Source organism: Convolutriloba macropyga, chromosome 4 (assembly GCF_964194025.1).
Source record: "Convolutriloba macropyga chromosome 4, txConMacr16.3, whole genome shotgun sequence".
In the NCBI taxonomy this organism is placed as follows: Eukaryota; Metazoa; Xenacoelomorpha; order Acoela; family Convolutidae; genus Convolutriloba; species Convolutriloba macropyga.
This window is the reverse complement of record NC_134471.1, coordinates 20,481,379-20,616,378: the sequence shown is the minus strand read 5'-3', so window position 1 is coordinate 20,616,378 and position 135,000 is coordinate 20,481,379. Positions and strand designations below refer to the sequence as shown.

The following is a 135,000-nucleotide window of genomic DNA, read 5'->3' as shown; positions in this document are numbered from 1 at the left end:
GCGTTTGCTTCGGATATATTAAATATATTATGTAGTTGAAATTGTCTAGTACGATGGAAACATATTAACCTTGAGCTACTTTTATTTTGTTGCAATAATAAGTAGATTATGTAATCATCTCAAATTATGCATAGATGGAATAGAGTTTATTGCACAATTTGCAATAGAGTTCTTCCAGTATTAACTTTGAATAATTGACTCTGACCTGTACACATCCTCAAAGACGTGACTGCGCTATCTGTCGAGTTTCCTCCTCCGCAATTTGTCGACGTTCCGATAACGGATACAATTTCTACAGTGTATAGCTTCCCTGCTTCTAAATTCGCCACAGTCACATTACCATCGGCGGATTGTGACTGAATCCGTGCAAATTGAAAATCTCTCGTTCCATTTTCCAATATTCCAATCACCGCATAGTCATCCGAGGAATTTATTTTGCTTCCAATTAGGGTAATTGAAGATCGAGTCACAGTGGCGGCAGTGAGATGATCTTGTGGACTGATGTACGGAGAATCGGGTACTGAAAAGTTCAAACTGAGTCAGCATCATTGGGGGAAAAATGTGGAAAAAGAGTCATCTTATGTCTCGTTAATTTTTTTAATGCCTTGCCACAATCATTTTATGGCTTGTCTACAAAGGTTTCCACAAAGTTTATCAGCATTTTAGTGTTTTAAAAAAGCTAATACCATTAAACCGTTAAAGGTGCATTGATCACCCTAAAAGGTGCACCATAAAAGGAGTTCTCACTGTTTTTCACGATATATATATATATATATATATATATATATATATATATATATATATATAAATGTATATAGAGGCATTAACGTGCATAACGCCGTTTTAACGAGTATATAAACTCGCTCGATTTCTTTTCGTTTCACCTGTACGAAAAATAGAGTTGCGAGTTTCGAAGTAATATACATACATATTTACAGTAGTGGATAAAACAAGGAAACCAACCACCAGTAAAATTTGACCCTTTCTCCTAACGCTAATCGCGCATGTCGAATAGGGCCAAATTTTACTGCTTGTTGGTTTCCTTGTTTTATCCACTGCTACATATTCACTCTAAGTCTAACATTAAATTATGACATGGCTTAAATCTAGAAAAAAAAATAAGCTCGTTTGCATATTCGGCGATACATATTCACTCAAAATCTATCATTTCCTGTCTCACTTAGTATCGAGTAAATTATGCTTGTAACAACCAGTAGCTTATAACAACCAGTAGCTTGTAACAACCAGCAGCATGGTAACAACCAGTAGCTCGTAACAACCAGTACCTTGTAACAACCAGTAGCACGGTAACAATCAGTAGCTTGTAACAACCAGTAGCTCGTAACAAAAATAAAGCATTGAAACAACCAGTAGCTTGTAACTCCCGTAACTGATCTTCATTCTGATTGGCTGGTCAGTAACGCGTAACAGGTTACTTCATGAAGAATGTTCTAGAATAATTCTCCATGAGTGGACTTTTTTTCTCCACTGCACTTTTTGGCTATTCACCATGGCTTTCGCTTGGCTACACAAAAGATAGCTCTTTTGAACAATAACATTTATTAAACAAGCAAAATTAAGGCATACGAACTAAATAGCAAAACTTGGACATAAAACATATGGATTTTTAGCATTAATTCAAGAACTAAGAAAGGTATCAAAATCAAACTCTGTGAATGGATAACTATTTGTTGGGTGCACACTCTGTATGAAAATGAGGTCTGTACGCCAAGGAGGTAGAGTGGGGCTACTTTTTTTAAAATTCTATGACCATTATTAATACGAGGGGGAATTTTTCAAATGTAAATAGCTCCAAAACTGTTGGTTCAGAATTAAGCAAACTTGGCAGTGACTACCACAGGCTTATATTATAAGACATGCAAGAAGAAGGAACTAAATCGGACGGATACTTTCCGAGATAATGAGATTTACATTTCAGTTTGCAACAAAATTTAGTAATGAATGTTATCTTCTCTTCCAAATAAATCTTCACATATAAGTTCTACGACTCCGGTGTTATGGTCATTGACGTAAATGCCGGAATGGTAAACTCGAATATCCCCCTTTGAATATTCACCAGATTCGGGGAGAAAAACTAAAGCTATTTTAAGCATTTCTCACAAATTTCTTCCTGTTAATTTTTTGTGCATAATTTGCAACACATTTGAGTTATAGTCTAACTAATTCACATTTGAGTTAAAGTCTGACTTGATGTATTATTAGTGGTTGCTAAATGTGAAAGAAAGCTTTTTTTACATATTTTTTTCATTTTAAAAAATTATTTTTTTTCCAAAAAAACAAACAATTTATAAATTTTCAAAATAAGAGTGAAATCCCTCTTTTAAGAGCGAATCACTCTTTAAGAGCGAAATGGCCCCTGTCGGAGTGATGCCCCAGTACAAAATCACTATTTATCGCGTTAAAAGAGTGAAATCACTCTTTTTAAATTAATTTTTTAAAATTATCTAAATTTTTTAATAAATTTTTATTTTGTTTTTATTTTTCTATATTTTATATTTTAAATTCTCTATACTCTTCAATAAATTTATATTCTCTTTTACTTTTTCCATATTTATTACATTATTAATAAGAAATGATACAAAATTATATTATTTACACGAACAACTTTCCCCAGTTTGGGTAATAACAGATCTGGGAACCAGTTCCACTGATCTGAGAACCAGCTTCGCTGATCTCTCAGTTAAATTTCTACTAAATCCTCTAGTTAATTCTACATCTGGATGTTGTTTCTTTACATGAGCCCTAATCCCATCATATCTCACAACAGAAGGACAATATAGACAATTAACTTTAGCTCAAGTACAATTTCTACATGTATACTTACTCTCATCAAATTCAGTTAGTGATTTTACAGAATTACATTTATCACAACTTCTAGTTAAAATTTTATTTTTACTAGGATTAACACTAACAATAACATTCGGATTTGGATTTGGATTTTGATTTTCATTATTAGCAAAACTACTTCGTAGATCATTAATATTATCATTAACATTAACATTATCTTTAATCTTATCATTAGCATTAACATTATCATTAACATGAACATTAACCTCATCATTAATATTAACATTAACATTATCATTAACATTAAAAGATCAATTAGTTTTCATCGGTGAATTTGCAAAACAACTTCGTTGAGCAAGTTCATTGATACAAATACCACTTAATGTTTTATCACCATATGCACAATTTTTAAATTTATCTCCATGATATATTGAATAATGAAAAGCTAAATTAAAAGGAAGTCCACATTTATGACTACACTCTAAACATTTTATAACTATTTATAATTTGCCAATTTTCAATTACAACCAACATATGTAGCTAAGATCTCAATTACATCTTTAGTATTATCTTTAGACGCGAGACACTCTGTCAAATATTTCTTCCCCGTCGTATTGAGTGTATTAATTTTATATATTCTATCTAAAATCACTTCAAGGTCTAATTCCTTTTTATCTCTAACCAAAATTTATAATTTCTTCTCTAAATTTTAATTATTTCCATATAGTCTGTTTAAATACCTTCGTCCCTCCTTTTTTTTTAAATTCCAGTCTCTTTACTTATATATTCTCCTTGTAGCTGCTTTTCTTCCCCATATCCAAAGTTAACCAATGTACTTGCTCTTTTCAATATATTACTTGCACTCATTGCCACATGTCCAGCAGTTTTTACTGTTGTATCAGGACTCATATAATTATATATCATAAAACGTGTACCTATAATTCCTAAAATAGTTGATGCTAACCTAAAACCATCAGTTTTAACCATTTCTTGTGTTAAAACATCATTCTGTTTTTTAATACCTTTTAAAGAAAGAAGTTTGTTAAAATAGAAGTGATAATTATCTTGATTAATTCATGAGTGGTTTCATATATGCTATAAGTTTATTTTTGTCATCACTTTCTAATTTATCTTTTAAATTAAGAGCTTTTAAATCAAGGAAACCAACTCTCGAGTCATATATCATAGTTCTATTCTTATCAATAATTATAAAAGTATTCTCTTTCCTATTATATTTAATTATACCATAACGAAGTTCATCTGACATTCCATCTGTACAATTATAAAAGTTACTAATTAACTCACTAATTTTTTTATTGAAGTTATGTTCACATTTATATATTCCATTAAAATTTTTAAATAGATCAGCTCCATTATAAGTTGTTGAATAAATAGTATCACAACTCATTCTTGCTGTATTGATTATTTGGGCTGGTTTATGACACATTGCAACCATTTGAATATTATAACGTCTTCCTTCTGTGAAATAATAAGCTTTATCTTTATTTAACTTATCACCCAAATCATCAAGCACTGTTACACTATCTTTGAATTTAGACTTATTTTTTGATGTGATCATATTTATATCGCATGTATTAAATCCAATATAAAACTCACCAGTCTCAGGATCTATCCAATAACTATCATCTTTACATACAATGATTATATTTTTTAGCTTGATCGGTGAAACTGCTTCGCAGATCTTGGTTTTGGCTTTGGTTTTGGTCTTGGTTCAGATCTTGGTCCAAGTATAACTTCAAGTATTGTCTAATGAAATATGTTTTGCCTTTACCGGTTCCACCATAAACAATAGTATTTAATGGCGACTTTTCATATTCAAATCTAACTAGACTCCTATTCATAAATCCACCAAAGCTTTCTTCTAGTTTTGTATTTTTACATGGCATTGAATAAAATATTATATAACAAAATCCAATTAAAAAAATAAAAATTATAACTGCGCTACCTGTCTCCATTTTAATACCTATTAAAAATGCTTTTCCTAACTTTTGAGGAATTCAATAATAAATTTAATATTGATAATAATGCTATGAGTGATATCAGAATAAAAAAAATAGGAAAAGATATAAGTCTAACACCAATTGAAATAGTAATGAGTGATCAAAGTCCTAAAACAATCTGTGAACCTAACTCCAACATTACTGTAAATTTTTATCCAACTGATGGTACACATTGGGTTTTAGTTATAAGAAGAGAAGTTGGTCCTGTGTATTACTTTGATAAATTTGGTGTTGAGACCCCTCCATTATTTTTAGGAGAATATATTGACCTAAGCTCTAATGAGAGAAAACAACAATATGATGAATATTATTTTGAGGCTTATTGTTTACATATGATCTATCTTATTGATAGAGGATTTAGAATTAACAATGCTTTGAATATTCTAGTTAATCAATGTGAATATCCAGGAATTTAGAATGAGTGTTTTTGTTTAGGTTGTAGTAAAGATCTACGAAGTAGCTTTGCTAAAAATGATAATGTTTATGATAATGTTATTGATAATTATAATGTTAATGATAATGTTAAGGATAATGATAATGATAATGATAAAGATAATGATAGTGTTAAATATAATGTTAATGATAAAGGTAATGATCTACGAAGTAGCTTTATTAATAATGATAATGATAATGTTAATGATAATGATAATGATCTACGAAGTAGCTTTGCTAATAAAGATAATGATAATGATAATGTTAATGATAAAGATAATGTTAATGATATTTTCATTTATCTATTTGATCAGAGGGTTAAACCTAACAACAAAGAACGTCTTGGTAACAATATCTCTGTAAACATAAATGAAGATCTACAATCATGGCTAAATGATGTTAATAAAATTACAGAAGCTGCACTCCCAGAGAACTTTAGATGTATAATATCTGGTCCTAGTGAATGCGGCAAGACATTCTCAATAAAAAAACTAATTCTGGCTAGAATATACTTTGATAAGCTATACATCATTGGTCCTACTGGTGATCAATATGAAGGTGTAGAGAGTTACAATCGACGAAGTAAGATGATGCATAAAGCAGATGTTGAGTTTGTTAAAGATATAAATGATTTACCCTCTCCCGATCAACTACCCAAAGAGTTAAAGAAACTAATGGTATTCGATGATGTTAGCGCCAATGATGTTAGTTATTATTGAATACTTTTGTAGGGGTAGACATAATAATTGGAATATGATTTATCTTAATCAAAATCTATTCACAATAGATAGACAGAGTGTTAGAGAGAATTGTAATCTATTTATTTTATTTGAACGAAGAGGTAAGTCCTCATATCTATATATCAAGATTTCTTTAATAATGTTGAACTTAGTTATAATGATTTTGCTAATATAGGTAATAAGGTTTGGAAAGAGCCCTATAATTACATTGTCATTGATATAACTAAAAATAAAAATATTAATGGTAAACTAAAAATTAATTGGGATCGGAGAGTTTTGTAGTTCAGTTTAAGTTTAAGTGTATATCTACACCAGTTAGACCTCTGGTCAGCTAGTCTTTAGACTAGATGTAAAGTAAAACTTATATACATCACCATTAAAGTCTATAGGTCTTCCATGCTCATCTTTAATATGAAACTCTATACATTCTATTCTATCTTTAGTTACATTTTGAGAAAAGATATTAGTTGATATAATATTTATCAAGTAACCTGGTGGTTCTGTTAGAGTAAAAGTATATAGTTCGTCTGTGTTAACTAAAGTTAAACTTTTCTGTTGGCTTTATCATTCTAAAATTAAGTGTATGCTCTTCTTTAGTTTTACTTAGAGTTTCATTTATCTTTCGTAGTTCATATAAGATTAACGAAGTTGTATGTCCCGTGATTAAACTTTCAGTCATTTTATTATTTTCAAATATTAGATTATATTTATGGTGAAACATGGCCGAAGCCCCATAGTTATAATTACAGCTTTGGTTATATGTAAACATTAGATTAAATTTATGGTTATAATTATAGCTTTGGTTATCCGTGAAGCGGTTACACCGATAGTTATAATTATAACTTGGGTTTTAGTCATAATTATAATTATAGTCTTATTTATAATTAAAAGTGAAATTTTTATCTAAGAAAAATGAACTTTAATTCGGATGCAACTTATGGTTATAATATTGATATAAACAAAAGTAAGATTATAAACTATAAGCCTAATACTCTAGCAACAACGAATACGATTAATACCAATATTAATATCATTCTCAATAGAGAAGAGAATCATTTAAATTTGCGTGATTCCTATCTAGAGATAGAGTTTGTTGCATTAGATGATGCTGGTGGTGTATTTGCTAATGATGCTAATATCAGATTAGTTAAATGTGGTTTGATTGCATTATTTAGTTCAGTTAAGCTTGAAACTAGTGGCGGTAGGACCATTGAATATGCAGATCATTGTCATCCTAATCTGATGATGTATAAGTTATTAAGTAGTACTGATGATGAATATGAGAGTGGTTTTGTTAGAAATCAAGGCAATAGAGATAGTCAACTTAAAAGTGACCATATTGCTGGAGAAGGAGGTCATATGTATATGATGATTAAGATGAGTGATCTATTTGGTTTTGTAAATGATTTAGAAAAGATTGTATATGGTTTAGGATTTAAACTAATATTAAAAATAATTAATAATGATAGAGCTCAATTTAGAGTTAATGCTGGTGCTGGTGCTGTTGCTAATGATGCTAAAATAGAAATTAGAGTTATATCATTGTGTGTGCCTAGTATTGATCGTAGTAATGACAATAGAATTTTTGTGCAAAAGGGTTTAAGTTAAAAGAATAATGTAGACTTTAGTTATTATGAAAGAAAGACATTTTATAAGAATGTACCCAATGCTACTAACTTCCTGTTTGATCTAAGTATGGAAAGTGGCATGGAAAGACCACAATAAATAATAGGTGGTTTTGAAAATAATAATGTTAATGAACAAACTCATGATGCAAGTACATTCCATATGATGAAAGTTACTGAAAGTTATTGTAAGATTGGCAGCGAGTTTTATCCTGAGGATAGACTGAATATTAATTATGGTACCAATAATTATAATGAGGCTTTTAAAGAGATTGTTAGCTTTAATAAAGATTATAATGGGCTACCACATAATATAAAATCATAGAACATTCATAGAACCATATATAAATCATAGAACATTCAAAAGCATTTATAGAATATATGTATTTGATACTAGATATCAAAGTGATCATATAGGTCCTCAACCAATACAACTTAAATTTAAGTTTAGTGCTGCAGTTGCCGATGTTATATGTCATGCATTAGCATTAACTAGAAAAGTTATTAGTGTGATTAGTGATGGAAATAAGATGGTTGATATAGTATCTTCATTACAATTACAACATTGACCCTAGTCATTATTTTAGATATATCTCTAGCTATAATCATCTGCGAAGCAGTTCCTGACGATTATAATTATAACTATTTCTTACTTTTCTTAACAAAACCCCTAGCGTAAATAATATCTAGTTTCTTTTTATTCTCTAGAGATAAGCCTCCAGCTTCAAGCTTAATCTTAGCCTTGGGCCTAAATTTAGTCTTAGGCTTAGGCCTAATAACAACAAAAGTATTATACCTTTTATCTTCAATTATTTTTTATATATAGAAATGAGTCTTTTAAACAAATTCAAAATTAATTCATAATGTGTTTGTGGTAGATATTATAGTGGTACTATTAATAGAAGAGGGGTTGTCTCAGCTAAAGGAACTAAGATGTTAAGGGGTAATTGTGTTAAGTGTAGAAGGATAAGTCAATGACAGTATCTGATGCGACGATGTAAGCTGAGGGATTGAAAGATTTCTTTAAAAGTGTTGGTAAAGCTACGGTTAACTTTGGAAAGAAAGTTGCTAATAATCCAGTAAGAGCATTAGAAATAGCAAGCAAAATAGGAAGTGCAGCTGCAAGTAGAAACCCTAGAGCTGCTTTATCAGCCACACCTGATTTAATTAAATTTGCAACTACATGTGAAGGTAAAAGGGTAGTACAAAAAGGAAGAGGGTTACACTTAGGTAAAAAGAAAGGATAATTTAGTTAAGACTAAGACTATAGTTTCAGTTAAAACTCTATATCTATCTATCTGCGAAGCCAGTTCCTGGATAAATATTAATACTAATATTATTATTACCAAAAACATTGTTATTACTAAGCACTAATAGCTTTAATCTAAAAAAACACTTAACTTATTTTTCTTGTTCTTCTTATATTCTTCATATACCTTGACTAATTCATTATATTCATCATTATCTATTTTAATATCATTCATAGATTCATTATATATTTTATTAAACTTGTCGCTTAACTGTTTACTTAAATATACATTTGCGAATACTTTATAATTTTATTTCTTATTTTAGTATTAATTGTTTTTGATAATGAACCACAAACTGTTGCAGTAGCAAAAGCTGTTGGTATAGAATAAGGTAATCCTATACCTGTTAATGCAACTGATGTTGTTGTTGCCTTTGTTGCTATTGATGATAATACTATTTCTGTTATCTCAGCTACGTTAATATAAATTTTTTATCTACTTAACTTCTTATTATAGTTATTAGTTTCAGTTTCATAATAATTTCTAATATCTTTTATAATGTTAAAATTGTTGTTAAATTTATTATTGGCTTGAACCTTTTCATTTATTAATCGTTCTGATACTGTTGACAGATCTGAATATAGTAATCTCTCAATTGGTGCTGTTGGGCTAGTCATAGTTTCGGTTATTTTAATTAATAAAAATTCATTCTATTTCTTTCATTATATATTCTTCATAAAAATCATAATGCATCTCTAGTCTTGATTTTTGTTGTCTACTAATGTACTTTTTAAATGTATAGCGGTTATATATTGTACTATTCACTTTTTATTCTTTAAAAGGGTTTCATCTATAAAAGAATTAGTCTTTTCATTAACTTCTTTAAATTCTTTTAACCCAGTAGTAAAACATTTCATCTAGTTGTATGTTAGTGATATTCTGATTAAATTTATTATTATCAATCTCTAGTTTTAATTGATTATGACCTTTTCTCGGTTCGGTTACATTTCTACTTAAAATATCCGTTTTGTTAATAGACGATAATAAGTTATTGTCACAGTACTCTTTATTAACATCTTTTTCATCTATGTGAGGGTGCACATTTGTAATTTTATAGGTATCCTTCATGTCAATATTATCATTATCTTCTAGGAATAAACCACGAGCCTTACTTATTGTTAAGTTGTACCCCGATGAGCCAAGAACTGTTTTCCCCGATTGATATTTTGCTTGGTTAAATCTATTTCTTGTCATCTCTGTATTTGTTTACAGTTAGAAATGAATCTACCAAGTAGCTGACCATAGGTCTATCCAGCGTCGCTGGCTTAGGACCGTAAATCTATATTTAATGATTCTAAAACTTTATGATTAGATTCAAAATCAAACTCGGATTTTAATAATTCCTGTTCGTAATATTCACCTCCTATTATCTCTCCATTCATATCTTCTATCTTATATGTTGGTGGTTGTGTGTTCAAAACTTCATTAACTTTAAATAGTTCTCTATTCCAATTAGAAGTGTATCCCTTAGAGAAGATAATACGTTTACCTGCATTTCTAACATAATCACCAACTTTAAATTTTGGTGTTGCTTTGGTAGATTTAATATGGTATCTAACTTTATCAGGATTATTAGAAGCATCAACTGGTGTCATATTAATTGTTGAATGAGCGATATTGTTATATGTTATGACTGCATCATTTAGTATATTTACCCAATTACCATCACCATTGATGAACATATGTTTATTAATTATGTGTAAGAATGTTCTATTGAATCGCTCTATAAACACAGCCTTTGAATCACTATAAGTAGAATATAGTTTTGTTTCATATTCTTTAATTAAAGATTTAAATTTTTTATTGTAAAACTCACTACCTCTATCTACCGATAACTTTTCTGGTTTTCGACTTTCAGAGCCACCCTGTGGATGTCCACTTAATACTATTTTAAAACTATTAGTTATAGATAAACCAGATTTATTCTTTAATGGAATAGCCCGTGCATATTTTGTCAATATATCTATAACTGTTAATATAAACTTATAATAATTATTGGATTTACTTAGAGATGACTTATCAATTAAATCAGCTGACCATGTTTCATCTTTATATAATGGTATTATTCTTTCCCTTCTAAACTTTGTTATTTGAGGACTGAATGATTCTTTAGCTAATAGTTGTTGTTGTTGTTTTTGTTGGTTTTCCATCATTATTTATTTACCATAGTTAAAAACAAAAATTATCTAGTTGCTCTTGATTACTAATATTCATAGGCAATAGTTGCTTAGATATATCTAGCATTTCATCAAATAATCCATCATGACCAGCTTTTGTTTCCAGTATTAATAATTTTAGTCTCTCTACTAAATTATTTGGGTTAGGGTTGCTATTTAAACCCCTTCCAAATACATCATCTTTTACCCTCATTATACGTTTTATTGTTCTATATCGAGCGCTTTTCTTATCCCTTTTTCCCACATCATATCTAATATCCTTTAAAAATCTTTTAATTTTGTTTTCATCTTCCTCGATATCATCATATAATACCTTTGTTTTACTAAGAAAGTCGGTAAATCTTCCTGAGAGTTCATTTATATTATCCTTAACTAAAAATGCACTCTGCTCTAGGGTTATATCAACATGATTCATTTTATATCTTCTAGTAAGCAAATCTACAAGGTTTAACTTTAATTGAGGATGAGTTTGACCCCCCATTTTATGAAGAATTTTGGCTGTCATTGTATCAACACAAATTGGTGCTATATCTTGAGTTTTCTTTGTGGTCCCCTTTAACGTTTCAAAAATCTTGGAAGTGTTTGAAAAGTTGGAAGTGTTTGGAAGTGTTGGAAACCAGCTTGCTGGATCATCTTAGTTTGTTTATCAAACTTTTGATTTTGCCAATCTATTGCTCTTATTGTTTGTTCACTTAATGCTAGATTGTGTTCATTGTTTGCATTTAGTGTTTTAGTTAAAGGATCAAATAACTCTTCTGTTTCAGCATAAAATTCTTGTTGTTTTAAATTATCTTCTAATCTATTTCTTCTGTTTTGTTTTTCTAGACTATTTAATTTTATAAGTGTTTCTAGTTTAGTCATTTTTTATAATTATAATAAATCATTATATAGTGTAATTGCAGCAAGGATTAACTTTCTATCATCATTAATGGTTAGCTCTTTAATATTATTTATAAGTAGGTCTTTGTCTCCATCTGATGATGCATTCTTAATCGGGGGTAGGGCCTTTGGCCTTGGTTGGTGTAACAAGGCTTGCCCTTCCCCAACCTGCTTCGCAGATTTTATTTGCTAGATCTCTTTTGATTAGATATAGATTCTCATCATGAGGATAGCTTTTAATAATTTTTACATAAAATCTTTTATCATCAAATGTGTTTAGACTAATCTTACTTGTTTTTGTTGTTGTCATGTTATCACCAACTTTTTGTATTCTACATTCATCTACACTTCTCTCTGTGTTTTACATTAGTGCATTATAATACTCCTCATGTTTAGCATTGTTACAATTCTTTATTCCTTTCTCTTTAGTATTCTCAGGATAGTCTTTGAAACTATATGTCTTTGGTGACAGGGCTATATACTCTTCTATAACTCTACTACCTAATTCATGTTTGAATTTGCCTGGAACTTTATTAGATTTAATTGGAGGATTGGGGAACCCGCCGCTTCGCGGATCGAGACTGGATAGGTCCATGTGCTCATTGTTGACATTACCCTCGCTAAAACTTTATACAAAACTATCACCATTCATATAATGGAGTTGTAGATCTTTGAGAGATGGTTGAAGAATATTACGAAATACATCATACACGTGTAATTTACTTAGTTCTAAGATAGTAACACCTACATACACTGGAGAATCATATTTTGTTTTTTTCTTTATATATTCATTTTGGCTATAATCCTTATATCTAGTTATATTCTTAAATGTTGATTTACTTATACTTTTCATTATTTTTTCTTCATCATGTAAGAACTTACTTTGAAGGAAGTGTAGGGGATTCATGCACATTCCTCCATATAGTGAATTGTTCATTAGTTTCCTTACATCCTTTTGGCTTCAGTTTTAGCTGTTGCTCTTTTATTAGTATTATTTTGTATATAATCTCTACATATATAATCTTGTTCAAATTTAATTACTCTATGTAATTTGGTTACTTTTACTCCCATCTTAACATAGAACTTTAACATTCTATAATGAATTATATATTCTGTTTTGTTGTTGCGGTCTAAGATTAATTTCTCTGTTTTTGTTTTACCCTTCTCTCTTTCTCGGTATTTCAATTCATTATCATTTATCTCTCTCTTATCGGGCAATAATGCTAGTTGCTCTGTTCTATATTTACATGTATCAGTATAATCAATATCGCAAACTATATAATAACCATGATCACTATCATTTGGAGTATTTAATATAGTACAAAGAGTAGTAGTAGTAGTAGTAAACTGGAAGTCCTTATAAGGTAGCTTTTGCATCATTGCATAGCCGTATAGGTTGTTTGCATCAATGTACCAGATATTTCTGTTATGGGACTTCATCCCTGATTCACCATTGTTGACTATCCTATCTCCCATTATACCGCATATGCCCCCTCTCTTTGCTTCAACAAAATCATCTAGCATTTGTTTATCTTGTAATGTATCTAGTGTTACACTGCTTGACATTAACCAACAATCAAAACTATAGCCTGGGAGACTTACATAGTGTAGGGGATTGAGCTTGAATTCTTTCATACTTAGTTGAACATATTCATTCATGCAGTAGTCTAATATTTCCACATCATTTTATAAATACTCTATAGTTAGATCTTTACCAGTTTTATGACTGTTGTCTTTATTAAAGATATCAACTTCTTCTTGTGTTGGTAATTTATTCGAGAGAGAGGATTTGAAGTCTTCTAATTTTAGATTACCAATTACTTCATCATAGGTAGCTTTGCTACCACTGGAAGCTTCGCTGTCATACGAGTCCAAACCAAAGTTTTCATATGTATATAATGTTTTAGTTTTACATCCGTATATCTTCGCCATTTGATCTAGAGGCATAGCTAAGAAGTTATAACAACCTATGAATTCAAGACAACCAATGCTAAACATCTTAGACATACCAGCAGGTAGTGGTAAGTTATCTACTTTTCTTTTATTATTATTCTGTTTAAAGAGTTCACTGTAAAGTAGGTTGAAGTCATAGCCAGAGCCATTGTGGAATGTTACAGGAATGAATTTTTGTTGTTTGTACCTCAGATTACGTATTCTACAAGCTGGTCCTGTATATTTACCCTTTTCATGACAATGATCTCTTACGTTACTAATACAATATAATTTATCTTCTTCATTAAATATTATTTGTTTGTTGCGCTTGAAGTTATTCTCAGTTTCTATTTCTAATAGATCACTAGCAAATCTTTTGATACAATCAAGACCGAAATAGTATTTGACATTACAATGCCAGATGTAACCCACACTTATTGGTAAGTGTTCAGCAATTACATATTTGTTAGTTGAGGTCGAGACGTTGGTGACACAACATTCTATATCAGCAGTTATAATATTTTTTATATTCTGACGTTTATAAAAGTGATTTTCTTCTTCTTAGGACAAACAACCGCGGGTTGAAAAGAGTGGCTGCATTCATGTTTGTCGTATTTAATTTGTGAATCAAAGCAATATGTACATCTATCACAATAATAATATTTAATGTTATTTATATTTGGTCGATCTAACAAGCTTTCTATGTTTTTAATTAGAGCACAGTGTTCAGTAGTACCTTCTCCACAAACCAATTTTTTCTATCTCTATCAAAATCATCCACTGGTTTAAACAATTCTACATTACCCCCACCACAAGGTGTATATACCCAAATGTTAGTATTTTACAATTTTTTTATTCTTAATATATAGCCGAAGTCATCTTCATCTCGTTGTCGTGCTTCAATTAGATTATTTACAAATTTACTCTCACGTGTTGCATTATTGACAAAACCACTTCGCGGATCGATAGCAGGATATAGCCAAGCAGTATTAGCCAGTTGCAAGCAGTTATATTTGGAATTGCGTATATTCAATATTGATTTAGAGTTTTTGAGATCTTGGGGTAAATCTATATAACTACCAATAGATGCTTTAGTTGGTTCAAAATTTATCTGAATACTTCTTAATCCGAGAAATTCATAGCCATAACCCTCATATTTTTTCTTTTCAAAGTTTAACCATCGGTGAAACGGCTTCGCCGATTGAGTGAAGTCTCCATTTTCATATATTGAGTTAATAATAATATAGTCAGTGTTGAAAAATATTTTAGTAGTTTTAACTTCTTCTTTGGTTCTCTTTTTGTACTCACACTCAGCTGTGATCTTATATTTAAAACTGCTAACTTTTTTATACTTGTAAAGGTTTTTAATTCCTTCTAAAGAGTTATTAATGGCTTCGTCTATGTCTTCAAAATAATTTCCAGCTTTATCAGTACTATAAAATTCCCTCTTGTTCTGGCTAGAGTTTATATCAAATTATTCTATGTTTTCTAGATACTTGCGATTATGACTATATGAATGAGTAGTTAGCGCTATTTTATTCCTAAATTCTTCATGACATTCTTTACACTCATACTTAATTCTGGTGTAGATATTATTATCACCATGGGTCTTTGACCATCCGCTAAGCGGTTTCACCGATGTTTCAAAATCAGTTTTAGTTTTAATAATATCCTTAGTATTATCTTTAGGTTTGAGAGTATAATCATCTTCATCTGGCTCATACACCCTCTCCAAGATTTCATCTTCCACTTCATCCTCATACTCCCTTCTCGCCCTGTTTAAGTGTTCATCACTTAAATTATGTTCGAGAAATTGTTTCCTTGTTTCAAAGGCCAAATCACAAATATAACAAAAATTTACGTTTTCTACTTTAGACATTTTTATTTTTATTGACAAATAATTCATTTTTGAAAACATACAAAATAAAAATGTCTACATCAGGAAAATGTGGTGGTTGTAAAGATAAATCATGGAGAAAATGTTGTGATAATTGTTTAGATAGTTTATTTGAATGCTATATCTGTAAGGGTTACTTTAAGAATAGAGATTATATTAATCATATGAATTTACATTATAATGATCCTAGTCTATATATAACTTGTATTATGTGTAATGAAAATCAACACACATCAGCGGATTTATATTTAAAAACTTTAAGTGTAGATTATGTATTTATTTACATAGATATAGATATACACATACCAAAGATAGAGTCGAGTAATATGCTGAAAGATTCAACATAAAAGTGTGAAAAAACGAAAAAAGTGATGAATTTGCAAACGCGCTTATTATTTTTTTCTAGAATTAAGCCATTTCATAATTTAATGTTAGACTTAGAGTGAATATGTAGTAGTGGATAAAACAAGGAAACCAACAAACAGTAAAATTTGGCCCTATTCGACATGTGCGATTAGCGTTAAGAGAAAGGGTCAAATTTTACTGGTGGTTGGTTTCCTTCTTTTATCCACTACTATTTACTCCTGTTTTCTCAGCTGTCTGAAATTTGGTTAATTCAGTCACTACATAATCTACGCAATAACGTGGAAACTAGTGAAGAGAATTCACAGCTATTAGTCTGTATTTGTCAATATTCAGGTCACTTATTTACTCACGCATCAAAATCACTAATTTCCTCAAGAACAATCTCAATACGCCAAGATATTGATTTAACAAATTTTGCTGCTAATGACTTTAGAACTAATTTAGATACTACGGAGCCTTTGAGCCATCATGATATACCTCCAAGCTGTTTTCGAAAACTTGAAAAGTATAAAACTGTTAAATGTTACCCTCAGCTCGCATAACCTACTCTTTAATCTTTTTAATTTTCGAATTATATTTTTACCCCTTATAATCAAATTAAATTGGATTATATTCAGAAAACCTCCGAATCTTAAATTTACTGATATTTTTTAAATACAGTTGTTTTGTCTAGTCTGCGAAAATTTCTATCCGCTTTCTTCCCTTTTGTCCAATTGAACGCTTTTACAAAACATAATTTTGATTTCATTTTTCAGGGAAATTTGGATAGTTTAATATTTCAAAACTTTTATCCGCTGCCAATTTCATATCCTTTTCAAATTGAAAAGTAGCGTCTCAAAGTGAGAAAGTAGAGACAAAAACTCGGCAATTAGGCTAAAAATTCACATTTAGCTATATCCCCAGTAATGAGTACTGATTAGACAGAACTTTAAAAGTTTTAACTGCTAAATCAATGACAGTGAAATTGAAAATTATTTCTTACGCTAAATTAAGTTAAGAACTAGAAAAGAGTATTTGTTACAAAACTTTTTATGACAAGGAGCAAGAGATCCAGCCCAATACATTTGATTAAAAATTTTCCTCTTAAAACGCCTTGTCGACTACAAACATAACCATTACAATCTTCATTATAACAAAATAAACTGTCAAAGTCAACCTAAATTATCTAAAAATAGTGGATTAACTTCATCGGCCCAAAAATACTTCGCCTGTTTATTCAAAATCAAAGGACACCGAATTAATAAAAAAGTTTATTATTATTAATTAGCTCAACAAAAAGATAGAGCTTTAAGAAAACTTTGTATCAATTTCGAATAAATTTTGTTTGGAAACATTTTATTTTTTCTTTAAAAAAAAATTTGAATGGACAGAACAGCTTTGTTATATCACGGGAAACTTTGGAAACATTTAATGAACTTGCGTCTTTTCACGGGAACTTCAATTGCTAGAAGTGTCGACAATTTAGCGGAAATGACGGATAATAGTTAGCTCCAAGTAGGCTCAATATGTCAGTACGAATACGAATAGAAAATCAAAGTGCTTGAATTGACGCAATCTTGACCTTTACAATGCTAGCAATAGAAATACTGAAAGAGTCCAGAATTAACGAAGTGCCAAAATACCTGTTACTAATAATTGGACAAAAATAAAGAAAAGCTTGGTCAAATTTTTGAACGAAACAATGCCATTTTTTGAGTGTCATATTGCGAAGTTCTTATTTCGTTGTTAAGCTTTTCCATCATTTCTCAGAAGCAATAAGAAAAGGAACTGAATTTGTTTCATAATTGGTAAACATCGGAAATCTAAATCCGAAACAGTTTCTGGTTAAAATTGCTTTTTAAGCGGTCTCTTTGATATTTAAGGCACAGCGTCTGATAAAATGCTATTTTGGTTCAAATTTTGAGTAAAAAATTTGCGCCTTTGTCCCAGCGCTATCGGGGAAATAAAACAAGAAGTCACCAAAAATTTGAATGATGACCTCGACAATTTATGAAATTTGGAAGAAATTCATAGATCACTGTTTTTTTTCAAAAGTCGTGATTTCAGTGCGGGAAATAACAGTTTCAAATAATAGTTGTTATTGAGGAGGAAATTACCATTGAAGAAACTTGCAGTGATTATCAGTGAAAGAAACTTGAAAGTTCACATGCTGTTTTGTTGCTTCGTAAATTGATAAAGAGAGTTATCATATAATTTTTAAAAAAAGCCTTAGTTTTGTACTTTCCTACAATTTCTCAAACGTATCTGTCAAACCAAAAATAATGGAGATACAAATTAGAAATTGGAATCAGAAAATCTTTTTCGCCAATCAACGTAAATTCATAGTGCACATGTTTCTCCCGTTTTTTACATATTTTGATAACTCGAGAAACAAAATTGTATTTCAGACCCACTTTTTCCAACAAATTTTAAAATTGTATTTCAGATTCAATTTTTCCAACAAATTTTAAAATTGTTTTTCAGACTTAATTTTTCCTACAAATTTTAAAACTGTATTTCAGACTAACTTTCGAACAAATTTTAAAATTGGATTTCAGACTCACTTTTTCCAACAAATTTTAAAATTGTATTTCAGACTCAATTTTTCCAACAAATTTTAAAATTGTATTTCAGACTCACTTTTTCAACAAATTTTAGAATTGTATTTCAGTCTCACTTTGTCCAACAAATTTCAAAATTGTATTTCAGTCTCACTTTTTCCAACAAGTTTTTAAAATTGTATTTCAGACTCACTTTTTCCAACAAATTTTAAAATTGTCTTTAAGACTCACTTTTTCCATCAAATTTTAAAATTGTATTTCAGTCTCACTTTATCCAACAAATTTTAATATTGTATTTCAGAATCACTTTTTCCAACAAATTTTAAAATTGTATTTCGGTCTCACTTTTTCCAACAAATTTTAAAATTGTATTTCAGTCTCACTTTTTCCAACAAAATTTTAAAATTGTATTTCAGACTCACTTTTTCCAACAATTTCAAAATTGCATTTCAGACTCACTTTTTCCAACAAATATTAAAATTGTATTTCACACTCACTTTTTCCAACAAATTTTAAAATTGTATTGCAGTCTCACTTTTTCCAACAAATTTTAAAATTGAATTTCTGACTTACTTTTTCCAACAAATTTAAAAATTGTATTTCAGACTCTTTTTTTCCAACAAATTATAAAATTGTATTTCAGACTCAATTTTTCCAACAAATTTTAAAATTGTATATCAGACTCACTTTTTTCCACAAATTTGAAAATTTTATTTCAGACTCATTTTTTCCAACAAATTTTAAAAAAGTACATCAGACTCACTTTTTCCAACAAATGTTAAAAATGTATTTCAGACATACTTTTTCCAACAGATTTCAAAATTGTATTTCAGACTATTTTTTTCCAACAAAACTTAAAATTGTATTTCAGACTCACTTTTTCCAACAAATTTTAAAATTGTATTTCAGTATCACTTTTTCCAACAAACTTTAAAATTGTATTTCAGACTCAATTTTTCCAACAAATTTTAAAATTGTATATCAGACTCACTTTTTTCCACAAATTTGAAAATTTTATTTCAGACTCATTTTTTTCCAACAAATTTTAAAAAAGTAACATCAGACTCACTTTTTCCAACAAATGTTAAAAATGTATTTCAGACATACTTTTTCCAACAGATTTCAAAATTGTATTTCAGACTATTTTTTTCCAACAAAACTTAAAATTGTATTTCAGACTCACTTTTTCCAACAAATTTTAAAATTGTATTTCAGTATCACTTTTTCCAACAAACTTTAAAATTGTATTTCAGACTCAATTTTTCCAACAAATTTTAAAATTGTATTTCAGACTCACTTTTTCCTACAAATTTTAAAATTGTATTTCAGATTCAATTTTTCCAACAAATTTTAAAATTGTTTTTCAGACTTAAATTTTCCTACAAATTTCAAAATTGTATTTCAGACTCACTTTCGAACAAATTTTAAAATTGGATTTCAGACTCACTTTTTCCAACAAATTTTAAAATTGTATTTCAGACTCAATTTTTCCAACAAATTTCAAAATTGTATTTCAGACTCACTTTTTCAACAAATTTTAGAATTGTATTTCAGTCTCACTTTGTCCAACAAATTTCAAAATTGTATTTCAGTCTCACTTTTTCCAACAAGTTTTAAAATTGTATTTCAGACTCACTTTTTCCAACAAATTTTAAAATTGTATTTAAGACTCACTTTTTCCATCAAATTTTAAAATTGTATTTCAGTCTCACTTTATCCAACAAATTTTAATATTGTATTTCATACTCACTTTTTCCAACAAATTTTAAAATCGTATTTCGGTCTCACTTTTTCCAACAAATTTTAAAATTGTATTTCAGTCTCATTTTTTCCAAAAAAATTTTAAAATTGTATTTCAGACTCACTTTTTCCAACAATTTCAAAATTGTATTTCAGACTATTTTTTTCCAACAAAACTTAAAATTGTATTTCAGACTCACTTTTTCCAACAAATTTTAAAATTGTATTTCAGTATCACTTTTTCCAACAAACTTTAAAATTGTATTTCAGACTCAATTTTTCCAACAAATTTTAAAATTGTATTTCAGACTCACTTTTTCCTACAAATTTTAAAATTGTATTTCAGATTCAATTTTTCCAACAAATTTTAAAATTGTTTTTCAGACTTAAATTTTCCTACAAATTTCAAAATTGTATTTCAGACTCACTTTCGAACAAATTTTAAAATTGGATTTCAGACTCACTTTTTCCAACAAATTTTAAAATTGTATTTCAGACTCAATTTTTCCAACAAATTTCAAAATTGTATTTCAGACTCACTTTTTCAACAAATTTTAGAATTGTATTTCAGTCTCACTTTGTCCAACAAATTTCAAAATTGTATTTCAGTCTCACTTTTTCCAACAAGTTTTAAAATTGTATTTCAGACTCACTTTTTCCAACAAATTTTAAAATTGTATTTAAGACTCACTTTTTCCATCAAATTTTAAAATTGTATTTCAGTCTCACTTTATCCAACAAATTTTAATATTGTATTTCATACTCACTTTTTCCAACAAATTTTAAAATCGTATTTCGGTCTCACTTTTTCCAACAAATTTTAAAATTGTATTTCAGTCTCATTTTTTCCAAAAAAATTTTAAAATTGTATTTCAGACTCACTTTTTCCAACAATTTCAAAATTGCATTTCAGACTCACTTTTTCCAACAAATATTAAAATTGTATTTCAGACTCAGTTTTTCCAACAAATTTTAAAATTGTATTTCAGTCTCACTTTTTCCAACAAATTTTAAAATTGTATTTCAGACTTACTTTTTCCATCAAATTTAAAAATTGTATTTCAGACTCTTTTTTTCCAACAAATTTTAAAATTGTATTTCAGACTCAATTTTTCCAACAAATTTTAAAATTGTATATCAGACTCACTATTTCCCACAAATTTGAAAATTTTATTTCAGACTCATTTTTTCCAACAAATTTTAAAAAAGTACATCAGACTCACTTTTTCCAACAAATTTTAAAAATGTATTTCAGACATACTTTTTCCAACAAATTTCAAAATTGTATTTCAGACTATTTTTTTCCAACAAAACTTAAAATTGTATTTCAGTCTCACTTTTTCCAACAAATTTTAAAATTCTATTTCAGTATCACTTTTTCCAACAAATTTTAAAATTGTATTTCAGACTCAATTTTTCCAACAAATTTTAAAATTGTATTTCAGACTCACTTTTTCCTACAAATTTTAAAATTGTATTTCAGTCTCTTTTTTTTCAACAAATTCTAAAATTGTATTTCAGACTCATATTTTCCAACAAATTTTAAAACTGTATTTCAGACTCAATTTTACCAGTAAATTTTAAAATTGTATTTCAGACTCACTTTTTCCAACGAATTTTGAAATTGTATTTCAGTCTCACTTTTTCCAAAAAATTTTAAAATTGTATTTCAGACTCACTTTTTCCAACATATTTTAAAATTGTATTTCAGACTTACTTTTTCCAACAAATTTAAAAATTGTATTTCAGACTCTTTTTTTCCAACAAATTTTAAAATTGTATTTCAGACTCAATTTTTCCAACAAATTTTAAAATTGTATATCAGACTCACTTCTTCCCACAAATTTGAAAAATTTATTTCAGACTCATTTTTTCCAACAAATTTTAAAAAAGTACATCAGACTCACTTTTTCCAACAAATTTTAAAAATTTATTTCAGACATACTTTTTCCAACAAATTTCAAAATTGTATTTCAGACTATTTTTTTCCAACAAAACTTAAAATTGTATTTCAGACTCACTTCTTCCAACAAATTTTAAAATTGTATTTCAGTATCACTTTTTCCAACAAATTTTAAAATTGTATTTCAGACTCAATTTTTCCAACAAATTTTAAAATTTTATTTCAGACTCAATTTTTCCTACAAAATTTAAAATTGTATTTCAGTCTCTTTTTTTTCAACAAATTCTAAAATTGTATTTCAGACTCACTTTTTCCAACAAATTTTAAAACTGTATTTCAGACTCAATTTTACCAATAAATTTTAAAATTGTATTTCAGACTCACTTTTTCCAACAAATTTTAAAATTGTATTTCAGTCTCACTTTTTCCAACAAACTTTAAAATTGTATTTCAGTCTCACTTTTTCCAACAAAATCTTAATATTGTATTTCACACTAACTTTTTCCAAGAAATTTTAAAATTATAAAATTGTATTTCATACTCACTTTTTCCAACAAATTTTAAAATTGTATTTCAGTCTCACTTTTTCCAACAAATTTTAAAATTGTATTTCAGTCTCACTTTTTCCAACAAAATTTTAATATTGTATTTCACACTCACTTTTTCCAACGAATTTTAAAATTGTATTTCAGACTCACTGTTTCCAACAAACTTCAAAATTGTATTTCAGTCTCACTTTTTCCAACAAATTTAAAAATTGTATTTCAGTCTCACTTTTTCCATAAAATTTTAAAATTGTATTTCAGACTCACTTTTTCCAACAAATTTTAAAATTGTATTTCCGACTCACTTTTTCCAACAAAATTTAAAATTGTATTTCAGACTCACTTTTTCCAACAAATTTTAAAATTGTATTTCAGACTCACTTTTTCCAACATATTTTGAAATTGTATATCAGACTCACTTTTTCCAACAAATTTTAAAATTATATTTCAGTCTCACTTTTTCCAACAAATTTTAAAATTGTATTTCAGACTCACTGTTTCCAACAAATTTAAAAATTGTATTTCAGACTCAATTTTACCAACAAATTTTAAAATTGTATTTCAGACTCACTTTTTCCAACAAATTTTGAAACTGTATATCAGACTCACTTTTTCCAACAAATTTTAAAATTGTTTTTCAGTCTCAGTTTTTCCAACAAATTTTAAAATTGTATTTCAGACTCACTGTTTTCAACAAATTTGAAAATTATATTTCAGACTCAATTTTACCAACAAATTTTAAAATTGTATTTCAGACTCACTTTTTCCAACAAATTTTGAAATTGTATATCAGACTCATTTTTTCCAACAAATTTCAAAAGTGTATTTCAGACTCAATTTTACCAACAAATTTTAAAATTGTATTTCAGACTCACTTTTTCCAACGAATTTTAAAATTGTATTTCAGACTCACTGTTTCCAACAAACTTCAAAATTGTATTTCAGTCTCACTTTTTCCAACAAATTTAAAAATTGTATTTCAGTCTCACTTTTTCCAAAAAATTTTAAAATTGTATTTCAGACTCACTTTTTCCAACAAATTTTAAAATTGTATTTCCGACTCACTTTTTCCAACAAATTTTAAAATTGTATTTCAGACTAACTTTTACCAACAAATTCTCAAATTGTATTTCAGACTCACTTTTTCCAACAAATTTTAAAATTGTATTTCAGACTCACTTTTTCCAACATATTTTGAAATTGTATTTCAGACTCACTGTTTCCAACAAATTTAAAAATTGTATTTCAGACTCAATTTTACCAACAAATTTTAAAATTGTATTTCAGACTCACTTTATCCAACATATTTTGAAATTTTATATCAGACTCACTTTTTCCAACAAATTTTAAAATTATATTTTAGTCTCACTTTTTCCAACAAATTTTAAAATTGTATTTCAGACTCACTGTTTCCAACAAATTTAAAAATTGTATTTCAGACTCAATTTTACCAACAAATTTTAAAATTGTATTTCAGACTCACTTTTTCCAACAAATTTTGAAACTGTATATCAGACTCACTTTTTCCAACAAATTTTAAAATTGTTTTTCAGTCTCAGTTTTTCCAACAAATTTTAAAATTGTATTTCAGACTCACTGTTTTCAACAAATTTGAAAATTATATTTCAGACTCAATTTTACCAACAAATTTTAAAATTGTATTTCAGACTCACTTTTTCCAACAAATTTTGAAATTGTATATCAGACTCATTTTTTCCAACAAATTTCAAAATGTATTTCAGACTCAATTTTACCAACAAATTTTAAAATTGTATTTCAGACTCACTTTTTCCAACAAATTTTGAAATTGTATATCAGACTCACTTTTTCCAACAGATTTTAAAATTGTATTTCAGTCTCACTTTTTCCAACAAATTTTGATTTTTTATATCAGACTCACTTTTTACAACAAATTTTGAAATTGTATTTCATTCTCACTTTTTCCAAGAAATTTAAAAATTTTAAAATTGTATTTCAGACTCACTGTTTCTAACAAATTTCAAAAATGTATTTCAGACTCAATTTTACCAACAAATTTTAAAATTGTATTTCAGACTCACTTTTTCCAACAAATTTTCAAATTGTATATCAGACTCACTTTTTCCAACAAACTTTAAAATTGTATTTCAGTCTCACTTTTTCCAACAAATTTTAAAATTGTATTTCACACTCACTTTTTCCAAGAAATTTTAAAATTTCAAAATTGTATTTCATACTCACTTTTTCCAACAAATTTTAAAATTGTATTTCAGTCCCACTTTTCCAACAAATTTTAGAATTGTATTTCAGTCTCACTTTTTCTTACAAAATTTTAATATTGTATTTCACACTCACTTTTTCCAAGAAATTTTAAAATTTTAAAATTGTATTTCAGACTCACTTTTTCCAACAAATTTTAAAATTGTATTTCAGACCCACTGTTTACAACAAATATCAAATTTGTATTTCAGTCTCACTTTTTCCAACAAATTTTAAAATTGTATTTCAGTCTAACTTTTTCCAACAAATTTTAAAACTGTATTTCAGTCTCACTTTTTCCAACAAAATTTTAATATTGTATTTCACACTCACTTTTTCCAAGAAATTTTAAAATTTTAAAATTGTATTTCAGACTCACTTTTTCCAACAAATTTTAAAATTGTATTTCAGACTTACTGTTTACAACAAATATCAAAATTGTATTTCAGTCTCACTTTTTCCAACTAATTTTAAAATTAAATTTCAGTCTCATTCCAACAAAATTTTAATATTTTAGTTCACACTCACTTTTTCCAAGAAAGTTTAAAATTTTAAAATTGTATTTCAGACTCACTTTTTCCAACAAATTTTAAAATTGTATTTCAGACTCACTGTTTCCAACAATATTCAAAATTGTATTTCAGACTCACTTTTTCCAACAAATTTTAAAATTGTATTTCAGACTCACTGTTTCCAACAAATTTTAAAATTGTATTTCAGACTCACTTTTTCCAACAAATTTTGAAATTGTATATCAGACTCACTTTTTCCAAGAAATTTTAAAATTGTATTTCAGTCTCACTTTTTCCAACAAATTTTCAAATTGTATTTCAGTCTCACTTTTTCCAACAAAATTTTAATATTGTATTTGACACTCACTTTTTCCAAGAAATTTTAAAATTTTAAAATTGTATTTCAGACTCACTTTTTCCAACCAATTTTTAAATTGTATTTCAGACTCACTGTTTCCATCAAATTTCAAAATTGTATTTCAGTCTCACTTTTTCCAACAAATTTTAAAATTGTTTTTCAGACTCACTATTTCCAACAAACTTTAAAATTGTATTTCAGACTCACTTTTTCCAACAAATTTTAAAATTGTATTTCAGACTCACTTTTTGCAACAAATTTTAAAATTGTATTTCAGACTCACTATTTCCAACAAACTTTAAAATTGTATTTCAGACTCACTTTTTCCAACACATTTTAAAACTGTATTACAGACTCACTTTCTCCTACAAATTTCAAAAAAGTATTTCAGACTCACTTTTTCCAACAAATTTTAAAAATGTATTTCAGACATACTTTTTCCAACAAATTTCAAAATTGTATTTTAGTCTCATTTTTTCCAACAAATTTTAAAATTTTATTTCAGACTCATTTTTTTTCCAACGAATTCTTAAATCCACAGCCAATTTTCCAAGAAATTTTAAAAAGACTCACTTTTTCTAACAATATCTGTTCTGGCTGAAATTCACATTTCTGGTCAATTAGATGCGTAACGATAATCCTGGAACTTTATTTTGTAATACTCAATAAATTTCTTTAAAAGTTGTCTTATAGGATACCTGCAATGGATGCATCTTCTTATCAATTCTGATAGGATAAAATCTAGGTGTTACGGGATAAAACTTTGTCTTATCAGATCTTAGTTTGTTTCCAAAATCCAGTAAAAGGATTGTGCATATTGCTAGTTCTCTTGTAAGACTTGAGAAGACAAAAATTACGCTTATGAGAATTGTCATGGCGTAAGATCGAATAAGCTAAACTTTTACCATGTATTATCTCATCAGATCTAGCACAAAAACTTCTTTGCAGACGTCTTTTGAGATTTTACACGCTAAAAATTCTGGAGTAATTGAAACGCAAATTAAACAAAGAGGCTCGGTAATGTGCGTTCGCACATAAAGTTCCGACCCCGCTCATCCACATTTTTGGCATAGATGTCCGCCAAATCGGGAACAGATGAAAAATCACCAAAATTGAAGTTTTTTTCCGAAAAAATGTGTATGAACAAAAAGATCGCCTACAACGCCAATAACGCGGTGGAGTAAAAAATGCCACATGAGATTGATGAGATCAGTCATTATTAAGAAAGCAAGTCAAGCCAAACAACAAAATAAACAAACATTAATAAGATACAAAACTTCATGCCGATTTAAAAAAAATTTCTAACAAGGTCTAAATTAGCGCCGATAAAATTGAAACTAAACAAATAAACTGTTCTTCACATGAAAATATATGGGACCACTCCATAAAAAGGCTCGGCAACAGTTAGACAAAAGCGAATAAAACAGCAAAGATAAAAAGTTGTCTTATATTTTTAAAAACAATTCATTTCAAAGTAATGAAAACCATTAAAAAGCAAACGAAAACAAACAACATGTTTATAATCACATACGACTCTATAGGAGAGCATTAGGACCTGTCTTTAATCAATTCCTATGCCGTTTCAAAAAGAACAACAAATAGAGACAACAAACCATATTTTGCGCCTCAAAATATGTTCAATTGAGCCTTCCATGAACGCCAAAATTGTGGTATATGACCTCTCACTAATGAGAATACGTAGCAAGTAGACAAAAGTAGTGAAAAATGGCAAATTTAAGTAGTTCTGCTTTTTTAAAACACATTTATTTTCCAAGTCATGAAAGCCATTAGCTGAAAAATGAAATAATTAAATAGGCTCGTCTATTCATCCATTGGAAGCGCTTGAGACCTGTAATTGTTCAGAATATGTCCTATTTCTACTAAAAGAACGTTAAATACAAAAAAAGGAAAAAAATTAGTTTTTTTTGTGCGAAAATCCCGTCTCTAAACCAGTAAATTCATACGAATTCTTTAAAAAAGATTAGATTTTGTACACTTGTACCATGAGTCGACAAAAAAAATGTTATATGTGACCTTTAAGTAACAAGACTAGGTAACAAAAAGAGAAGAAAAAACAAAAATGCAAAATTAAAGAAAGTTAAAAAGTTTTTTTTCTGAAAAAAATTCTTTTCAAGTCATGAAAGCCGTCAGCTATCTGCTCAAATCAGGAGGAAGGCTTATTCATGATTCCATGGAACGCAAATCAGAGCTGTCTTTATCCAGGTAAGTTTTTACAATTAAAAGACAAAGTAAAAAATTAAAAGACAGTTAAAACCATTGAAAAAAATCAGTTAAATTCTTCGAGAAAGGAGTATCAAAGCCCTCAAAAACCGAAATCTATGCCTTTCAAGACATTTATATGTTCAATTGTGCCTTATTTGAACGCCAATAATGTCATCTTTGAACTATCAATTTGTGATAATATGACGAAAAGAAAAAAAAACGTGAAAACTCGGCCAACACCAAAAAAAAAATCAAAAACAAATTTGTGAAATCTCGTAGTATCAAAGCCAGAAAACCATAAATTAACGCGTAAAACCACAAAAAAGATTAACATTTAATTCAATAGAAAGAAGAGAAAGACGAAGCATTCTTTCTTTGCTGGCACTTAGCTACAAGTTGACCAAATTAAGAGAAAAATAGAGGCAAATTTCAAGAAGCCATTTTTGACATAAAAAGCAAACATTTTTATATGAAAACGACAATAATCTTTCGAGTAATTAAACTCAATATAATAATTTGGAAATGTTTAGGAAGCCTTTTGGATCCATCAACAGAGATCTTTGATTTGAAATGTTCTGTTCGTTGACTAACATAAAAAAAAGTTCGATTTGTTAAAAAAAAGTACCGACTGATTACATTTCGAATTATTTTTTGAATTGTAGCAGTCCAAGATTGGACTAAAATTAGCCCTACTATTGCTGCTTGTCCATTTAGAACACTCAATTGTTTCGACTGCGTCGGATCTTGATAGTTTTTTTAGTTAAAATATCAAAAATAAAGGCTGCGATTTTGATAATAACAATAGAGTAAACTTAGAAAAAAGCGGCCAAATTTTCATTCTAGACTACTCTCAATGGAAGTGGAGGTAGAATTAGCTCTCATTGCAGTTTAAAACGATAGTGTTTGTTGTTTTTGGGTGTTTACTGCAGGTAAATGTAATCAAAATGGACTAAAGATGCCAATTTCGGGCTATTTCTGGCGAAAAAGTGTCTGAATTTTGAATTATTTTAGCCAAAAAACTGAATCAAAATAGGCAACAAAACTTTTTTGTCTCTAAAAATAAAATTAACAGTACTATTGTTAATAATTTTTACAAATTTAAGCATAATTGACGAAATTGTAGGGAAAATTCCGGAAAATGTGATAAAAAACAACATTATCCATTGTCTATTATTCACAAAAGTTCAAACCTCGATAACTCCCTGAAAAATACAAAATTCAAAAAAATCTTTTTAATTCCATATTCTACGCTGGAGGGGCTTTTTAATGATACCACTCGCAACTCTCTACGATGAATATATCGATCGGTCAAAATTGACTGAACAAAATAAACCCATTTGAGTATATAGTTCCTCCCCCACAAGTGGGTCGGAACAATTAGCTATTAAGCTGAAAAAGCCAGTGCATACATACTTGTGCATATTGTCACAGTAACTGATGATGGATGGTTGGTTCCATAATCACAGAATGTGTTGATTGTCGCAGAGACGTTATAGATGTACTGCGATCCAGGTACCAATCCAGATATTTGCAAAGGCAGCGCCAAAATTGTCTCATTTAAGATTGTTTGTTCAATGGCCGGAGTTGAATCAATAGAAAAGTAGTCCCACCCAGTGTTAGGGGTGATTGATGACAACTCAATCGCAGTGGAGTTTCTTTGTAGAAAGACGGCTTCAATGTCCGCCGGGTCTAAATAATAGGTAAAATTTTTAGTTCAAAGAATCGACACTAAAAATCGACAAAGGTAGCAAAAATGAAAGAATCCACAGAAAGTCAACAACAAATTATTCATTTACCACTTGGTTCATTTTTTATTGAAGCCTGTCGAATACAAAGATGGTTTCTGCTTTTTTATTTTTTCAATTATTTGTACAGACGTTATTTGATATAAAATGTGCGATTAAACTTAAGGACGACTGAGATACGAGTCCAAACAATGACTTTTTTTACCTGTACATAAGTTGAAAGAAACTATTTCGCTATCAGTTGAGTTTCCTCCGCAATCTGTGTTTGTTCCAATAACAGACACAACCTCTACTTTGTAACTGGTTCCTGCTGTCAAGTTGCCCAAAATCACGTTATCATCAGCCGACTCTGACTGGACACGAGTGAAGTTTTCAATCCTCGTTCCATTCTGGAACAACCCAATCACAGCATATGTGTCGGAAGTATTCATCAGGCTTCCAATTAGGGTAACTGAAGTCTGATTTACAATGGCGGCTGTTAGTTGATCTTGTTCGCTGATGTAGGGTGCGTCGGGCACTAGAAAAATTTTGGTACACATCATATTCAATTGGTGATAATTTCGTTTGAACTTCCAAGCTCTTAAATTCAAGATTTTAATTTTGAAAATTTCTGCAAGTACTAGAATACTAGGCTTTTGTTATTCAGTGAGAATTTCTTGCAGACATTGAGAACTTCTGAAGCCAGAATATCTTATTGAGATATGCAAAGTCACGTAATTTGAAAGTTTAAAAAAATGTCAAAAGTTAAGGGTACGTCACCTTTTGGCTATTTAAATGGGAATAGATATAGATATTTTAAGTATATAGTCATTTCAACTTCTGGCACTGTGGCCTCAGTGCATTTTAAAATTTGAATGTAGGCGTAATTAAGCATTATTTAGAGAGCAATCCTGTTACTTTTCTTAGCGAAGGGAATCAAATCAAATGGAAACTACCAGAAAAGTTCAAAGTTATTCGTGGGGTGATTTTCAAATTTCATACATTTTTTTCAACCTTTTCTGTGCCAAACTGATTAAAAACAAGGAGGCTCGGTAATGTGCGTACGCACATAATGTTCCGACCCCGCTCATCCACATTCTTGACTTAATTGGCTACCAAATGATGAAGAGATAGTAAACTTTCAAAAACATACATATCGTTCAAAAAACAACCGATGGAATACAAAAATGCAACGCTAGAGGGCCGATGAAAGTTATTGATAAGGACTACTAGTAAGGACGATAATAAAAATCAAACAAATCTTTATTTGCTACCAAAACTCGATGTCTACAATAAAAAAAACAAAATCACACTCGCATCAGAAAAAACCTAAACAAAACAATTTAACCTATACTTCATAAGAAACGACATGGGACCTGACCTCCATATGACTGGTTAACAGGCCGACAAAAAAGAGCAAAGAAATTTAAAAATACGTTTCTATTTCTGAAGACAATTAACTTCACAGTTATTAGTGTCATTAGTTATCAACTGAAATCACTAAAATGTTCATTTATATCTCCATTGGAAGCAATTGATACATTTCATTATCGAAAGTTCAATAGAGCAAATATCCAAAGCCGATGGGATCAACTATAATGTTATACGCTAAAAAAAACAAATCCTTTAAAAAGTACAAACATATAAAAATCTCAAATATTTTAAGAAATCTCGTAATAACAGCAGTAAAAAAGCCAATAAGCAAAAGTTTTAAAGTAAAATAGATATAATGGTTAAAATAAAGCTCACTAAAAACGGATTTTGACCTGTGCCTACAGGGACTGAGCTATAAACTGACCAAAAATCTAGTTCAAGAAATGGCGAAGCTCAGAAACCCGAAAATGTCTTTCGAAACAAATATTTTTAAAAATCATAACATACTTAAAGTTTCAATAAGTAGCAAGGAATTATGTTGCAACACCCCGAGAAACCAATTTTGCCTGTTAAAAATGAGACAAAGTAACGACCCAACAAATTAACAAGAAATAAAGAAACATGCCGAAACTTCAAACAATTTTACATCACACTGTTCGAGGATCTGTATTTATAAGATGTTACATGCAAGAACTGTAAATGTTCAATTCTCAATCGTCTTAACATCAACGAGTCTTCCTTATAAATGGACGACGTAGACATCACAAAGAGAAATCCAATATTTGAAAAGTATAGAAATCTCAAAAACTTTATATGAAAATAAATGGTCGAAGCAATCAGTCACAACGTTTAACCCGTTAAAAGTCGTTAAAACAGACAGCTATGAACTGAATTCTTCAGCCATGTTTTGCATTATACGTCCTGGGAAAGCATTTGAGAACGATCGTGATCAGGTATATGGCGTACAAAAACAAAAAGAAAGAAAAACATTGGCGAAAACAAAAAAATCTAAAAAAAAATATGCGAGATAAATGAGTCTCAGCCCAAAAAGCATAAACTGTTCACCAAAAACAGTTAACATATCCATATACGCCTTTTTCAAGCGCTCTACATTTTCTATACTACAATTTCTTCAATTTTTCTTGTCAAAGTTCTGATAATTTGACAACGAAACGAAATGAAATTAAAAAATATGCAATTATGCTCGAATATAAAAAAAATGAAAACTCGTAGTATCAAAACAAAGAAATTAGTTGAATTTTAAACTGCAACCAACAATAATTTATAACTCTCGGGAAATCCGTTTCTGCCTGTTTTTACTGAGACTGCGCGCGCTCGAAGTTGAGAGAAATCAGATAAAATATTGGCAACGTTCAAATAGTCACCAATATTTTCTGAAAACAAATATAATTAAAGTCATGAGAGATATTAGATAACGACTGAAAGAGTTGTCTAGGTTCATTTTACCTGCTAGAAAGCTGAATGGATTTTTGATTGGGGTACTAAATCATTGGGCAAAAAAATTATCAAAATAAACCAAAAATCAAAACACCATAAAATTTTTATGAAAACAATTGGTCAGAGCCATAAAAGCCATGAGCTAAAATCTGAAACCATAAAAAAATTCGTTGGATTTTTTTTATTATAAATGTCAACTGTCATTAATTGAGCCCTGATTTGAATTTCTTGTCAGTAATTTGCATAAAAAACCTTTACATAGCGGAAATGTTTCAAAAAAAGTCTCCTCCCATTAAAATCTATAAAGTTTTTTATCCTACGGATCCATGATGAGAGTAAGATCAGCCCAGATATCTAAAAATATAGTCAATTGTTCAAATAGTTGCGAAATAGATCAATTTTTAAACAAAATTTTCCAGTGCATCAAAATGTTTTTATTATTTTTTTTTTATAATTATCGAGTTCAAATTTGCAAAAAATTAGCAAAACTATAACTCCAGAAGACTCCTAAGGCCAACTGCTGTACAACTAACTCTTTTTCAAGCTTGAAAAGAACTTGGTTGTAGGTTTAAGTTGTCTTCTTCCATCAATTTTAAAGCAAGTGGACTAAAAAAAGCAAATTTGGTGTCATTTTTGACCAAAAAAGTCCGAATTTTGAAAAATTTAGCATTATTTCTAGCCAAAAAAACTCGGATCAAACATTTCAGCCACCCTAATTTGACTTTAGAGATGAAATCAATAAAACTACAGTTAACATTTTTAACATATTTTAGCAAAATTGACAAAAAAAATGGTCAAAAGTACCGAAAATGTGAATTAAAACAGCTGAATTACGTCTAATATTCACAAAACTTTGAGCCTCGATAACTCCCTAGAAAAAGCTGAAATTGAAAATTTTAATTCCATATTCTACGCTGGTCGCGCTTTTCAATGATACCACTCACAACTCTCCACAATGATTATATTGGCCTAATGTCTTTGAGGTAATTGGATAGTTCCCTGGTCACAATAAAAGTGAAATGAACTGGAACTTTAATTTTAAACTCAAAATTTGAGAGTTTTAGGTTTTGGTCATAGTTTTACTCAGATTTTGATTCAATATAAGATTCGACAGTTTTGTTTACAATTCATCTTAGCATTGTCTCGAATTATCGTAGATTCGAGCATTCATCGTCGAAAATGATAAAAAAAAAGTTATATTTGAACTTGATCTCCTCAGTCAAGCTCGTTGCGAGCTCGCAACAAGATTGACTAAAGAGATCAAGTTCCAATGTAACTGTTTTTGTATCATTTTTGACGATGAATGCACGAATCTACGATAATTCCTAATAGATGTTTTCCAGTCAAAGCATATCTTTGGTTCAAAAACCAGTGCCGGTACAGTCTTGTACTATTTTGATTGCATATCATTATTATTCAATCTAGTCTGCTTGAAATAAACGGCTTGGCTAAAGAATATATAAATCGTACACTTTGTTCACTTATTTGTTCAATGTATGCAAAAATTTTTCATCGGATAAAAGCAGCAACGTTTCCCCTTTTTATTCATACCCTAATAGTGTATATTGTTCGGGTCATCTTTTGGTAATGCACTCGCGCGAGGTATCTGAAAAAAATCTAGTTGCAATTAATGCCCGGACCCTGGTCCCATAGTAAATCAGTACTGAAACATTGTATTCCATCTGTATATCGTTGGCCCAGTACTGTAACAGTGCATCCTAAGAGTATCTTGCTACTCATGATGTGCAGAGTAAGTCTCATAGATACTTTTTTTATGAAAATAGACTGAGCATTCTTGGTTTTGATTCCTCATGATGTTCATAGCAAAATCATGATAAATTATGAAAATTTCGAAAAAAATTTTGAAATTTTGGGCGATGCACTTTTTGAGCATGATGATGCCTTATAATCTTAAAACGTTGCAAGCAACGTATTAAGATTAGCAAAAAACCCGCCAAAACCAGAAAAAACACGCCGAAACCAGAAAAAACACGCCGAGTGACTGGAACCTGACAAATTCGGACCAAAATTGCAGATTTTTGTTTTTTTTTCAGATTGTAATGGAAGTTTACTTGAATGTCTGTTCTCAACAAAACAGAAATAGTTCTGGGCCGACAATATACAATTGGAATTCATCGTTTCAGTCATGATTTGCTACGTTACTATGGATCGGTCAATGATATGACAACAACTGAAAAGCATTGAAACACTTGCCTCGTATAAATTGGTGGTACCGAGGAGACTGATCATTCTTAAGCTTTCGTATCAACTTATTCGAATCGAGATACAGAAACCTTACATTGACCAATCTGTTAACTTCCGGTAATCTGTTAAAATTTGTAATGAAATCTAATACGACTTAGTGGACCAGCTTAAATTCAGCGAAACCTAATTTTTTGTTCTGATTTTACCAAGAAAAGTCTAAAAAATGACATGAACATAGTACTGTTCAGAGTAAAATTACAGAATTGGAATAGTATGATTCAGTACTGGTTTATTATGGGACGTTGGTCCGGGTGGTCAGCTGATTTTCTAATCAAGAAAACTGTCGTAGCACCAAAAACTGTGCAAAACACTCGTCGATATATGTCTTTTTAATCGATTCTTTTAAACAAGAGATATGGTGTTATCATCAATGTCAATTCCTTCGCACATCGGCAGATAAATGAAAAAATTCTTGGCGTTGACTATTTTTTTTTACTTTTTTGTGCACGATATTGTAAAAACGTAGCTTTTGGTTAATGGAGCTGCCGAATGATTGTTAGATTTAAATAATAATAAAGGTTTAAATAACAATACAGAATAATTTTTTACACATTTTACATTTCATGCATTTTTGTGTTCATTCGGGTTCATAACAAATGTTTCTTTTCCTTAGTCACGTGGCAAGGCAAACACCTTCAGTTCATATCACATAAAAACTTACAAGACCAGTTGTCGTACAAAATGAGAAACTGTAAGATTGATTGATCGGCGACGCCAATTAGATTGAATTACAATTGAGTATTTAGCTATAAATTCGCGGAGCGAATCAATGCTAATATTATCGAGTGGAATTTAATTATTCTAGTTACAAAATAATTCTCGATTTGGCGGAGCGGAATCACACTTCTATTTTGCACTAGTGTTTCGCTTAGCGAAATACAGTCTACTTTTAAATCGTATAGATTAGACTTTGGCGGAGCGATTTCAAGAAATGAATTTAGTCAACTGAATTTGAATTATGAATTACAGAGAATGAAATTGAAAGAATTAAAATAGTTGAACAATAACTTATTCATATCATCAGACAACTTAAAGCGGCAAAATCTTTACAAGATTTTTGAACAGACATTCAATCATGCAGCAAATTATAAACAAATTTTAACGACGTGAAATCTTAGGATTTGATCTTCAGAAATCTAACTTTACGAATTGAACAAATTTTAAAGAGCGAAATGAACTAGATAAATGATAATGGATTAACTTAATTTAGCAACTCAAAACTAAAACTTTTAAGATGAAGGTACTATTATACCACATTTCCCTCTTTGGAGAAGTAAATAATGAGAATTATTTAGCAGAAGATTAGTAAAATATGTACTTGTTAATTAATTAATACCATAAAGTTTCGAAAGTTTAAATGAAGTTTTTGAGTAATGTTTATTTTGGGATATTTTTCAGATCAGTCACTCTCGCTCTCATAATAACGTTCCGCCTCGCCAACTGTCATTGACACCTCAGGTCCTTCGTAGTTTGGTGAAACGTAGTATTGAACTGGAAAAGCGGGGGTTGGTGAACATGGCGGCACTGTATAGTCCGATTCTACATGCTGGGTTTGTGAGGCGGCCGTTTGAATCTGCGAGATTAGAGTTTTGTTTTCCATTTGTTTTTGTTTCAATTGCTGCCGTCTTTTTTGTTTTCCTGTTACACTTGAACTGGATGTCATTGGGGGGCCTGTTTGTGTCGAAGCTGCCGATTCGTCAGATCCAGTGACCGAAACTGATGTTCGTGTTCGTTTGGCTGGCATTAGAATAGCAGAGGCTTTACTAGCGGCTTTTCTTTTGGGTCGACTTGGCGGTTCTGCTATTACGATACTAGATGTGGGAAGGTTTATTGGCGCTGCGAATTGAATATCTTGTTCTGGTTGTTGATTTGGCGACGCGAGTGGTACATGACGCTTTGGTTTAATCGGCATCTTTACTCGTAGGGCACGTGTTACGTTAGAGTGGATGGACGACACAGTGCTGATATCATCAGCGATTCGACGGTGTTTCATTTTCTTTCCTCCCTCAATTTTTCTTCGTGACTCTTTTGCATGGTTGTTGATAAGCTCCTCTGTGGTTTTTCCTGTTGGAATCTTTGGTCTCCTATTGGCATAGTCTTGAAGTTCTGTCTCCCTCTCTGCTTTTGTGCCAAATTTAGCCAAATTGGAGTTCCGGATTGTAACTTCTCGTTTGCCAGGCTCTTTTATGACAGACGTGTATTCGTCTGTTTTAATCACCGAGGAACCGGGGGCCATTACTTCATAGAGTCCATCTAGACTCTTCTTGGACCTTTTAGTCCTTGGTTGTTTCTTTGCCAGTTTTAACTCTAGTGAAGTCTCTGTCCTCGGTAGTGGTTGACATACATCCGGATGTAAAATGAAGCGGGACTCTTTATTGGGGTCTTCTTGTTGTCGATTTTCCGCATTTTTACATAACTGAAATTTGTTGTCCTCCACTTCTGTGTCACTCCTTTCTTCGTTCGTCCAATTCTCATCTTTAATTAGTTGGTCCCATCTAACTGTCTCCAGATCTAAATATTTATTTAGAATGTTTTTGTACGTCAGACTTTTAGGGTCTGGCTTTGTTGTTATGTTACTTAAAGGCGTATTTGCTTTTCGACCAAAATGTGCTTCAAATGGTGATATATTTATCGTCTTTTGACGACAGATTCGCAGTTGATATATTATTGAATTTATTGAAGCCTTTATATTAAATTGATTTCGTGCCGCCGTTTTAATACATGCTAGACGATTCTTGATTGTTTGAATTAGCCTCTCCACTAAGCCAATAGCTCTGTGATCGTGTATTGGTGCTTCAATTAGCTCTATATTATTTTGATTACAGAATGTTTTAATTCGCTGGCCCGTTTGGCATCTAGCTTGATCTAATCTAATTGCACGGGGTATACCGTGTAACAAAACGTACTCTTGAAGGAATTTCAAAATGTTATCAGCATTCGCGTTTTCAAATACCTCAGCTGATGGAAATTTCGAAAATCGGTCAATACATGCAAGAAAGTAGACTTCTTGATTTTTCTCATTATATATGGGTCCACCAAAATCAATTTGAATTTCTTCATTGGGAACTTTACATAGTCTTAATGGTGCCCATTTATTAGTTGGTATAATAGATTTTAAATTTTTACCGATCTTCACACACGGGTTGCACTTCGCCGTCTTTGTGGCCAAATCTCGATGCATATATGGCCACCACGCGTGCGATGCCATGTCTGTCATGCCCCATGTTCCCGGATGCGTGGCGTGGATTGCGTCCACATAGGCGTCCTTTATTGTGTGCGGAAGTGCTATCCTATCGTCAATACATACACACCCACTCTTAACATGGAGGTCTTTCCAGTAGCTGTGAATGTAGGGAGAGATCTGCTTACAACGATCCTCGTTTCCTGTGAGGATGCAGTCACGAATTTCTTTAAGTATTGCGTCTTTTGTCGTTAGACTGGCCTTTAAAGAGCTGGAAAATATTTTCGATAACGCGAAATTAAACGAGTCTAGATACAACTCATCGACTGAAGTGGAGGTGCCTGTTGTGTCTGTTGTCGGTGTTGTTGGGGTACTGGGTGCGGCTGGGGCGATTGAAACGGTTGATGCAGTTGAGGGCCCTGCATCCGCGAAGCGAACTCTTGATGGAGTGGATTGCTTAACAGACATGAGCGTTTCGTCGTCGGAATTCGGCTGGGACATCATGTAAACTTGTCCAAATTTTTGGGCTATTCGCTGGAAATTGTTTAAATTTTTATGCGACTGATCAGCTGAGCGATTGAAGGCAGAAAGCGAGTTTGGAATGTTGGCTATTTCAATTTTGGGTTTGGTATTTACATTAATTGGGCTTAATTCGCTAATTGAATTGTCAGTAAGCGTAATATTAGAATGTTCTGGATTTCGCGGTGTCAATTCACTACCAAATTTGTTAATGGAATTTAGATTATTCTCGTCGCATTTTGTGGGTGGATTTCGCGCTGCGAAATCAACGTAATTTTCTGCATTTAATAGAAAGCGTTTTGCGCCGCGCTTAATTACGTCCAATTTTGCTACTATGAATTGTTCATCGTATGTAGATATATTAGCAGCTTGTTGATGTGGGTCGCGAGAGATATAATCCACTAAACCCATTTTTGAGCCAGGAAGATGGTCAATTGAAAAATCAAATGGCAATAATCGGTCCACCCAACGTGTTAATCTGCTATTGTATGACTTATTAGATCTATTTTCTCGCATTATTGATAAGAGGGCTCTATGATCAGTGATGACGGTGAATGGTTTTCCGTAGAGATAGTATTTAAAATGTTCAATAGACCAAACCACCCCTAGGAGTTCGAGTTCGTTAACACTATATCTATCTTCTACTGAATTAAGAAATCGTGATTCGAATGCTACAGTGTGCCAACCATTAGGCGTTCGTTGCTCCAATGCACATCCTAATCCTTTACGTGAAGCATCGCATTTAATTCGTGTTTCTAACTCTGGATTGAAATGTTTATTTTCCGTTGTTTCCGCAATTTTTTCTTTAATTAAGCAAAATTGTTTTTCGTGCTCGTCCGTCCAAATGAATTTAGTGTTTTTCTTTAACAAAGGTCGAAGAGGGTAACATAGTTGAGACAGGTTCGGAATGAATTTTCCTAAGTGATGAACTGATCCCATAAACGATCTAAGTTTTTTGAGATTAGTTGGTGCTGCTAATTTTCCAATTGCGTCCGTTTTACTTGAGAGAGGTGTTACACCTGACTGTGTAATGTTGTGTCCTAGCCATTCAATTTTGTCTTTAGCAAAATGACATTTTGCCAAATTAATTCGCAGATTTTCTTGGTCAAGTCTTATTAAGCATTTTCGTACCAAATCCAAGTGTTTTTCGATTCTTCCTCTGCTTACTATTAATATGTCGTCCAAAAAACAGAATGTATTTTCCAAGCCCGCAAGAGTACAGTCTATAGCTTTTTGAAATTCCGCTGGCATATCTGTTAATCCGTAAAATCCCGTTTTAAATCGATATGTTCCTGTCATATCTCCACTAACAATATTAAAGTTACAATGGCGGGCCGTATCGTTATGTAAATTGAGTTGGCTGTACGCGTACTGCAAATCAAGCGTTGTAAAATATGCGGTCTCTTGCGGCGCCGTTGACAGTGTTTGCGAAATAGTTTGAATTAGTGAGTCAATGTTGGGCATTTGGTACTTGTTTTTATGAATCGCTTTGTTGAGAATTTTTGAATCCAGTGCTATTTTTATTGACTGATCTTTTTTCACAGTGATGACTATTGGAGATATGAAAAATTGATCTGAACAATTGTCTAATTTTTCTATGTGTTCTTCATTAAGCAGTTTTTCTAACTCGATTTTTACTTTTGGTTGAAGATGTATTGGTACTTTTCTTCCTTTTTGATGTACAACTCGATAGTTTCTCTGAAATTTGGAGTTTACTGTATGATTTTTTGATTTGCCAATTCGTGATATTAATTCAGGAAACTCTTTTGCTAGTGATTTTTTTATTACACACGTTTGATCCACGTTGTTAACTTCGATTTTTGGACAAGGTTTTTGAGTGATTGTAATGCCTAATTGGTCAAAAAGGTCTCTTCCTAATATTGGTCTAAATCCGTCAGGTACTACTGTAATTCTTGCTTTCGAGATATACCAGTCGTTGCATTTTACAGGAGTTTTCAATGTTCCGAGTGGTTGAACTATATCATTCGAAAAAGACTTCAATTCTTGTGGCTTTTTCTCTGACCATTGAGATTGGATACAGTTGAGCATTATTTCTCTTGCTAATGACATGTTTATAATGGTACAGCCACTACCGGAATCAAGTAGTAGGTCACAATTTGTGTTACCAATAATGATTGATAAATTTTGCAAAGTTATATTCGGTGAATCAACGTTTTCGATAGCAGCAACATAGTTATCGTCAGAGGAATCGTAGTCTGAGTGGGTTTCCTCATTATAGTTTATGTAATTAACATTTTGGTTTTCTTGACTTGAATTTTGATTTGAAGTTTCTACATTTTCTACTGTGTTAATACGATTATTTTGTTGATTAGTTCTCGAATTATTAATTCGTCGACGACATACTTTTGCAAAATGATTTTGCAAACCACAGTAATTACATTTCTTACCCATGGCGGGGCAAACCTGACGATGTGTTGGTGTCCAACTTTGGCCACAGCCACGACATTGTCCAATGGAGGTGCGGTTCGTTGTTATCCTCGTCGATTGATTACCACGCACACCCGCGCCGCGAAATCGACTATTCTGTTGTATCGCGTTTACCGTGTTGCCGTTTCCACCATTGTTGGATGAAATCCGTTGTTGATTTTGGTTGCCCATTTCCATGTTCACTGCAATACTGAGAGCTCTTTCTGGTTCTACCGTATCTCGAAGTAGCTCTCGTTGAATGTCGTCGTCCAACATGTTTGTGATGAAAATGTCCCTTATTATGGCCTCCTCGCGGTTTTCAAAATCGCAGTTTTCTGCTAGCTCCTTTAGAACACTGTAGAATTGCTCAACTGATTCGCCCTTCTTTTGCTTTCTGGAAAAGAAGACATATCAATCGAATGTAATGTTTCTTGGGCGAATGAAGGCGATCTCCATCATTTCCCAAAGTTTGAGGGTTGACAAATCATAGATATTGTCATGTGGGAATTTTTGTGTTAGCAGACGTCGTCCTTCCGTGCCTATACTTAAGTATAACAGAGAGACGCATTTTTGGTCACACAAGTTCCAAGGTCGTTCTCCACAAAGTATTCCTGCCTCAATTATTTTCTGACATTTGAGCTCCCACTGCAATTTCAATTGATTATTTCGAATTCGTCTGTCTCTTTCTGTTTCTTCTGTCGCATCTTCGATTGATACCTCATATTTCGGTTCTGCCGGCAAACGAACTTCTGTCGGTTTAGGTTGCAACAATGTATCAATTGTGATGTTTTCCCGAGCGAGAATCGCTAATTTCACTTGTATTCTCCATTTCTCCCATCTGATTGGTGGGTCCGAAGTCGGCCGTTCCCAAAATGGCTCTATCGATAGAGGTGTTTTTCGGGATTCGCGAGCTGACTGCGCCATGTCGTACAAAATGAGAAACTGTAAGATTGATTGATCGGCGACGCCAATTAGATTGAATTACAATTGAGTATTTAGCTATAAATTCGCGGAGCGAATCAATGCTAATATTATCGAGTGGAATTTAATTATTCTAGTTACAAAATAATTCTCGATTTGGCGGAGCGGAATCACACTTCTATTTTGTACTAGTGTTTCGCTTAGCGAAATACAGTCTACTTTTAAATCGTATAGATTGGACTTTGGCGGAGCGATTTCAAGAAATGAATTTAGTCAACTGAATTTGAATTATGAATTACAGAGAATGAAATTGAAAGAATTAAAATAGTTGAACAATAACTTATTCATATCATCAGACAACTTAAAGCGGCAAAATCTTTACAAGATTTATGAACAGACATTCAATCATGCAGCAAATTATAAACAAATTTTAACGACGTGAAATCTTAGGATTTGATCTTCAGAAATCTAACTTTACGAATTGAACAAATTTTAAAGAGCGAAATGAACTAGATAAATGATAATGGATTAACTTAATTTAGCAACTCAAAACTAAAACTTTTAAGATGAAGGTACTATTATACCACACCAGTCATATCTTAAAGTATCTTATGACGAAATGCAAATATACCTCACAAATGCAATATTACCTTGCTTAACGAATCAAATGACTTCATATCTTAAAAGGTATGATTTATCTTACAAAATTTGGTTTTTTGCACCACAAAACAGTTCCTACTGCACTTCTTTGGTGACTTTTTAAAAGAAAAATAAATTGGGTAGATTTAAAAGACGCATATTGTGGCATCAACAACAATTTCAGTCTACGGTTGTCATTATTGTTTCATTGTCACAAAAAGATAAAAATACGTTGCCATAGAATGAATAGTTGCCGCAAAAACTGAAAGTTTGTCAAAACTTGACATCAGTTCAGCTTATTTTACTAAATTTATGAAACAAGCTAATTGAACGGCAATACTTTCAGAAATATTGTGAACTGCACCACAAAGTTTCTAGGTCTTTCAAAATCATTCTATAAGACCTTGACCAATCAGATTTTACTTTAAGGAATTAAGTTTTTCTCAAATTTGTAAAGATATGATTGCGAATAAAAATCTTCAGATCTGTTGAAAACTTTGCAGAATTTTAAAACTCAGCTTGAAAACTTTTTTTAAGAACTCTCATAAGGTTTCCGCATTGGATTGTAAATTTACGTAACAAAGTTTTAAGATATTACTGGAATTCCAATGACCATGGTTGCTTTCTTACCAGTGCATATAGTAACTGTTGTTAAGGAAGGGCTATTTGTTCCATAATCACACAAAGTGCTGATGGTTACAGAGATGTTGAAAATGTATTGAGAGCCAGAGATCAGTCCAAAAATATCCACTGGAAGGTTCACAGCCGATTCGTTCACAAAAGTTTGTGGAATTGGAGGCGATGCGTCAATGGAAAAGTAGTCCCATCCTGAGTGGGGGTTTACTGATGCAAATTCTATAGTTGTAGTGTTCCTTTGTACCAAATTTGCATTAATGTTAGGAGGATCTAAATACAGCCAATATGTGACAGTAAATGCACAACTGTGCCGATTATACGAGTGCCAAATATAATAAATTTTTCTCTCAGTAAATTTCTAAACCAATCAGATCTCCTCGTACTGAAATGAGAGCGAAAAGTTTGAACCAATCCCAACGAAGCAGTGAGATTTTACTTTTACTAATTTATCAGGGCAATAAATTGGAGACAGATAAATTTTAAGAAAACACTGATAATCTCAGACCATGGTATCCATGCGTCAGCGGCCCGTAGGACTTGATATGAATCTATCACATCCGAATTTCTTACCAGCTTCCCCCTTTTCACTTCGAAAATTATTTCGTCTTGCACGCTTACCCGTGCAGATAGTGAAAAAGGATATTTCACTATCTGTTATATTTTCAAATCCACAATCTGTGCTTGTTCCGATCACAGAAACAACCTCTACTGTGTAACTTTTGCCTGGCTCTAAATTGTCCAGTGTCACATTGCCATCAGCCGATGTTGATTGGATCCTTGTGAAGTTGGAAATCCTCGTTCCATCTTCTAACAAACCAACCACAGCGTATGTGTCGGATGAGTTGATCAAGTTTCCAATAAGCGTAATGGACGTTTGGCTTACAATAACAGCCGTTAGCCGGTCATCTGAGGTAATGTACGGCGCACTTGGTACTGAAATATAACCAAACATGATCCCATGAACGACTTCCCTCACTTCAAACCGCAACGTGATTATGAGCTAGAGAAAAAAGTTGATAAATTATTAAGTCCGCAAAAAAGGGGCCGGAAATTGCGGGAGAGTGTTTAAGCGCGCGCATGAACCCGTCACCTACGATTCCCGAATCGAGCAGTCAGCGCTAGTCCTTTTGGCGCATTTCTCGTATGAAATGCGCTGGACGCACTGAACTTATGAAACAACTGCACTGAATGCACTCAAACTTTCGAAAGATTAGCTCAAAAATCTTAAGTAATAATGCGCTAAAAAGCGCTGACCTCTGCAACAAAGTGATCAATTTTCCGTGTATTTATTACATAGTTTCAACGCATTTGATAGCTTTCCATTGCAATATTAAATTAAATTTTTTTTTTGTACTCTGAAGAAATGGTGTAGAGAACGAAGAGATGCATAAGAAAGCTGATCGAGGCCGTAAAAACGCGCAAAAAAGATGATTGCCTTGCAAGGTCCTGAACTTTTGATAAAACAGTGGATGTCAAAGCATTGTCCCAAGTTAACCCCTTAGAAGAAATTAGTAGAAAACCCCGTAGAAAACTTATAAAATTTTCCAGACGCCGTATAGGGCCGTAATTAGTTTTCTACCACACTGTTGTCAAGAGATGTAATTACCAATTTCTAAAATATAACTTCCAAATAAGGCCTTTAACGCTTATCCCATTCAAGTCATTTTTTCATTATTTTTTGGCTCTGGGTATAATTTTTCACACCTCTGAAAAATTACAAATATTACCATAGCCTTAACAAGTTTTCCAAGGCTGGTCAATCTGAGTTTTCCAATCAATCCAGCATATATTCAGCGCATTCTCCTATTTTTCTAATCTGAGAATTTTGAGTTTTAAGCGTATTTTTGCATGTTTTTTTACTAGAACATTGATATTCTGGTTTGACAGTAATCGAATTTTATTATGTCCGAAAAAGTTAAGTTATTTTCATTTAAGATTGAGAACTATTGAAGTTGCATCTTTTTCTCAGATCATTATGTATCTTTGTTCAGATTTTCAGAGATTATCAAGAATCGATCTAAAAGTACAAAGCCAAAACAAACTAGTATCCATGAACTACAGCCATCATTTAGCTTTAACTGAAAAAAAACTACAGCCATCATTTAGCTGTAATTGAAGTTTTGCTGTAACTGAAAAACGAATTTTAGGTTAATTATTTTTAAAATTACCTCAATTTATGCAAATAACTGTTTTTAAAGATCAAAATACTTAAATATTAAACTTCAGAAAGTTTTTTCTTAAATAATAATTTTTAACGGTGTCGCTTCGTGTTTTGAAAATATGACTAACTTTTTTTGGAAATTTGAGAAATTTCAAAAACGTTCAAAAATTTTTTCTAAAGTTTGAAACATTTCCTCTCAAAAGACTGAATGTTTTCATTTACTCTTTTTTCTGCCATTTAATTAGATATGTTTTTAAATTTCATCAAAAGAATTTTTCTATCGGTTCATATCAAATGTGATTGCTGGGTTCGGAATCATGAAGCAAAATTGTTTATCTCTTTTTTGTTTATTGTGTATTATAAGTGTTTTGATGTGTAAAAATTGTATTTTACTTGTATGGGTACTATAGATTTGATGATTGTTACCTGTGTACTATTCGGAGAGACTGAGTTAATAATTTTGCGAAGAGAGCAAATACTTTCAAAACTCTTGCGCAGTAAGTTGCAATTGATACGGCTGAGGATCAATCTTTTGAATAGTATTAAAAGTCAGTTTCGGTCCCAATTTAAATATCCGCTTTTCTAAAAAGTTTTTTGAAGTGTATTATTTCAGCTTTGTTTTCTGACTTTTTGTAGTTTTTTTGTCAAAAATACTTTTTTATTTACTACCACTGGTCTGCCTTGTCATTATTTTTTCTAAACTGTCAATCTTAAAAGTGACCTTTATTAGGCCTCCTTGCCTCATAGAATAAAAAAGATGATTATTTCAAATACTCATTGTTGAGGTCCGCAATTTTGTTTCTAATTTAATGTCTATGTTTTCACTTTCCATACTTCATGTAAAAATTCTTCAAAAAACTTGGAAATTCACAAAAAAGACATTGAAAGATTCATTAAAGTATAAGTTTGAGTAACCTCTTTCTCTTTATGTCATAATGAGTTTGCTAAATTTTTGCTAAATGAGTAACAATAGCTAGCAGTAAAAATTTTTTGCCGAAATTTGCTTTAATGGAACAAAGCAAGTTGCGTATTTTTTAAAAATTTTCTGATGCAAGATTGAAACATAATTGTCTTGAAGAAGCAAAGCATTTTCTTTTTCTAGCAGAATAACTGCATTAGACTTCAGACGTTAAAAAGTATTATGGAAGAGTTCTGTTAAATAATGCGATTCAGACATTCAATAACTATCGAAAATATCAAAAAATATTGTTTTTGCAGGTCTCATTCATTGGATTGTGCAAATGGGACGTTTTATTTGTTCATACAAGTTTTTTGTGATTTTTAGGGAAGTAAAAAACTAAAAACGATTTTTGTAGTTAGTTTTGAGTACAAGTTGCTTGATTCTTTAATGCTGTCTGATGTAAAGAATCTTATCTCTGCATATTATTTGCTGCTTTTCTTTTCCTTTGTTATCAGATATTTAGAAAGAAATGTTCACCAAATATTATACGCCTTTCATAATTTTGTGCTTACTTCTTTTATTCGGATTTTATTTGAAGTTCATACATTTATTTCCTAAAAAATGTTTTTTTGAAATCCTCTGATAAAATTTTAAAAGGATGAGATGTGTCTGCATAGGTTCAGACTTTGAACAGAAATTTTTCCGGATTCAATATTTGAATTATTTTGCTTCGAATTTTTTGTGAAAGAGAGAAGAATTTTGAACGAAAATACTGCAAACAAATACCTGTTACCCTTAACAGGTGAAACGGGTTTAGTAAACTAAATTTCATCCACGTCAATAACTTTTTCTCGTCATTTTTATTATCTAGCTGAATTGAATTCCATCCAATCTGATGAGAAGGAAAAAATTAGACTTTTTATACAACAGAAAAATGGTATTCATTATTCTTCTGAAAATTTTTGAATATTTTCATGTTGCGTTTTAAACAGCATGCTCATAATCTCTAGAAACATTTTGCTGCGAGTTTGAGATGATTATTAAAATAGAATACCGAGTTTCGTATTTTGAGATCAAACTTTTTTGAAACTGAAAAACTGGAATAAAGGAATCTATTCACAGAAAGGAGCAATCGGATTTTTTTAGTTCAGATTTTTTGGAAAATCTAACAAAAATTTTAAATGGACCAAATTGTCGAGCTTTTCAGGCAACGTTTTTAACCTTTTTATCAACCCGTTTTCAAACAGTTGGGTTGTTACAAAGAGTTTTTGCTATTGCTAAATTAACAAAAATAGTGAGAAGAGATGTCGTAGTTTCTATTAAGTGTTTAACGCTCCTTTTTGATTGTTACGGTATAAATGCGGCTAGCTTCCGATAAAGTTTTTTAAAAAAGAATTCAATTCAGCTGATAATTTCTCCTGTGGATGCATTTTTTCAAAATGACAGCCATACAGTGAGAAAAAAGGAAAACTTGTAAATGATGCTGTCAGCTTCACAGAAAGTTTTACGATTCCTTGACATCTCATCAGTTTTTCCGAATCAAATTTTGTTAGTCTGTGCCAGACCAGTTACTTACCCGTGCATGTAGTTGCAAAAAATGAAGACGGCAGATTATTTCCATATTCACAGTAAGTACTGATAACAACAGACACCAGGAAAGTGTACCGAGTGCCAGGGATCAGTCCAGAAATTTCAAGAGGCAGATTGGAAACAGACTCGTTTGAGACGTTTTGTGCGGTAGGATAGGTTGTGTCAACAGAAAAGAAATCCCATCCGGTGCTAGGAGTAATGGATGATACCACAAGTGTTGTTGTTTTTCTTTGAGTCAAAGTCACATCCGTAATGTACGGTGGATCTAAAACGAACAGAGCATGATATGACCCATTTTCAAATAGCAGGAATAAACCAAGAAAGCCAACGGTTGTCTAACTTTTAATGATAAAATTTGAAGAAGTTTCTTTTACAGGGTGCTAATTTAAAAATGGGAGCATTAGAGTTTCAGTCAGTTAAAAGAAGATCTTGAATTCTCCCTTGCAATTATTTTTTGCTCTACATATCAGGTACATATTTTCATATTTTCTAATGGGAAACAGATTGAAAAGGTCAGTTGGATATATTCTGTTTCTGTCACCAGCTTAGAGGGTGCATTATTTTCGCCTCCAAACGCACGTGAAACAATAACGCATGAGTTAATTGTCAAATTACGTTGTCAAAAAATGTCCAAGTACGTCATCCCACTGATTTGAGAAATTTTGTTTCCGAAGATCTTATAATACATTCAACAAAAAACATGATAGCATCATAGCCATTTACACAATAATGTATCTGAGTTAGGCAAACATTTATTTTGTGCTATTGGATAAGAGTTTATTACTTCCTATATAATAATAATTCCGTGTTTCGAATTGGTATCTAAAAAGATGTTATCAGACACCTGTTTAATGTCTTGCACACCTAATAAGCAAAAAGTCTTGCAATGAGATGAAGTTTGATCTTAATTGCAACTGTAAAATCAAGTTGATTATAACGCAGCTGTTTAGATATTCATTTATTTATTTCCCACATTAAAACTAGTTGCAGAATTTTCATTATTTTGAATAGAGAAACATCAAGAAAAATTGATGATGAAACAGTTTTTAATTATATTTCTTTTCAAAAGTTTTGTTGCTCTTCAATTGAGTTGTTGAGATAACAAATTGGTAAGCACTGCTGCCGTTCTGCTCCTCATCGCTTAGATTGCCTTTATGCAAGATTTTACGGGCCAGATGTGACAGGCTAAATGTAACGATCCTTTTTCATAAAGCATATTAAATTTACTTTGATGTGTGTGTAACTCAGCATGTTTGCTCATTGGATAACACTATATTTCGCAAATTCTTGTAAGATATCATCATTACCCACGTCAAGGTCCCAGACCCAAGCCAGCTCTGATCAGACTGTCCTCCGACTTTTAACCCTGCTCAGACCGTGCCAGACCGAAATGACCTCTGAAAAGACTTTCGTTCGACCATTTTTTGTGCGACTGTAGCCAGACTAATCCAGTCCCAACAGGCCTCTGATTGGACCTTAGTGCGACCATTTTCTTGTGCGAGCGACTTTTGTGCAATCGAAAATTATCACGCGAGCGTAACAATTTCCCGACCCTATAACTTCTGTCGTACGGTGACCCCTGTGTGCGACCCAAGTCAGTCTGATCAGAGGTGGCTTGGGTGTGGAACCTTCACGTGGGTACCAGGCAACAATAATTGTTTTAGCAAACCATTGTTTTGCAACTATTTTCCGCGGAAATGTATTCTTAATTAGCTGAAATAATGATTGGGCGAGTTTTTTTGTTCATATCGTGAGAACTAAATAAAAATACTTATTTATCACACTTATAAAGAGCCAGAATCATGAAAATGCTCTACTGCAAAAAATGGAAGACTTAATCCTCACTTTTAGTTTGAGAGACTTTTTTGCATTTTTTTGCCAAATAGACTGCCTTTCATTTCTGCCTAATTAATATGTTAACGCATTTTGCGGAAAACAGTGACAAATTTGAGTATATACACTCACTATTAGAAGATTTTTGCCAATTATTGATCAGATCTCGCAGGATGAAAGTTATTATCATCCGAAAGTAATCTCGTGAAATATCTCATATTTTACAGTGAAAAAGAGTTTTAACCATGACAAAAAACCTCCGTATAAATGCTGATGAGATGTCTTACAAATTCTTACTCAGGCAATTGATGCGTCGCGTCTAATAATTTTACGTAAGACAGTTTTAAGATGCATTTAATATGTTAAACGATAAGAACTCTTGTATCACCGGGGCAGCAAAAATATGATTGAATTTTTATTAATTTTAATATTTTTTTTACTAATTTATGAAACTAAACCTTACCTGTACAGATGTGCATTTCAAGTCTTTGACTTAACAAAATGGCATCTCCACAAGGCGTTTTTGTTCCTATTACGGACGATAAAACAAGTGCGTAACTGTTTCCAGATGATAAGTTGCCCACAGTAATGTCACTTGACGCATTGTGGACAAAAACCGCGTCAAAAGTTCCTCCAGGTAATGGATCGTAGGAAGGATACAGGTAAACCTCGGCAAGTGTGTAGGTGTCTGACGTCACCATTTGTTCCCCCCGAAGTGTGATTGAAGTTCGGTTAACCTCTGCCACTGTTGTTTTGTTATCGGAATCAATGAAGGGTTGTTTTGGAGCTAAAATTGCTATGATCATCAACATCTGAATAACAATTCATTTTAGAATATTTCTTGTTTGTCAGTTTAGTCCAGTCCATTTCTTTAAACATGGGCTCTCTTTGAAATTGCAGATGATCAAACAATCAAATTGAGCGATGCACAGTTTGATCGATTAGTTTGATTAGTTTTTATATGGTTTGGATGAGTTTTATCATATTTTTATTGACCTTTACGAGCAACCCGGGTCGAGGTGTCACCGCTAAAAAACGCTAAGAGATGTAGGATTTGCGGTGAATTTGAGAAAAAGTGTAAGATTTGCGCTCAATGCGATGAATGCGGTGAAAAAGTTTTTGAGCGCTACCAGGAGAATGCGGTAAAAAAAATTCACCGCTAAGATTGCAAATCTTACAAATACTCCCCGGTAATTTCAACGCTTATCTTAAATTCACAGGAAATATCACTCAAGTAAGTAGCCTGATATTACTCAAAGTTCTAACTTAAACAAATAGTTACTTTCACGTTTCTCAATAGGATAATCACAAATATTCGTAGGTCAGAAAAAACAGAAGACAAAAAAACTGGTATCACGAAAAATTGAAGTTGCATCAAAATTGCAATAAAATTAGTTTCTGAATTAACGCAGTTCAGAACACGCAAAATCAAGATGAAAAGCTTGAGAAAACCACTCGATAGTGAGGTAAAAAAATGTTTGAGAACAAAACAGTCATTCGTAATGTTGAATAAAGAAGACACAATGGTTTGCCAACAACTGCTCCGAATTTTGTTCGAAAATAATTAAAAAAAGCAATTATAAGTAACATTAAAAAATAATAACAGTAATAAAAATGATACTAAAGATAATAAAAATTACAATAATATTAAAACTTAGATGAAAAAGGAGGCTTGGTAATGTGCGATTGCAAATGATCTTCCGAAACCGCCAATCCACGTTTTGATTTTATACTCTACCCAATGATGAAGAGAAAGAAAAGTTTCAAAAAATCGCATTTCTTTCAACAAACAATTAAGTGAAAAAATAAAGCTTAATTACACAGCCGATGAGCTTTGCCATAATTGAGAGTAACGGACAAGGCACATATAACAACAAAAAATAGCAAACATTAATTAAGACAAAAACCCGATGACCTTTAAAAAACCCTTTAACAAAAAGAAAATAACACTGAAAAATAATCCGATAAAACTCGATCTAAACAAATTAACCAGTATTTCATTTTATGGCCATTGGATACAATACGACCCAAAAACCTCTCAAATTGGTGACAGGCCGACAAAGAAGAGCAAAGTGGACAAATTTCAAAAATACATAAAATTTCAAATTGATTGGAACCAATTTGCAACAACTCGGCTTCCGAAGAAGGCTAATTTATACGGCATAGGAGGCATTTGAGACTTGTCTATTTCAGCGATATATCGGATGACTGCAAAAATATCAGCAAAAACGGAGCAAACAACAATTGAATTAAACAAAAACGCGTGCAGTGGCCGTTGGAACTACATGCTGTTCATGAGAAGTAATAAATGCCATTAATTTTGCACGTTCTGGCCACCCCATTAGTGTGATAATGTGGAAAGGAAACAAAAACCTCAGAACGAGCAAACATCCAAAAACTACGCTTTTCTTATGAAAATGCGTATTGCCAAAGCCAGGAAACCATTAGATTGAAATAAAACTACTTTAAAAATTAGATCTTGGTTTACTGGAAAAAAGGATGCGAACTGTTGTCACAGAGACGAAGGTACAAAATTGATAGAATTGATATAAATGTGAGAAAGCTGTGTCCGTATTTTTTTAAACTAAAAGTTTTCAAAAATTCACACAAACCATAATTTTTCAACTTAAATCGAAAACAGATCAATTTGCAATTTCTCACGAGTCCAGTTCTGTTTGTTATTATAGAGACCAATTCAAAAGACGACAAAAAACATCATTTACGAACAAAACTCAAAATTTCACAAACAATTTGCCGAAGCCATATTGTTGAAGCCATCATTCCTATATTACATTAAAAAACAATAAAAACTTTAAACTGACGGAAGCGGTTTTAGTCTTGCTTTAGTCACTTTTGATTTCAAATTGGGTCTTCTAAATAAAGGTCTCGGTGGAAAAGACAACAAGAAGAACCACAAACTTCGACCGCTATCGAAAACTTCCGAAATTCTTATTAGAACACACTTATAAGCTCTATAGACATCTGTCAAAACAAAACCTACAACAAAAATTTTTTTAGGGCATAAGCAACATGATGAGCTCTGTCATTTATAAGACTAAGTACTTGTTGAAGAAAAAGAGAACCAAAAATGGGAATAACAGAAAGTTTTTTTTTAAAAAAAATTTATTGAAAGTCTTTATAACCGTGAGTTAAATAATCCTCGAAACAATTAAATCCTCCGATTGTTTCAAATATGCTGAACGACAACAACAACAAAAAGAACGACACTTAAAGGTAAAAACAAAAAAATCCCAATAAATTCCGCGAGGGCACGGATGCGCAGCCGTTGAAACTATAGGTTATTCACTGAAATTTTTGAAGAGGTTTTTTTCAAATTTTCTCAGTGTCAGTTGGAACTATCTTAAAAGTGAAAGTTGAAAAGAGAACAAAAAAACCCATTACAGGAAAAAATCAAAAACTGGGAAGTACAAAAATTGTCTTATTAAATAAAATAATGGAAAGTCTTTAAAGCCTTTATCTCTAATCCAAAATAAGTAAATTAAACATCTTTTGAAGTAATTAGGTTTTTTGATGGACTGGATTGTGCCGTACGAAAAACTAAAGGAACAACATTAGCAGTTCAAGACAAAACTTCAGTCAGTTTTGTGAGAGAACGGCTCCGCAGTTGTTAAAACCATCAGCTATTCACGAACGTCAATAGAAATGTTTATTCTGCGCATTTTCTTTAAACCAATCAAAACTATAATTAATATGAATATTTGAAAAAAGAATAAATGACTACCTCAAATACAGGAAATTATGCAAAAATTCACAAAGTTTTATGAAATTTGGTGGTAAGAAAGCCAAAAACTTGAATAAATTTGAATATTTACTTGAAAATAAAAAAAAATAAAAAAGTATCTTCTTCTTTCATTTGGAGTAAATAGTTCCTTGTATAAATTGAGACTAAGGTACATGTAGACAGGGATAAACTTAAAAAATGACAAGTTTCAAAACTTCACTAACATCCTCGTAGAATAAATATTTTCTAAGCTCCAAGATGCATTAGATAACAACTGAAGGCATTGTATAGTCTCACCTGCAGTTCTTTAATCATTCAATCGAGCCTTTACTTAATATAACGTAGTCATATGGCCGCAAAAAAGATAAAAGATTCCAAAACAATAAGAAATTATTTAAATTTCACGAAAATACATTGTCAAAGCCATAATAATATTGAGATTTTCTCTGAAGGCAAACCATAATTTCAAATGGCTTTATTTTGTTGAAAGTTGAAAACAAAATCTGCGTTTGATTGGGCCGTGATTTGATATTGTCAGTAATCATCATAAAAGAACAAAACTGCGAAAAGAATTTGAAATGGATCGCGCCATAAAAGAATGCGAATAAATTGTTTTGTAAGATACCATCCTGAGTCCTGACTTTTCTCAGCATTCAATAAAAAATATTAACAATTCCTTATGTTTGCAAAATAGATCAATTAGCAATGGAAATGTTTCAATAAACCACAATAAATCATGCGTTTTGTATAATTATTTGGATTATTTTTCTTAAAACCGGCAAAAATTTGTTCCCAGAAAACTCCAGCAGATGTTAGGGCTCTACTTCCTGCAAGTTTAATTAAAATAGGAAACACAAGCTCATTTGGAGACTTTTCTGCATTAAAAAAGTCTCAGATTCAAAAAATTTAGCAGAAACATTAACCAAAAAACTTGGAGAAAACAAATTGGCGAGCTTTTAACTAATCTAGCCTGATCTGAAAAAACTTTTACTATCTTTTCAAAAATGTTAACAAGTTTTAGCAAAATTAACAAAAGTGTGGTTAAAAATTACGGAAAATATGAATTCACTCTACTTTTCTCAAAAGTTTAAACCGCGATACCTCTCTGTAAAAAACAAAAATAAAAAATCTTTTTAATTCCATGGTCTACGCCGGACAAGCTTTCGAAAGATACCAGTCTCAACTCTCTACGATGAATGCATCGGTCGGCCAAAATTGTATGAACAAAAAAACCATTCGAGTATATAGTTTCTCCCCATACTGACAATAATGATTATGATAATGGTTATGATAATGATTATGATAATAATAATTATAAACTATAATGATACAAGGCGACTCGGTTATGTGCGATCGCATATAAGGTTCTGACCCCGCTCATCCACAATTTTGGCATGATTGTCTACCAAATGAGGAACATAGAAAAACTCAGAAATTCAAGTACGTTTAAAAAAATTGGTGTATGAAAGAAAACATAGCCTCGAAAGCAATTAACTCAGTGGTGGAGTAAAAATGGTGCATTAGATTGATAGTATGTGCAAAAATTAAGAAAGCGAGTCAAGACGAACAGCAAAATCAAAGAACAACAGCAAAAATTCATTACATCAAAAACTTCATATCCGGTTTAAAAAACAAAATTTTATAACAAAGTCAAAATAGCGTAAGATAAAACTGATATTAATCAAAATAACTTGTAATTCACCAGAAAAGATATGGGAGAAGTCAATTAAAAGGCTTGGTAACAATTAGACAATGAACAACAAAAACAGTAAAGTTGAAAAATTCGCTTAATTTTTTTTAAATCAATCAACTTCAAAGTAATGAAAACCATTAGAAATCAATGAAAATATCCCATAGGTGAACAATTACCAATGCTTCTATAGAAGGGATTAAGAATTGTTGATATTCAACTTTTTATGCGGTTACAAAAAGAACAACAAATAGACAACGAACAAAAAATCAATTAAAACTTGGCAGAAAAAGCTTTCGAAACCGTAAAGCCATTCCATCAAAATATGTTCCATTACACTTTTTGCGAGCACCGATACTGTATTATGTGACCTCTCATAAATGATGCTAAATAGCAAGTAGACAAAAATGAAAAAAATGCGAAATTAAGTAACACTTTAATTTTTTTCGAAAAAAAAATTTCAAAGACATGAACGCCATTTATTGCAGAACGAAATAAAAAAGTTTTTGTCTATTCTTCCAAAGGAAGCCCTTGAGAAATGCAATTATCCAGAATATGTCTTACGTCTGCAAAAAGAACGTCAAACATGACCAAAATCAAAAATTAGTTTACTTTATTTTCCGTGTCGAAGCCAGTTAAGTCAATGAATTCTTACAAAATATTAGGTTGTGTGACACCAATCTCTTCTGAAACCTTCCTTTGCAACAAATTTGACACATTTAGCGTGTAATTAACGAGACTAGATAACAAACAGACAATAAAAGGAACAGAATTGCGAAGTTTAAAAGTTTAAAAGTGTTTTTTTTTAAGATTGGAAAGCAATTGTTTTCAGAGTCATGAAAGCCATCAGCTATCTACCAATATCAGAATATTGGCTAATCAATTGTTCTATTAAATACCAATGAAACCAGCTCAATGAACAGGAAATTTCATACGACTAAAAAGACAAAGTAAAACCGACAGTTAACGAAAAAATTTAAAAAAAAATTCAAATAAGTTCTTCGAGAAAGTAGTGTCGAAGACTTTAAAATCATAATCTATATCTTAAAGGATTTTAAGATTATCAAATTTGTCTTATTTTGAAAGTCAATAATTTTACATGTGAACTGTTAATAACGTGATAATGTGACAAAACTAGAAAACGTGAAAAATGGGCAAAAACATTTAAGTTAAAAAAGAATGAGAATTCTAGTAGTATCAAAGCCAGAAAACCATAACTTAAGGCGTAAAACCGCAATAGACATTGAATTTGATTTCAATAGAAAGAAAAAGCATTCTCTCATTGCAGGCAATAAGCTACAAGTTGACCAAATTAAGAGAAAAATGGAGCTAAATTTCAATAAGTCATTATTTACTTAAAAAATAAAATACTTCTAAAAGTATTTTAAAAGGACCATAAAAGGACCAGAAGCTTTCAAGTAATGAACTATATGCAAAAATGTGGAGCTAATTTGGAAGCCAATTGGATCTATCATTAGTGAGCTTTAGTTTGAAATGTTCTGTTATTTAATTAATGTAGAAAAGATCAAATTTTTTTAATAAAAAAGATCGACAGTTTACAATCCGAAATATTTTTGGATTATTCCATTTCAAGATTCGTCCAAACTAGCCCTGATAATGCTATTTGGTCGTAAGGAACACTTAATTATTCGAATGTTATAGATATTGATATTTTGTTAGTTAAAAAAATCAAAAATAAATGCTGCGTTTTTGATAATCAACGAATAAATTTAGCAAAAAACGGCAAAGTTTTTATTACAGAGCATTTTCAGCAGAATTTAAGGAAAAAAGCCCCTTTTTGAGTCTATAAAGATTGTGTTAGTGGTGTTTGGGTCTGTAATTCCTGTAATATTAATCAAACTGGACTAAAAAAAAAACTTATTTCGTGCTGTTTTTGATGAAAAAGTTAATTTTGAAATACTTAGCCAGCTTTTTTCGACAAAAAAATGAATAAAAGTAACTTACAATGTTTTTTTTCTCTTTACAAATAAAGATCAACAACTTTTTTTTTAAAAAAAATAACAAATTTAAGCAAAATTGGCGAAGTTTTATTCAAAAATTCCGGAAAATGTGAATAAAATCTCACCGGAATTCACTCTATTTTCTCAAAATTCAAACCTCGATAACTTCCTGTAAAAAACGAAAATTAAAAAAAATCTTTTTAATTCCATATTCTACGCTGGACAAGCTTTCTGGTGATACCAGTCTCAACTCTCTACGACGAATATATCGATCGGCCAAAATTCACGGAACAAAAAAAACCCATTTGAGTATATAGTTCCTTCCCCCTCAAGAGGGGTCGGAACAAAAAACACATTATAATTATATAAACTATAATGATAATTACAAATGATAATGATAAAAACAATAATAATTATGATAATGATAATTATATAGTGACGTTAATGAAACTAACAACAAAGAAACTTTAAGAAAAAAATTGACAATTGTTTCAATGGTAATAGTAATAAAATAAAAAATTACTAAAATTCGTAATAAGAGTAATAATGGGAAAATGATAATTCTAGTAACAATGAAAAAATGTTAACGAGAGTGCACAAATATAGAGTGTGCACCAATGTGCCCTGGATGGTGATTCGCTTTCAGATGGAGATATATCAGCGCTAAAAAGATGTTAAGTGGATTAGTAAGATTGATTGCTTTTCGTGCGTTGTTGGATGAACTATTAGAATTACTTATTACTAACTTGTGCATCTGGTAAGGTTGGTTCTTCTTTCTGATCGTACTACAGCTTCACCGCAGATACTGGTCATAACAGAAGCAAAACTGAGCTGGTAAGACGTCCCCATTTGAGGAAGAGTTATCTCCATTGCAGTTGTTTTATTTACAGCGACACTTGGACTCGCACTAAATGGGCAACTGTTTCTTTTTTGTTCCCGGAGGAGTCAAATCAATTTTTTTAGCAATTAAATTTATTTAGGATAAAATTTTCTAAAAGAGGTGTAAAAAAATATGATAATAGTGTAATTAGAAACAGTGTAAATTCAAGTAATTACCTTTCTTCCACCTTAAATTCTTTTTTATACTCTTAAATTCCCCTTTATCCACCATTATTAAGGCTAATACTAACGGTGTAAACGTTTTTTTACACTCTTTTGCACTCCTTGACCGCTATTTTTCAGTTAAATCTTTGCCCGGGAACTCAGAATTATTGATCTGCTTTTTACAGTGTTTGCAAATAATCAAGGTTTGAGATTCCGTGAAATAAAGTGAATGGTCCTCAGATGCAAAGTGCTAACATGCGGACATTTAAACTACATTTAAACTACATTTAAACTACATTTAAACTACATTTAAACTTTTAAATGAACCTAACAGTACATTTTAAATACAGTTAGTTTATTGTGAAAAACAGCTTATTTTAAAAAACGACGATGCTTAATTAATTTTTTTAATTGCCTATCGAGTTTTACAAATTAAGGCCGAGGGTTTTTTTCATGCTGTTCAGTCCAAAAACAGACTAAAATTTCATTCTGATAATAGAAAATGCAGTTTCTGAGGTTAATAATGTTCAGCAGAATCCCAGAATTTTACTCTGAATTTTATCATGAAATGTGTAATAAGTGTCATGATCAGAGCTCTGCGCATAGTAAAATTCATAATAAAGTTTTTACGATTCAATACTGAATTTTAATGACGCTCAGATCCGGGGAGTTACACATAAATAATATCTGAAAAATTTGACTACCTTTGTTATGGTACCTTTAGAGATCATAGTTAGTGCAAAAATACTTAGTTTATTGTTCACACGTTTATAAATTGTTTTTTGTTTACAAAAACTATGTTCACAAAGGGGGGGGGGGCAAATGCAGAAACAGATCCCTAATTTGAAGAGATGTCCCGTTTGATGTGTCGTTATACACTTCCATCAGCTCGTATTTGTCAATTGGGCCCGGTGGATATGTAGTAACTTCATCACCAGCACCCAACTGTACAGTAATTGTGCTTGAATTTGATTGGTTACTAGCCGATACCACGATTGCGGAGAAATCTGGCGGAGCCGGAGCTAAAGAGCAATTAACTCAGTCGGGGATATCATCTGAATTAAATTGCAAGAAACTTACAAGTTAACCATTTGGTTTCGACCCGGTAATTATTAATTATCCAAACTATTTTAAATTAATTAGTCGGGCATCGAGGAGTGATTTCTATAATTCAGCTATAAATTTACTAGAAAGCATTCTGATAGTGTCCTGCCATTTTTTTTAAATTAAGGCGCTTTAATAAACTTGGTGCGGCTTTAGTATGGCTCCTTATTATTATCACAAAAGCGTTAAAATGGTGACTTAGAAATCCCTATTCGGCCTTACTACAGACCGCTTTCAATTCGGTTACAAAAACAACAAATAATTTGAATTGAGTGTTCATTTAGCCCTGCCAAATGGATGCAAGGAAGCATTTTGCCTTTTGAGCACCGTTTTGGAGTGGTTCTTTGTAAATCTATGAAACTGGTTACGTGCTTGGAGAAATTTTTGATCGATGTTTTAAATTTTAGTCAGAAATAGACAACATAAAACAACTGCTTTTCTAGAGAAAAACTCTTTGCAAAAACCATTTATGGAATTTTAAGATTGTTTTTTTGTTGTCAACGCAGTCGGTTTCAATTACGATTGTCGGCAAGAATATGCGGTTTCGTAAGCTATGAAACCTGCATGCTTTTTTGCTAAATATTCAAATTTTAATTTATTGCTAATATGCTCGTGTAGAAGAACTAATATATTCACACTATGAATTATATATCTTTGGCAGCGCCCACATACCTGTGCATGCAATGATCACTTTAGAGTTAAACAGGTAGAGTGGGTCTGTTATTCCACATTTGTCGGCTGACTTGTCAATTTGAATTGTCACATTGTACTCTGTGCCCGCGTCTAACCCTGTCAACTCCACATCACTCGAACGATTGAAGTCCTGTGTAAAGAGAGCGAAAATTTTTAGCATTTGGACCGCCAGAGCCCAGAAAGCTCTACAGAATCGGACAATCTCTCCTCTTTCGATTTTTTTTAAATTTTCAAACTAAACTTATACTATACACTGCCTCAAGCGACGTATGTTTCCTTAGTCAAGAATTAAATTTTGAGAAGCGAACGAAAAGAGTAAAGCAAAGGAGGAATAACGATGACCAAAACTATGAGCTCAAACAGCGACCTGCAGCAAAGACAAAGTCTATTCAAAGGTCCATGCATAGTCTTTTGACTGGTCAACCTAATTGAGTTCGGTTTTTAGAGGAGTCCAGATTCTGCCTTTTTCCTCGCAATTTTTCCTCAATAATGGACTCTTCTTGATTATTTCATGAAAAAAAAAGTAGACGGTATCTAAGTAGACAAATTTCTTGCGCAGATTACGTCAATTGACGCAGCATTTTCCAATGGCTCTCTTGAAGGTATATTAATTTGATAATTAACTCGGAGTAACCTTTATTCTTTTACAAGCAATATTTTTGCTTTTCAATGAAAATTCAGCTTGTCACAGCCAGTCATAGAAATATTGAACCTGTGGAAAATTTAAACAAATCAAGTCTTTCAAGTATGCAATTTGGCTCTCAATTCTGTCTATAACTTTTCTCAATGCAAGAATTCTTAACTACCCTTGTGAAATACAATTGCTTCAGCCAATTTGAAAAGATTAATTTTTGAGGTGCAAGAAAAACCATATTAAAAATAACATTTCTTCTCTGGGCTGTATAATAATGTACATAAATACTACTGTAAATTTCAGCTCTTAGTTGCAACTTTTTCAATAGGAATTATGCGGACAGCGACATAGAGCAAAAACAATGTGATGGCGTTATTTAGCATTCTTTTTGTCACTGCAATCCATTCAAATTTTTGCCCTTTTCAAGGTTAGAAGCCCCAAAAAATCTAGGCTATTTCGACAGTGAAGAAATAGCAAATTCTTGGTTGTGAAAGCAAGGAGGATTTCATCTGCATCTTCTCAAGATATCTTGATTACCCTAAGGGATATTGATAACTCCTGAACATGAGGACTATTGATTCTGATGCCTTAAAATTGACCACGTTTTACTGACGTGGTGTTTGTTATTAAACGATAATTTCGAGATCAGAGACGTTTGTCTATAGATAGTAAAAACAAATTCTTTGTCTTTTTGTGTCCAAAGGGGTTAATTTGGTCTTTATAACGCTTTTTTGGCCGAATTTGGCCGAGAAAGCTTTTGATAGACAAATTTACCTCAGTTGAAACGTTTGATTAGTCCCCAGGTTGACACAATATCTACGTAAAGAAAGCCCGAATTGGGTCTCAGAGAAATTCAGCGCTGAACCATCAACTTTCAATTGTAAAAAATTAATTCAGTTTGAAGCATTGCAACTCCAGAGTATTTTAATTTTCTTTATGTGCAGCTCCTCTTCATCATGATTATTTTGAGGTCATGGAGTTAGCCCAAGCTAAACTTATCTTGTTAAACAGTCTGAAAATTCCTCATACCCCAAAAATAAGTCTGGGCAGAGTAGAGTCATATTTTTGTAGCTTATAACTGAATTACTATAGTAGTATGCAGGCTATTTAAATATAAGCTAGTTTGTAGGCAATTACCATAGAGCCACTCTAATTTAGGGTTACAACTTGCTACGCAAACCAGAGGTTACAAGTACCCACGATAATAAGTTGAGCTTATTATCTTTCATGTAGTAAATTTTTTTAAATAAAAATCAGGACTGGCGTATTGGCCACAACAGAGTATTGGCCATCCAAAATAACAGAATGTCTCTATACTGATGCAGCGCTGATTTGCTTTACCACCAACCTCAGGGCAATTAGAAAAACCCTTTATCATCATTGCAAGCCCGTATTGAGAATTTCGTTAGATTCAAACTTGAGAATTGTCATTTTTTGTAGGTTTTACTTTGCCAAAACGGATCAGATCCCTTGCGTTCTTTTCGTGTTTTTAGTTGCTTTCTGTCGACTTGTAAACGAAAGACTCGTTGGTTTTCGCCATTCTAAAATTCTTACAAAAATGACAGTCTTCGTCAAGATTCCAACCTTTGACCCCTAATTTACTATCCACCTTCTCCTCCACTGCAACACCAGTCACTTAGTTATACTCCCTTTCCTTTCATACTTTTCTGTTGGTATTGAACATGAGAAAGATTCGGTATTGTTGTTTTTACACGTAAGACAGATTCCGAATAGTCGTTTTTAAACGTAAGAGAGATTTGGTATTGTGATTTTAAATTTATGTGAGATTCGGTATTTTTTAAAGAACTATCAGAATGTTTCAAACGCCTTGCTAACTACGAGAAAGTATGTCAAAAATAAGTGGATGCAAATTAATCAACGTAATTCTCATAAATGTTTAACAAGGAGGTTACATTTTTGAATTCAAATTTAAACAAGTAAATTATACTTACTCTTTTATTTTTGCGAATGATCAAAAAAATTATCAATGAATTTCCACATTCGTTTAGAAATAATTTTTTATTAAGAGCGCTTGATTTTCCTGCAAAAAATTGTTTGACTACACTGTAAACAGAAAAAAATTGCAATGAAAGCAACAATTTCTTTCGCCTAAAACCAAACATACCAAAGATCTCTTACGTTTAAATACCGAACATACCGCATATTCAAAAAACCAAACATTGCAAATCTCTCCTGCGTTAACAAACGACCATACCGAATGTTTCTTACGTTCGAAACCGACGATACTGATCAAACCGATCACACCGAAGCTTTCGAACGTTTGACACCGAAGATTCCAAAGCTTTCTTACAATTTTTTTGTCTGTTTTGTTCAGTCTTCTAGGACTATAATGATTCATCGCTGATTTTACTCTGCCAACAATCTCCGGGCTTTTTTATCTTGCAGTGAAAGCTAAAATAATTTTGATGATGATCATTGTCATTTGAAATACAACTTGAAAAAATAGACTTGTAGAGAGATGAAATAATTGAAGGCATTGTAGTAAAAAAAAGTGCCACACCGAATGTGTATACAGTTGTGGGTGCAAATTTGCTCTCACAAGTATCCATAAATCATTTCGTTTGTTATTAAATGAATTCTCAACTACTCTTGTGAAAAACTTTTCGTCGAACAAATTCTGAAGATTTTTAATTGAGCTTCAAGAAAACGTAAATAATTTTTACAATAATTTAAAGTTAAATTTGCCTTTTAATTCACGCACTCACATTTCGCGATTTGAATGTGAGCACTATTACCAAGATTATTTCTCACAACGCAAATGTGAAACCTTGTTATGCTTTCGGCCGTGGAATCTGTTTCGAAAGAAACCGCATGAAAGCTATGTTGAAATAAAAGTGGTATATAATGCAAAAACTCACGAAGTTCATCATCAGGCTGTAAAAGAATGAACGTTTTTTGCTTAAATTTTAGCTTTTTCGCCAACTTTCTTAAAAGATTTGATACTGTTAGACTGAAGGTCTTTATAGGTCAGCAAGTCGATAACTTTTAAGGAAACATTCTCATAATAATCTCAACAATCATTGCCAGATTATACCAAGCAAGCTTTTAATCTTTATATTGAAACATTACTGATCTTAACAGCTTAACTAAGAATATTTCAGAGGTTTTGCATAGCTTTCAATTTTACCTCTCTTAAAGCCGTGGTTCTGTCATACCTGATTTTCTAAGTCAGCGTAGGTTGAATTGTTTGGTGCTGGATGCACTGAGGCGGAGAAGGAGTCTACCGATCCTGGACTTGATGTAATTGACTCAATTATTATTCTATTCTCCATGTATATATAGGCTGAATGCACTGTGATATTTGGTTCTGCCGGCTCTGAAACATGTCATGTGAACAAATTGTCTAGTAATAAGAAGATGAAATGATTTTTAACTTTGAATAAAGCCTTCGAGTCCAAAAATGTTGAATTGTGTGTTACAGCTCAATTAGGCGCAATTTTTGTGGCCTGACCGCCTCGTTTTATGGCCTATGGCCGACTTTGTTGCTGGTAAAAATAAATGCTAACAAAAAACAGAAAAGAAAATAAATTTAGGAAATGAGATTCATGCGGTAAGTTTAACCAAATTCGTTCTATAAAAGTTATAAAGATCTGGAAAAATAGTTTTGCTTCAGAGAAAAGGGAAAGTCTCACTTGTGCAAACGATGAAAGTAGCTTCTTCCCCTTCCACACCTTGCGGACCTCCGTTAATGCAGACCTCATCTTTTATCGATTGCACAGTAACCTTATACGCAGTTCCAGAATCTAGTGTGATATTGACAACTGCATCATGATCAACCTTACTAACTTCACTCAAAGTTGAGTTGTCAGAATCGACAGCTATTATTCTGTACTTGTCAAAAGTTTCACTATCGGAGGCAGTCGCGCTTTTCGTAACTTGACGAAGTGATCCCTGAACTGTGATAGAGTTGTTTGTCGCGACCATGGCTGTGACGTTCGGTGCTTCAGGAGCTAAAATGATCTCGTAGCGGTTTCTTTTTGCTAGGACGAAACAAAGCTATCTATAATTAAAATACTCACGAGCACATTTTAAAATGCCGAAAGTCTACAGTGCCAGAAGTTTAAATGCCAGAAGTTCCTACTTAGCCAGAAGTTGAAATTCGTTGACTTTCGTCTTTTTAAAACGTGCGCGTTTTGTGTTTTAAGCATGGTTAAGTGACTCTGCAGAAGTCACTTCGAAATTCCGACTTAATATCTCGAACAGCTTCGCGGTTTTCGATAAACGCCAGAAGTTCTCAGTGACTTCAAGCAGAGTCACTTAACCATTACTTCAGTTTTTAATCCAGTATAAAATAGAATTTAATTTCAATATTCTTGTAGACTCCAATGCTCTGCGACTCGAGTGCGGGTTGCTGTTCAAAAACCATTGGAAACAATTCAAATTTAGTTTTATTAGTAAAGCTGAACACAAAAAGATCGTTTTCCCTTGATGTATAACTACATTTGACACGTTGTAAGGCTTTTGGAACATAATAAGAAGTTTTATAGTATAAAAACGTTGGATGCTTTTTATTTTCAGCACAAAGATTTGCGCAGAAACATGAAAACAAACTGTTCGTACCTGTGCACACATTGTCAACAACCGTGGAAGTCAAACTTTGCAAATTGCAATTTTGTAATTGCGCATGTCCATTAACCCACAATGAGTATACACTTCCACTGTTTAATCCACTAATCTCCATGTCCTCATCCACCTTCACCCATCCATTGAATCCACCTCCAGGTGGATTGGTTCCGTTCAAAGAGTACCTGTTCAAATTGTACCCGTCTGTAAGAGGGGACTGACTGGCTCTTATCGTAATTGTGTTGGTTGTTTGGTTCCAGAGGGTGCGATTTTCAGCAAAGGTATTCATGATTGGGCTCAAAGGATCTAAAAAAATGGCAAACATAAATTGTAACGAGTTTATCTGGGATCACGCTCCACTTTAAAAAAAAAGCTCTCCAGCAGATAATTCACACATTCGTGAAGTAATTTACTAACACCCTGAAAAAGATTTACAAAAATGAGACTTCCAGAAAATGAGAATTAAATAAGAAATCCAGAAATTGCGAGAGGATTCATGTATCAAACTTCATAAAATATCGGGAAAAAATAGAATCAAAACTTTTACCCAAAAAACGCGTTAATAAAGCACTATTAACTATTTTTCGGTAAAAAATTTAAAATTTAGATTCTAATTTTTGCGCTATATTAGGTAGTTTGATGCTTAGTTCTTGGAGTCATTTCTGGAATTCATCCCATTTCACTTTTATTGTGAATTATTTGTTAAGTAAACTTACTTAAGTTGACTGGTGCATGTACTCGGAAGCTCGGTAATTAATGTTTGTTGCGCATAATGTTCGGGACCTCGCTCATCCTAATTTTTGACCAACAATTGTCTACGAAATGAAGAGAGAAAATTTTCAAAAATTCATGTAACTTCTTAAAAAATGGTTTGGTTTATGAGTTTAAAGAAAACTTTATAAAGTGAGACCACTAAACGAATTAAATACTCTCGAATTAATGTGCCGACTCAAAAAGTTTTCCTTACCCAGGTTGACCAGACTTGGAAAACTTACTAAGGCCTTACTACGGCACCGTATAAGTCTTAGAAAAAAAACTTACTAAGTCTTGTCAAGTTTCCTACGGCACCGTACTACGGCCGTACTAAGATTTATAAGGTGCCGTGCTAATGCCATATCAAGACTAATAAGGTGCCGTAGCAAGGCCGTAGCAAGATTAATAAGGTTTTTAAGGTGAAATAATAGCTGGAAAATTGTCGGAAAAGGCTCTAGTCAAGTTGAATAACCCGACTTTTGAGACTTTTCCAGTATGTTCTGGGTGTGTTTCCCTCCTCCTTTCTCATCCGGGCTGGGGACCGGCTACGGCGGAGTTACAAACTAAAGCTATAGGAGAATTGAGCAGAGCACTAGCTAAAAAAACTAGGCCCGAAAAGCTCTCTCCAAAACATAACTATAATATAAAATAAAACCTGTAAAATTGTCGGAAAAGGATCCAGTCAAGTTGAATAACACGACTTTTGAGACTTTTCCAGTATGTTCTGGGTGTGTTTCCCTCCTCCTTTCTCATCCGGGCTGGGGACCGGCTACGGCGGAGTTACAAACTAAAGCTATAGGAGAATTGAGCAGAGCACTAGCTAAAAAAATACTAGGCTAGAAAAGGTCTCTCCAAAACAGACAAATTTAAAATAAAACAAAATCTTCAAAAATCCTAACATTTTTTCGCAATATATGAAAATGGCCGGTATTTTTACGTTAATTAAGTTCAAATATTCGATACAATCAAGGGAAAACCATAAATGGCCAAAAAAAACGAAAAAATCCGAGATTCAACATAACTCTAAATTTAAGAAGATTTTCGAGAGAAGACTTTTTAAAACCTAGAGAAAGTCTTTCTTTTACTGAAGCCTTTTCTACACAAATTATGGTCTTTTTTCGACTTAGACACGTATACTAGTGACAACCAACAGGTTACCAACGTCATGGGGCCGATATAAACCCAACTTAGAGATATATTTGCAAAAAAGAGGCTATATATTAGAAGAGTCAGTACACCTAACAAAGCAAACATGAAAACAAAGAAAAAAGATATAATACAACTTTGTGAGCCAATTTCCTCGAATTCATAGGTGTAGAGACTGGGTAGACTAATGATCAACGGTCAAAGGCTACGAAATTTTGCTCTAGGTGACCGAGAAAAAATAAAAATGAATCCACTTTTTCAAAAAACGATTTTTCTTCAAAAATCCTAACATTTTTTGCAAAATTTGAAAATTGACGGAAGTTTTACGTTGAAAGCAATTCAAATAGTGGGCACAGTCGAGGGAACACCAAAAATGGCTGAAAAAAAAAGAAACATCCAAGATTCAACAGGCCTCTAAATTTAGAAGACTTTCGAGAGAAGACTTTTTCAAAACATAGAGAGAGTCTTTCTTTTACTGGAGCCTTTTCTACACCAATTATGGTCCTTTTTAAACTTAGACACGTCTACTAGTGATAACTAACAGGTTTCGAACGTCATAGGGCCAAAATAAACTCAACTGAGAGAAGTATTTGCAAAAAAGAGGCAATATATTAGAGGAGTCAGTGCACCTAACAAAGTAAACATGAAAACAAGCAAAAAAGATATAATACCACTTTGTGACCAATTTCTTCGTGCTATTGAGCGTACAGACTGGGTAGACTAATGGTCAACGGTCAAAGGCTACGGAATTTTGCTCTAGGTGACCAAGAAAAAATAAAAATGAATTCACTTTTTCAAAAAACGATTTTTCTTCAAAAATCCTAACATTTTTTGCAAAATTTAAAAATTGACGGAATTTTTACGTTATATGCAATTCAAATAGTGGGTACAGTCGAGGGAAAACAATAAATGGCCGAAAAATATAAAATATCCAAGATTCAACAGACCTCTAAATTTAGAAGACTTTCGAGAGAAGACTTTTTTAAAACACAGAGGAAGTCTTTCTTTTACTGGAGCCTTTTCTACACAAATTATGGGTCTTTTTCGACTTAGACACGTATACTAGTGACAACCAACAGGTTACCAACGTCATGGGGCCGATATAAACCCAACTTAGAGATATATTTGCAAAAAAGAGGCTATATATTAGAGGAGTCAGTACACCTAACAAAGCAAACATGAAAACAAAGAACAAAGATGTAATACCACTTGGTGACCGTTTTTCGTCGTCTTAGTAGGTGTACAGACAGGGTAGACTAATGGTCAACGGTCAACGTTATGCAATTTTGCTCTAGGTGACCGAGAAAAAAATAAAAATGAATCCACTTTTTCAAAAAACGATTTTTCTTCAAAAATCCTAACATTTTTGCAAAATTTAAAAATTGACGGAATTTTTACGTTATATGCAATTAAAATAGTGGGTAAAGTCGAGGGAACACCGTAAATTTCCGAAAAAAATAAATTATCCAAGATTCAACAGACCTCTAAATTTAGAAGAGTTTCGAGAGAAGACTTTTTTAAAACATAGAGAAGGCCTTTCTTTTACTGGAGCCTTTTCTACATAAATTATGGCCCTTTTTCGACTAACACACGTCTACTAGTGATAACTAACAGGTTCCGAACCTCAAAGGGCCGAAATAAGTCCCACTTAGAGAGATAATTGCGAAAAAAGAGGCTATATTTTAAAGGAGTCAGTACACATAATAAAGCTAACATGGATACCCAGAAAAAAGATACCAAACTATTTGAAAATCAAATTCTGTCGTGTCCATTAGTTTTAAGAATGAGTAGATTAACCATCTACTGATTTACATTCCCGAATTTGGCTATAGGGGGCCGAGAAAAAGTAAAAATGACCACTTTTTTTTTCAAAAATCGACTTTTCTTCAAAAATCTTAACATTTTACAGAAATTGTGAAATTCCGCAGAGTTTTTAAGCTATTTGCATTGCAAATAGTGGGTACAGTTGAAGGAACACCATAATTGGCCAAAAAACTAAAATATCTCAGATTCAAGAAGATTCTAAATTTAGAATTTCGAGAGAAGACTTTTTAAAACAGAGAAGGCCTTTTTTTACTGGAGACTTTTCTACATAAATTATGGTTCTTTCTCAACTTAGACACGTCCACTATTGATAACTAACAGGTTCCGAACGTCACAGGGCCATAATAAACTCAACTGAGAGAAATATTTGCAAAAAAGGCTATATATTAGAGGAGTCAGTACACCTAACAAAGCAAACATGAAAACAAAGAAAAAAGATAAAATACAACTTTGTGACCCATTTTCATCGTGTTCATAGGTGTAAAGACCGGCTAGACTAATGATAAACGGTCAAAGACTACCAAATTTTACTCTAGGTGACCGAGAAAGAGTAAAAATGAATCAAACTGTTCAAAAAAGAATTTCTCTTCAAAAATCCTAACATTTGCAAAATTTGAAAATTGACGGAATTTATACGTTAATTGCAATTCAAATAGTGGGTAAAGTCGAGGGAACATCATAAACGGCCAAAAAAACTAGAACACCCAAGATTCAACAGACCTCTAAATTTAGAAGAGTTTCGAGAGAAGACTTTTTTAAAACATAGAGAAAGCCTTTCTTTTACGGGAGCCTTTTCTGCATAAACTATAGTCCTTTCTCATTTAGTCACGTCTACTAGTGCTAACTAACAGGTTCCCAACGTCATAGGGCCGAAATAAACCCAACTTAAGAGATATATTTTCAAAAAAAAGGCTATATAATAGCGGAGTCAGTACACCTACCAAAAAAGCAAACAAAAAAACAAAAAAAGATATAACACCACTTAGTGATCTAATTTATTTGTGTTAATAGTGGTACAGACTGGGTAGACTATTGATCAACGTTCACCAATTTTTGCTCTAGGTGACCAAGAAAATGAAAATGAGTCCACTTTTTCGAAAAAGATTTCTCTTCAAAAATCCTAACATTTTTGCAAAATTTGAAAGTTGACAAAATTTATACGTTATTTGCAATTCAACTAGTGGATACAGTCGAGGGAACGCCATAAATGGCCAAAAAACTAAAATATCCAAGATTCAACAGACCTCTAAATTTATAAGAGTTTCGGGAGAAGACTTTTTTAAAAGACAGATGAAGCCTTTCTTTTACTGGAGCCTATTCTACATAGATTATGGTCCTTAATTTTCGTACTGAACAAGCTGTTCTTCCCACAAACTGAATAAGGGAAACATTGACACGTCAAAAACAAAGATTTTTCTTCAGTGATCCGCGAGAAAATGATAATTGGAAAGCTTAATTGTACAAAAAATCATTGATTCCATCAAAGCATATAATTAATACACCTAAATTCACTTTAAAAGAACTGCTGAATTGAGAAGAGAACGCAATTAACATTGATTCAAAGATAACATCAAAATTAATCATGCTCAAAGTGGTCCAATAAAACAGACAGACAAACTTTGTCATCGACATCAATTCTTACCAATTTGTTTTTTATTGAGTTTACAAACACTTCTTGTTGATAACCCGAGTACTCAACAACGACAAAGCTAATGACGTCAGGTGGAGCTGAACATTTTTCAACGCCGATAGTTTGCTTTACATTGAACAAATTCACAAGACAAGTAGAGTTTTCGGACTTTTCGAAAACAACGATTTCACCAAACTTCAGAACTGAACAGTCCTCAAAGCTTATATAGGCATTTGCATTGGTTGAGTACGTTAGCGAGTCCAACTTCAAACAGTTTACTTGCATTGTTGATCGAAGACAGTCATCATCAGGGTTGTAATGCAAAGGTAAAGCAGTTTCATCCACAACGCGTCGCTCAATAAATTCTTTGCTTGTATTCCCTAATGTTTGAGCAAATCCAACCAAATTATCCTTCTTTAGCTTGGTTGAAAGAAGTTTTTTTCGCCTTAAATATCGTTCAGTTATGAGATCCAAGTGATTGACAGTACCAGTAAAGGGTCTACTAAGAAGATGGTTGGCGGATTCAAACATGAATGCAGATGTGCACCACAAAGGTCCGTAATTCCGGACTTGCCAGCATAAATGGTTCAAGAAGTGAACATTTATTGTAAAACAATATTCATCGTATTGGGCCGCAGTTAGGTCGAGAAACTTCTTAATCAGAGGTTCCGCTTCATCGCAATAACAAGAATTCGTAAGCAGCAAGCGAATTGAGTAACTCAACAACATAAAGCGAGTGTAGGCCTCCTTGCTCACTTTACCGTATAAAATAGGAGGACCACGGTAGAGGAGCCAGTCCTTGCACTCGCTTGCTGTGAAGTTTTGCAGGTCAGTAAGCAATCGTGGACATCTTCTTATTTCAAACGGAACCTAAACAAAATTCACAATCCGCATATATATGTTTAAAAATTCCAAACCAAAAAACCAAAGTTAAAATTTTAAAAACTGCAATTCTCAAAAGACGTTTATGAACAGAAAACACTACTGTTTAAAAGACTTCCAACGTTCTACTAAAGATACTCACCTTTATTTTGCTAACGATTCTTTTCAATTCCTCTCGCATCTGAACTTTAATCTCTTTTCTAAGTAAGTCAAGGACAACGCGCGCAACTCCTAGCGCAACCTGGTGCATATAATCTATCGGAGCAGATAACGGTAAATTGGGCACAAATTTTGACAACGAGCTCGGGCCCTTAACACCTCGTGATGATTTCAGTGACGGATTAGTGGTAACAGCTCGCAAATCTGCGTTGTAATCTTCTATAGAACGCATGCCATAGGGTTGATGGGGATAATAGTGTGTTTTACCAATTCGTGTACCAGAATTATAGCAGTAACAGCAACCATAATAACCATTAAAAGATATCCAGTTCAGTACAGAATATCTTGCAGGAGTATCAGCCACAATAAGAATTGGCTTTGGAACGACAACAAACGTCTCATCAGACAGTTTAAGCTCGGAACTGCGCCAGTTGCTCACCAACAGCCTGCAATGGAAAATTAAAAGACTTTCAAATATGAAATTCAGATCATTCTGAAGCTTGGAAAAAGCCTGAATGACAAGTGGAAATTTCATCAGAGAAAATTAGAGCGACAAATTTTGCTGCCTCTTCAACACGATACCAAAACCCGTGAAAAGCAACTAGTTTTACTTGATGAAAGGCATATGAAACAAACATTAAAAAAGCATTACCTGCAAAAAATCAGGCCAGTCTGGTTTCTCTGTACCAAACCACAGACCGCAGAGTAAAATGTTGTTGAAGGAGGAACGCAAAATTGGCGGAAGATTTGCAACAGCGCACCATATAGGCCAAAGAGAATTATTTTTTGATTTGATAATTTTGACACCATCTGTGTTCAGAACCAGAAACACCATTAGTTTTCGATTGTCCCTACTTAGTGCTCTAGGTAGAATTAAATCACTACCTTCCTTCTTTTCGTTTTCGTACTTTTCGATATGCACGAAATTGCGACGCAGAACTTCCTGGAGCTCGCTTTGGAAATTGAGCACATGCCATTCCCCGTTTGCACATTTTTTCTTCTTCACAATGTGATTTTCCATACGCAAAAGGTTTCTTCTTTTGAGAGTTTTGAAAGCTGGTACCTTAAAATTGGGAAAAGCCAAGCGAGTTAACTGCAGCCATTCAACAGCCTCTTTGTCAGATGTTCCATGCTTGGTTATAATACTCTCCACACAGTGAACAAAGTTTTCGCATGAAGATTGAGATCCAGCACCCAATGCTTCATAAACCTCTTTCTCCTCATAATCCTTGTTTTGTTCCGAACTATCGTCCGACATATACTCTTCCGCTATATCCTCGTCCACATCATCGCCACTGTCAAATAATTGAGGACTGTTCTGGATATTTTCTGCATTTTCAGCGGCACTGGGACATGGAGAACTTCTTGTAGGATGTTCTATTATTGACACTTCACTTGCTTCACTTTCACTGTTTTCATCGCTTAAATACCTGAGATCAGCAATAACAGGTTTTTTTGCCGTCGCTAAAGGATATTTTAGGTTCAACCTGCGCTTAACATTTCGCATTTTGAGAACCGTTGCTGCCTGAATCCGTGGAGCTGGTGTTCTCAACTCAAATGAAGGTTTTTCTGATTCCATTTCAGATGGCAAAACAGGACTTTCAACACGATGCAAATCTACATGAGGACATTTGCAGTCTTTGTTGCATTTGCCAAAAAAATTCTCACCATAATACGTCGACAAAGTTGTCCCATATAAAATTTCGGTAATGGCTGAAATCTGCACAGCCTTTTTTCCATTTAACTCAACCGCCAAGTACTCACAATTTGGCCTGCAGCAGTGATTAACAAACCTAGCGGGTCCTACCATTACTCGGCTACGTTTGGAGCCTTCACGAGGAGCCATTACAGACAAATTAGAAAAAGTTCTCTCTTCGGCTTCAGGAATGAACTCTAAATAGCCATACACATTAAGTCGTTGACCTTTTGAAATTGAAGCGCTGCCGGAGTAACATAGCCCATAACCACCAAAATCATCCGGCTTCAAATTGATTTGAGCTACTTGGAGATTGTCATACGCTTTTTGCAGAAAATTATGCATTTTTGTTAAATGTCGATCTTCTCTTTTCTGTTCGCAATACAATTCGTGTGGAATCAGGTCAACGAAATTTTGAATTTCAGGACTAGAGAACCCAAAACACCGACAGATCTGACCATCTATCTGGCAAAGTTGAAGATGCCTTTTTTGATTACTCAAGACGCTCATCAATCTTAAAACAAAAACGAATCAACTACGGCATTTTGGGTGCCAGAAATGTAATGCCTGCGTACAAAACAGGATACATTTTATCCCGAATTCTACCGGCAGAAAAGAAAAATTTTAACCCTACTTTAAAGCGTTCAGACGAAACTATTTCTAGATTGAAGTTTAAAAGTTCACGGTAGAGAACAATTTTGAGAAACACGAATTTTTCTCAAATCGTTAAGGAAGCAAGGTGAAAAGTTCAATTTTATTAAGTTTATAACATTCACAAACATTGATGTAGAAGAGGCTCTATTTGAGCATCAAATTATTAACACTAATACATTGAGAAATCCAAAAGAAGGCAAACCGCCCTCTAATTGTTTTCCCAAGAGCACAGAATGGCCTAAAAACTCAAAGCTGAATACAAACACGAAAAGGACTAAACTAAAGACCTACTGTTTGTAGACAAACCGCCCGCACAAATGTTTGATTACCTGGTGCAAGCAACCCGCTCACACAAAATACTTACTTTAGCACAGACAAAAACAAAGCAAACCGCCTTCTATTTGTTTTCCCACGAGCAAACAATGTTCTAAATACTCAAACATGAATACACAATGGACAGTGAATTCTTTGAAAACCTACTGTGTGCAGACAAACCGCCCGCACAAATTTTTGATTACCAGGTGCAAGCAGATTTTGATTACAAGGTGTTAGCATCCTGCTGAAACAAAATATTAAACCTAACACGTTGAAGAATCCCAAAGAAAGCAAACCTAACACGTTAAAGAAGGCAAACCGCCCTCTAATTGGTTTCTCACGTGCGGAACACAATTGCCTAAATACTCAAACTTGAATACCAGCATAAAAGGGGTTACTTAAAGACCTACTGTGTGCAGACAAACCACCCGCACAAACGTTTGATTACCAAATGCAACCAAACCGCTCACAAAAATATTAAACTCAGAACGTTGAGAGTCCAAAAGATGGCAAACCGTCCTCTTGTTTTTCCTAAGAACGACAGTGGGCTAAAAACTCAAACTCGAATACCAACACAGAACATTAAATTTAACTCTTTAAGGAATCCAGAAGGAGGCAAACCGCCCTCTTACTGTTTTCTTATACCCAAAATATTGAAATTGGCACTTTGAGAAATCAGACAAACATGAGAGTGACTACCCTTAAGACACACTGTGTGCAGACAAACCACCCGCAAAAAAGTTTGAGTACCAGATGCGAGCAACCAGCTCACACAAAAGATTTAACTTAACACTTAGAAAAAATCAGAGGAAGGCAAACCGCCCTCAAACTGATTTTCTCTATCAAACAATTGCCTGACAAAAGTCAAATTTCAATGCAAAAACCAAAAAGCAATCTCCTAAAGAACTACTTTGTGCAGACAAACTGTCCTCACATTTCCAATATGATAACAAAGTGCGAGCAACCCGTTCCCACAGAACATTAGAATTAACTATTCAAGAATTTTAGGAAACAAGCCGCCCTCTAACTATTTTCCAAAAGCAAACAGTTGCCAATAACGCTTGATCTAAAGAATATTGACCGCAGTAAAGGTCAGAGTATTCGAGTTGATGAAAAAATAAAGGCTTGCAAAGTATTTTATTAGGTACACACTATAACGACGAACATAAAAGTAAACAAGAACTTTTTGAGTTTACAAATATCAGAATAACGCAAAATCTTTCCATTGTTTAAATTGCTTCGGGGAAACAACAGGTTTCCAGAACTAAGAAGTCACAGCAGATAATTACTATTCTTCAGAAATAATACTGCTTTTAACATATATAAAATATTGAAAGCGCAAAAGAAATGCTCCGGTGGACTATTAGACAAGTCAAGCAATAAGATGTGGAATATTGTGAAAATTATTGAAAATCAAGAATGAACAAAATAGTTGCTGCTTCAGAACCATGTGAATCGTCTAACGTTAGTTAAATTTAGCTTTTCAGAGGATACAGAAGGAGGCAAACCGCCCCCTAACTGTTCTCCCATAGCAAACAGTGGCCTATAACACTTGACCCAAGGTAAACCCAAGACTTACAAAGCACTTTTTAAGCGATCACTATTACGAAGAACAAGGACGAAAGGAAACAAGAAATTTTTAAGTTTACAAATAACAGAATAACGCAATAACAGTCCATAACGTATGAAAGCACTTCTCAGAAACAAGATTTTCAAAACTAAAAAGTCACAGCAATGCATTACTGCCTCCAAAATTTGAAGTAAATTGAAAGCGCGAAAGGAAAGCTCCAATAGATTATTAGACAAGACGAGCAATAATATGTGGAATATTGTAAACTCATTTAGTGAAAATCAAGAATAAACATTAGTTGAAGCTTCAGAACCATGTTAATCAGTTAGCGCTCTATGTAGACAGTTTTAAAGACAAGAGTTTTTGAAAGTACAAAGATGGCCGTTAGAACATAGAAAGTGGCCAAAGGGAAGTGGCTATTCAGATTCTTGCTCGTCGTCAGTGTCTTGAATTCTGTGTCATCATCTCATTTATGAACTCCATGCCATGCTTTCCTTTTTGATCGAGTCCGTACTGATTAGCTGCATCACGTGCACTAGCAAAAGCCGCCTCGGGAGCACGCGGATATTTTCTCGTGACACATTCTAAACAGAAGAACGTCAGCAGAAATGCTCTCAAATGACCTGCGAGCGGTTGAATTTGTCAGTAGCTAGCCATGGGGGTGTACTGGGGGCTGCTGAGCGGGCAACCGCGGGGGGGGGGGCTTGTGGGCAACGGTGGTTGGGGGGGGGGTCCTCAACTTCTAAGAACCACCCTTCGCACCATAAGTAAGTCTCAAAAACACTCGCTGCGAATCGCGTGGCTACAGGGTAATGAGCTGAAAAGTTCTAAGAGCACATAATGCCCGCCACCTGTTTATCTCGTTTTTGAGGACGAAAGCCAAATGGGTCAGACAAAAATCGGTCAAGCAAAAAAATCGCAAAAAAGAGCAACACGACTAATATAATTGCTAGACTATGTTTGGGAGCATTTGAAAATGTTAAGCTCAACAGTAAATTTTAAGGGATCAAAAACAAAGGTACCTTTGAAAAGTTTGAACATTTCCTCATCGCAAGGAATTCGGCAAGATTCTCGGGTCGTTTGCTTGCCAATGATCAGTCGAATTAGCTCGCATTGTTTTCCATGGCCAAAAAGTCGACGGGCCAGCTCACGTCCGAAGATACTAGACTTCTCAGAAGCGTAAATGGACATTAGATCAAAGCCTTTGTAAATCAGTGGAGGCAGAGATGGGTCACTTGAACTGTTGCAAGGTTCTTGTTGATCCGACGTGTCAACTTTTAGGTGAACCGCTAATATATTCAGAAACTCCCGTTTTTCTGCTTTCCTGATCTTGAGCATTTGATCGTGTAACCTCTTTTGGTTCGCAGCCATCTCCTCCATGTATTTCTTTTGGTTCTCAACTATCTCTCTTATACCCGAAAGAAGACTCTAAACGAAATAGGCTTATGAACTAAATTTGCGCAAATATTCACTTTAAATTTTGTTACTTAAAAGCATGGATGGTTGACAGCAAGAAAAATAGCAGGGAAGAGAAGAAAGAAAAGGCTATGAATTAAAGTGCCGCTCACAAAAAAAAGTTTAAAAAAGGAGAGAACAATCTATAAAACCTCATTTATTTTTTCCGATTCTTTACTATTCTCCTCCAGGGCAATGTCCCCATTTTTCTCCCGAACTCGCTCAATGCTTTCCTCTACACCAAGTTGAACTACGGGTTCCGCAACGAATCGTTTTGCCGTAGAATTTTGAGGCACTTCTGTCACCGCTTTAGTCTTCTTCTTTTGAGTACTAGTAAGATCATTCTGGCTATTAGCAAGATCCTTCTCAAACAGATCACCGACCGACCGCTCTGAGGGGATGTTTTCATCATTCTCCTCTCTGTGGCAAAAACAAAAAATTACATCACTTATCACTTGTGAGTGTGGAAAAGAGCCACAAAGTAGTAAAATTAAAAACACTAACTCAAGTGATAAGGTGATTTCAGCAATTGATTCGTTTCTCATCTTCGCCTCGTTAATGATATCTAGAGCCCTGAGTGAACGTACTTTGTAATCTCGCTCCAGGCACATCTCCACGAACTGGCAATCATGCAAGCCAATCTCAGTTTTCATATTGATCACTGTGCGCTTATTTATGTTCATTTTATCATAAAAACCCCAAGCCTGAGGCCATGAACGGTGATTCAGATTTAACCCGAACACGGACTTATCGTACCTACAGAAGAAAATCCAGCTTAGCTTCAGAGCACGTCGTAGACCCCCGTCGGGAACTAACGCTTCGTAATCTCGTGTTTTTAGGCCCCTGTTTTCTCTATTTTTTGGATTAAGTGCTGGTTGCGAAAAAGATGCTGGCATTTCGAGTAACTGAAACGTCAATGCAAAACGAAACTAAGCCCAGAATATGGAGACAAACTACTGGATAACTGAAAATTAGATACATTTATCACTTCGAGGATAAAAGAAGGCGGTAAAATGTCTTTTCACTAGCACACAATTGTCTAAAAAATCCCAATATACAAAACAAATCGCAAGGCATTCCCTTAAAGAACTACTTTCCGCAGACAAACAGCCTGCATATTTATTTTCTAACTTAAGTGCGCGAGCAACCCGCTCACACAGAACATTAAACTTAACTCTTTAGGGAATCCAGAAGGAGGCAAACCGCCCTCTTACTGTTTTCTTAAACCCAAAATATTGAAATTGGCACTTTGAGAAATCAGACAAACATGAGAGTGACTACCCTTAAGACACACTGTGTGCAGACACACCACCCGTAAAAAAGTTTGAGTACCAGGTGCGAGCAACCCGCTCACACAAAAGATTTAACTTAACACTTAGAAAAAATCAGAGGAAGGCAAACCGCCCTCAAACTGATTTTCTCTATCAAACAATTGCCTGACAAATGTCAAATTTCAATGCAAAAACCAAAAAGCAATCTCTTAAAGAACTACGTTGTGCAGACAAACTGTCCTCAAATTTCCAATATGATAAAAAGTCACAGCAAAGCATTAGTATTATTTAGAAATAATACTGACTCTAAAATATTTAAAATATTGAAAGCGCACAAGGAAAGCTTCGATAGACTATTAAACACGACGGGCATGTGGAGAATTGTAAAAATCAAGGATTAACAAGTATTAAAATTGGTGCTTCAGATCCATGTGATTCAGTTATTGTTAATTCAATTTAGAGGTTCAGAGGATACAGAAGAAGGCAAACCGCCCTCTAACTGTTTCCATTAGAAAATAAATAGAACCTATAAAATATTTGCTCCCAAAATTTAGAGGTTCAGAGGATACAGAAGAAGGCAAAGCGCCCTATAACTGTTTCCATTAGAAGATAAATAGAACCTATAAAATATTTGCTCCCAAAATTTAGAGGTTCAGAGGATACAGAAGAAGGCAAACCGCCCTCTAACTGTTTCCATTAGAAGATAAATAGAACCTATAAAACATTTGCTCCCAAAAAATGAATCTCATGATACGGAGGTGATCACTTACAAATGGTTCAAGACCAAACAATTTTTCCCAAGAGATGCACCTTTTTAAACCTTGTGTTTCAGTAAATTATGGAACTAAAAAATTTTAAAAATGTTTGGTTTAAGAGAAAGTGCTTAACTTCAATTGATCAAAAAATATTCAAACAACAAAGAAGCATCAAACATCAAATAATAAGGGCAAAACAGGCGCTTTATTTCAACTTATGATCTCTCAGTCCCTTATTAAAGGCACATGCTAGCTGCTGCAAGCCTCTGTCGTTTAAGTGTACGCCGTCGTCTTTAAAACAAGTAGAACTCTGGACTTCTCTATGAAGCTTCAGATACCTCATATTTGAGTTCACAACTAAGGCATTGAAATCACTGATATTGCTATGCTTTGCATGTAAACGCTTGAGAACTGTACAGATGACAACGTTTGGCCGATGCTCCAGTGACGCAATTGAGGAAAGTAGGTCTTTAACTTGCTCCAACACAAGATGTGGATCTTCCCCAGCTTCACCCCACAAAGATAAATTGTTGCTTCCAACGGCAACAATCACATTCCTGTAGCTCCTCATGGTGGGCAAAAGTTCGTAGAAGTCATTGACTTTTCCTCCAGACAAGGAGAATACAGAACAACTATCGATACAAACTCCATTTACAATAGAGTCACCTATAATGGCAGTGTGCACCTCTTTCTCGTTTGAGAAATTGCAGTAGATGAATTCTAGAGAGCGACCATCAGCTTTGGCTTTAACAATCTTTCCCTGAATTTGTGCTGGCGAAAACGTCTCTTTGAATTTCTTACGTCGAACAGCCTCCGGGTCACTCGCAAAAGGAACACCAACTCGTTTCGACATCTAAAGCAAAAAAAACTAATTTGACCTGGAACCTAAATTAACCCCTAAAGCCTATACCCCTGATACCCGGGGCTGGGTGGTCCCACTTCGACCTGTGGTGGTGTTCCCAGTTTACACTTGGTGGTGTCCCCTGATACCCGGGGCTGGGTGGTCCCAGACTTACCGCTGGTTCGGTCAACTAAAAAATTTGACAAACTATTAAGTACTTTTTTCTCAGACCAGCTAGATCAACAATTATCCCTCTATCACAACCTACTAGGACTATGACACTCCTACATAGACCCTCAAATTATTTGAACAAGTCCATCACTACACTGAAAGACACTTTTTATGAAAACGCACAAGAGTAATTTTTGAGCTCGAAATTTGACAACGTATTAAGTACTTTTTTCTCAGACCAGCTAGATCAACAATTATCCCTCTATCAGAACCTACTAGAACTATGACAATCCTACATAGACCCTCAAATTATTTGAACAAGTCCTTCACTATACGGAAAGAGACTTTTTATGAAAACGCACAAGAATAACTTTTGAGCTCGAAATTTGACAACGTATTAAGTACTTTTTCTCACACCAGCTAGATCAACAATTAGCCCTCTATCAGAACCTACTAGGACTATGACACTCCTACATAGACCCTCAAATTATTTGAACAAGTCCTTCACTATACTGAAAGAGACTTTTTATGAAAACGCACAAGAGTAATTTTTGAGCTCGAAATTTGACAACGTATTAAGTACTTTTTTCTCAGACCAGCTAGATCAACAATTAGCCCTCTATCAGAACCTACTAGGACTATGACACTCCTACATAGACCCTCAAATTATTTGAACAAGTCCTTCACTATACGGAAAGAGACTTTTTATGAAAACGCACAAGAATAACTTTTGAGCTCGAAATTTGACAACGTATTAAGTACTTTTTTCTCAGACCAGCTAGATCAACAATTATCCCTCTATCAGAACCTACTAGGACTATGACACTCCTACATAGACCCTCAAATTATTTGAACAAGTCCTTCACTATACGGAAAGAGACTTTTTATGAAAACGCACAAGAGTAATTTTTGAGCTCGAAATTTGACAACGTATTAAGTACTTTTTTCTCAGACCAGCTAGATCAACAATTAGACCTCTATCAGAACCTACTAGGACTATGACACTCCTACATAGACCCTCAAATTATTTGAACAAGTCCTTCACTATACTGAAAGAGACTTTTTATGAAAACGCACAAGAGTAATTTTTGAGCTCGAAATTTGACAACGTATTAAGTACTTTTTTCTCAGACCAGCTAGATCAACAATTAGCCCTCTATCAGAACCTACTAGGACTATGACACTCCTACATAGACCCTCAAATTATTTGAACAAGTCCTTCACTATACTGAAAGAGACTTTTTATGAAAACGCACAAGAGTAATTTTTGAGCTCGAAATTTGACAACGTATTAAGTACTTTTTTCTCAGACCAGCTAGATCAACAATTATCCCTCTATCACAACCTACTAGGACTATGACACTCCTACATAGACCCTCAAATTATTTGAACAAGTCCTTCACTATACGGAAAGAGACTTTTTATGAAAACGCACAAGAATAACTTTTGAGCTCGAAATTTGACAACGTATTAAGTACTTTTTTCTCAGACCAGCTAGATCAACAATTATCCCTCTATCAGAACCTAATAGGACTATGACACTCCTACAGAGACCCTCAAATTATTTGAACAAGTCCTTCACTATACTGAAAGAGACTTTTTATGAAAACGCACAAGAGTAATTTTTGAGCTCGAAATTTGACAACGTATTAAGTACTTTTTTCTCAGACCAGCTAGATCAACAATTAGACCTCTATCAGAACCTACTAGGACTATGACACTCCTACATAGACCCTCAAATTATTTGAACAAGTCCTTCACTATACTGAAAGAGACTTTTTATGAAAACGCACAAGAGTAATTTTTGAGCTCGAAATTTGACAACGTATTAAGTACTTTTTTTCTCAGACCAGCTAGATCAACAATTATCCCTCTATCACAACCTACTAGGACTATGACACTCCTACATAGACCCTCAAATTATTTGAACAAGTCCTTCACTATACGGAAAGAGACTTTTTATGAAAACGCACAAGAATAACTTTTGAGCTCGAAATTTGACAACGTATTAAGTACTTTTTTCTCAGACCAGCTAGATCAACAATTAGCCCTCTATCAGAACCTACTAGGACTATGACACTCCTACATAGACCCTCAAATTATTTGAACAAGTCCTTCACTATACTGAAAGAGACTTTTTATGAAAACGCACAAGAGTAATTTTTGAGCTCGAAATTTGACAACGTATTAAGTACTTTTTTTCTCAGACCAGCTAGATCAACAATTATCCCTCTATCACAACCTACTAGGACTATGACACTCCTACATAGACCCTCAAATTATTTGAACAAGTCCTTCACTATACGGAAAGAGACTTTTTATGAAAACGCACAAGAATAACTTTTGAGCTCGAAATTTGACAACGTATTAAGTACTTTTTTCTCAGACCAGCTAGATCAACAATTATCCCTCTATCAGAACCTAATAGGACTATGACACTCCTACAGAGACCCTCAAATTATTTGAACAAGTCCTTCACTATACTGAAAGAGACTTTTTATGAAAACGCACAAGAGTAATTTTTGAGCTCGAAATTTGACAACGTATTAAGTACTTTTTTCTCAGACCAGCTAGATCAACAATTAGACCTCTATCAGAACCTACTAGGACTATGACACTCCTACATAGACCCTCAAATTATTTGAACAAGTCCTTCACTATACTGAAAGAGACTTTTTATGAAAACGCACAAGAGTAATTTTTGAGCTCGAAATTTGACAACGTATTAAGTACTTTTTTCTCAGATCAGCTAGATCAACAATTAGCCCTATATCAGAACCTACTAGAACTATGAAAATCCTACATAGACCCTCAAATTATTTGAACAAGTCCTTCACTATACGGAAAGAGACTTCTTATGAAAACGCACAAGAATAACTTTTGAGCTCGAAATTTGACAACGTATTAAGTACTTTTTTCTCAGACCAGCTAGATCAACAATTGGCCCTCTATCAGAACCTACTAGGACTATGACAATCCTACATAGACCCTCAAATTATTTGAACAAGTCCTTCACTATACTGAAAGAGACTTTTTATGAAAACGCAAAAGAGTAATTTTTGAGCTCGAAATTTGACAAGGTATTAAGTACTTTTTTCTCAGACCAGCTAGATCAACAATTATCCCTCTGTCAGAACCTACTAGGACTATGACACTCCTACATAGACCCTCAAATTATTTGAACAAGTCCTTCACTATACTGAAAGAGACTTTTTATGAAAACGCACAAGAGTAATTTGAGCTCGAAATTTGACAACGTATTAAGTACTTTTTTCTCAGACCAGCTAGATCAACAATTATCCCTCTATCAGAACCTACTAGGACTATGACACTCCTACATAGACCCTCAAATTATTTGAACAAGTCCTTCACTATACTGAAAGAGACTTTTTATGAAAACGCACTAGAGTAATTTTTGAGCTCGAAATTTGACAACGTATTAAGTACTTTTTTTCTCAGACCAGCTAGATCAACAATTATCCCTCTATCACAATCTACTAGGACTATGACACTCCTACATAGACCCTCAAATTATTTGAACAAGTCCTTCACTATACGGAAAGAGACTTTTTATGAAAACGCACAAGAATAACTTTTGAGCTCGAAATTTGACAACGTATTAAGTACTTTTTTCTCAGACCAGCTAGATCAACAATTAGACCTCTATCAGAACCTACTAGGACTATGACACTCCTACATAGACCCTCAAATTATTTGAACAAGTCCTTCACTATACTGAAAGAGACTTTTTATGAAAACGCACAAGAGTAATTTTTGAGCTCGAAATTTGACAACGTATTAAGTACTTTTTTCTCAGATCAGCTAGATCAACAATTAGCCCTATATCAGAACCTATAAGAACTATGACAATCCTACATAGACCCTCAAATTATTTGAACAAGTCCTTCACTATACGGAAAGAGACTTTTTATGAAAACGCACAAGAATAACTTTTGAGCTCGAAATTTGACAACGTATTAAGTACTTTTTTCTCAGACCAGCTAGATCAACAATTGGCCCTCTATCACAACCTACTAGGACTATGACACTCCTACATAGACCCTCAAATTATTTGAACAAGTCCTTCACTATACTGAAAGAGACTTTTTATGAAAACGCAAAAGAGTAATTTTTGAGCTCGAAATTTGACAACGTATTAAGTACTTTTTTCTCAGACCAGCTAGATCAACAATTAGACCTCTATCAGAACCTACTAGGACTATGACACTCCTACATAGACCCTCAAATTATTTGAACAAGTCCTTCACTATACTGAAAGAGACTTTTTATGAAAACGCACAAGAGTAATTTTTGAGCTCGAAATTTGACAACGTATTAAGTACTTTTTTCTCAGATCAGCTAGATCAACAATTAGCCCTATATCAGAACCTATAAGAACTATGACAATCCTACATAGACCCTCAAATTATTTGAACAAGTCCTTCACTATACGGAAAGAGACTTTTTATGAAAACGCACAAGAATAACTTTTGAGCTCGAAATTTGACAACGTATTAAGTACTTTTTTCTCAGACCAGCTAGATCAACAATTGGCCCTCTATCACAACCTACTAGGACTATGACACTCCTACATAGACCCTCAAATTATTTGAACAAGTCCTTCACTATACTGAAAGAGACTTTTTATGAAAACGCAAAAGAGTAATTTTTGAGCTCGAAATTTGACAACGTATTAAGTACTTTTTTCTCAGACCAGCTAGATCAAAATTATCCCTCTATCAGAACCTACTAGGACTATGACACTCCTACATAGACCCTCAAATTATTTGAACAAGTCCTTCACTATACTGAAAGAGACTTTTTATGAAAACGCACAAGAGTAATTTTTGAGCTCGAAATTTGACAACGTATTAAGTACTTTTTTCTCAGACCAGCTAGATCAACAATTAGCCCTCTATCAGAACCTACTAGAACTATGACACTCCTACATAGACCCTCAAATTATTTGAACAAGTCCTTCACTATACTGAAAGAGACTTTTTATGAAAACGCACAAGAGTAATTTTTGAGCTCGAAATTTGACAACGTATTAAGTACTTTTTTCTCAGACCAGCTAGATCAACAATTAGCCCTCTATCAGAACCTACTAGGACTATGACACTCCTACATAGAACCTCAAATTATTTGAACAAGTCCTTCACTATACTGAAAGAGACTTTTTATGAAAACGCACAAGAGTAATTTTTGAGCTCGAAATTTGACAACGTATTAAGTACTTTTTTCTCAGACCAGCTAGATCAACAATTATCCCTCTATCGCAACCTACTAGGACTATGAAACTCCTACATAGATCCTCAAATTATTTGAACAAGTCCTTCACTATACTGAAAGAGACTTTTTATGAAAACGCACAAGAGTAATTTTTGAGCTCGAAATTTGACAACGTATTAAGTACTTTTTTCTCAGACCAGCTAGATCAACAATTATCCCTCTATCGCAACCTACTAGGACTATGACACTCCTACATAGACCCTCAAATTATTTGAACAAGTCCTTCACTATACTGAAAGAGACTTTTTATGAAAACGCACAAGAGTAATTTTTGAGCTCGAAATTTGACAACGTATTAAGTACTTTTTTCTCAGACAAGCTAGATCAACAATTATCCCTCTATCGCAACCTACTAGGACTATAAAACTCCTACATAGACCCTCAAATTATTTGAACAAGTCCTTCACTATACTGAAAGAGACTTTTTATGAAAACGCACAAGAGTAATTTTTGAGCTCGAAATTTGACAACGTATTAAGTACTTTTTTCTCAGACCAGCTAGATCAACAATTATCCCTCTATCGCAACCTACTGGGACTATGACACTCCTACATAGACCCTCAAATTATTTGAACAAGTCCTTCACTATACTGAAAGAGACTTTTTATGAAAACGCACAAGAGTAATTTTTGAGCTCGAAATTTGACAACGTATTAAGTACTTTTTTCTCAGACCAGCTAGATCAACAATTAGCCCTCTATCAGAACCTACTAGGACTATGACACTCCTACATAGACCCTCAAATTATTTGAACAAGTCCTTCACTATACTGAAAGAGACTTTTTATGAAAACGCACAAGAGTAATTTTTGAGCTCGAAATTTGACAACGTATTAAGTACTTTTTTCTCAGACCAGCTAGATCAACAATTAGCCCTCTTTCAGAAGCTACTAGGACTATGACACTCCTACATAGACCCTCAAATTATTTGAACAAGTCCTTCACTATACTGAAAGAGACTTTTTATGAAAACGCACAAGAGTAATTTTTGAGCTCGAAATTTGACAACGTATTAAGTACTTTTTCCTCAGACCAGCTAGATCAACAATTATCCCTCTATCGCAACCTACTAGGACTATGACACTCCTACATAGACCCTCAAATTATTTGAACAAGTCCTTCACTATACTGAAAGAGACTTTTTATGAAAACGCACAAGAGTAATTTTTGAGCTCGAAATTTGACAACGTATTAAGTACTTTTTTCTCAGACCAGCTAGATCAACAATTATCCCTCTATCGCAACCTACTAGGACCATGACACTCCTACATAGACCCTCAAATTATTTGAACAAGTCCTTCACTATACTGAAAGAGACTTTTTATGAAAACGCACAAGAGTAATTTTTGAGCTCGAAATTTGACAACGTATTAAGTACTTTTTTCTCAGACCAGCTAGATCAACAATTATCCCTCTATCGCAACCTACTAGGACTATGACACTCCTACATAGACCCTCAAATTATTTGAACAAGTCCTTCACTATACTGAAAGAGACTTTTTATGAAAACGCACAAGAGTAATTTTTGAGCTCGAAATTTGACAACGTATTAAGTACTTTTTTCTCAGACCAGCTAGATCAACAATTAGCCCTATATCAGAACCTACTAGGACTATGACACTCCTACATAGACCCTCAAATTATTTGAACAAGTCCTTCACTATACTGAAAGAGACTTTTTATGAAAACGCACAAGAGTAATTTTTGAGCTCGAAATTTGACAACGTATTAAGTACTTTTTTCTCAGACCAGCTAGATCAACAATTATCCCTCTATCGCAACCTACTAGGACTATGAAACTCCTACATAGATCCTCAAATTATTTGAACAAGTCCTTCACTATACTGAAAGAGACTTTTTATGAAAACGCACAAGAGTAATTTTTGAGCTCGAAATTTGACAACGTATTAAGTACTTTTTTCTCAGACCAGCTAGATCAACAATTATCCCTCTATCGCAACCTACTAGGACTATGAAACTCCTACATAGACCCTCAAATTATTTGAACAAGTCCTTCACTATACTGAAAGAGACTTTTTATGAAAACGCACAAGAGTAATTTTTGAGCTCGAAATTTGACAACGTATTAAGTACTTTTTTCTCAGACCAGCTAGATCAACAATTAGCCCTCTATCAGAACCTACTAGGACTATGACACTCCTACATAGACCCTCAAATTATTTGAACAAGTCCTTCACTATACTGAAAGAGACTTTTTATGAAAACGCACAAGAGTAATTTTTGAGCTCGAAATTTGACAACGTATTAAGTACTTTTTTCTCAGACCAGCTAGATCAACAATTAGCCCTCTATCAGAACCTACTAGGACTATGACACTCCTACATAGACCCTCAAATTATTTGAACAAGTCCTTCACTATACTGAAAGAGACTTTTTATGAAAACGCACAAGAGTAATTTTTGAGCTCGAAATTTGACAACGTATTAAGTACTTTTTTCTCAGACCAGCTAGATCAACAATTAGCCCTCTATCAGAACCTACTAGGACTATGACACTCCTACATAGACCCTCAAATTATTTGAACAAGTCCTTCACTATACTGAAAGAGACTTTTTATGAAAACGCACAAGAGTAATTTTTGAGCTCGAAATTTGACAACGTATTAAGTACTTTTTTCTCAGACCAGCTAGATCAACAATTATCCCTCTATCGCAACCTACTAGGACTATGACACTCCTACATAGACCCTCAAATTATTTGAACAAGTCCTTCACTATACTGAAAGAGACTTTTTATGAAAACGCACAAGAGTAATTTTTGAGCTCGAAATTTGACAACGTATTAAGTACTTTTTTCTCAGACCAGCTAGATCAACAATTATCCCTCTATCGCAACCTACTAGGACTATGACACTCCTACATAGACCCTCAAATTATTTGAACAAGTCCTTCACTATACTGAAAGAGACTTTTTATGAAAACGCACAAGAGTAATTTTTGAGCTCGAAATTTGACAACGTATTAAGTACTTTTTTCTCAGACCAGCTAGATCAACAATTATCCCTCTATCGCAACCTACTAGGACTATGACACTCCTACATAGACCCTCAAATTATTTGAACAAGTCCTTCACTATACTGAAAGAGACTTTTTATGAAAACGCACAAGAGTAATTTTTGAGCTCGAAATTTGACAACGTATTAAGTACTTTTTTCTCAGACCAGCTAGATCAACAATTAGCCCTCTATCAGAACCTACTAGGACTATGACACTCCTACATAGACCCTCAAATTATTTGAACAAGTCCTTCACTATACTGAAAGAGACTTTTTATGAAAACGCACAAGAGTAATTTTTGAGCTCGAAATTTGACAACGTCTTAAGTACTTTTTTCTCAGACCAGCTAGATCAACAATTAGCCCTCTATCAGAACCTACTAGGACTATGACACTCCTACATAGACCCTCAAATTATTTGAACAAGTCCTTCACTATACTGAAAGAGACTTTTTATGAAAACGCACAAGAGTAATTTTTGAGCTCGAAATTTGACAACGTATTAAGTACTTTTTTCTCAGACCAGCTAGATCAACAATTATCCCTCTATCGCAACCTACTAGGACTATGACACTCCTACATAGACCCTCAAATTATTTGAACAAGTCCTTCACTATACTGAAAGAGACTTTTTATGAAAACGCACAAGAGTAATTTTTGAGCTCGAAATTTGACAACGTATTAAGTACTTTTTTCTCAGACCAGCTAGATCAACAATTAGCCCTCTATCAGAACCTACTAGGACTATGACACTCCTACATAGAACCTCAAATTATTTGAACAAGTCCTTCACTATACTGAAAGAGACTTTTTATGAAAACGCACAAGAGTAATTTTTGAGCTCGAAATTTGACAACGTATTAAGTACTTTTTTCTCAGACCAGCTAGATCAACAATTAGCCCTCTGTCAGAAGCTACTAGGACTATGACACTCCTACATAGACCCTCAAATTATTTGAACAAGTCCTTCACTATACTGAAAGAGACTTTTTATGAAAACGCACAAGAGTAATTTTTGAGCTCGAAATTTGACAACGTATTAAGTACTTTTTTCTCAGACCAGCTAGATCAACAATTATCCCTCTATCGCAACCTACTAGGACTATGACACTCCTACATAGACCCGCAAATTATTTGAACAAGTCCTTCACTATACTGAAAGAGACTTTTTATGAAAACGCACAAGAGTAATTTTTGAGCTCGAAATTTGACAACGTATTAAGTACTTTTTTCTCAGACCAGCTAGATCAACAATTATCCCTCTATCGCAACCTACTAGGACTATGACACTCCTACATAGACCCTCAAATTATTTGAACAAGTCCTTCACTATACTGAAAGAGACTTTTTATGAAAACGCACAAGAGTAATTTTTGAGCTCGAAATTTGACAACGTATTAAGTACTTTTTTCTCAGACCAGCTAGATCAACAATTATCCCTCTATCGCAACCTACTAGGACTATGACACTCCTACATAGACCCTCAAATTATTTGAATAAGTCCTTCACTATACTGAAAGAGACTTTTTATGAAAACGCACAAGAGTAATTTTTGAGCTCGAAATTTGACAACGTATTAAGTACTTTTTTCTCAGACCAGCTAGATCAACAATTAGCCCTCTATCAGAACCTACTAGGACTATGACACTCCTACATAGACCCTCAAATTATTTGAACACGTCCTTCACTATACTGAAAGAGACTTTTTATGAAAACGCACAAGAGTAATTTTTGAGCTCGAAATTTGACAACGTATTAAGTACTTTTTTCTCAGACCAGCTAGATCAACAATTAGCCCTCTATCAGAACCTACTAGAACTATGACACTCCTACATAGACCCTCAAATTATTTGAACAAGTCCTTCACTATACTGAAAGAGACTTTTTATGAAAACGCACAAGAGTAATTTTTGAGCTCGAAATTTGACAACGTATTAAGTACTTTTTTCTCAGACCAGCTAGATCAACAATTATCCCTCTATCGCAACCTACTAGGACTATGACACTCCTACATAGACCCTCAAATTATTTGAACAAGTCCTTCACTATACTGAAAGAGACTTCTTATGAAAACGCACAAGAGTAATTTTTGAGCTCGAAATTTGACAACGTATTAAGTACTTTTTTCTCAGACCAGCTAGATCAACAATTATCCCTCTATCGCAACCTACTAGGACTATGACACTCCTACATAGACCCTCAAATTATTTGAACAAGTCCTTCACTATACTGAAAGAGACTTTTTATGAAAACGCACAAGAGTAATTTTTGAGCTCGAAATTTGACAACGTATTAAGTACTTTTTTCTCAGACCAGCTAGATCAACAATTATCCCTCTATCGCAACCTACTAGGATTATGACACTCCTACATAGACCCTCAAATTATTTGAACAAGTCCTTCACTATACTGAAAGAGACTTTTTATGAAAACGCACAAGAGTAATTTTTGAGCTCGAAATTTGACAACGTATTAAGTACTTTTTTCTCAGACCAGCTAGATCAACAATTATCCCTCTATCGCAAACTACTAGGACTATGACACTCCTACATAGACCCTCAAATTATTTGAACAAGTCCTTCACTATACTGAAAGAGACTTTTTATGAAAACGCACAAGAGTAATTTTTGAGCTCGAAATTTGACAACGTATTAAGTACTTTTTTCTCAGACCAGCTAGATCAACAATTAGCCCTCTATCAGAACCTACTAGGACTATGACACTCCTACATAGACCCTCAAATTATTTGAACAAGTCCTTCACTATACTGAAAGAGACTTTTTATGAAAACGCACAAGAGTAATTTTTGAGCTCGAAATTTGACAACGTATTAAGTACTTTTTTCTCAGACCAGCTAGATCAACAATTAGCCCTCTATCAGAACCTACTAGGACTATGACACTCCTACATAGACCCTCAAATTATTTGAACAAGTCCTTCACTATACTGAAAGAGACTTTTTATGAAAACGCACAAGAGTAATTTTTGAGCTCGAAATTTGACAACGTATTAAGTACTTTTTTCTCAGACCAGCTAGATCAACAATTATCCCTCTATCGCAACCTACTAGGACTATGACACTCCTACATAGACCCTCAAATTATTTGAACAAGTCCTTCACTATACTGAAAGAGACTTTTTATGAAAACGCACAAGAGTAATTTTTGAGCTCGAAATTTGACAACGTATTAAGTACTTTTTTCTCAGACCAGCTAGATCAACAATTATCCCTCTATCGCAACCTACTAGGACTATGACACTCCTACATAGACCCTCAAATTATTTGAACAAGTCCTTCACTATACTGAAAGAGACTTTTTATGAAAACGCACAAGAGTAATTTTTGAGCTCGAAATTTGACAACGTATTAAGTACTTTTTTCTCAGACCAGCTAGATCAACAATTATCCCTCTATCAGAACCTACTAGGACTATGACACTCCTACATAGACCCTCAAATTATTTGAACAAGTCCTTCACTATACTGAAAGAGACTTATGAAAACGCACAAGAGTAATTTTTGAGCTCGAAATTTGACAACGTATTAAGTACTTTTTTCTCAGACCAGCTAGATCAACAATTATCCCTCTATCGCAACCTACTAGGACTATGACACTCCTACATAGACCCTCAAATTATTTGAACAAGTCCATCACTATACTGAAAGAGACTTTTTATGAAAACGCACAAGAGTAATTTTTGAGCTCGAAATTTGACAACGTATTAAGTACTTTTTTCTCAGACCAGCTAGATCAACAATTATCCCTCTATCAGAACCTACTAGGACTATGACACTCCTACATAGACCCTCAAATTATTTGAACAAGTCCTTCACTATACTGAAAGAGACTTTTTATGAAAACGCACAAGGGTAATTTTTGAGCTCGAAATTTGACAACGTATTAAGTACTTTTTTCTCAGACCAGCTAGATCAACAATTATCCCTCTATCGCAACCTACTAGGACTATGACACTCCTACATAGACCCTCAAATTATTTGAACAAGTCCTTCACTATACTGAAAGAGACTTTTTATGAAAACGCACAAGAGTAATTTTTGAGCTCGAAATTTGACAACGTATTAAGTACTTTTTTCTCAGACCAGCTAGATCAACAATTATCCCTCTATCGCAACCTACAAGGACTATGACACTCCTACATAGACCCTCAAATTATTTGAACAAGTCCTTCACTATACTGAAAGAGACTTTTTATGAAAACGCACAAGAGTAATTTTTGAGCTCGAAATTTGACAACGTATTAAGTACTTTTTTCTCAGACCAGCTAGATCAACAATTATCCGTCTATCGCAACCTACTAGGACTATGACACTCCTACATAGACCCTCAAATTATTTGAACAAGTCCTTCACTATACTGAAAGAGACTTTTTATGAAAACGCACAAGAGTAATTTTTGAGCTCGAAATTTGACAACGTATTAAGTACTTTTTTCTCAGACCAGCTAGATCAACAATTAGCCCTCTATCAGAACCTACTAGGACTATGACACTCCTACATAGACCCTCAAATTATTTGAACAAGTCCTTCACTATACTGAAAGAGACTTTTTATGAAAACGCACAAGAGTAATTTTTGAGCTCGAAATTTGACAACGTCTTAAGTACTTTTTTCTCAGACCAGCTAGATCAACAATTAGCCCTCTATCAGAACCTACTAGGACTATGACACTCCTACATAGACCCTCAAATTATTTGAACAAGTCCTTCACTATACTGAAAGAGACTTTTTATGAAAACGCACAAGAGTAATTTTTGAGCTCGAAATTTGACAACGTATTAAGTACTTTTTTCTCAGACCAGCTAGATCAACAATTATCCCTCTATCGCAACCTACTAGGACTATGACACTCCTACATAGACCCTCAAATTATTTGAACAAGTCCTTCACTATACTGAAAGAGACTTTTTATGAAAACGCACAAGAGTAATTTTTGAGCTCGAAATTTGACAACGTATTAAGTACTTTTTTCTCAGACCAGCTAGATCAACAATTATCCCTCTATCGCAACCTACTAGGACTATGACACTCCTACATAGACCCTCAAATTATTTGAACAAGTCCTTCACTATACTGAAAGAGACTTTTTATGAAAACGCACAAGAGTAATTTTTGAGCTCGAAATTTGACAACGTATTAAGTACTTTTTTCTCAGACCAGCTAGATCAACAATTATCCCTCTATCGCAACCTACTAGGACTATGACACTCCTACATAGACCCTCAAATTATTTGAACAAGTCCTTCACTATACTGAAAGAGACTTTTTATGAAAACGCACAAGAGTAATTTTTGAGCTCGAAATTTGACAACGTATTAAGTACTTTTTTCTCAGACCAGCTAGATCAACAATTAGCCCTCTATCAGAACCTACTAGGACTATGACACTCCTACATAGACCCTCAACTTATTTGAACAAGTCCTTCACTATACTGAAAGAGACTTTTTATGAAAACGCACAAGAGTAATTTTTGAGCTCGAAATTTGACAACGTATTAAGTACTTTTTTCTCAGACCAGCTAGATCAACAATTAGCCCTCTATCAGAACCTACTAGGACTATGACACTCCTACATAGACCCTCAAATTATTCGAACAAGTCCTTCACTATACTGAAAGAGACTTTTTATGAAAACGCACAAGAGTAATTTTTGAGCTCGAAATTTGACAACGTATTAAGTACTTTTTTCTCAGACCAGCTAGATCAACAATTATCCCTCTATCGCAACCTACTAGGACTATGACACTCCTACATAGACCCTCAAATTATTTGAACAAGTCCTTCACTATACTGAAAGAGACTTTTTATGAAAACGCACAAGAGTAATTTTTGAGCTCGAAATTTGACAACGTATTAAGTACTTTTTTCTCAGACCAGCTAGATCAACAATTATCCCTCTATCGCAACCTACTAGGACTATGACACTCCTACATAGACCCTCAAATTATTTGAACAAGTCCTTCACTATACTGAAAGAGACTTTTTATGAAAACGCACAAGAGTAATTTTTGAGCTCGAAATTTGACAACGTATTAAGTACTTTTTTCTCAGACCAGCTAGATCAACAATTAGCCCTCTATCAGAACCTACTAGGACTATGACACTCCTACATAGACCCTCAAATTATTTGAACAAGTCCTTCACTATACTGAAAGAGACTTTTTATGAAAACGCACAAGAGTAATTTTTGAGCTCGAAATTTGACAACGTATTAAGTACTTTTTTCTCAGAGCAGCTAGATCAACAATTATCCCTCTATCGCAACCTACTAGGACTATGACACTCCTACATAGACCCTCAAATTATTTGAACAAGTCCATCACTATACTGAAAGAGACTTTTTATGAAAACGCAGAGTAATTTTTGAGCTCGAAATTTGACAACGTATTAAGTACTTTTTTCTCAGACCAGCTAGATCAACAATTATTCCTCTATCAGAACCTACTAGGACTATGACACTCCTACATAGACCCTCAAATTATTTGAACAAGTCCTTCACTATACTGAAAGAGACTTTTTATGAAAACGCACAAGAGTAATTTTTGAGCTCGAAATTTGACAACGTATTAAGTACTTTTTTCTCAGACCAGCTAGATCAACAATTAGCCCTCTATCAGAACCTACTAGGACTATGACACTCCTACATAGACCCTCAAATTATTTGAACAAGTCCTTCATTATACTAAAATAGACTTTTTATGAAAACGCACAAGAGTAATTTTTGAGCTCCAAATTTGACAACGTATTAAGTACCTTTTTCTCAGACCAGCTAGATCAACAATTAGCCCTCTATCAGAACCTACTAGGACTATGACACTCCTACATAGACCCTCAAATTATTTGAACAAGTCCTTCACTATACTGAAAGAGACTTTTTATGAAAACGCACAAGAGTAATTTTTGAGCTCGAAATTTGACAACGTATTAAGTACCTTTTTCTCAGACCAGCTAGATCAACAATTAGCCCTCTATCAGAACCTACTAGGACTATGACACTCCTACATAGACCCTCAAATTATTTGAACAAGTCCTTCACTATACTGAAAGAGACTTTTTATGAAAACGCACAAGAGTAATTTTTGAGCTCGAAATTTGACAACGTATTAAGTACTTTTTTCTCAGACCAGCTAGATCAACAATTAGCCCTCTATCAGAACCTACTAGGACTATGACACTCCTACATAGACCCTCAAATTATTTGAACAAGTCCTTCATTATACTAAAATAGACTTTTTATGAAAACGCACAAGAGTAATTTTTGAGCTCCAAATTTGACAACGTATTAAGTACCTTTTTCTCAGACCAGCTAGATCAACAATTAGCCCTCTATCAGAACCTACTAGGACTATGACACTCCTACATAGACCCTCAAATTATTTGAACAAGTCCTTCACTATACTGAAAGAGACTTTTTATGAAAACGCACAAGAGTAATTTTTGAGCTCGAAATTTGACAACGTATTAAGTACCTTTTTCTCAGACCAGCTAGATCAACAATTAGCCCTCTATCAGAACCTACTAGGACTATGACACTCCTACATAGACCCTCAAATTATTTGAACAAGTCCTTCACTATACTGAAAGAGACTTTTTATGAAAACGCACAAGAGTAATTTTTGAGCTCGAAATTTGACAACGTATTAAGTACTTTTTTCTCAGACCAGCTAGATCAACAATTAGCCCTCTATCAGAACCTACTAGGACTATGACACTCCTACATAGACCCTCAAATTATTTGAACAAGTCCTTCACTATACTGAAAGAGACTTTTTATGAAAACGCACAAGAGTAATTTTTGAGCTCGAAATTTGACAACGTATTAAGTACTTTTTTCTCAGACCAGCTAGATCAACAATTATCCCTCTATCGCAACCTACTAGGACTATGACACTCCTACATAGACCCTCAAATTATTTGAACAAGTCCATCACTGTACTGAAAGAGACTTTTTATGAAAACGCACAAGAGTAATTTTTGAGCTCGAAATTTGACAACGTATTAAGTACTTTTTTCTCAGACCAGCTAGATCAACAATTATCCCTCTATCAGAACCTACTAGGACTATGACACTCCTACATAGACCCTCAAATTATTTGAACAAGTCCTTCACTATACTGAAAGAGACTTTTTATGAAAACGCACAAGAGTAATTTTTGAGCTCGAAATTTGACAACGTATTAAGTACTTTTTTCTCAGACCAGCTAGATCAACAATTAGCCCTCTATCAGAACCTACTAGGACTATGACACTCCTACATAGACCCTCAAATTATTTGAACAAGTCCTTCACTATACTGAAAGAGACTTTTTATGAAAACGCACAAGAGTAATTTTTGAGCTCGAAATTTGACAACGGATTTAGTACTTTTTTCTCAGACCAGCTAGATCAACAATTAGCCCTCTATCAGAACCTACTAGGACTATGACACTCCTACATAGACCCTCAAATTATTTGAACAAGTCCTTCACTATACTGAAAGAGACTTTTTATGAAAACGCACAAGAGTAATTTTTGAGCTCGAAATTTGACAACGTATTAAGTACTTTTTTCTCAGACCAGCTAGATCAACAATTATCCCTCTATCAGAACCTACTAGGACTATGACACTCCTACATAGACCCTCAAATTATTTGAACAAGTCCTTCACTATACTGAAAGAGACTTTTTATGAAAACGCACAAGAGTAATTTTTGAGCTCGAAATTTGACAACGTATTAAGTACTTTTTTCTCAGACCAGCTAGATCAACAATTAGCCCTCTATCAGAACCTACTAGGACTATGACACTCCTACATAGACCCTCAAATTATTTGAACAAGTCCTTCACTATACTGAAAGAGACTTTTTATGAAAACGCACAAGAGTAATTTTTGAGCTCGAAATTTGACAACGTATTAAGTACTTTTTTCTCAGACCAGCTAGATCAACAATTATCCCTCTATCGCAACCTACTAGGACTATGACACTCCTACATAGACCCTCAAATTATTTGAACAAGTCCATCACTGTACTGAAAGAGACTTTTTATGAAAACGCACAAGAGTAATTTTTGAGCTCGAAATTTGACAACGTATTAAGTACTTTTTTCTCAGACCAGCTAGATCAACAATTATCCCTCTATCAGAACCTACTAGGACTATGACACTCCTACATAGACCCTCAAATTATTTGAACAAGTCCTTCACTATACTGAAAGAGACTTTTTATTAAAACGCACAAGAGTAATTTTTGAGCTCGAAATTTGACAACGTATTAAGTACTTTTTTCTCAGACCAGCTAGATCAACAATTAGCCCTCTATCAGAACCTACTAGGACTATGACACTCCTACATAGACCCTCAAATTATTTGAACAAGTCCTTCACTATACTGAAAGAGACTTTTTATGAAAACGCACAAGAGTAATTTTTGAGCTCGAAATTTGACAACGGATTAAGTACTTTTTTCTCAGACCAGCTAGATCAACAATTAGCCCTCTATCAGAACCTACTAGGACAATGACACTCCTACATAGACCCTCAAATTATTTGAACAAGTCCTTCACTATACTGAAAGAGACTTTTTATGAAAACGCACAAGAGTAATTTTTGAGCTCGAAATTTGACAACGTATTAAGTACTTTTTTCTCAGACCAGCTAGATCAACAATTATCCCTCTATCAGAACCTACTAGGACTATGACACTCCTACATAGACCCTCAAATTATTTGAACAAGTTCTTCACTATACTGAAAGAGACTTTTTACGAAAACGCACAAGAGTAATTTTTGAGCTCGAAATTTGACAACGTATTAAGTACTTTTTTCTCAGACCAGCTAGATCAACAATTAGCCCTCTATCAGAACCTACTAGGACTATGACACTCCTACATAGACCCTCAAATTATTTGAACAAGTCCATCACTATACTGAAAGACTTTTTATGAAAACGCACAAGAGTAATTTTTGAGCTCGAAATTTGACAACGTATTAAGTACTTTTTTCTCAGACCAGCTAGATCAACAATTATCGCTCTATCAGAACCTACTAGGACTATGACACTCCTACATAGACCCTCAAATTATTTGAACAAGTCCTTCACTATACTGAAAGAGACTTTTTATGAAAACGCACAAGAGTAATTTTTGAGCTCGAAATTTGACAACGTATTAAGTACTTTTTTCTCAGACCAGCTAGATCAACAATTAGCCCTCTATCAGAACCTACTAGGACTATGACACTCCTACATAGACCCTCAAATTATTTGAACAAGTCCTTCATTATACTAAAATAGACTTTTTATGAAAACGCACAAGAGTAATTTTTGAGCTCGAAATTTGACAACGTATTAAGTACCTTTTTCTCAGACCAGCTAGATCAACAATTAGCCCTCTATCAGAACCTACTAGGACTATGACACTCCTACATAGACCCTCAAATTATTTGAACAAGTCCTTCACTATACTGAAAGAGACTTTTTATGAAAACGCACAAGAGTAATTTTTGAGCTCGAAATTTGACAACGTATTAAGTACTTTTTTCTCAGACCAGCTAGATCAACAATTAGCCCTCTATCAGAACCTACTAGGACTATGACACTCCTACATAGACCCTCAAATTATTTGAACAAGTCCTTCACTATACTGAAAGAGACTTTTTATGAAAACGCACAAGAGTAATTTTTGAGCTCGAAATTTGACAACGTATTAAGTACTTTTTTCTCAGACCAGCTAGATCAACAATTATCCCTCTATCGCAACCTACTAGGACTATGACACTCCTACATATACCCTCAAATTATTTGAACAAGTCCATCACTATACTGAAAGAGACTTTTTATGAAAACGCACAAGAGTAATTTTTGAGCTCGAAATTTGACAACGTATTAAGTACTTTTTTCTCAGACCAGCGAGATCAACAATTAGCCCTCTATCAGAACCTACTAGGACTATGACACTCCTACATAGACCCTCAAATTATTTGAACAAGTCCTTCACTATACTGAAAGAGACTTTTTATGAAAACGCACAAGAGTAATTTTTGAGCTCGAAATTTGACAACGTATTAAGTACTTTTTTCTCAGACCAGCTAGATCAACAATTAGCCCTCTATCAGAACCTACTAGAACTATGACACTCCTACATAGACCCTCAAATTATTTGAACAAGTCCTTCACTATACTGAAAGAGACTTTTTATGAAAACGCACAAGAGTAATTTTTGAGCTCGAAATTTGACAACGTATTAAGTACTTTTTTCTCAGACCAGCTAGATCAACAATTAGCCCTCTATCAGAACCTACTAGGACTATGACACTCCTACATAGACCCTCAAATTATTTGAACAAGTCCTTCACTATACTGAAAGAGACTTTTTATGAAAACGCACAAGAGTAATTTTTGAGCTCGAAATTTGACAACGTATTAAGTACTTTTTTCTCAGACCAGCTAGATCAACAATTAGCCCTCTATCAGAACCTACTAGGACTATGACACTCCTACATAGACCCTCAAATTATTTGAACAAGTCCTTCACTATACTGAAAGAGACTTTTTATGAAAACGCACAAGAGTAATTTTTGAGCTCGAAATTTGACAACGTATTAAGTACTTTTTTCTCAGACCAGCTAGATCAACAATTATCCCTCTATCGCAACCTACTAGGACTATGACACTCCTACATAGACCCTCAAATTATTTGAACAAGTCCATCACTATACTGAAAGAGACTTTTTATGAAAACGCACAAGAGTAATTTTTGAGCTCGAAATTTGACAACGTATTAAGTACTTTTTTCTCAGACCAGCTAGATCAACAATTATCCCTCTATCAGAACCTACTAGGACTATGACACTCCTACATAGACCCTCAAATTATTTGAACAAGTCCTTCACTATACTGAAAGAGACTTTTTATGAAAACGCACAAGAGTAATTTTTGAGCTCGAAATTTGACAACGTATTAAGTACTTTATTCTCAGACCAGCTAGATCAACAATTAGCCCTCTATCAGAACCTACTAGGACTATGACACTCCTACATAGACCCTCAAATTATTTGAACAAGTCCTTCATTATACTAAAATAGACTTTTTATGAAAACGCACAAGAGTAATTTTTGAGCTCGAAATTTGACAACGTATTAAGTACCTTTTTCTCAGACCAGCTAGATCAACAATTAGCCCTCTATAAGAACCTACTAGGACTATGACACTCCTACATAGACCCTCAAATTATTTGAACAAGTCCTTCACTATACTGAAAGAGACTTTTTATGAAAACGCACAAGAGTAATTTTTGAGCTCGAAATTTGACAACGTATTAAGTACCTTTTTCTCAGACCAGCTAGATCAACAATTAGCCCTCTATCAGAACCTACTAGGACTATGACACTCCTACATAGACCCTCAAATTATTTGAACAAGTCCTTCACTATACTGAAAGAGACTTTTTATGAAAACGCACAAGAGTAATTTTTGAGCTCGAAATTTGACAACGTATTAAGTACTTTTTTCTCAGACCAGCTAGATCAACAATTAGCCCTCTATCAGAACCTACTAGGACTATGACACTCCTACATAGACACTCAAATTATTTGAACAAGTCCTTCACTATACTGAAAGAGACTTTTTATGAAAACGCACAAGAGTAATTTTTGAGCTCGAAATTTGACAACGTATTAAGTACTTTTTTCTCAGACCAGCTAGATCAACAATTATCCCTCTATCACAACCTACTAGGACTATGACACTCCTACATAGACCCTCAAATTATTTGAACAAGTCCATCACTATACTGAAAGAGACTTTTTATGAAAACGCACAAGAGTAATTTTTGAGCTCGAAATTTGACAACGTATTAAGTACTTTTTTCTCAGACCAGCTAGATCAACAATTAGCCCTCTATCAGAACCTACTAGGACTATGACACTCCTACATAGACCCTCAAATTATTTGAACAAGTCCTTCACTATACTGAAAGAGACTTTTTATGAAAACGCACAAGAGTAATTTTTGAGCTCGAAATTTGACAACGTATTAAGTACTTTTTTCTCAGACCAGCTAGATCAACAATTATCCCTCTATCAGAACCTACTAGGACTATGACACTCCTACATAGACCCTCAAATTATTTGAACAAGTCCTTCATTATACTAAAATAGACTTTTTATGAAAACGCACAAGAGTAATTTTTGAGCTCGAAATTTGACAACGTATTAAGTACCTTTTTCTCAGACCAGCTAGATCAACAATTAGCCCTCTATCAGAACCTACTAGGACTATGACACTCCTACATAGACCCTCAAATTATTTGAACAAGTCCTTCACTATACTGAAAGAGACTTTTTATGAAAACGCACAAGAGTAATTTTTGAGCTCGAAATTTGACAACGTATTAAGTACCTTTTTCTCAGACCAGCTAGATCAACAATTAGCCCTCTATCAGAACCTACTAGGACTATGACACTCCTACATAGACCCTCAAATTATTTGAACAAGTCCTTCACTATACTGAAAGAGACTTTTTATGAAAACGCACAAGAGTAATTTTTGAGCTCGAAATTTGACAACGTATTAAGTACTTTTTTCTCAGACCAGCTAGATCAACAATTAGCCCTCTATCAGAACCTACTAGGACTATGACACTCCTACATAGACCCTCAAATTATTTGAACAAGTCCTTCACTATACTGAAAGAGACTTTTTATGAAAACGCACAAGAGTAATTTTTGAGCTCGAAATTTGACAACGTATTAAGTACTTTTTTCTCAGACCAGCTAGATCAACAATTATCCCTCTATCGCAACCTACTAGGACTATGACACTCCTACATAGACCCTCAAATTATTTGAACAAGTCCATCACTATACTGAAAGAGACTTTTTATGAAAACGCACAAGAGTAATTTTTGAGCTCGAAATTTGACAACGTATTAAGTACTTTTTTCTCAGACCAGCTAGATCAACAATTATCCCTCTATCAGAGCCTACTAGGACTATGACACTCCTACATAGACCCTCAAATTATTTGAACAAGTCCTTCACTATACTGAAAGAGACTTTTTATGAAAACGCACAAGAGTAATTTTTGAGCTCGAAATTTGACAACGTATTAAGTACTTTTTTCTCAGACCAGCTAGATCAACAATTAGCCCTCTATCAGAACCTACTAGGACTATTACACTCCTACATAGACCCTCAAATTATTTGAACAAGTCCTTCATTATACTGAAAGAGACTTTTTATGAAAACGCACAAGAGTAATTTTTGAGCTCGAAATTTGACAACGTATTAAGTACTTTTTTCTCAGACCAGCTAGATCAACAATTAGCCCTCTATCAGAACCTACTAGGACTATGACACTCCTACATAGACCCTCAAATTATTTGAACAAGTCCTTCACTATACTGAAATAGACTTTTTATGAAAACGCACAAGAGTAATTTTTGAGCTCGAAATTTGACAACGTATTAAGTACTTTTTTCTCAGACCAGCTAGATCAACAATTAGCCCTCTATCAGAACCTACTAGGACTATGACACTCCTACATAGACCCTCAAATTATTTGAACAAGTCCTTCATTATACTAAAATAGACTTTTTATGAAAACGCACAAGAGTAATTTTTGAGCTCGAAATTTGACAACGTATTAAGTACTTTTTTCTCAGACCAGCTAGATCAACAATTAGCCCTCTATCAGAACCTACTAGGACTATGACACTCCTACATAGACCCTCAAATTATTTGAACAAGTCCTTCACTATACTGAAAGAGACTTTTTATGAAAACGCACAAGAGTAATTTTTGAGCTCGAAATTTGACAACGTATTAAGTACTTTTTTCTCAGACCAGCTAGATCAACAATTAGCCCTCTATCAGAACCTACTAGGACTATGACACTCCTACATAGACCCTCAAATTATTTGAACAAGTCCTTCACTATACTAAAATAGACTTTTTATGAAAACGCACAAGAGTAATTTTTGAGCTCGAAATTTGACAACGTATTAAGTACTTTTTTCTCAGACCAGCTAGATCAACAATTAGCCCTCTATCAGAACCTACTAGGACTATGACACTCCTACATAGACCCTCAAATTATTTGAACAAGTCCTTCACTATACTGAAAGAGACTTTTTATGAAAACGCACGAGAGTAATTTTTGAGCTCGAAATTTGACAACGTATTAAGTACTTTTTTCTCAGACCAGCTAGATCAACAATTAGCCCTCTATCAGAACCTACTAGGACTATGACACTCCTACATAGACCCTCAAATTATTTGAATAAGTCCTTCACTATACTGAAAGAGACTTTTTATGAAAACGCACAAGAGTAATTTTTGAGCTCGAAATTTGACAAGGTATTAAGTACTTTTTTCTCAGACCAGCTAGATCAACAATTAGCCCTCTACCAGAACCTACTAGGACTATGACACTCCTACATAGACCCTCAAATTATTTGAACAAGTCCTTCATTATACTAAAATAGACTTTTTATGAAAACGCACAAGAGTAATTTTTGAGCTCGAAATTTGACAACGTATTAAGTACTTTTTTCTCAGACCAGCTAGATCAACAATTAGCCCTCTATCAGAACCTACTAGGACTATGACACTCCTACATAGACCCTCAAATTATTTGAACAAGTCCTTCACTATACTGAAAGAGACTTTTTATGAAAACGCACAAGAGTAATTTTTGAGCTCGAAATTTGACAACGTATTAAGTACTTTTTTCTCAGACCAGCTAGATCAACAATTAGCCCTCTATCAGAACCTACTAGGACTATGACACTCCTACATAGACCCTCAAATTATTTGAACAAGTCCTTCACTATACTAAAATAGACTTTTTATGAAAACGCACAAGAGTAATTTTTGAGCTCGAAATTTGACAACGTATTAAGTACTTTTTTCTCAGACCAGCTAGATCAACAATTAGCCCTCTATCAGAACCTACTAGGACTATGACACTCCTACATAGACCCTCAAATTATTTGAACAAGTCCTTCACTATACTGAAAGAGACTTTTTATGAAAACGCACAAGAGTAATTTTTGAGCTCGAAATTTGACAACGTATTAAGTACTTTTTTCTCAGACCAGCTAGATCAACAATTAGCCCTCTATCAGAACCTACTAGGACTATGACACTCCTACATAGACCCTCAAATTATTTGAACAAGTCCTTCATTATACTAAAATAGACTTTTTATGAAAACGCACAAGAGTAATTTTTGAGCTCGAAATTTGACAACGTATTAAGTACTTTTTTCTCAGACCAGCTAGATCAACAATTAGCCCTCTATCAGAACCTACTAGGACTATGACACTCCTACATAGACCCTCAAATTATTTGAACAAGTCCTTCACTATACTGAAAGAGACTTTTTATGAAAACGCACAAGAGTAATTTTTGAGCTCGAAATTTGACAACGTATTAAGTACTTTTTTCTCAGACCAGCTAGATCAACAATTAGCCCTCTATCAGAACCTACTAGGACTATGACACTCCTACATAGACCCTCAAATTATTTGAACAAGTCCTTCACTATACTAAAATAGACTTTTTATGAAAACGCACAAGAGTAATTTTTGAGCTCGAAATTTGACAACGTATTAAGTACTTTTTTCTCAGACCAGCTAGATCAACAATTAGCCCTCTATCAGAACCTACTAGGACTATGACACTCCTACATAGACCCTCAAATTATTTGAACAAGTCCTTCACTATACTGAAAGAGACTTTTTATGAAAACGCACGAGAGTAATTTTTGAGCTCGAAATTTGACAACGTATTAAGTACTTTTTTCTCAGACCAGCTAGATCAACAATTAGCCCTCTATCAGAACCTACTAGGAATATGACACTCCTACATAGACCCTCAAATTATTTGAACAAGTCCTTCACTATACTGAAAGAGACTTTTTATGAAAACGCACAAGAGTAATTTTTGAGCTCGAAATTTGACAAGGTATTAAGTACTTTTTTCTCAGACCAGCTAGATCAACAATTAGCCCTCTACCAGAACCTACTAAGACTATGACACTCCTACATAGACCCTCAAATTATTTGAACAAGTCCTTCACTATACTGAAATAGACTTTTTATGAAAACGCAAAAGAGTAATTTTTGAGCTCGAAATTTGACAACGTATTAAGTACTTTTTTCTCAGACCAGCTAGATCAAGAATTAGCCCTCTATCAGAACTTACTAGGAATATGACACTCCTACATAGACCCTCAAAATATTTGAACAAGTCCTTCACTATACTGAAAGAGACTTTATGAAAACGCACAAGAGTAATTTTTGAGCTCGAAATTTGACAACGTATTAAGTACTTTTTTCTCAGACCAGCTAGATCAACAACTAGCCCTCTATCAGAACCTACTAGGACTATGACACTCCTACATAGACCCTCAAATTATTTGAACAAGTCCTTCACTATACTGAAAGAGACTTTTTATGAAAACGCACAAGAATAACTTTTGAGCTCGAAATTTGACAACGTATTAAGTACTTTTTTCTCAGACCAGCTAGATCAACCATTATCCCTCTATCAGTACTTACTAGGACTAAGACACTCCTACATGGACCCTCAAATTATTTGAACAAGTCCTTCACTATACGGAAAGCGACTTTTTATGAAAACGCAAAAAAAACTTTTGAGCTCGAAATTTGACAACGTATTAAGTACGTTTTTCTCAGACCAGCTAGATCAACAATTAGCCCTTTTTCAGAGCCTACTAGGACTATTACACTCCTAGGTAGAATATCAAAACTTTGAACAAGTCCTAAGCTGTAAAAACCGAAGCTGTGCGATGCACAGCAAACCAGACCAAAAAAAGCGGAAGCAAACAAAAAAAGCGCAAAACTGAAAATCCAAGAAGAGCGCAAAGCTTCAACGAACCTTCTTGCTTTGCAAGAACACATTCCCACGATGTGGGAACACGGACCGAAAAAACCGGTCCGAAAACCGCAGCTCTGCGGTGCAGAGCAAACCAGACCGAAAGAAAGCAACAGCTAGCCAAGCTAGCGAGCAAAGAAGCGGGAAGAACTCACCTGGCAGGAGACGACAGCAGACAGAAGAGAAGCAAAACAAAAACAAACTCTGAAAAAACATTTGGTTAGTACACATAAAAGAACATCAAAGACAACACACGAGACGCACGGCCACCCCCACCAAGCGACCGCCCCCCCCCCCCACCCGGCGCCAAACCGCCACCCCCCAAACGACCCCCCCCCCCAAAAAAACACCAACCGACCAACGCCAAATTTTGGCATGAGTTCTGGAACAATGCCATGGAACTCAGAGAGCATGGAAATGCATTTTGCAATGGATACGAGAATCAGTTACGATGAAGTTACGTCACGAACGGACGTCAGAAACGTCCAAAATGACCCAAATTACGGTCGACTCGCGGGCTAATTTCACTACTTTTTGAAAACAACACTATGTGACATGTATACCATTGAAACCGTCTTGAACTAAGCTGTTCATATCACTAAACAAAATGAAAAAGTTCCCTCTATACACAGAGTTATTAGCAAAAATCGACGGAGTCCGATCGAAAATAGGGACGTTTCCCATGCTCGTACACAAATTTACAACTTCTGGTGAATATTTTTGCAGGTTTCATTATATCAAAAGAAAGCACGCATAATGAGCTCTCTAACTATGCAACTCAATAGGAGAAAAAAAATTACTGTACGCAGAGTTATTAACGATCGAGCCTTTGGTACCAAATGACCAAAAAAGTGACCTGAATCATCCAAAATGACAAATATGTCAAACAAATAATTTAACTAAAACAACCAAATTTTGCTGACAGTACCACTGGCATACACTGAGTCTAACAAGCTACTAAAACAACTCTGAAAGTAAGCTCTATGTCCGTAAAATTGTCATCAATGTAGTGTTTCCCCTCCTCAGGGGTCAATCTGGGGTCAAGTTTCCCGGTCAATTTCTCAAAAACGGCTGAACAAAAACAAACGCCCTTAATACGGTTTGTAGCACTGCTTGAGATACGCATTATATTAAAAAATGAGCCCAATCGGTGCATTCTTCAAGGAGTTATAGCAAAAATAAGGTACCGTACCAAATAACCCTAGAGGAGAGATACACCACTTTCAGAGCTAAAATTGAACACCAAAACATCAGAAAACGCTATATAAAGTATACATATTCAGAATCTACATTAGACGGGCTATTCAAAACACTAATTTTTCTAACACACTTCAAAGCTTCAAGGTGTCAAAACGGCGGTGTCACCCGCTGGTGACAACCTCTTCTGGCGCTAAAATCGAGGGCAAGTTTACTGGCCAATTTCTCTAAAACGGCTGAACAAAAAACAACGCCCTTAGTACAGTTTGAAGCACCGCTTGAGATACGCATCATATTAAAAAATGAGCCCAATCGGTGCATTCTTCGAGGAGTTATAGCAAAAATAAGGTACCGTACCAACTGACCCCAGAAGAGGGATACCCCATATTCAGAGCTAAAATTGACCTTCTGAACTACATAAAATGGGGTGTAAAATATATATGGCGACAATCAGCATTATCAAACGAGTCTAACGAACTAACTATCGAGTCTAAATGAGCTAGTTTTACTGGTCTAACATGTAGGTACAGCAAAAGTACCTGACACGAATAGCTCAAAATGGAGGTATGTGTCCTGGCCAATTTCTCGAAAACGGCTGAAAGAAACAAAACGCTATTTACAGGGATTCAAGTACGGCTCAAGCTGAGTTCAAATCAACAAACAGATCAAAAATCGGTTCACTCTACGAGGAGATATTCCAACATAAAGGTGCCGTACCAAATGAGCAAATAGGACAGGTACTGCTCATGTAACGCTAAAATTGACCATCTGGACTACATAAAACTGGATACAAAATATATATGGGGAGACTCCCCACTAACTGGGAATTCTAAAACACTAACACTTGTTGGGTAAATCGCGTGTTTTGTTGTACCGAAATTTGGGTCACCCAGAATAGCCCAAAAATTCGAACTATTTCAACTTTGAACATTAATAACTTTTTGATTAGGCCGATTTGGGAAACCAACCAAACACTGCAAGCAAGAAGGGTTCAGTGCCAACAAAATGCGACCACTCCCGTTTAATTGGGTTCAGTACTTTAGAAGATATTAACAAAATACTGTACTGTACCCCATTTTTTGGGCTAAAATCGAAGCCCAAGATCTCCGGAACCGACGTAAAACAACGTGAAACAGCGTTCCCGGCGTATTTGTGGGTGTAATTCTGGTCCACTTCCACGTTCTAGTTCACTGCAAACCTTCATCGTGAGGTGGGAAAAAATTTCCCACCTCACCATGAAGGTTATGATGTTTTGTGTGTTTTGACATAAAAAAACATCCACAGAAATTTGATGAAATCGTGAAAACAGAAAAATTGTTGAGTTGCTAAAAACTATTGACTCAAATAGCTTCATGGACCCGACACTAGCGTAAATAACACAATTTGCAAGTAACAACAACCCTTATTACAATAAAAACCACATAAATTCATAATAACGCTTAAAATGATATTTTTTTTTAAGTTTACACCCTAATTGTTATTTGCACAGGCAGACGCAAGAAAAAGACTACAATAGGCTAGCAGGAACAGGTCAATAGAAACAAAATGCCACCTCGTTTGTTTAATTTGATTCAGTACTTTAGAAGATATCGATGAAACAATAAACTGTAACCTGACTTTCGGTATCTGAAAAGACAAAAGTTTAAAGAAAAGCAATGCAAAATGTCCATCAAAAACACAATAAAACCTGTTCTATGATTGAGATAGCTTCAAGGACCCAACAGAGGGGTGAATAACACAATTTTTAAGTAATAACAACGATCATTACGAGAACGACTACATCATTTCAAATTGAAAAACAAAACGGGATTTTTTTTAAATCTTCACTTATTTTTTTAGTTCTTAAAGTGCAGCATAGTTCAAGTGCTGCGTTCCTCCAAAAAATGAAGTTGTATGACGTTGATTGACACTATGAGGACTGCTCTGAAATGAAAATTTGGTGTTTGAGTTCCCTTGAAATACAAATTTTTGTTTGGATTATTAAGGATGAAAAAAAGTTGCTTCATATTTACCAGTTTTATAATTAAAAAAACAACGAAATGAGGTCTTAAATGGTAAGATATGTGCACTGTTGGATTTGTTTTGCTTGTGCGTTTATTAGGGAGTGAGACCCTATTGAAAAAAATTCAAAAACTGTCCTTGATCAACTTTACCTTCACTTGTTTGCAACTTTTACAAATCACAAAATTTTCATTCTGATTTCAATTTTTCCCAAATTTTGAGCTCTATATCGCACTTCAAGCTTGTGTAATTTTCGACAGATGTCACATTCTGCTATAAAATGAGTTTAGAAGGGTTTACAAGGTTGAGCAATTTGACCATTTAGGATTTTCGGCAGGTGTCTATTTTATCAGTGAAAAACGTTGTTATCGGAACACAAAACGAATGATTGACTATTTTGCAGCAGCTATGTGTTTATCATTCTCAACAAACTAAATAAATTTGTTTTTTATAGTACTTGCTACCTAATAGTGATTCATAATGAAGGGACTCTAAGAAAAATATTTTTTACAGTTTTAAAATTCAAAAAAAATAATATATATCATGAGATAGAATGCTCTGGATGCTTTTATTTTACTTTTTTCAGTGCTTACCAGTTCACTCACTTTTGTTGGGTTCAAAATGAACTATTCGAACGGTTGTTGAACTATTTTTGCGAAAACGAGTATTTGAAACACGTTATCGACGATAAAGTCTATATGAAAATAAAAATGTTGACTTTTTCAAATTTGGAGTTGAATACCTCTTTACCAGCTTCATTGCAGTTAGCAGAGAAAACAGAAACAGTTTAGTACCAACAACACGCGACATTGCCAAACAAATTTTGTACAGTACTTCGAGAGATATTAACAAGCACCTCAATTATACCACATTTTTTCAGCTTTTTTAAAGCTTAAAAATGCCGAAAAACATTCTTGACGGCGTTAAACGGTGCCTCTGGCGTGTTTCTGCGAGGCAATTCAGTCCAATTGTTTTTGTTTCTTGTTAAGTAAATTCTTCATGATGAGATGAAAAAAACTTTCAAACCTCACCATGAAGGTTATGGTTTTTTATCAGTTTCGATACAAAACAACATACACAGAAATTTGACAAAAATAATAAATTGGAAAAAACGTTGAATTACCAGCAACCAGTGATATAGTTAGCTTAAGGGACTTGAGAATTGTCTGGAAAACACAAATTGTACGCTGAAAAACCTGTTCGATTAAAAAAAGCACACCTCAGCCAATAAAATCTGAGATTGGACATTGTTTTCAGGAATCCATCCTGAGTAACAGTTCAACAAAAAAGTTTCAGGACAAACAAATTCAATTGCAAGCAGTGAAAGCCTAGTGGCCTGAAATTGCACTGTTGATTAGCCATTTAGATGCCAAAACTATAGAGAACTTTCAAAAAATAGAAAATTTTGATTTAATTTTTTAAAGCGATCAAATGTATTTATTGTTGCGCATTTGATTATTCTCGTTCAATCATTCTTTTACATAGTTTAAGTAATCTGACTGTAGATCTGCAAGAGGACTTTAGTGGTTGTGAATGCTCAAAAAAACTCGAAAATGAACTTTCAAATGAGCCCAACTTTGAGTAAAAAATTTTTTTCTTGAAAAATTTTTTCACTGAAACCAGAACAGATTTAATTGAACAGAACGCGAATCAAACACATATTTTTTCAATTCCTTCTTGTAAACCCTGCATTTGTAGTTGAGGAATTATTCACCAGCTATATAAGTGGTACTGACAGTTTCATGTTTAAAAATTGCTACTTTTATCTGATTCACTTAAACCGCAAATTTTTTTTTCGAACTTCATTTTACAGCTAATCATTTCTTTGAGACATAATACGTAAGCATTGGTCTTCTTTGGAACAAATCTCAGTTTTGACGCTTTTGATGGATATTTGAACGTTTTTTTTTGCTTGATCAATGACATGAACTGCAAAAGATATCATTAGACTTCCAAAGTGTTCGGTACGACCTTAGAAGAAGCGTAAGAAGTTTTTGCAACTTCGAACTGTTTCGAGGTAATTTTTTTTACCACAAGGCCTACCTGCAGAGCAAATTAAAGTTCGAAAACTTTACCTTAGAAAAATTACAAAACTTGATACGGCCTTATAAGGCACCGTACTAAGTTTTGTAATTTTTCAGAGATTTAAAAAGTTATACCCAGTGCCATAAAGTGATGAAAAAGTGAGTTGTATTAGATAAGCGATAGATTTAAAGTCGATTTTAGGGATTTAGACTTTAAAAATCAGTATTTACATCAATTGGCTACGGTGCCGTAGAAAACTTATTACGGCCTTATACGGTGCCGTACAAAGTTTTGTAAGTTTTCTACGGCAGCTTATAAGTCTTAGTAAGTTTTCAAAGTTTCGTCTAAGGTGGGTAACCTGGGTATTTAAAAATATTCTAAATCTGACGGGCTTTCTTATGTTACCGCCTTTAACTCTGCATCTTCTATAAAATATCGACCAGCGGATATCTTACAGAGTAAAAAAGAGTTGATTATAAAGCCACCCCCCCCCCCCTCTAAAGAAGGGTCGGAACTGAATACTTACAAGTGCAGACAGGGGTGACTATCGTTTGGTTACTCTTGAGAGACTCTTCTGTCATGGCTGAACAGATAGACTCGTTCATGTTCAGGTAAACAGTGAGAGTGTACTCTGTGCCCGGAATAAGCCCAGACACTGTCAAATTGTCATCAAAAGTAGAGTTGATTGCTTCGGGCTGTAAGTTGATGCTTATGAAGTGGTAGTTGTCCTTGTCAGGTGTGACGATTGAAAATGAAAATGAGAAGCTCTCAAATGAAACGATGCTCACTGCAGGTGTTTGGGGTTCTAAACATGATGACAAGCATTTGCATGAAATCTTTTACGTAACTTAAGCTGTTCGTGTCTTTGTTTGTTCCAAATTTGTTCCGCGAAAAATATTAATATTATTGTTTTATTTAAATAATCTTGTATTTGACAAATATATAGTGTCATGGCTGCTGTCAATAAACTACAAATACTACCCTGCATAAAGAATTAAAAAATTGTTAAGTACTACGTCGATAGCTTAAACTTACGGTCAATATTTCATAGGAAATTGATAGCCCTATTGAACGCTTTTACAGATTAAAAGACATATCAGAAGGCGCAAAGAAGCATTTTCAGTATGATTCAAAAAAATCTTTATGCACTCAATTGGCACAGGATAAATTTTGATTAGACATAATTGATCTTGACATCTGTTGCAAAACTTGAAACATCCTACCAAGAACTTAAAACAACGAAAACTTTAGACAAATCTTGATGGGATCTTAGTAACTTTTTATCACGATAACCAGGAAAATTTCCTAACAGTTATTCAAAAGTTTTGCAAAATATTGATTACTTTGTTTGTTATTTCTTCTCTCAACGTATCTCTCATTTCTAATAGCTGTTGAAAAACTCAATTTTCAAGATCTCAAAACAATAAAAGGCCGAAGTGGATCAGTAGCAATTTTCAACCACATATCCGGTGTTAGGGGTGGGGTCGGGGTGAGTTATGGCGTTTATTTATTCTTGCTTCTGGTTACACCGTGTTTTTCCTATTTGTATTCTGCATGAATTTTGCATTCATTTCATGTTAGATCTTAAATAATTACAATACCCAAGTTGTCTTGAAAACAATTTCAGAGCGCTCCTTTTCTTCCGGCCATCCTGGAACAGAATGTAAAGGAATATAGCACTTCTGTATATAATTCATCCTACGCATAACAACCGCTTTTGCATGCTAACATGCGCTATGATTCATCCGTCCCATGCTAAACGGCGTTTGTGACTCATCTTGCGAATGCTAACCTCCATCAAAAGTTCATCCTTCGCGTGAGAGCTCCTGTTTAACATTCATCGTACGCAATAAAATTGGAGATAAAATCTATAAAATTTGCTATAATGTGTGTAAAACGTGTCATGATCCGAACACTTGTAAGGGAAAAATGCATGACAAACAGATGCTGTTTCCTTGCTGAAAAGAAAGAAATGCAAGGAAACTCCGGTTAGCTCTGAAAATGTGCTAACTGACATAAGACATAGAGAGAGCAAAAGTAGATGCCAGGGGGTATCGGCAATAACTATAAAAAAGTTGTTTTATTTGTTGGGTGCGAGTCCATTTCAATTTGCTTCAACTCAGTTTCTTTTCTTATTATATTTAATAAATATAAAAAATTTAAACTAAATCTGGAAACTAGAAATCGAAATAGTAGGCTCTATTGTCGGTTATCAAGTCTTGGTTCAATGGGTGTTTTTTCAGCCATTTTTTCCTTTTATATCTCTGAAAAGGAGGTAAAACTTTGGTAAATTAGGTACACCCCCCTCACACACACACATACACACGCAAACAAACATACACATAAAAACAAACACACTTACACACATACACACAAACACACACACACACACACTAACACGCATACACGCACGCAAACACAAACACACGAATACACACACACATACAAACACACACACACACACACACACACACACACACACATGTCAGCAACTCCATGTCAGCCCACTTCTGTCTTTTAAGCATTTCCTGGACAGGATATTAACTCACTTGTGCAAACTGTGAACACATTTGGTCGACTTTCAGCAACATAACTGCAAAAGTTCTCCTTGTCCTTGAAGGTCGCCGTGACAGACATGTTATATACTGTTCCATGGTCCAAGTCTCCGATGGAAACAGACGTTCCGTTAGTAACACTGCTGGAGGGTGTAAAGGAGCCAGCTGGTCCTCCCGTTGAGTTGAACGTCTCAAAGAGAAGTGTCTGGGTGGCGTCAAAATCACTAAACTGAGCTGTTATTCTGTCCGTGTCACCTGATAGTTTCTTTACTAAATTTGGAGGTAGAGGTGCTGAAATTAGCAAATGCATACATTAAGTTTAAAAATTCTCGCCAGCTTGACAAAGGTGATTAAGATGCAATCAAGATAATGGAGGAGCTGGTTTAGTAGTATACTAACTAAAATTTATAGGTTTTCAATATAAGAAATGGCGTAGAATTTGGCTGCGATAGTTAATAATACGATTCGAATATTAGGAGGTCAGTGAAAAAAACTTACACAAATGTATAATGTGGAAAACACTGGCTTATCTTTCGTAAGTAGATTTCACTTTTGAGCAATAAACTTTTCTGCAATAAACTTTCTCTTTTCTGCAATAAACTTTCATGACTACCTGTGCACAGATGAATGTTGGTTGTGGGTCCCTCCACTCCGTCAGGGCAATAAACAGGGTCTAAGAACACAGAGTGCATTCTGGCGTAGTATCTGGTCTCGGGTTCTAATTGGACAATATCTGGTCCAATCACCATGTCTTTATCCACACCCACTCTCTCCCTCTCTCCAAAAACAGGAGGCAAATCGGAAAACTGGTCTTCGTTCAGCTGGTAGTGGGTGATGCCTCCTTCGGTGTTGATTACAAACACAGGTGATAAACTTCCCTGAATTGTGACTGTGTCTTCCGAAGCAGTGATTGGAGTGGTGAGAAAGACAGGGGAATCTGGGTCTAGTACAAAAAAACCGATGTAGAGGACTCCGATTGAGAATATTTTTGGTAAATAAAGTAAGAACTGATTGTCAAAGCAATGATATCCCACCAAAGGCAACTAAAAGTCCTTTTGCCCAAAATTATTAATGGTAAAGCTTAATTATCATCCTTTTAATTTTAAAAAAAACGAGTATGCGAACAATTTCATATTATTTTAAGCCGATCCGACATAAAGACTCCCATCTCGCATTTAAAACCTCAAACTTGTCTTTCAGCATAAATTTTGCGAATGATAAGGTGGTGTTAGCCATTTTCAATAGAAATTTGCACTTTCTTATGGAATGGAAGAAGTTGGTCTCCTTTGACAAATTATGCAACATTTTGAATTTATTTTGACATTTGTGTGCTCAAAAACGGACGAGATAAAAAACAGAAAGGTGTTTGATGACAAACTTCTATTAATCCATTTCTTTTAAAATATGGTTAAATCTGGTCATCGCAAGGCAGCAAATTTTGAAGGAACAAAAAACTAAGCTCAATTTAGTTTTTTCTTTTGTTCATTGCTTATAGACCAACTGAAAAATCCATAACAAATCTGATTCTGCAAATATATAAAAATAACTCATCCCCTACCACCCCCAAGCCGAAAATAAATAGGAAAAAATTTATTCAGACTATTCGGTCTCAGAACCAGAACATTTAAGGGTCTAAATCAAAGATTGTAATCGCGCCTGAATCAGAGTCCGGCTCAGAGCATAATTTGACATGTTGATTGAAGTTTACAACTCAAGAATTTTATTTACATTCTTTTTATTGCTCCGACCCCTCTTGTGGGGGGAGGAACTATATACTCAAATGGGTTTTTTTGTTCAGAAAATTTTCGCCGATCCATATATTCATCGTAGAGAGTTGAGACTGGTATCATTAGAAAGCTCGTCCAGCGTAGAAAATGGAATCAAAAAGATTTAATCCACTTTGATTAAAATTGCCGAAAGTACACCCCCAAAAAACACTAATACACTCTTCGCAGACTCAAAAGGGGCTATTCCTACATCAACTAGTATTGAGAGTGCTCTGTAATTAAAACTTTGCCGTTTTTGCTAACTTTACTAGTTGACTATCAAAAAAGCAGAATTTCTTTTTGAGTTATTAACTAACAAATCATCTATATCTATAACATTCGAAAAATTAGGTGTTCTTAATGGACATTAAGCATTAGCAGGGCCATTTTTGGACCGATATTGGACAGTTACAATCCAAAAAGAATTCGGATTGTAATCAGTCGGTCTTTTTTTAAAAAAAATTGATCTTCTCATTAAATTAATTAAAGAACAAAACATATCAAATCAAAGCTCAGGAGTGATAGGTACAATTGGCTTTCTAAGCAGCCTCAATCAAATGCATTGAACTTGTAGCTTAGTGTCAGCAAAAAAAGAATGCTTCTTCTTTCTACTGATGCAAAATTTTATCTCTATTTCGGTTTTAAGCCTCAGTTTTTGTTTTCTGTATTGGATACTACTAGACTTCAGATTTCTTTTTATTTTTAGATATTTGCCAGTTTTTCACTTTTTCTAGTTTTAACACATTATCACATTATTGACAGTTCTCGTATCACTTTATTGGCGTTCATAAAAAGACAAAATTGAAAAAAAATTAAATCCTGAACGATAAAGATCATGCTTTTAACGGCTTCGACACATCTTTCTTGAAGAATTAAATTGAATTTTTTTAATTTTGTCTTTAACTGTCGTTTTTACCTTGTCGTTTTAGTCGAATGAAATTTGCTGTATAATGACAGGTTTCATTGGCCTTTCACAGACTAATAGTAGAGCCGATAATCTGATTTTAGTAGATAGCCGATGGCTTTCATGACTTTGAAAACAATTGTTTTCCAAAAGAACATAAAACTTTTTAACTTCGCAATTTTGTTCTTTTTTTGTCTTTTTGTTTCCTAGTGTCGTTAATTAAAGGTCAAATATGACATTTTTGGTGTCAAAAGAAGGTTTCAAAAGGGTCTGGTGTCACAAAATCCAATATTTGCCAAGATTTCGTTATGACTTACTGGCTTTGGCACCGGTTTTTCACAAAAAAGTAAATTAATTTGACTTTTGTCATACTTGACGTTCTTTTTGTAGACGCAAGACATATTCTAATTAATTTCAGGTTCCATGAGCTTCTTTTGGACGAATTAACAAAACTGTTTATTTATTTCATATTATAATTAATGGCTATCAGGACTTTGGATGTAACTTTAATTCGAAAAAATATCAAATTTTTACTTTTTTGTCGTTTTTTTTTCTTTTTTGTCTACCTGTTTCCTAGTCTCATTAAAAGAGCCCACATACTACGTTATCGGTGTTTGAAGATGGCGCAATTGAACATATTTTCGGCGCCAAGATTTGGCTTTATGGCTTCGAAAGTGTTTTCTGGCAAGTTTTAATTGAAATTTGTTAGTTGTCTTCTTGTTGTTCTTTTTTAGTTGCATAAAAAATTAAATAAGGACAGAGCTGAATGCTATTTTACAGAAGCATTGATAATCGTAAGCCTATGAGATTTTTTAGTTGATTTCGAATTGCTTTCATTACTTTGAAACTAATTGTTTTCAAAAATTATGCAAATTATGCAAAATTCAGTTTTATCTCACGCTACGTTGACTTTGTTATTAAGTTTTGTTTTTAAAACACACCTGAAGTTTTTGATATAATTTTTATTTGTTGTAGTTGTTTGATTTTGCTGTTCAACTTAACTCCCTTTCTTAATATTTATACATCCCATCAATCTAGTGCATTATTTTTTCACCCCACTGAGTTATTTGCTCTGGAGGCTATGTTTTTGTTCATACACTATTTTTTCGAAAAACATTTTGGTTTTCATTTTATGGGGTTTTTTGGGATCCCCAAAAATAGTTGTTGGGTTTTTCTATCTGTTCCTCATTTGATAGACAATTATGCCAAAATTATTGATGAGCGGGGGTCGAAACCTTATGTGCGATCGCTCATTACCGAGCCTTCTTGTTCAGAACTCGAAATCAATATTGCTGCTCTGGTTTTCTGCTTAAAATAAACGTAAGTTAAGTTTTAAAATAGATAATGTGTCTGTCGAATGGTACAAGGCTAAGAAGAAGGTTAAGGAGAACTAGATGCTGTTAACATTTTCTGAAAATTTTTTGATGATTTTTACTTCAAAATACTTTCTCACTTTGAGTAATATGCTTATTAATAGTAAACCTAAATATGACTGCTATGATTCTACCCGGGTTGAGGTCCTCGTTCAAAATGACCTATGAAAATACCCATCCAGAACCTTTTTGCTTTTGAAAATACCCTGACCGAAATCACTTATGATCCAGACTTTGACTTCGTCAAATTTTTGGTGCGTTCATGTGCTTGTTCAAATATCTATAATTGCTGTGTGCGCTTGTGTATTTTGAAATATAAAATTGACTTGCCTGTACAACCATATGCCGTGGTTTCATCAACAGTTACAGAGTAGGCAGTTCCCTCAGTTAGGTCTGTGATTGGGGACTGATTATTCGGAATTGGAATCGGAGATCCGCCTTTCGCAGCATAAGTGTAGTTGGTACAGGGATTGCATGGATCAGCGATGAAGAAAATGAAGGAAAATGAAGTATGTGTAATCTCCACAGAGACTCCTAAGCACAAAATTCACCTTCGTCATCTGTAGTTGATTTTTCTGCACTTCGTGAATTGCGCAAATCATAAGCAGTTTCCAGGTTTTTGAAAAAAACCGGGAGGACCTTAGGAAAACCCCACTGTTTTCAGACAACTTTCGAATTTTCTGAGGAGATCCCTGACCAAAATATGTGCTTAAAATTTGCCTCATCTTCGGCCATTCTGAGAACTTTCAGCTACTCCTCGCTTCTCATTTTCTAACATCTTGCCTGATTCTCTGACTTTTTGCTGAATTTCAACATTTGCATACTAAATTTAAAAAAGTTGGTTATTGTGAGCTGTTCAATATCTTTTTGCTCATACTTTTGCAAGAAAACTGGAAAAACATTGAAAAATCTCTCAATGTTTTTTAAATTTAACAAAAAAACGTGTCGGGTTTTTATCAATTCGAAAAAATATTGAGTATTGGTTTTCTTGAGCGTAATCATCTAAAAGAGGAATAAAATTTTTGGTTTCCTTTTATGAATATTCCATTCAATTGATGATTAACTTCTGTTTTTTCAAGTTTTCGTTCCCCAAGAGATTCAAACAAACCTACGTGACACTTCTAAGTCTGTGAGACATAACCTGGTTTAATTTTAAACAATCTTGAAGTTTTCGTTTTCAAACCACTATAAACCTAATAGTCGCTGTTTGATGCTTCCTTTTTTCGTCCTTTTTAATATAACTGGCAAATTTCCAATATCAAATCAATCATAAATTTCGATTTTTAATGTGTTTTTCAGTTTGGACTGAAACTTACAAGTTAACCATTTGACATGCAAGTTCTTACATGTTAACCAACTTTTGCGAGAAACTTACAAGTTCCCGCAAGTTAACCATTCGGCCTCGACTCGGGATATTTCTGAGAGGTAATATTGCTTTATTGCGAGTTAATTCTTTGGATCATATTCTACAAGATGCACGGAAAAATTTGAAAACTTGAGCATTTTCAGCTTAGATTTCAATATACTGTCGTCTCTGAATTTTATCAAAGACCTGTTACGTCAGCTTTAATTTCTGAGATTGTCATTGATACTGTCCTGATTTGGTGTACAGTAATTATTCGCACTAACTTTATTTTAGCAATCCCCCGGACTTGAGTCGCAGAGATTTTCAGCACTGAACAAGCACATTTCAAGAGTGAAAACTTATTTCAGTTCTCAAACATTGTATCTCCAGAATGTTTTAAGTTTCTTTATGAGCAGTTTTTCTTCATTATAATTATATTGATGTTAGAGAGTTCGCCCAGGCTAAACTTTTCCTGTATAGTCTGAAAATTACTCATACCCAAAAATTAAGTCTGAGCACAGTAATGTCATATTTTTGTAGCTTATAACTGGTAATTACTATAGTAGTATACACACTGTGTATATCTATATATATATATATATATATATATATATATATATATAAACGTATATACTTAAGCTGGTTTGAAAGCAATTACCACAAAGCCCATTTAGCTCGGTGGTTACGACTTAATACGAAAATTAAATATTACAAATACCTACGCGGAAGTTCGAATCGCATATAAAGCAAACCTTGTTGGCGGGAGTTAAGCTGAACATATTATTTTTCATGAAGTAAATTTTACTCAAAAATCAGACAGGCCAGTGTAAATAGTGACAAAAACAGAGTACTGGCCATCCTAAAAAACAGAATGTCTTTAGACTGATTCAGCGCTGGTTTGCTCTGCCGCCAAGCTCCGGGCCGTTACCTCACAGTAACTTACAGTTTCGAATGTAATTTTTGAATCAAATGATTGAGATTAGAGAGTGAGTTAAGCAGTATTTTGATTGTGTGGTCATTTTTGGTAACCCGAACACAAACACAATGAGAAATATCAAAACTAATAACTATGAAGAAAATCCAGGTGCCCTGATGTTTGAAACTTAAGCTTTTCCAGCTCTCAAAAAACGATCTTTTCACAACAAATTATGGCAATATTCACCACACACTAAATGTACTTAAGATTGTTCATAGGAGCAAAGCAATAAACACCATAAAAGGTTCATAGCGAAGATAAAAAGTCAGATACGATTCTAAGTTATGATTTTGAATCATAAATGATTATAGCAATCATACTAAGATGATAATTTATATCATAATAAGTATCCTCAAAAATTTATTGGAAACGAAGAATAGCCAATACACTACTTTTGTGACACCGAACCGTAAACAGAATTTTCATATCTTAGTTTTCATGCTAAATCATTTGTGGAAACTTAACGCACACGCAATGCCAATAGTTTTAGCCTCCTGAAACTTTTTTTATCTAGTAAAATTGAGCAATTTTTCTGACAAAAAATAAATGAAAAAGTGATATTCTGTATTCTGCATTAGATAAATGCCAAGCATATCAGTATACCAGTACAATACCATACAATTAGCCAAAAACTGAAGGCTAAGGAACATTTTCTCATTTGCTCACAATCTATCACAACAGCAATTTTTGTATTGTAAAGATCATATATATGGATCCTACAAAAAATCCCATGATCATTTTTTAAAATTAAATGTCTTAGCTGGAACCATAAATGATTTTAGTATGTACTAAGTATTTTTTCCCTGTTAATGTGTAATTTATCGCTGCAAAAGAAAACAAAAAGAGCTGAACCTGACGTATTAAATTGGACGTTTGAAACGGCATCACTGTGAATGACAACTTCTCCAAACTGACTATAATCGCATCCTGGCTCAAAAAGAGGCTCAACTGTACAATTGAAAGTAGTTAAAGCTAAGAGATCCAAATGTTGGCTCGAATCAAAATAGAGGGTGCCATTGTTGTTGAATTTGGAGGCAACCTCATCTGCTGAGATTGTTGCATATGCCTCGAATTCTCTTCCATCGTTGGGCTTGCATGTTATGTTGTAAAAAGTTGGAGCTATTGTGCCGTCTTTAGGAGTGTTCCAAGTTAATACGACAGAAAACCTCGAAATGTCAATCGCTTTCAAGTTCTCAACTTCTGTGGAACCTGAGAACAAATTCTAAAGGTAGACAACGTTTCTAAACTACCCAGCTGTAACTGATGTTGTTGTAGCCTTAAATTAGTAGATGTCAATGAAATTCTAATAGTAAGCTATGTAATCGTTGTCAACTCAGAACACGAAATTGTTAATGCGATCAAGCTCAACAAACCAAAATAGTTTTTGATGAAACGGGATACTAAGTGACATTAAAATTTTTAAAAGATAGATAAAGCGGCAATTTACAATTACAGCTTTTCAAGTGTTGAAATGCTTGTCTGCTGTCGTTATAAAATATAATTAATTTCTAAATTTCAAGAGCAGCTAAATTACAAAACCTAGCCAGTTATTTAAAATTAGTAAACAGTTCAATCGTTGATTATAACTACTTTTTAAACAATTCTTTTGTTCATTCAATTTTGGCCAAGCGATATATTCATCGTAGAGAGTTGTGAGTGGTATCATCAAAAAGCCAGTCCAATGTAGAATAAAAAATAAAAACATTTTTCCGAATTTCTTTTTGAGGATTTAATGAGGTTTAAATTTTGTCCTTAGTAGACCGATTTCAGTTGTTTTTGTTCATATGTTCAGTAAATTTCGTTAACTTTTCCAAAATTTGTTTAAATTGTCAACAATAGTGTTATTGGATTTACTTTTGAAGATAGATGCGAGTTGCTGATTGGTTTGATTCAAGTTTGTTTTTTTAATTTTGATAACTTTAGAATTTCAGACTTAATCATCTGAGAACACAATGCAAAACACAATTTTTTAAATCTCCAAAAGAAGAGTAACTTTGTTTTCGTTTCCTATTAGAATCTTCTTGAAAAAATATATTGCCCGTTTTTCACTAACCTAATTCGAAATGGCATCATTTATTTGATATATTAAAATAATTTATTTGCTAAATTACATATTTCGCAATTAATTGGAACATTAGGTGTTTTATTTGGACATAAACCCAAAATCAGTTCTAGTCTTCATCTCTTCGAGGACTGTTTCAATAAAGGACTGGTTGGGTTGTACTGCGGTGTATTTTTTTCGATTTCTCTTCTTTTAATTTTTTTATGTTATTCTCTGATAAGAAATGACTTCAAAAGACGCCAGGTTCAATTAACGCAAGTGCAATTTATAGAAACTTGAGCTACAATGAAAAAAAACTTTGGCTTTTATAATTGAGTTCATAGTTTTTACGGTTTTTCACAAAGTTTTTTTTTAAAAGCTTGAATTGAATGCTTGTGTTTTGCCTGCAACTTAATTCTTTTTGTAGTATCATGAGTGTCTCATTAATCAAATCATCAAAAACAGCTCAATCTTCCTTTCAAAATTAATTGAGCTTTAATTTTTTAAAGGTTTATTTTCAACTACTTTTTTCTTTTCTTTGTTTCTATTCGTTTTCAAAAAATGTTGTTGTTTTTGCTTGGTTGTTCATTTTTGAGGTCCAAATTTTTTGCTTTGCAAATTATCACAATAATTACTGGTTCAACTGACGCCAAAGGAAAGTGCAAGGTAACACATTTAATGTTTTTGGTAGCTGGCCTATGGGTTTGACACAATTCCAATTAAAAAAATAGAATTTCTACTTTTTCGTGGATGTTCTCTTCTTCTTAAGATGGTTTGAAAAGTTTTACAATAAGCAAAGTCTCAACAAATTAAATTTAAATGAACCATTTCAAGATTTTCATTTTACTGATTGTTTCAATGGTTTTCAGATCAAATATCAGAAAACGAAAAAGTTTTTGTACCTTCTCCTATTTGATCTTGATTTTTAAATAATCGAAATTAGTCTCCTTTTTGAGAATTATGATAAATTTCTACCAAAGCAAGCTCTAATTTTCCCATTGATATCATCTTTTGCATGATATCTTTAGGGCTCAGACAATGTTTTCATACCCTTTTTCACAAGATTTTCCTTTCTGTAAGTATTTTATGTTCTTTTCTTCTGTTTCTCAAAGACCCTCCACAAATGAAAACACTTTGATAGTAAAGAATAAAAAAGAAAACCAAGCCAACTTTTCATTTAATTACAGTTAACAATAGTTTCGAAGGGTTTTTAAAGTCTTGTAATTTTAAGGGATTCAATACCGTGGTGTCGTCGAAAAATTTGTTAAATATTGAGGTGACTCCGTGTTTACTTTTTTTGTAGGTTTATGAGCTGGTCCAATTAATAACAAGCAAAATCGATGTCCAGATCCAATTTTAAATTTTTTTTATTTTAAATTTCTGATTTTTCCTCTGTCGAAAATTCTTGCTGCAGAGAACTCAATGGAATAATTTTTCCCTAATTGTCAGTTTCTTTCTTTTTGTTGTCAGCCAGTAGCTTTTTCTCTGTAGAGACAGGTCGAATGGTATTTCTAGCGAACCAAAGCTCAAGCTATTTATTAATTTTTTTGAAAACAAATTTTTGGCTATGATACTAGGCATTGTCAATTCAAAAATTTGTTTCTCGATATCTGCGAACCCGGGTCAACGACCATACAACTTTCTTTGATTTCGTACTAGGTCATATATGATTCTTAGCAATTATACTAGGTCATATATGATATGTATGAATTCTTGGTAGTCGTACAAGTACCATATATGTTTTCCTAGAAATCATACAAGGATCATACAAAAAAATTCAAAGACTAAAAACTGTATAATTTTTATTTTCCATTTAAGTTGAAAAAATTTCTTGGATTTCATACAAGGTCATACATGACACATAATACATTGACTGGTGCCACAAATTTTCGTATAATGTAGTCAGAGGATTTTTAAATTTTTATATCGCATTTGCAATCCACATTTGATTCTTTGTGTGCGCTAAAAGAATAACTTTGTGATTTAAACGTATTCAGAAAACAAATTTGACGTGATATTCAATATTTTTCCTGATTAATTTTTTTATAAATGAGCATTTATATGTATAAACTGGCTTCAGAGTATGTCAAAAATTTTGTTATTTGTTTGGACTTACTCCTCTGTTTTGTGCCCAACTTGCAATTGATATTGTACGTTAGGGTCTTTTGGCGGATCACATTGTGATGCCGGGGTATCTTATAGGTGATGCCCTACCGAATAAAAACAAAAAACATAAATCGTTGAAGATTTTCAAAAAATAGATGTATGATTCTTGGTATTCGTACTAGGATCATATATGATTTCTTGGTAATCATACAATGATCATACATGATTTCTTTGGTTTCATACAAGGATCATATATGATTTCTTTGGTTTCATACAAGGATCGTACTAAGAAATCAAGTATGGACAGTATGAAATCATATATGATCCTTGTATGAAATCAAAGAAACTTCAACCCGGGAATTTATGAGGTTGTTCTTTGTTTCATTGTCACACTATCCAAGTAATGATGAAGTCCCATTGGCGTTAATAGTTTGCGCAATTGAACCTCTTCCTTGTTCTCAGTGAACTGATTATCACTTAAACGGCTGCAACACCGTGTTTGCTTACCAAATTATCTGATCATAGAGCCTTATATGGCAATTGTTGATGGAACAATCTTCGTTTGTCATGCAAAAGTCAGAACTGAGACAAAGTTTGATGTATTAAAATCTTACGATTACCCCCTTTATCTTACATCTGTTAACCCGTCTTCCCCCAAAATTACCCCCCTAATCTTTCATCTTTTTGGGGTTATTTTTTTTGGGTAAAATCCAAAATTCCCCCAATATTCCCCCTTCCACCCTTATCTTGCATCTTATTTGGGGGGGGGGGGGGGTAATTTTTGAGGGGTAAAATCAATAAATCCCCCCCATTACACCCTTGTCTTACCTCGTCTTACCACTCTAAAATTACCCCTAACCTTACATCCTTTTACCACCTATAGACCATTACCCAATACTCTTACGTCAGTTGGGGGGGGGGGGGGGGGGTAATCAGGGTAATTTCGAGCTAAGAAATTGTATATAAGCTGAATTTGAGGATGATATTTTTCAAATTCGGTGCTTAGGATAAAAAAATTGATCTTGAGGAGCAGACGGAACTTACGGAAACAGACTGAGAAATCAGTTGCCTCAGACGTTTTCCCACAAGAATTAGCAGTTTGTACCACAACTGTGTAGTTGGTGGTAGCATCGGTGATATTAATAGCAATTGCACCAGATGTTCCAACTTCGTTCACTCCGCCAACAAATGATGCATTGGGGACAACAGACGAAACTTTGAAGTTGTCCAGGGTCCCATCTAAAGCCTTGAATTTGGACGAGCTGAGCTCTACTTGACCTTCATTGATAGTCAAAGCTACAGAAGACAAATCAGCGGCTGTTGGAGCTGAAATATTTATTGTACCGTTACTATTATAACAGCTACTATCCTAATCAAATTATCAGCTGGCAATCGTTATAATGTTTTGATTTTATCAATTTCAACAATCACTCTTTTCTGAAGTGCTCTAGTCAGTTCATGTCAATTCATTTGCCGTTTAAACAGGATTCTTTGTTCTTTATAAAACAAACACTTTTAGTGACCTAAAAATAGAGCTCTGCTCAATATTGGGCCAAACAGTTCCCGGGCTTAACGCCAAGTCATTTTCAGTGGGCAAGTATAATTACAAGTGTCATTTCATTACTGATTCAGAGCTATGATCATGTCACTTTCTACACTTGGTAGTCTAAATCCAAGTCTGATTTATGACTTGGCAAGTCTGAATCCAAGTGTGGCCTAAGACTTGGCAAGTCGAATATAGGTCCGGAAAGCGTTAAAATTAGCCGAAAAATAGTCGGAAATAGGTCCTCAGAACGTCAAAAAAAGCCCAAAAAATTGTTGAAAATAGTAAAAAAAAAATCGTCAAAATAGACGGGAAACGGTCCAAAAAAAGTCGGCAAAACGTACAAAAAACGGAAAATTCTCCAAAAATAGTCGGAAAATTGTCACAAAAGCCAGAAAATTGTCTAGAAGTAGTCAGAAAATCGTGAAAAAAATCGAAATAGAGCATGGTAATAACTTTCCCATTCTATTTTTGCGTTTTCTGTTTGACAAAATCTCGATTATTGTGGTTCTAGAGAAAAAACTAATGTTGGAGCTGAGATAATTTTTCTCTTTTATGAGTTTAGTCACAAAGTGTAAGTAGAAAACATCAATAGCTATTATCATATGCAACCCGGGTTGCTCATCATTCACAATTCTTAGGAGTCATACAAGGTCATATATGATTCCTAGTATTCATACAAGATCATATATGATTTGTATGATTTCTTAGTAGTCATACAAGGATCATATAGGATTTCCTATGAATCATACAGGGATCATACAAAAAAAATTAAAACCTAAAAACTGTATATCTTTCAATTTCTTTTGATGTTGAAAAAATTTCCTCGAAATCATACAAGGTCATATATGACACATAAAACATCGATTGGTTCCACAAATTCCCGCATAATGAAGTCAAAAGACAAAATAATCTATTATATCGCATTTGCATTACACATTTGATTCTTTGTGGGGTCGAAAAGAATAACTATCCCACTTAAATATATTCAGAAAACTAATTTGAGGTTATCAGCAAAAATTTTTTCGAACACTTTTTTTTAAATGAGCATTTAGAGGTATAGGCTGGCTTCAGAGAATATGAGAACTTTATTATCCATTTGGACTTACTCTTTAGTTGCGTGCCCAAATTTGCAAATGATGTTGTACGTTTGGGTCTTTTGGCGGATCACAAAGTGATGCCGGGAAATCACATAAGTGAGTCTTTGCCGAATGAAATTTTTTAAAAACATAAATGGTTAAATATTTATGAAAAATGGATGTATGATTCTTGGTAATCATATTAGGATCATATCTGATTTCTTTGTAGTCATACAAGGTTCATATATGATTTCCTAGTAGTCATATATGATTTCTTAGTAATCATACAAGGATCGTACTAGGAAATACGTTATGATTTGTACGATACCATATATGATCCTTGTATGACTACTAAGAAGTGGTGACCCGGGAAATGGGCAGCTAAATTCACCCTCTTGAAGCAAAATATTAGAAAAGAGTTTTGCTGCTATCTACGTGTAGACTTTGACGTATGAAAAGACTCTGCTCAAACCAAATAGCTTACAAAATGAAATTAGCTCGACTTTAGCGAACAGCCAGATTTTTACTCAATCAGATTTCTCATGCTCGAACTTTGCATGACTCAAAATTTTTAGCTCTGCGATTTATTTACGCTGGACTTTTAATAGCAATTTCATGCTCAATTTTTTTTGTACTCGAAAAACTGGATTACAAAAATTGATCACAGCTATTGTCAAATAATGAGTAGAGGAAAACGTTTTTGATTATTTTTTCTTTAGGCCTCGAAAGTTTTAAATGCAAGGCTCTCGCTCACTAATAATTATAAAGTATGCTTCTTAATCTGTTGCAATTTTGAGGAACAAATAGTCAAATAAATATCTGCATTTCTATTGATCAATTTCATTTCTTAAATTTGAAAAGAAAAACAACAAGAAATTGCAATGAGAATCTGAAATTTCTTTGCTTAAATCTTTTAACTTGAATAGCTCTGATGCAATTTTCTTCAACCTGGCATCGTTCATGCTCTTGTTTATAGTCAAACAAAAAGATGTAAAAAAGGTCTTCTTTTCGGAGTTGAACTACACATAAAACGAAAAAATATCGTATAGAATTCTTCCTGAAAGGAAGGAGAAAAGCAAATCTAATCCTGCCGTTGTCTGGCAAAGTTGAAAATTTTACAGGATCTCCTTTTATCAGTATCATTGCAAAAATTGATGGTCCGCCTTTCTTTTTGAAAACACTTGAACAGTTGAAAGTACCCTTTACCTAAATACTGTGTCATGAAAAGATAACTACCTTTTTAGAAAAAAATCTGCAATGAACCTGTTATCTCCATGAACAAACTAAAATTGTTAGTGTTTGTTTATTACAGTGAGCAAAAATCAGGTGAAAGTAAGCTTTTTACGAGCCGCCTCAACATGATGTCTCATATTCGTTTCATTTTATGGAAAAAGAAACTCCGATGGATACTGAAGTATAAACACAGCTTTGAATTTGACATTTACATTTGGTTCTCCAAAAATAGAAGAAACAGAATAAAGTTTTCCAGTTTCTCCATGTGGAAAAAAAAGTCGGCCAAAAAAGATGAAGAAAACACTGTTACAAAAAGATCACAGCAAGGTGAAACCACAGCTCAAAGTTACAGAAAAACACTCATATTGGACAGATTTCGTTTGAAAACAGTCAAAATTATAATAAAAGTGCAATTAAAATGACGTTATGTTCAGATTTGTAATTACTAATTTTTGAGACAAAGTTGTCTTGTTTTTGGCGGAAAGCCCATGTTATTCAGAAATAAAATTTTTCTTCTTATCCTACGCTTTTTGTGATAGAGCAATTCGAATATCATTCTGTAAGGCCGAGCATGTCTTCTATGATCTTACAAAGCACAGGTTATCTCATAAGATCTGGTGACAAGACGTAATCCACAAGAGGTAAAATACGTCTTGTAATTTGTAAACTATAAGAGAAGATAAGAATTGCTCAATATGACCAAATTTTCTGTAATCTAAACTGTTGGCAAGATCTGCAGAAAAAGTTATCTGACTTTCAGTAGTCGTTTCGCTAAAAACAGTTGTAGCACATTCTCATTTTAAACATAGACTAAAGTAATGTTTGTTTTTGCTTTTCCTGGCTTTTTCTCATGTTTACTCAGCAAACCAACTACAGTATAAATCACATCAATTTTTTTCAGGGAGGCAGCAGAGCTTTCGTTAACTCTATCAAAATTTTTCATAACAAATTAGAACCATGCTACTTTCATGCTCTTAAAAATTTCTCAACAGTATAAGTGTAAACTTTTTCATCATGAAATGGTTTTACGAAATTCTTGGTCAATAAAAACAAAATACAAAGAACAAATCTAAATGCGCTGCAAAGTAGTTTTTTAAATTATCCGCGTCGTTAGTTTTTCATGAAAATATTCCGTGTTCCATTATTTGGGGAACATTCTCTATCGTTCATAGGAACAGAAATATAGTTTTTTTACGAGTCATTACGAAATCATAAAATCATTGTTCAGAAATTACAACTCAACAAGGTCTTTCTAGATTGTAAATCATCGTTTAGATTTTTTTATAATATCCTACTAAAAAATGCATCAGCTCATGAAGTTATGTTACAATCGTGTGCCTTTTAAAGTTCTCTTTATAGACGGTATTTATTTTTCTAATACAGCTAAGAGTTAACAGTTGGCAGAATTTATTTAATGATTATTATCAAAGTAAGAATCTCAAGTAGTTTAAAAAATGGCTGACTAAGTTAGATTTTCAGTATGGTTCACAACTGTACTGGATCAATAAAATTTCTCCAAACAAATATATATTCAAATTGAAAGCTCAAAAAAGCGTCCGCGCAACCACAAAATGTCAAAGTCAACGTTAACCCAAACTTCAAACTTTTTTACATAATGAGGACTAAATGAGAAAAAAAATCAAGAGAAAAATCTGGAGACTAGTGTTCACAACCGTTGCCGTGAACTTTAAAATTAAAAATAGTTATTACAAAAGGAGTATAAATCCTATAACAATATGTGGTCGGCAAAAATTGTTAATGTTGATTGTCGCCTTTAATTCTTGTTTTTCCGACTGTAACGGCTGCTCTCCTTGTGTTTCACAAAGAAAGTTTTACACCGCCCAGTTCGTTCTGAGTGGTTACAAAACCTGTCCGGATACTTCGTTTATGCAGTTCGCTTTTGTAACTGTATATCCGCTCTGCTGTACTTACCGTTGCATTAACTATTTTAGTTCGTAACTATTCGCTGATCTTAGTTTTTTCAACTATCAATTTGAACTGGATTGCTACAGATCACACAATACGGGATCTCTTTATGTATACCAGTTCAATCCGATAGAAAAAACAAATCGAAGACAAAGATATATGTCTAAGACCTGTTTGTGCAAAAATATTTAAATTTAAACCTAAGTTGGCTTTTGCTTTTTGTACTCACAAGTTGAGAATACCAGAAGTTGGGGCTGTAACAGTTGAATTTCAGCTCCAATAAATCGTTGATGCAAGACACAGTAACAGAATTTACTGCTCAAGAATAATATTTTGAATACAAGACACAGTAACAATTTACTGCCCAGGAATATTTCTAGTTCAAGACACAGTAACACGTTATTTACTGCTCAAGACAATTTGTTTTTGCAATATTTTGCTGAGTTATACTTTAAGCCGTTTTCTGCGGCTGCTACGTTGCGTTCTGTGTGTTGCTTTTTGTTATTTCCCCCTTTTCTCTTTTTTTTCTCACGTGACAAACTGTAACTAGAACTAGAACTATAACTATAACTATTAAATGACTAGGACAAAAGAAAGTGTTCTGTTTCTATTTTCCCGCCTACACAAGCTTAGCGAGCTCAGCTCCAACATCGCCGGCCCTGTTTTCCTTCGTGAAAACATCTTCGTCCATTGATAATACTGGAGCGAGCTTCACCACAGGCCTCTTGTAGACTCCGTCTTTTGTTTGAATCGTTGCTGATCGAATTGTTCGGTCAGAACCCTCCATAGTTTCTATTACTCGACCAAGTTTGTAATATCCTCGTTTATCACTGTCTTCGACCAACCAAACGAGATCACCTTTGTTCAGAATTCTGTTTGATTCACAATTCCATTTTTGTCGATTGTTCAATGTTGGCAGATACTCTTTTCTGAATCTGTCCCAGATGAGATCGGAGTACGCTTGTGTTTGTCGGAAGAGCTTTCTATGATTAACAAACTCTTCTGCGCATGGTAGGTATATTAAACAAACATTTTTGTTGCCAAGCAGCAAGTGGTTTGGAGTAATAGATTCCAAATCATTTACATCCGAACTGACTGGTGTCAAGGGTCTTGCATTCAACGTCTGCTCAACAAGACACATTGTTGTTGAAAGAACATCTTCTGTAATTGATCGGTTCCCCAACACTGCGTACATTGCTTTCTTTCAACTTCTGACCAGTCTCTCCCACACTCCTCCAAAGTGAGGTTCGGCAGGTGGGTTGAACTTCCATCTGATTCCTTGTTGAACAAAATGTTCTTCAATTCTTTCTTTGTTCCATGCTGCGACATACTCTTTGAACTCCCGGTCTGCTCCAACGAAGTTGGTCCCGTTGTCACTGATCATTTTTATGGGTTTGCCTCTTCGAGCTATGAACCGCATAATTGCATTTAGACAACTGTCAGTGTCCAACTTTGGAACTATCTCTATATGTACGGCTCGTACGGTTAGACATGTGAACAAACAACACCATCGTTTTTCATTTCTGCGCCCAATTTTAACTGTAAACGGGCCAAAGTAGTCTATTCCACCATTCGCAAAAGCGGTTGAAGCATTAAGCCTTTCTGTCGGTAACTCGGCCATCACTGGAGTCATTGTTTGTGCTCTTCCCTTTCGACATCTAATGCATTTGTTTTTGATCGATCTCAAAGCATTTCGTATGCCTAGGATCCAGAATTTCTGCTGAACTATGTTTCTGACATGTTCAGTACCTTCGTGATTACTTTTCTTATGTTCATTTCGCAAGAATAATTCAACTACATGGTTCTTCCAATGTAACAGTATTGGATGCTTGGTTTCGAAATTCAATTGACTTTTACCTATTCTGCCTTGGGCACGAATCAGTCTTTGCTGGTCTATGAATGGTGAAAACTGGAGGATTTTGCTGTTTTTTGGAAATTCCTTTTCAGTCTTGAGAGATTTCATCTCTTCAGCAAATTGTTCTTGCTGCAATAGTCTGAAGATGTCTGCTTGTGCACCCTCTTTTTCTTCAACACTTAGTGTTTTTGTTGCCGGTTTGTGTTTTCTGAATACACGCTGCACGTATGCCATTGTATTTACAAGTCGATTGAAATTGCTGAATCGCTCCCACTGAATCATCAGCTTCTTCTCTTCAACCTTTGCTGAGAAGACCATCTGATCGTTCTGTTCGCCTGAAGCAAATGTTAAATTAACCTGTTCAGGCCAATCGTTCTCTCGTTGCTTCAACCAGGCCGGCCCAGTGAGCCATTCGCTTCTCTTAAGTTCGTCAACATTGATCGCTCGCGTCCCGATGTCAGCTAGATTTTTAATACCACTCACATAATTCCACTGTGAAACATTAGTTGTGTCCAAAATCTCAGCTACTCTGTTTGCAACAAACACCTGTTGCTTACGGTGGGAGCTGTTGATCCATTGCAGAACAGTAGTGGAGTCTGTCCGAAAGTTAGAATTGTGAATCTTGGATTCGTGTTCCTTCACTATCTGTTCTTTAAGTCTCACCGCCATCACTGCTGCGTGTAGTTCCAAGCGTGGTATGGAAAGGTGTCGCATCGGTGCGACTCTGCACTTTCCGATTACAAATGATAAGTTTGCTGAGTATTCTTTGGATTTTGAACGTAGGTATGCCACTGCGCACATTGTATCTTCAGATGCGTCGGCAAACACATGAAGTTCCCATTTGTCTTTGGCTGTGCTGAAGTATCTTCTATCAATGCTGGTTTCTGCTACTTCTGGAAGCTGCACCTTCCACTTCAGAAACTCTTCTTCTTCGTTAGGTTCTATTGAGTTGTCCCAATGTTGTCCATTTTTGGTCCAGATGCTCTTCAGGAGTCGTCTCATATGGACACTGAATGGTGCAAACAGTCCAAGAGGATCAAACACTGAAGAAACTAGAGATAAGATCTTCCTTTGGGTGATTGGGGTCTCAACTTCTTTGCTTGTACCTCTACAAACCTGTAGACTATCATCGGTAATCGTCCACTGAAGCCCAAGCACTGTTGACCCTTCCTGGCTGGGTTCTACTTCAACCTGCTTTGTTTTGCTGATTGATCTTAAGTCCTCTGGGATTGCGTTGGTTACCACGTCACTGTTGGTGATCCACTTCTTCAGTTCAAATCCATGTTTTGAGAGAAGAGGTTGCAGTTGTTTAAAAACCTTGATTGCTTCTTCAGGTGTTTCGACTGACTTGATGAAATCATCCATGTAGAAGTTGTTTTGGATTGTTTTCGCTGCAATTGGGAACTCGTCCTCGTTGTCGATGGCTAATCGCTTCAGAGCGTAGTTGGCACATGTTGGTGAACTCTTTGCTCCAAAAACATGACGTTGATACTCGTATATTTGCACAGGTTTGTTCATTGTTGGTCGCCACAAAAATCTCAAGCAGCTTTTATCCCGTTCAGGAACTTGCACTTGCAGAAACATTGATTCAATGTCTGCGGTTAGGGCAATTGGTCCTTCTCGAAATCTGAATATTGTTCCGATCAATCCGTGTAGTAGATCGGGTCCGGCTAACAACTTGTCATTTAGGCATATATCCTTGTATTTTGCTGCAGCGTTGCAAACACGGCGAACTTTACCCGGTTTGTTGGGGTTTAGTACTGGATGGTGTGGCAAATACCATTCCTTTCCGAAAGTGCCTTTGACTTCCGATTTGCCAAGGATCTTCACAAATCCTTTTTCAACATCTGTATCAATTGACTTTTGATACAATTCTTTTAAGTTTGGGTCTCGTTGGAATCTTCGTTCCAGTGAGTAGAGCTGACCAAGGGCCGAGCCGTAGTTTTTTGGGAGATTGGGTTCCGGTTCACTCCAGAGCATGCCCACTTCGTACCGCTCGCCTGTATACTTTGTCGTGCTCTCTAGAAATTTCTGAGCTTGCTGCTCTTTCTTTGATTGACCTACAACATTTATTTCGGAAGCATAGGTTTCTATGTCCCACCATGATTGTATATTTTCAGCCACTTTCACATCTTCTGTGGAGGCGAAATGACAAACATTTTGACTTTTCTTGCCTGTCATGGGACCACTGACTACCCATCCTAATTCTGTAAAGACGGCGAAAGGCTCACTTCGTGTTCCAATCTTATAGTCCAATGGACGTTGAATTTCGTAGGCATCTTGTCCAAGAATGATGCCTACTTCCATCAGCTTGAATCTTCTGTTTGTGAGAACATTCAGGTGTCTGAATTTGTTCTTCAGTTCCTTGTAATCATATGTTGTGTTTCCCAACGAGATTGATGGGTGTGCAAACGCTTCAATTGAATG

At 33.9% G+C, this 135,000-nt stretch overlaps 1 protein-coding gene across 1 annotated transcript; it reads right to left on the bottom strand.

Annotated features, from left to right (window-relative positions):
• Positions 1-43,340: 43,340 nt before the first annotated feature.
• On the bottom strand, positions 43,341-132,351 carry LOC142338017 (uncharacterized). Its single transcript, XM_075387651.1, has 17 exons — positions 132,222-132,351; positions 125,982-126,263; positions 121,643-121,999; positions 118,800-119,003; positions 115,040-115,369; positions 114,421-114,717; positions 112,398-112,676; positions 65,325-65,633; positions 64,397-64,714; positions 63,920-64,080; positions 60,089-60,239; positions 59,145-59,334; positions 54,719-54,722; positions 50,339-50,687; positions 48,029-48,307; positions 44,009-44,323; positions 43,341-43,660 (listed from the first exon to the last, which is right to left on the bottom strand). The coding sequence occupies exons 1-17, from the start codon at positions 132,349-132,351 to the stop codon at positions 43,341-43,343; spliced, it is 4,275 nt and encodes a 1,424-aa protein (XP_075243766.1).
• Positions 132,352-135,000: the final 2,649 nt, after the last annotated feature.

Bases quoted from the DNA above. Each gene is read 5' to 3' on its own strand.
- LOC142338017 (XM_075387651.1), bottom strand. From the start codon at position 132,351: ATGACTCCAGTGATGGCCGAGTTACCGACAGAAAGGCTTAATGCTTCA. The intron at 65,634-112,397 runs GTAAGTATTCAG...CCATTTTTTTAG, and splicing joins AGTCACCCCTGTCTGCACTT to ATCCTTTGAGCCCAATCATG. The intron at 44,324-48,028 runs GTAAGTAACTGG...GTTATATTTCAG, and splicing joins TTTTGCAACTACATGCACGG to TACCAAGTGCGCCGTACATT.